The 121,896-nt window shown below is 44.9% G+C and overlaps 2 protein-coding genes across 2 annotated transcripts in view; both read left to right on the forward strand.

Annotated features, from left to right (window-relative positions):
- Positions 1-4,402, forward strand: part of cav1 (caveolin 1) — a 10,712-nt gene extending 6,310 nt beyond the window's left edge. Inside the window, exon 3 of the mRNA XM_064929349.1 lies at positions 2,171-4,402. Within this exon, the coding sequence (XP_064785421.1) occupies positions 2,171-2,512 (342 nt within the window). The 3' untranslated portion in view covers positions 2,513-4,402. The remainder of the gene's footprint in view (positions 1-2,170) is intronic.
- Positions 4,403-24,096: 19,694 nt separating this feature from the next.
- On the forward strand, positions 24,097-119,973 carry met (MET proto-oncogene, receptor tyrosine kinase). Its single transcript, XM_064929350.1, has 21 exons — positions 24,097-24,401; positions 26,858-28,100; positions 52,778-52,969; positions 57,296-57,457; positions 57,960-58,136; positions 58,870-59,030; positions 59,888-59,993; positions 63,250-63,386; positions 63,567-63,731; positions 64,525-64,627; positions 92,709-92,927; positions 95,000-95,149; positions 98,139-98,295; positions 99,275-99,415; positions 99,917-100,171; positions 102,347-102,427; positions 103,789-103,970; positions 110,334-110,443; positions 110,730-110,895; positions 116,606-116,742; positions 117,738-119,973. Exons 2-21 carry the CDS (start codon positions 26,859-26,861, stop codon positions 117,979-117,981), a joined length of 4,287 nt encoding a protein of 1,428 aa, XP_064785422.1. The 5' UTR covers positions 24,097-24,401; position 26,858; the 3' UTR covers positions 117,982-119,973.
- Positions 119,974-121,896: the final 1,923 nt, after the last annotated feature.

Consider the following 121,896-nt stretch of genomic DNA (forward strand, 5'->3'; position numbering starts at 1 on the left):
GGTAGTGTGAGAGAGAGAGTTGGAAAAAGATAGAAAGAAGGAGAGAGAGCAAGCGTGTGTGTTTTCCACTTTACAATCTGCACTAAACATATATGAGGTCATGGGTACTTGAGAGGCACGTCGCAAACCCATCGATCGCCTGAGAAGTCTGTTTACACTAAAAATAAATAAATGTCATGGTTTACTGGGGCCCATCCGGCTTCTCTTTATTACATGTAGGTACTAGAGACCTCCACATATTCTGTAGCTGGGAGGACTTTAATACAGGATCTTGGAGGCTCTTAGGTGGTGAATATAAACTGAACTGCATTAGAGAGAACTCCAGGGTAGAGACGACCTTGTAAACTGAACTGTATTAGAGTGAATTCCAGGGTAGAGACGGGCCTTGTAAACTGAACTGTATTAGAGAGAACTCCAGGGTAGAGACGGGCCTTGTAAACTGAACTGTATTAGGGAGAACTCCAGGGTAGAGACGGGCCTTGTAAACTGAACTGTATTAGGGAGAACTCCAGGGTAGAGACGGGTCTTGTAAACTGAACTGTATTAGGGAGAACTCCAGGGTAGAGACGGGCCTTGTAAACTGAACTGTATTAGGGAGAACTCCAGGGTAGAGACGGGCCTTGTAAACTGAACTGTATTAGAGAGAACTCCAGGGTAGAGACGGGCCTTGTAAACTGAACTGTATTAGGGAGAACTCCAGGGTAGAGACGGGCCTTGTAAACTGAACTGTATTAGGGAGAACTCCAGGGTAGAGACGGGCCTTGTAAACTGAACTGTATTAGGGAGAACTCCAGGGTAGAGACGGGTCTTGTAAACTGAACTGTATTAGGGAGAACTCCAGGGTAGAGAAGGGTCTTGTAAACTGAACTGTATTAGAGAGAACTCCAGGGTAGAGACAGGCCTTGTAAACTGAACTGTATTAGGGAGAACTCCAGGGTAGAGACGGGTCTTGTAAACTGAACTGTATTAGGGAGAACTCCAGGGTAGAGACAGGCCTTGTAAACTGAACTGTATTAGGGAGAACTCCAGGGTAGAGACAGGCCTTGTAAACTGAACTGTATTAGGGAGAACTCCAGGGTAGAGAAGGGTCTTGTAAACTGAACTGTATTAGAGAGAACTCCAGGGTAGAGACAGGCCTTGTAAACTGAACTGTATTAGGGAGAACTCCAGGGTAGAGACGGGTCTTGTAAACTGAACTGTATTAGGGAGAACTCCAGGGTAGAGACGGGCCTTGTAAACTGAACTGTATTAGAGAGAACTCCAGGGTAGAGACGGGCCTTGTAAACTGAACTGTATTAGGGAGAACTCCAGGGTAGAGACGGGCCTTGTAAACTGAACTGTATTAGGGAGAACTCCAGGGTAGAGACGGGCCTTGTAAACTGAACTGTATTAGGGAGAACTCCAGGGTAGAGACGGGCCTTGTAAACTGAACTGTATTAGAGAGAACTCCAGGGTAGAGACGGGCCTTGTAAACTGAACTGTATTAGAGAGAACTCCAGGGTAGAGACGGGCCTTGTAAACTGAACTGTATTAGAGAGAACTCCAGGGTAGAGACGGGCCTTGTAAACTGAACTGTATTAGAGAGAACTCCAGGGTAGAGACGGGCCTTGTAAACTGAACTGTGCAGTGTCTGAAATGTCACCGTATTTCCTATATTGAATTGGAATAGGGTGCTGGCTGGTTCTGACCAAAACCAGTGCTTGGGAATAGGTCGATGGCTGTGACCAAAAGTATTGCACTATCTTGGGAATAGGGTGCTGGATATTTGCCCTCTGATTCAGACACTTCTACAGTATGTGTCTCTGTCTTGTGTATCAGTGTCTGTCAGGAATGTGAAGAGATGGTTTAAGAGGGTAGAGAGAGTAGGAGGGCCTCATACAGCATGTGTAGCAATCACAAAATGTTTTGTGAAGGGTGGGGTAGGAGGGTGGGAGGGAGGGTAGTTTGACCTGGTTTGACTGCTCGTACAAGTCACTATGAGGAGACATACATCTCTTGTAATATTTCTAGTACTTGTGTAACTTCAGAACAGGGGCACAAATCTATTGGAGGGCAACATCTGTTTTCATTTTTTAAAATCTTGTTCATCAGTTTTTTGCTTTGAGATTGACTGTCTAATTGAATCATTGCTGGTTCCTTGATTTTAACAATTACTCTTCTCTGCTGTCAGGTGGACTTTGAGGATGTGATCGCAGAGCCTGCGGGCACGTACAGCTTCGACGGCGTGTGGAAGGCTAGCTTCACCACCTTCACAGTGACCAAGTACTGGTGCTACCGTCTCCTCACTGCCCTGGTGGGCATCCCACTGGCGCTGGTCTGGGGCATCTTCTTCGCCATCCTGTCCTTCATTCACATCTGGGCGGTGGTGCCGTGTGTCAAGAGCTATCTGATCGAGATCCACTGTGTCAGCCGCGTCTACTCCATTTGCGTCCACACATTCTGCGACCCGCTGTTCGAAGCCATGGGCAAGTGCTTCAGCAGCATCCGCATCAGCACCACCAAGGGGGTATAGAAAAGACGAGGAAGTGAGGAAGAAGAGGAAGAGGAAGGGAGGAAGGGAATAAGGAGGGGAGGTGTGGAAACCATAACTAACACAGATTGAAAGGAGGGAGAAGTCACCAGAAGAAAAAGAAAAGAGGGAACAACTTCTGCTAAAAGAAGAGGTGAGACATTTCCAGTGCTGTGGTAGGGATATTGGAGGTAAGGGGACCAAGTAATAGAGAGCATCTGGTCCCGCTTCTCTTTCTTCCTAGACAACAATGGTTTCTCTCTCCAGTGCTGGTTTAACCAACAGGGGCACAGGATTACATTGAGTGTCATTCCTTGGGCTCTTTGTTTTTCTGTTTGTTTTTCTTTCATTTTTTTATTCTGTATTTGTTAGCGTTGTTTATCACTGCAAGAGCATCACGCTAGCCCCCCCCCCCCATCCATTCCTTCCATTGTTCCAAAATGTTGTGTGACCCTCTCTGATTATAGCTTGTTTAATAGGGGGTATTGGGGTATTGATTGAATGACTGGTAAGTTAATTAATTGATCGATTGATAGGCTCATATAATGGATGTTGGTGTCCACTCTGCTGGGTTTGTGTGTTTGGGGCCTGTTTTTTGGGAGGGGGATGGTTTGGGTGGGGTGGAGGGAGAGAGGGGGGATATCCCTGTGCCTGTCCCGCTGCGCTGTTTTGAGAGACAAATCCCACCTGACACAGCACAAAATCCTATACCCAAAACCTTATCAACCCCCTCAGCCCCCCTACCCCCACTGACCCCCTCTCACACCCCTTCCCCCATGCCTGCCCAACCTCCCAGTCTGAAACACTGAACCTGCCCTTGTTTCTGCATGCACCGCCACCCCACCACAAAGCCACCGAGCCAACGAACACACTGCTGTCAGTCTATACGCCCAGACAGACACACAGCTATAGGACAACCTCACTCACAGAGCCTGCCCTGCCCTCAGCCCAGTGCCACATCATGACATCATAATCACTCTCTCCATCAACATTCAGCTCCAGTCCTACTACAAGCCAGAGAAACTAAATTCCATGACGACAACAAGGTCTTAAATAGAGTTTTCATATTGCTTCTATGTGACCAAGAATGTTTTTTAAGTTTGAATTTGAATCTCGGGAGAAAAATCACTTGATCTTTGTTTTAATACATTCACACCTTTTTTATACCATTGAGGTCTCTTCTCTTGTAAAATGGGCAGCAGGATTGCACCTTGTATGTTGATACACATTGTGGTAGCTGTAGCTAAATAACCAGGGCTTTTAATTACTACACCTTCTGTAGATGAAGAACTTTTAAGCTTTGTTTCAATGTTGTTGTTTTATGCTCGCCTTGCCCAATGTATGCACAAGTTGAGTAGCATTGTCATATATAATCTATTTAGTTTTTTCCCCAAATGAGTTTGGATGAGTTAAGTCCCTGGTTGACTAGTTTGGTCTGGTGTAGCGTTCTGCTTGTTGGCTGTGGACATACACCACCAAACAAGGACAATCAGCTAACCGGTCTCCCTCCCCTGAGACCACTGCTGTTTGACAACGAATGGGAGCATGTTTTTGTTCTATACTGACATGAATCTCACTGTGTCTGCATCCCAAATGGCATCCTATTTCATATCGTGCACTACTTTTAACCGAAGCGCAGTATGGGACCTGTTTTAAGGTAGTGCACTAAGAAATATGGTGATATTTTGGGATGTCTCCTTTGACTCTTTCAGCTTTTGTCTACCTGCTGTCTGTGAAGATGGTAAATATTAGCACGTTGCTTGATTTAATTTGTTTTTTGACTTGATGAAAAGGTCATATGTATTTTTATATTCAAATTGAATTTTTCCTTCCCTTGCTTTTACTGTACAATCTCACATCACGCTGTGCACATTAAACATTTGTATAATCAAATCTGCTAGCCTACTTGTATTGCTTCTTTGTTTGTGTTGTTTTGGTTTGTGAATCAGTCTCTCTTTGTTGTCATGTGACTTTGACCTTAGAGAGAACTTGATGTTAGCCTACATTGTGCAAATAAGCCTACAGGCAAAATAACCCAGAACACGGAGCCACTTTAGTGTATATAAAAATGCATTTTGCTCACGGAAAAACCACATGATTTCACATGTAAAATCATATTAAAACGTGATTTTGGAACACTTCACATGTTATGATATTTCACATGATTACATAACCTTTCACATGTGGATTCAAATTTTCACGTGAATATTTTTCACAATTTCACAGGTTAAGATACAGACTCAAACAGCACTTTTAACATACAGTGGCCACAACTTAAATATTTGACACACAATTACATTGTGTATATTTATTTACACAGTAATTATTATTTAGCATGTCCTCACCTGGGATTTGGACTCAAAACCTATTGATTCACGTCATTCCAATCTCTGTCTTACGTCTACCATGTCTGTGTCAATGACAGATTTCACCTGTATTCCTACACTTTGGACTTAAGTAAATCTCAGCCTTTTAAAAAAAATACACTCAAGAAAAATGATTATATTTATCATAGTGATTCAGGAATAACATGGAAACAAAATAATATGCCCCACCAACAATAGACAAATAAACAGAAAACCCTCAAATTGATGAAATAAGTCATAGAAATCAATGATGAGAGAATAGTTAGATTAACTGATAAGTAAAATGGCAGTGGAGACGGCACTCTTTTACTAAGTGCAAAGATGTATTATACTGTAGGTAATCAATGTGTAGTGAACTGCGAGCAGCATTCCCCAAGTCCACAAGTTTTGAGTTCAAATCCAAGGTGGGGTCATATTGTAAAAGCCTGTACCAAGTGATCAGGTCAAGTGGAATCATATTTTCAGAATTTTACACAGATATAGCTGAACAGGGAACCACTTACTTTGAATGCCCATATCATTTCATTCCCTTACAACAACAAAACAAGCTGTTGAGCTGAAATGTTCACATGTAAAAGAAAAGAGACATGCGAGGTCAGTTGTTCACATGTGAAACCATAGAGTACACCTGTTAACACCCACCACCTTTTCACATGTGAGGAGAATAAAGTGTTTTTTTAAAGGTTTTTCACATGTGAATGCTATTTCACATGTGACAGTTTGATTGTTGCATGTGAAACTTTGTTGAAATTTTGCAATTTTTGTTGTCACATTTATTTTACATGAGATCGTATTTTCACATGCTCAAATTTGTATTTTCATGGTACGGTATCCCATGTTGAAATTTTGCAACCCCATGTTGTAACTTTTACTTCATATGAGATCGTGTTTTCACGTGTAGTTTCATGTTATCACATGTTGCTTTTACATGTTGTCATATGTTATCACATTAACTTCACATAAGATCACATGTAACCAGAATCAGGGGAAACAGAAACAGGGAAACAAATAGTTGGTAATATGCACTGAAATATTTGAGAAAACAGGACCTATTTCAGTCTTGATTCATACTAAAAACCATGTAACTGAAGTGCGGCCGGAGGCAAGAAACTCCCTATACAACTCCATATAGTTCCCGTTAAAAAGCATCTTTATTCACTACCAGACTGCCGCAGTATCAGTAGCATAATGACCCGGGGAAAGTATTTCAAGTTTCACATGGGAACTCTAAATGTAATACATGTGAACAACTGACTTCACGTCTCTCTTTATTTTTTCACATGTGAAAACTTCAGATCAACAGTTGAAAACAGCTATTTCACCTGGGATTTTTTTTGTAAGGGAATTCAATTATATTGGGGTTTCAAGCTAAGTGTTATGCTGTTCAGCTAAAATAGTTTAAAACATCTTTAATCAATGATAGTATGATTCCATTTGACCTGATGATTTAGTACTGATTTTTCAATAATCCCTAATAATCCCCACCTGGGATTTGCACTCACAACCTATGGATCTTTCTGCTGTGCCTTAAAGTCTGCAGCATTTTTCTGTAACGGAATGACATTCATGTGGTTTTTCTGTAAAAGGGCATCTTCCCAATGGTTTAAGTCTTTTAAAACACACGCATTTGCTGTAGGCATCCTTGCTGCTCACACTTGCAGACTGTTCCAAAGAGGAGCTCTATCTAGCCTGAGGTAAAAACACTGCATGTTGAGGCTACAACAGAATTATTCATCTGCACTGTAAGATTGAGCAGTGTTTAAGACTTAGATACACACACAGGGATAACAGTCAATCATCACATGTGTGTTGACAATATCATTCAAAAAGCTGCTGTATGCCTATTTGGCCATTTACAGAACTTTGCATTGACAGATAAGTTTAACTCACAAAGAATCCTAATATTTAGTTTTCATCATAACTGTAATTAATTTTTCCCAGACATAAACCCTCCTTCAGTTTGTTTGTATTTTAAGACATAAAGTAAGTGAAAGAGAGTCGGACCAAAATGCAGCGTGTCTATTGCGATCCATGTTTAATAAAACTGAAGAAACACGAATCAAAATACAAAACAAACAATAAACGTAACAAAAAAAAACGAAACAGCCTAATACTGGTGCAAACTAACACACGACAGACCTAAGGACAAAAGGACAATCACCCACAAAACCCAACACCAAACAGGCTACCTAAATATGGTTCCCAATCAGAGACAATGACTAACACCTGCCTCTGATTGAGAACCATATCAGGCCAAACACAGAAACAGACAAACCAGACACACAACATAGAATGCCCACTCAGATCACACCCTGACCAAACAAACCATATAAACATACAAAGCAAACTATGGTCAGGGTGTGACAAGTTGGAAGTTTACATACATTTAAACTCAGTTTTTCACAATTCCTGGTATTTAATCCTAGTAAAAATTCCTTGTTTTAGGTCAGTTAGGATCACCACTTTATTTTAAGAATGTGAAACGTCAGAATAATAGTAGAGAGAATGATTCATTTCAGCTTTTATTTCTTTCATCACATTCCCAGTGGGTCAGAAGTTTACATAGACTCAATTAGTATTTGGTAGCATTGCCTTTAAATTGTTTAACTTGGGTCAAATGTTTCGGGTAGCATTCCACAAGCTTCCCACAATAATTTTGGTGAATTTTGGTACATTCCTCCTGACAGAGCTGGTATAACTGAGTCAGGTTTGTAGGCCTCCTTGTTTTTTCAGTTCTGCTTACAAATTTTCTATAGGATTGAGGTCAGGGCTTTGTGATGGTCACTCCAATACCTTGACTTTGTTGTCCTTAAGCCATTTTGCCACAACTTTGGAAGTATGCTTGGGGCCATTGTCCATTTGGAAGACCTATTTGCGACCAAGCTTTAACTTCCTGACTGATGTCTTGAGATGTTGCTTCAATATATCCACATAATTGTCTTGCCTCATGATGCCATCTATTTTGTGAAGTGCACCAGTCTCTCCTGCAGCAAAGCACCCCCACAATATGATGCTGCCACCCCCGTGCTTCACGGTTGGGATGGAGTTCTTCGGCTTGCAAGCCCTTTTCCCTCCAAACATAATGATGGTCATTACTGTTTCATCAGACCAGAGGATGATCTTTGTCCCCATGTGCAGTTGCAAACCTTAGTCTGGCTTTTTCATGGCGGTTTTGGAGCAGTGGCTTCTTCCTTGCTGAGTGGCCTTTCAGGTTATATCAATATAGGACTCGTTTTACTGTGGATGTATATATACTTTTGTACCTGTTTCCTCCAGCATCTTCACAAGGTCCTTTGCTGTTGTTCTGGGATTGATTTGCACTTTTCGCACCAAAGTAGATTCATCTCTAGGAGACAGAACGAGTCTCCTTCCTGAGTGATATGACGGCTGCGTGGTGTTTATACTTGCATACTATTGTTTGTACAGATGAACGTGGTACCTTCAGCTGTTTGAAAATTGCTCCCAAGGATGAACCAGACTTGTGGAGGTCTGAAATTCTTTTTCTGAGGTCTTGGCTGATTTCTTTTGATTTTCCCATGAGGCACTGAGTTTGAAGGTAGGCCTTGAGATACATCCACAGGTACACCTCCAATTGACTTAAACGATGTCAATTAGCCTATCATAAGCTTCTAAAGCCATGACATCATTTTCTCTAATTTTCCAAGCTGTTTAAAGGCACACTCAACTTAGTGTATGTAAACTTCTGACCCACTGGAATCGTGATACAGTGAAATAATCTGTCTGTAAACAATTGTTGGAAAAATGACTTGTGTCATGCACAAAGTAGATGTCCTATCCGACTTGCCAGAACTATAGGTTGTTAACAAGACATTTGTGGAGTGGTTGAAAAATGAGTTTCAATGACTACAACCTAAGTGTATGTAAACTTCTGACTTCAACTGGTGCTCTGGTCAGATGAAACCAAAATGGAACTTTTTGGCAACAACGCAAAACGTTATGTTTGGCGTAAAAGCAACACAGCTCATCAACCACAACACACCATCCCCACTGTCAAACATGGTGGTGGCAGCATCATGGTTTGGGCCTGCTTTTCTTCAGCAGGGACAGGGAAGATGGTTAAAATTGATGGGAAGATGGATGGAACCAAATACAGGACCATTCTGGAAGAAAACCTGATGAAGTCTGCAAAAGACCTGAGACTGGGACGGAGATTTGTCTTCCAACAAGACAATGATCCAAAACATAAAGCAAAATCTACAATGGAATGGTTCAAAAATAAACATATCCTGGTGTTAGAATGGCCAAGTCAAAGTCCAGACCTGAATCCAATCGAGAATCTGTGGAAAGAACTGAAAACTGCTGTTCACAAATGCTCTCCATCCAACCTCACTGAGCTTGAGCTGTTTTGCAAGGAGGAATGGGAAAAAATTTCAGTCTCTCGATGTGCAAAACTGATAGAGACATACCCCAAGCGACTTACAGCTGTAATCGCAGCAAAAGGTGGCGCTACAAAGTATTAACTTAAGGGAGCTGAATAATTTTGCACGCCCAATTTTTCAGTTTTTGATTTGTTAAAAAAGTTTGAAATATCCAATAAATGTTGTTCCACTTCATGATTGTGTCCCACTTGTTGTTGATTCTTCACAAAAAAATACAGTTTTATATCTTAATGTTTGAAGCCTGAAATGTGGCAAAAGGTCGCAAAGTTCAAGGGGGCCGAATACTTTCGCAAGGCACTGTATGTAGTGTATAAACTCAGCAAAAAAATAAACGTCCTCTCACTGTCAACTGCGTTTATTTTCAGCAAAATTAACATGTGTAAATCTTTGTATGAAGATAACTAGATTCAACAACTGAGACATAAACTGAACAAGTTCCACAGATATGTGTCAAAATCAAAAGTAACAGTCATTATCAGATGTGACCACCAGCTGCATTAAGTACTGCAGTGCATCTCCTCCTCATGGATGATCCAGATTTGCCAGTTCTTGCTGTGAGATGTTACCCCACTTTTCCACCAAGGTACCTGCAAGACCCCGGATATTTCTGGGGGGAATGGCCCTAGTCCTCCCCTTCCGATCCAACAGGTCCCAGACGTGCTCAATGTGATTAAGATCCGGGCTCTTCGCTGGAAATGGCAGAACACTGACATTCCCGTCTTGTAGAAAATCACGCACAGAACGAGTAGTATGGCTGGTGGCATTGTAATGCTGGAGGGTCATGTCAGGATGAGCCTGCAAGAAGGGTACCACATGAGGGAGGAGGATGTCTTCCCTGTAACACACAGTGTTGAGATTGCCTGCAATGACAACAAGCTCAGTCTGATGATGCTGTGACACAACGCCCCAGACCATGATGGACCCTCCACCTACAAATCGATCCCGCTCCAGAGTACAGGCCACGGTGTAATGCTCATTCCTTCGATGATAAATTTGAATCCGACCATCACCCCTGGTGAGACACAACCGCGACTCGTCAGTGAAGAGCACTTTTTGCCAGTCCTGTCTGGTCCAGTGACGGTGGGTTTGCCCATAGGCAACGTTGTTGCCGGTGATGTCTGGTGAAGACCTGCCTTACAACAGGCCTACAAGCCCTCAGTTCAACCTCTCTCAGCCTATTGCGGACAGTCTGAGCACTGATGGAGGGATTGTGAGTTCCTGGTGTAACTCGAGCAGTTGTTGTTGCCATCCTGTACCTGTCCCGCAGGTGTGATGTTTGGATGTATCGATCTTGTACAGGTGCTGTTACACTTGGTCTGCCACTGCGAGAACGATCAGCTGTCCGTCCTATCTCCCTGAAGCGCTGTCTTAGGCGTCTCACAGTACAGATATTGCAATTTATTGCCCTGGCCACATCTGCAGTCCTCATGACTCCTTGCAGCATGCCTAAAGCACGTTCACGCAGATGAGCAGGGACCCTGGGCATCTTTCTTTTGGTGTTTTTCTGAGTCAATAGAAAGGCCTCTTTAGTGTCCTCTTTAGTTGTCATAACTGTGACCTTAATTGCCTACCATCTGTAAGCTGTTAGTGTCTTAACGACTGTTCCACAGGTGCATGTTCATTCATTGTTTATGGTTCATTGAACAAGCATGGGAAACAGTGTTTAAACCCTTTACAATGAAGATCTGGATTTTTACAATTTATCTTTGAAAGACAGTGTCCTGAAAAAGGGACGTTTCTTTTTTTACTGAGTTGATATATATATATATATATATATGTGTGTCTGTTTTTACTTCAACCACAGGAGGTCTCAATGTTTAAAATACATCAGAGAACATAATTTAGTTTCTATAAAATAACTGTGGAGTAAGTTTTATCACAAGCACATAGATGTAACAGCCAAAATGAAGGAAACACCAACATAATGTGTCTTAAAATGGTGTTATGCCACCACAAGCTGCCAGAACAGCTTCCATGTGCCTTGGCATCGATTCTACAAGTGGACTTAAACCATGCCAGGAAAATGCACCCCACACCCTAACATATACTTTGTATCCCTCATTTACTCAAGTGTTTCCTTTATTTTGGCAGTTACCGATATGCCTACAGTCGGGAGGGCAGCCGTTTGGGCAGCATGCCCTCCAAATATACAGCTTGTCACATTGTGGCCAAAAACATATCAACCATAAAAGAGTTCTGAAACCTCTTACCCTGACAATTTGACTGTTAAAACCTCATGAGTATGCTAGCAATGGCTGCCATTATTGACTTGAATGGGAACTGCCATCTATGGATATATGTTTCTACGGTTGGTTGTGGCTGAAGGTTTGCAGATTTCAAAATACAATCGCAATACAATACGTTTGTACAGTTTGGAAAGCAAATGGCTATTGTTGGGAAGAGAAGACTAATCTGTCTATAAAACCAATAGAAACAACTTCCAGTTTTTGGCGAACAGCAGCAATGCTTTTCAAAGTAGTTCATCTTGAGATATGGCTATTGCCACGACGATGAGTGCATCGGCTGTCACTGTGAGTAGCCTATGGCTTCATCGTCATCATTAGATGAGTTTCTGTGCCGCGGGACATTTTATAAGTAGTTTACTGTAGTCTATAATCATTTCTTCCTAATATTTTGCAATTTGTGTGTCACATCATCGGCCTGGGCTATAGTTTGTTTGAATTCAAGACCAGATTGAGTCTGTCAGAGTCAGAGTAGCCACTCATTTCAGTAATTTGTGTAAAAGAGATCAGCTAATGTCTTCTGTCATGTAAATGTTATGTAAATGAGGTAAAATGGCATTAATTTGTTTTTAAAATGCTTTTTTTCTGTGTGGAAACCCCACATCACAAGTGTTATTATGGCTTTATTACAAAGGGGCTTTTACTTCAGTAAATTTACCACGCAACAAATTGCATCTTGGTGCACGGATTTGTTTACAGAAAATGATGGTGTGTGAGGGGGCTCTGAAACAACGAAGCCCCGAGGCCTATGATTCGTTAATCCATCACTGCCGGTGTCATATGCACCCAAGCTGCAAGGTTTCGACACTTACCTCTTACTTGACTTCTGTCGGTATCCTTCCCTATAATCTATCTCCCCCTTTTAATCTTTCGCAATACAGCACGAAATATGAAAGGGTAAGGGAATTCCATTCCACTTTTCTTTTAAGTTACTAGTGGAAACCAAGAGTAGAGAGGAGAATAAACATCTCAACCGCAGTGGCTTCAGTCTCAACCCTGATTGAGATGTAGTAAGAAGTCATACTTTATTACAGGCCTTCTTTCTCAATGAGGCCTTATGCCGATCCTTCTTCAACGTTGCTCATGGGTTTATTTCCCCCGGGAGGTGGCACATCACCATGGTTACCAGAAAGAGGGAAACAAATAGTTGAGCAATATGCACTGCAATGTTTGAGAAAACAGGACCTATTTCAGTCTTGATTTATACTAAAAACCATGTAACTGAAGTGCGGCCGGAGGCAAGAAACTCCCTATACAACTCCATATAGTTCCCGTTAAAAAGCATCTTTATTCACTACCAGACTGCCACAGTATCAGTAGCATAATGACCCGGGGAAAGTATTTCAAGTTGCACAATCCTCTGATGCTGTCTTCTCCTTTCACATGGTCTGTCCATCATGATTTACATAGTCAGTGGCCTGAGCCGCTAAGCATGACTTTAATGGCAAAGTATAGACAGCAGCTATATTTACAGTACAGCTGCTACTCAGGGCCATAGAATTAGAAAGACTAGAACAAACAGACATACTCATTCAAGTCAACATTCCTGGATGCCATGTTCTGTCCGTTCTAGTGACTTTAACTCTATGCTTGGGACCTCCCTGGACCTTCCAGAGGGGGTGTGGAACCATTGCAGCGCACACAGCATAGAAAACAGACTGAAACAGAGAGGGAATACCTGAAACTGTCCAATAAGAAACACACTTTTTATGCAACATGTTTTATTACATTTATTACTGGTGACCTAACAAATACATGACCCAGAAAACTACTGCTAAGAGAGGTGGAGGGGTGGAGAAAGCTTCCCTCAGTCCCAGCCACAGATAGGATACAGTAGTGAGAGAGGAAACCTTGCAGAACTCAGCAGGAGCAAATTGACCTTCTAGAGCTTCACACAACTTCACATAGCAAGCCCAAAGCAGACATAACAGGATGATGACAGAACACCAAGATATCAGTGTTACTTACAGTAGCAGGCCACTGTTGAACAATGATCAACTTCACGCCTCACTCCATAACCAACTGGTATACATAGAGAATCAAAATTGTATCTACTAGAGTTAGGATAAAGTTTAGAAACATTTGTTATGTTAAAGTAATTATTTACTTCTTTAATTTTCTTTATTCATTGTCTGCTGCTTTCATTGTCAGCTCTGTTGGAGTGACTGGTCAGGTCTTTGCACATGTAGCCTGCTAATGTAACAGTACAATGGCGCCATCTAGAGATTATATATTGGCAATGCATAGAGTACACGCATCTCGGTTACAAAGAGTAAATCTATTCAAACCAATGACACATTCCATTTCAGAAACAATAACTTCTTACATCCTCATTTCACTGAACAAGACCAGAAGTTGGTGCCTTGGAGGTGCCCTTTCATCTCCCACAGATAATTTATCCAATTATGAATTAGTCATCATACACAATGGAAAGCAGAGGTACGGTGATATAGACACTGTCTCACCTTTCTGCCTTGAGGGATTACTACACAACAGTTGTTTCCCATCAGGAGGAGTGTAACATACAGATGATGATGATCCATAGCATCATACTGTAAGAGAAATAGGTGTGGAAACACATCACAAAGAGGAAATCCCTGTTCCTCCTCCACAATCCACGTCTTCAGTTGAAGACCGACCCTTTTTACAATACTGTAAGTGGCAGTTGCTCTCTCCTCTTTCTCTCTATTGGACCGTTCACTATAATGACAGAGACAATGTCCTTGTGCCTGTTGTTAAGCCACCTGTTTCTGTTTACTTGATCTCTTTCGATCCCTCTCTCTCTCCCTTTCTCCCTCTCTCCCTGTCACGTAGAGTAGGCCAGAAGGCTAAACTGGATAACCTAACCTCTATCAAAATAAAAAAAGATGGCGGAACCGCAAAAGTTCTTCTGTGCAAAGGTGTTTATTTACAAGTGATTCCGGAACAAAAAACAACAGTACTGCCATCAACGTCTACCTTATGGGACAGCTTAAAAACAATGCTGCCCCATCCACAGCTCAATCCAAACTGCCTCTTTAGAGACTGGAGGAGAGGCTCCTTTTCCAGCATACCCGGAAGCTACAGAGATGGAGAGAGAGGAACAGAACAAACAAACAATGCGCTCATCCACAACATTGATAAGTATAATAATTATTGTATCTCTCAAATATGAACATTGACAAGTGTAAAATGCATGCACCAAGACAGAAGTTAATTTGTGTGTCGACCCACATTGTTAACTTATCTTATAATGGCGCAGGGAGGAGTGATGAATATGTGTGTGCGTTAAAGAACCAAATGCTGCCCGCGGCCAGTGACGGACTTCTACGTCACACTCCCTTTGTCCCTTTGTCCCTTTCTCCCTCTCTCCCTTTGTCCCTCTCTCCCTTTCTCCCTCTCTCCCTTTGTCCCTCTCTCCCTTTGTCCCTTTGTCCCTTTCTCCCTCTCTCCCTTTGTCCCTCTCTCCCTTTGTCCCTCTCTCCCTTTCTCCCTCTCTCCCTTTGTCCCTCTCTCCCTTTCTCCCTCTCTCCCTTTGTCCCTCTCTCCCTTTCTCCCTCTCTCCCTTTGTCCCTCTCTCCCTTTCTCCCTCTCTCCCTTTCTCCCTCTCTCCCTGTCTCCCTCTCTCCCTTTCTCCCTGTCTCTCTCTCTCCCTGTCTCCCTCTCTCCCTTTCTCCCTGTCTCTCTCTCTTCTCTTCCTCTAAAATGGGTCAGGGCGAACAGGTCATGGACCCATGCAATGTCTAGATACAGTATCATGACTTGATCCACCATCAGCTGTTGCGGTAGCGAATAGTGATGATGGTGATGACAGTGACATCACACCACAGGAAGACTGGCAGTGGGCCAACCCCTCCAGCCCCAGTGTCTACTAACTACACCCCTCACAGATGTTCCTTTTCCCTGTAGCACACCTGGTTTCTCCTCTCTTCACCAACAGTCATCCTTCACCTGGCTGTCTGTCTGTAAGCATTCCAGTTCTGACTGTTTTGTTTCTTTTTGAAAACACAATTGTACTGCCTGATGGAAAATGAGTCAGGAAAGACAAAAACTCAGAGAACTTGTGCTGATGTCCACCTGTTTATTTGTTATTGCTGTGCCTCGATTTGTCATCCATTAACCAGAATAGTCCTCCTCCTACTGTGGACAGAAAGGCGAGAAGCCAGACTGGAAGGAGAAAGACGATCCATACCTTTGTCACTTTCTTACCAAATGAATGGTACCACCTCTACATTTACATTTAAATTCTCATGGCGGGCCCTGAATTGTTACGGTGGTGCCCAGCCCCCTCTAGCCTCCCTGTAATTTGAACCATGACCTGGCTTCTCCCAGATGCGTGAGCGAGTTTGTGGAATAGTTTTAGAGATGCTTTCACTGAGGTACTCCGTCGTGCTTGGCTCCACTTGAACGTGGTTTGTTTTGTGATCGTTTCCTCTGGTAAACAAGCAGGCAGGGGGGGTTTAACAGCTCTTGAAGATATCCCATAAACATTTTAACTAGACCTGAGAGCATTTCCCTGGAGAGGAGAAAGATTTAGAGTGTAATGGTAAAGAATGTGAATTGTACAATTCAACATATTGTAGAAAAACATTTTATTTAAGGTTGTTTTGACAATGGAAATTTGGCTCTATTTCTCCCTTGCCTGAAACTAATTGTAGGGAAGGTCATTTAATTTAATTAGATTTGATTACTTGGACCCATTGAACTACCAGCGAGTTTAGGCCTATCTTACCCCAATGAAAATGAACGAAATTTGGATTCAGTTCATCTTTGCAATACTCCTCTGATCATTACTTTTATTACAGATTCTGTACCATGGTAGTGACTGATATGAACAATGACAATGTGATTTCATCAGATGACGGCAAGACAAAGCAAGATAAAGGATGACACCCAGCAAACCAACATTGGTTCTTCGAAAGGTCCCAGGACATTCGTTAGGTCGCGACAAATGTTCTCATAACACAAAGAAATGTCCAGTCGTGCTGATGATTATAGAATGCTTGTATAAAGCAATCGCCGGACACTGCAAGAACATCCCTAGAACACATTTAATCTGTTCCCAGAATGTTTCATTAGGTTGTGGGAAAAGTCTGGTGGGAACATTGTGGGGACGTCACAAAAGATATGTTCCCAAAACACAAAAACTGTTTACGGCCTGGTTTCCCAAGAACATCTTAAGGTTAGGTTCAAAGCCATAAGATGCTTTTGGGAAACCGGGCCCTACAATGTTTCTTTTAGGGTGCAAAAAAAGATTTACTTGATGTTACAAGAACATTCCTAGAACACATTTGGTCTGTTCTTTAAAGGTTCCCAGAATGTTTAATTAAGCTGTGGAAACAGTCAAGTGGGGACATAGTGAACATTGTGGGGACATGACAAAATATATTGTATGCCCCATAACAAAAAAACTGTCCAGGTGTTCGGGCGATTCTGCAATGTTTATTTTAGGGTGCAAAAACATTCACCTGATGGTACAAGAACATTCCCAGAACACATTTTGTCTGTTCTTTAAAGGTTCCCAGAATATTTATTTCGGTTGTGGGAACACTGTGGGGATATGACAAGAGAGTCTGGTATTTTGCGAGAATATTATTGTGATATACACATAGGTTGCAAAGAACATTCCCACAATGTTGCACAATGTAACACAATTTCCAAATGAGTCAGTTTTTATGATGTTCATACCATATTTGTTTTAGGTTCAACATAATATTCCATTGATGTTCACACAATATATATTTTATGTTGTCTTGGATGTCCTCAGAACATTTCAAGAACATAACAAATGTTACATTTAAGTCTTACCTAATATTACCACAACATTCTCAGCATGTAAATTTGTAGCTCCTTAAAGCATAAGAAACCAGATTGGAATACATCCCAATCATGTTGCTTTCCATATTAAATGGCAATTCATGTCATTTTAAAATCATTCATATGACACTTGAACAGGATTGAAACATCCAAACACAGCCATAGTTATTGTGACCTCGTGGTGTTTTATCCTCTCTGCTCCACCGGGGAAGATCTCTTACATCTTCTTTCAGTATATAGCCATGCCAGTATGGCCAATCACTAATTCCATGCTTCCTTTTTCGCCTTCTTAGACATAACTAATCCAGGGAAATACTGTTAGCTGGGTCATTCACCACCACTTCACCCATCCTCTTTATACAGAAGTATTCTTGGAGTTTCCCAAAATGCACCTAAAGACTCTCAGACCATGAGAAACAAGATTCTCTGGTCTGATGAAACCAAGATTGAACTCTTTGGCCTGAATGCCAAGCGTCAGGTCTCGAAGGAAACCTGGCTCCACCACTACGGTGAAGCATGGTGGTGGCAGCATTATTCTGGGGGGGATGTTATTCAGTGGAAGGGACTGGGAGACTAGTCAGGATTGAGGGAAAGATGAATGGAGTAAAGTACAGAGCGATCGTTGATGAAAACGTGCTCCAGAGCGCTCAGGACCTCAGACTGGGGCGAAGATTCACCTTCCAACAGGACAACGACCTTAAGCACACAGCCAAGTCAACACAGGAGTGGCTTCGGGGCAAGTGTCTGAAAGTCCTTGAGTGGCCCAGCTAGAGCCTGGACTTGAACCCGATCGAACATCTCTGGAGAGACCTGAAAATAGCTGTGCAGTGACGCTCCCCATCCAACCTGACAGAGCTTGAGAGGATCTGCAGAGAAGAATGGGAGAAACTACCCAAATACAGGTGTGCTAAGCTTGTAGCGTCATACCCAAGAAGACTAGAGGCTGTAATCACTGGCGAAGGTGCTTCACCAAAGTGCTGAGTAAAGGGTTTGAATACTTGTCAATGTCAATGATTTGCAATACATTGTGTGTAGATTGATGAGAGAGAAAAAACAATTTAATACATTTTAGAATAAACCTGTAATGTAACAAAATGTGGAAAAATTCAATGGGTCTGAATAGTTTCCGAATGCACTAAATATCTGTGCAAAATGAGTTTTGATTTAGAATGGATCATTATCATGCACCTGTCTCGAAGCAACAGGGGCAGGGGAAAAAATACATAACAATCTATGCACTTAAATAGTGAATGGAGGACGCTTTTCCCGTGGTTTTCATGCCAGCCAGGTAGACAATAATCCTGTTGTAAAGAGAAGCAATGTGCTTAATATTAGGAAAGTTGAGAAATAAATACAGTAAGCCTAGCCTATTACCTAGCCTGATGCGATCATCCTCTTTTTAATAGAGGTCACCACTCTGTTTTCTCACGCAATTGCATAGCCTATAGAAATATTGCGCAACATGAGCTCATGGCCTCTCATGGAGTGTTTGAATAGATTTTCGATTACATTTGCGTTGGTGTCAGAGTGATTAGAGGGAGAATAGAGTGCTGAGTACCAGGCAGTTAGCAAGTTTGGTAGGCTACTAATGACCATCAGCATCATAGCTTGGAGAAATCTAAATGCTGTGATAAAACGGTCATGTGGAATTTGACTGCCTTCATGACTCATGACCGCTGGTGTGGCGGTAATATGGTCACCGTAACAGCCCTATTCTGGAAACTTTAAAGAAATCAGAAAGGCTGTTCTGTCAAAAATTTTGCAACTTCAATGTTTTTTTGCACCCTGATAGAAACATTCTCTGAATGTTCAACTGGACAGTTGTATTGTTTTAGAAACGTATCTCTTGTCCCATTACCACAGTGTTCCCACAACCTAAAGAAACATTATGGGAACCTTTAAAGAACAGACGAAATGTGTGAATGTTTTCTGCACCCTAAAATAAACATTGTAGAATAATCCGCAGAACTGGACAGCTTTTGTGTTTTGGGAACATGTCTTTTGTGATGACCCCAAAATGTTCTCACCAGACTGATCCCACAACTTAATCAATCAATCAATCAATCAATCAATCAAATGTATTTATATAGCCCTTCTTACATCAGCTGATGTCACAAAGTGCTGTACAGAAACACAGCCTAAAACCCCAAACAGCAAGCAATGCATGTGTAGAAGCACAGTGGCTAGGAAAAACTCCCTAGAAAGGCCGGAACCTAGGAAAAAACCTAGAGAGGAACCAGGCCATGAGGGGTGGTCAGTCCTCTTCTGGCTGTGCAGGGTGGAGATTATAACAGAACATGGCCAAGATGTTCAAATGTTCATAGATGACCAGCAGGGTCCAATAATAATAATCACAGTAGTTGTAGAAGGGTGCAGCAAGTCAGCACCTCAGGAGTAAATGTCAGTTGGCTTTTCATAGCCGATCATTCAGATTATCTCTACCGCTCCTGCTGTCTCTAGAGAGTTGAAAACAGCAGGTCTGGGACAGGTAGCACGTCCGATGAACAGGTCAGGGTTCCATAGCCGCAGGCAGAACAGTTGAAGCTGGAGCAGCAGCATGGTCCTAGGGCTCAGGTCCTCCTCTGAAAGAGAGAGAGAGAGAGAGAGAGAGAGAGAGAGAGAGAGAGAGAGAGAGAAAGATAGTGATAGAGAGAGATAGAGAGAGAGAGAGAGAGAGAGAGAGAGAGATATCTTCAACCACCAACTTACCATCCTGAGACAAGACTGAGTGTAGCCCACGAAGATCGCCGCCACGGCACAACCCAAGGGGGGAGTGCCAACCCGGACAGGAAGATCACATCAGTGACTCAGCCCACTCAAGTGATGCACCCCTCCTAGATAACCTTCATTCTGCGAACCTTTAAAGAACAAACCAAATGTGTTCTGGGAACGTTCTTGCAACATCAGGAGAATATTTTATACAAACATTGTGTAATCATCAGCACGACTGGAGTTTTTGTGACATGGGAACATTTACCGCAAGCTAAGAAATGTTCTGGGAACTTTTGGGGAATGTTCTGTGGTGGTTGAATGTCAGAAGAACATTCCAAGAATAAATAAAAAAATAAATATAAAAAAATATATAAAGGTGTAATATGTTATCATCCTAACGTTAGATAAAAACCCTAACTAGAACTAAATGGGAATCTTAGCTAATGTTCTGGGAATGTTTCCAGTTTGCTGGGCAAGATCTTATTGAGTGACAGTTATTTTATTTTTTTTCACAGCTGCAGTTATCTCCCCTAACAACTCCCAGATTGGGATCTTTTGATTTCCTCTTTTTGAGTACATTCACCAGACCTTCCCTCATCTTGAGACAATGTACTCTTCCTCTGGCCTCCATTTTGTGATAGGCTAAGGTCTTGTCTCTCATGTTTTTAAACAGACAAACATTGTGGTTTTATGACTTATGATTTGCTATTGAACACGACTCTAGATCACTCCTGCCCTCCATCTTCATCCAAGTCATTGAGGATATGTGATTGAGTTATTGACTGAGAGGGGACCACTAAACTACTGTTTGCCTGTTTTAGTGAGCAACTCAAGGGACTCACACACACACTCCACGTGCACATGCACACTCTCTCTCTCTCTCTCTCACACACACACACACACACACACACACACACACACACACACACACACACACACACACACACACACACACACACACACACACACACACACACACACACACACACACACACACACACACACACACACACAGTGGTAGGATACACACACACACATATACACACACCCAGACACAGACACACGCACACACACACATATACACAAACACACCCCATCAGCCAGGCCGCGGCTGGGCCATTAATGGCTCAAGCATCAATCAGGGTTTACAGTAGCAGGATGGATCATGGGATCTCCCTGGTCAGCAGTTAACCCTGGTTTCTAGTGACCCACCAGGTGATAAATATTCTGACTGCACTTAGTTACTGCTGATGGATGATGTTGTGACCGCTAAATTAAGATTGAGGATATTAGGATTATTACTGCTCTGTTCCACTCTCTCCATCTTGACAGTGGGGATCTCTTAGCAACAGGCTAAACCTCTTACAAAAGGAAACAGTGAGGTGGAGAGCCATGGAGGACACCCTATGCACCCAAGGGGACCAAGAGGATTGAGTTAAGTCAATTAAGTGTCTCTCTCTTTCTCCTTACAATTTAAATTGTTCTCCTCTAATCAGGGACTGATTTAGACCTGGGACACCAGGTGTCTGCAATTAACTATCAGGTAGAACGGAAGACCATCAGGCTCCGGACCTCATAGGGTAAGAGTTGAGTGAGTACCCCTGCCCTAGAGCTCAGGGTCATTATACAGGAGGGGACAGAATCTCATTGTTCATACTCTCTACCAGTAGATGGCAACAACAGTTATATAACATCTATGGAACAGCCCTTAGCCGTGGTATATTGGCCATATACCACACCCCTCGTGCCTTATTGTTTAATGGAACAGCCATTGCTACATTAGTCAGGGCTACCTTAGGGAGAGATTATATTAATTGACCATAGAATGTTCATGCCATAGGCTACCCATAAAATCTGTGGAAATCTGCTTCTGGCTACACATACTGGCCTGTGAGTTCTTGCACATCGAAACAACATGTTGTCACAAATATCCTTGTTAATCAGACCTGTGGTATACACAGTAAAAAAATAAATAAAAATGTTGATTCAAAGCACACTTGTTAGGCAACTTGCTGCAATAGGATTGATTTTCTCAACAAACAAATTGATGAGGAGACACAACAAAGAATGTGTGTGACAATGTTGTTGAGAAAACTCACAATTCCATTGCAGCTGGTTGCCTTACAAATGTGTTTTGAATCAACATATTTGTACATTTTTTTTTACAGTGTAGTAGTGGTAGTGTGTGTCATTCTTGTACCGTGTGTCATACAGGTTCCACATACCAACCACACAGTAATTGCAGTGTGAAGATGTGGGGTTGACCACCCCAACCACCACCGAACTGACCTTTTCCTCCTCAGCTGCTGTTCAGGGGAAGTGCTCCAGGTTGAATGGAATCCACCATCAACACAGGAGCCACGGGCCTTCACCTCCACCCTTCAGACACACACACACACACAAACACACACACACACACACCCAGACACACACACACACACATACACATACACACACACACACACACACACACACACACACACACACACACACACACCCAGAAACACACACACACACACACACAGAAACACACACACACACACACGCACCCAGACACACACACACACACACATACACATACACACACACACACACACACACACACACACACACACACACACACACACACACACACACACACACACACACACACACACACACACACACACACACACACACACACACACACACACACACACACACACACACCCAGAAACACACACACACACACACTTCTGTCAGAGCAGACACACCCCTTGGTTACTGCATCAGACATACTGTACATAACTTGTGGTACTATAACACATAGCAAACAGACATGAGAAATGCACTATAAAACAAACAGAAGAGGAGTAGTATGATACACTACACTACGTAACTGTTGTTGAAGGAAGAAGAGTAGAGCTTTGATTCCCAGAGACATCAGCATGATGATGTAGGTACAGAACACTCTAAAATAATAAACTACAACTACTGCCATGTGGGTTGAAGACCATAGCAGGTTAACTGTGGTAAGTGTGCACATCACCCAAGCACATGGCACATGATTCACATGTTACATTCACCAGTTTACCAGTCACTCGAATTAAGTCATCTGAAGGGCATTACTGTTATTCTCTATTTCTGTTGTCACTTGTTCCACTTCAGCATCTCCTTTTGAAGTCAAAATAACCTCACAGTCACTGTGGAAAGTGAATAGGATCCTACCTACTTATTACAGCTAACACCAGTATGCCTTTTCATTTGATTTTAAACTCTACACACTGTTATCTTGATTTTCAACTCCCTTTCATTCCAAATGCCTGGTTTCAGGAAGTAGGACAAAGGGATTGTTGTGCTGCCCACTGTGATTCATAGGTGACACACTCAGTTGGTTAGTGTTCAAATTGTATCTCTTTATTTACGGCTGAGCGAGCCATTTTAACTTGACAAGCAGACTGAGTCAGTGGTCGTTCTTAGGGAGTGGAAATGTGGAATGTTAAATAGTTTTTCTAGTTTTCAACAGTTGCTTCAACAGCGATTTACACTGAGTGTACAAAACATTAAGGACACCTACTCTTCCCATGACATAGACTGGTAGTAGGTGGCAGGCACCCCGGTTTGTGTCAAGAACTGCTTGGTTTTTCACACTCAACAGTTTCCTGTGTATCAGTAAAGGTCCACCACCCAAATGACATCCAGACAACTTGACACAACTGTGGGAAGCATTGGAGTCGACATGGGCCAGCATCCCTGTGGAATGCTTTCTACACCTTGTGGAGGCCATTCCCAGACGAATTGAGGATGTTCTGAGGGCAGGGGGGTGGGGTGCAACTCAATATTAGGAAGGCGTTCTTCATTTTTTTATACACACAATATATAGGCTATTTTATTGACTTGTTATGACATAACGTAATTATTAACATACACTGCGGGGACCAAGCTAAAGACGAAACAGTCAAATGTACGGGTACCATCGATCAAACCCTATGAAATTCACCTGTGTGAACTCCCGCGCCTCACCACCTCTCGCAGCAGAGTAGTTTATAGAGGAGGAGCGCTACGAGAGCAGACAAAAAAACGGAGGGGGTTTGAATGCCAGTGTGCGTGATCTACACCTCACACTCATGAGTCACACTGGTCCGCATCTTGTAAAACGGATTGAGAAACGGTCTTCTTGTGTCTGAGTAAAGGACAAACTTTTGTATTCTTTGTGAAAATAAAGAGAAAGGGGCAGAGTATTCAAAGTCAAACGCATCTTTTGCATATCAATTTGTTATTCGGTGGTCAACAAGTCAATGCGCACAGTCTCTTGTGAGGAATCCTGAGTTGTGTAGCCTACTATGATTTGAAAGAAGAAACCCAAACATAACTGAGACAGTTGCCTAACTGACAGGTACGTTCTATTTTCGACTAATTTTAAATGTATACTTGGTTTAATAATGCTATTTAAGTTTGCTTTACTTTTAATTAGCCTACATAGGCCTATTAAAATTAGGCATCCACGAAACGCTCGTCAATATGCCTTTGCTCAGATGCGTATCAGAAAGCTAGCCAATACTGAATACTTTAATTTATTGATTAAATGATAGTATTGTCCTAATAGCCTACGTTTTGCAATGATAAGCTTACACTAACCAACATCTCCAGAATAGCCTCACAGAATGTTCCGCGGATTTCTCTCAACAGTTTCTCTCATGAATCATTTCCCTCTCTTTAAATAACGATATATCCTCTAAGATTATTGTTTATGAAATCTGTATTTACTTGTTACTTGCAATAACACCTCCCTTAAGAAATTAATTGTATCGGGACGGGACACGGGAGCAGGTGCGTGGTACATACAAAAAAAAGGCTCTTATCTAGAGCGACATACATTTTCCTACTTTTTGTACTGGTCTCCCGTGGGAATCGCCATTCTCTACCAACTGAGCCAGACGGGGACCAATAATGGTACAATAATATGGAGTCAATGAAATGTGTTTTCGTTCTTCACGCTTATTCATAAGTGTTAGTAAAAAAAAAAATAGTCATTCCTCTAGTATGTGCACATGCCACTTTGACTCCCATCCATCGTTGAAAATAGTTTTGCACGAGGGGCCCCCATTTCCTCTCCATCACTAGAATTGTATATATTTGTCTGTGATGACCCCAAGTGCCCTAAAATAGAAAATCAGAACTCTGGACTGATGGTCAATAATGTTATTACATTCTTATAAGGATGTAATGTTTTAGGGAGGTACAACTCATTGAGAAAACCCTTAGGTTCCAGGGGGTTAATCAATCACGTGTTTGTAGTAATCAAGAAAGGCTATGTAACATTATATTGATATAAACATAGTTTTCATAGCCTATAGTGGCTACATATGTATTGGCTACTGTGGAATCATCCATTTAAATATGATAGTGAGATTTATGAATTGTCTGGAAATATCAAGTACAAAACTGGCCTATAATAGAGAAACAACAACAATGTATTGTTAAACCAAAAAATATACTCCACTCAGGATATTAGGAAATTGTGCTAAGGGGGTTCTCTCCTTGCTGACCTCTCCTGCTGTTTTTGTTGTCTTCCCACCACTTGTACAAAATGTGCTGATATGGACCAAGCAGACGAATCCCTACATGCAAATATTCTGATTAACTGGGGTCTGAAATCTCTCTCTTTCTCCTCATCTATCTATCTATCTATCTATCTATCTATCTATCTATCTATCTATCTATCTATCTATCTATCTATCTATCTATCTATCTATCTATAGATCTATCTATCTATCTACCTACCTTCACCTACCTACCTACACCTACCTACCTACCTACCTACACCTACCTACCTACCTACCTACCTACCTACCTACCTACCTACCTACCTACCTACCTAGCTCTCTCTCTCTCTCTCTCTCTCTCTCTCTCTTTGTCTCTGATTAACTAGGGTCTGAAATATGTCTCTCTCTCTCTCTCTCTCTCTCTCTCTCTCTCTCTCTCTCTCTCTCTCTGACAGACCTTAAAAGCATTCCCCAGTGGATTGCCATTTTAGTGGCCTGCATTCCAACTATTTATCATTTTGTACAGCGCCCCACTCATAGTCCACCTGACTTGTTTTAATTGGGGTTCTAGCTACCACTCCTTTGGGGAAGTTTTCTAAACTTAGCTGTGTGGTTGGTTGGTTGCATCGCCCTACAGACCAGAGAGGGTTGCTGTATCCTCGGTGATTCACCCCATTGGGTCGCACTGTGGCCGGAATGGAACCAGAGATCTGGAATTTGGAACCACCGAAGTGGTACTGAGCGTTGCTCGGCCAGCACTGCAGAACACTACTGCAATAAAACGTTATTGTCCGTTGGTCAACATGAGTTTCACTGACTGGCTTGTTCACAATAATAGAGAGTCATAGTAGAAGTGCTGATGTGTTTGATATTGAAGTGGGGCTCCATAATGCTCCCAAGTCCTATCAGCATTTAGTGGCAGTGATTTCACTGACGTGGTGCTGTGGTGGAGTGAGTAGACCACGGCCTTAGTCCCTGGCACACAGTCCCATTTATGAGCCTGACAAAGAAATAGTGATCCCTCTTGTTTTTCTAATCCCTATTTTAATCAAGAGAATGCTCCTTTTTCTCCACACCTCTCTGTCTGAACACGTGAGGGAAATCTAGACGCCAACATTATTATGTTTGATGGTGTTTTCTTTGTGTTATTGTTATGAATGTCCCGAATAAGTCACCCCTCATTTTTTTACTTTCCTAACCTTAGTTGAATGAGATAATAAGTGACTCTGGATAAGCCTGTCTGCTAATTGACTAAAACACACAGTGTAATGTAACTTCTCTCTTTCTGTGGCTTATTTTGGAACAGGATGAAGAATAGCTACTTGTTGGACATCGTGATCATCCTCTGGGCTCTGTGCTCCTCGAAGGTGAGAGGTCAATGTGATGAACCGGCCGAGAACTCCAAGCTCAACCTCTCTGTGACCTACAACCTGCCCATCTTCGAGGCCGACTCCGCTATACAGAACCTGGTCACTTTCAAGGGGACGGTTTACGTTGGTGCTGTGAACAGGATCTATGCGCTGTCAGAGAACCTGACCAAGCTGTCGGAGTACTGGACCGGGCCAGTGTCAGAGGCTGGTGTCGAAAAGCAATGTGGCCCAAGTAGCCAGGATGGAGCTGCTGGCAAGCCCAACGCTGTGTTGGACAACAATAACATGGCCCTGCTGGTGGAGCGTTACTATGACGATGAGCTGTTCAGCTGCAGCTCTGCGGACGCCGGTGTCTGCCGTCGCCACCTGCTGGTGGAGAGAGGGAATGTTTACAAGGAGGTGAACTGTATGTATTCACCCAAGACAGATGATGGAGGACAGCAGGGCTGTCCCGACTGTGTTGCCAGCCCCCTGGGTTCCCGTGTGCTCAACATGGTGAGCGGAGGCGTGGTACGGTTCTTCGTAGGGAACTCGGAGATCACTGGAAGCGCTGGAACTGGAAGTCCGGCCCGCATGACCTCCAACCCCCAGGCCCAGCAGCCACAGCACCACACCATCTCAGTGCGTCAGATGAAAGAAACCCAAGATGGCTTCCGTTTCTTCTCCGACCAGTCCTACATGGACCTGGCCCCGGGCCTCCGCGGCGACCACCACCTGCGTTACGTCTACTCCTTCCAGAGCGGCAGCCACGCCTACTTCCTCACTGTGCAGCGTGAGGGCCGCAGCTCGCAGGTCTACCACACCCGCATCGTCCGCATGTGCGGCACCGACCCGGAGCTGCGGCGTTACGTGGAGATGCCCTTTGAGTGCATCCTGACGGAGAGGCGGCGGCGGCGGCACTTGGCCAGCGTCGAGGTGTTTAATGTCCTCCAGGCAGCCCATGTGGCCGAGGCGGGCAGCGAGCTGAGGCAGGAGATGGGGCTGAAGGAAAGGGAGGACGTGCTGTTTGCTGCCTTCGCCCGATCCAAGCCAGACTCCCCGGAACCCACGGCCAGCTCGGCCGTCTGTGTCATCTCACTGGCAGACGTCAACAACTTCTTCAAGGATTTCATCCAGAAGTGCCACACCAAGCAGCCATACCACTTCACCGGCTCCGAGGAGAAACGCTGCTACAACGGGGTAAGAACTGAATAATAATGCATTATGAAAGTTATGTGTTATAGAATCACTACAAATATGCTTCATCAGATTTGGTAAATATGTTTTGCACTGTAATGTAGTTGTAGTTAGAGTACTGTTCAAGGGTATTATGGTCATTAGGTTATTTTCAGGATTTAATTAGAGTTAGAGAATTTGCTTATGCAGCAACTACTGTATGTAGTTGACTTGGTCTTCACTTGGCTTCATGCCTCTCTTCTCCTCTTCTTTGTCTTCTCTTCTCTATCCATCCATCAGCATTGATGGGATCAATCGGTTAAATAATCTGATCAATAGGGACATGAATTGAACCGCCGACGGCCCTTCTAGAGGATCTGTCGATAGTCCTGTCAACATCTGTAGCAGCACTGAGCAGAGCACCCCCATGCCCTGACTTCATTATTACAAGACCTGGCTTCATTGTTAAGACAAACGCTTAATGTATCTTAAAGATTTCAAATAGTATTGGAACCAGGATCTGACTTTACCACATAGACATACAATAGAGCCAAAAACGTCACTACAACATACATAACTCAGGTCTACTCACTCCCTGAGAATGAGGATGTTAATAGTTTTTAATGATTATGTAGCTACAGTAGAGATACAGAGAGATGGGAGGGGAGGGGAGGGGGGCTTTAGTTAAGAATGCAGAGGGGGGAAATTGAATCATGGAATGCATTTCTGACTCTCAGCGATCCGTGATGAATCTGTGGTAAAATAACAGGAACTCAGCAGCTGCTGGGAGGAAGATGATACTATACCATGCTAGTGAAAGCTCTCTCTCTCTCTCTCTCTCTCTGTCTCTCTGTCTCTCTCTCTCTCTCTCTCTCTCTCCCTCTCTCTCTCTCTCTGTCTCCCTTACTCTCCATCTCTCCCTTACTCTCCATCTCGCACTCTCTCTCTCTATCTCTCTCTCTGTTACTCTCCGTCTCTCTCTCTCTCTCTCTCTCTCTCTCTCTCTCTCTCTCTCCCTACTCTCCATCTCTCTTTCCCACTCTCTTTCTCTCTCTCTCTCTCTCTCTCTCTCTCTCTCTCTCTGTTACTCTCCGTCTCTCACTCTCTCTGTTACTCTCCGTCTCTCTCTCTCTCTGTTACTCTCTGTCTCCCACTCTCTCTCTCTCCCCCTTACTCTCCATCTCTCTCTCTCTCTCTCTCTCTCTCTCTCACTCTTTCTCTCTCTCACTCTCTCAAAATAGTATTTACACACAAAAAGATGATGGCATGCTAGCTAGGCATATTTTTATCAGACATTATTTTTCACTGACTAATCAGGTGCCTTGTGGTGCAAGAGCCTCTACACTTAGTTATACTGGTGTAATATCTGAATCATACCTTTCAATAATTCCACAGTCAGAATTAAGCAGCTTTTTCAGATAATTTTTTTCAGATATTTGGTTTCTGTTTTAGACATCGCCATACATTCTTATTCATGTAGTCGATTTTAAATGTATTGTGTGAATTTTCTGCAGCCAAAAAAGCTTTTAATTAACAGTTAAATGCTATCAGGGTTTCTCTTTTTGTTGATTACTTTAACAGCCATTAAAACATATTCCTTTGTGCTCTCAAGTCAAAACAACAAGTCATTTAAATGTTTAACCACCAGACCAACAGGTGTTTTTTAGACTTAAGGAGGGGTTAACTTGGCAGCAATGAGTATAAACGTACAATAACTGACCAACGGTCTCTTGCCCTGTTTTTGTTTTAAAGCCTGAAGGAGAAGAAGGATCTTATCCTAGTAGTTTTCTAATGGATTTATGGGTCATACTCAGTGGCATATGGCAAGTAGATCCTCTCTTCTATTCCATAGTAAGAGAACCAGATAAGCCAGGCCATGAAACAGTAGAAAGGAAACACACTAAAGAGGCTGTAGTTCTGAAGAAGACCTGGAATAGGAATGTAAAGGAGGGTTGGAGAAGCGAGCCGATGCAAGAGTATGTTTGATGATTTAAGTGGTGGTTGTCAACTCCACCGAGCCTCTTCACTCCTGGCTACGTACCCATAGGGCTCTGGTCAAAAGTAGTGCACTATGAAGGGAAAACAGTGCCGTTTGGGACTCAACCCTAGTGTAGGGGGTCAGATATGATAAATGATGTAATGATAAGTGGCTCTGTCATCTTGTCCATGTGTTAGAGGCTAGAGTAAGTCTGTTCTCAGTAGCTGCTCATTGCCTCTCTCGCTGCAGGCTTATTATGGTCTGGCTGTGTGTTACTTACCAGAAACACAAACCATCTAGAATGCTAATGAAAGAATAATAACGTGTCCTCTCAGTGGACGTATACACACAAACGTCAAGGAGTTTCAAAGTGCTTCTTAAAACTACTGATGGGATTATACATCAGACTTCGGCTTGACAAGGAGTACGGTTACATGCACTCAATAATGTGATTATTGTGGATAGTCAGATTAATATAATAGTTTGATTAAAATGTTTACGTGCTTTGCAAGACACACAATTGCCCAAATAATCCTGTTTACATGGACACATCTGAAATCAGGCTACCTGATGGCAATCTGATAAATGCAGAAAATCAGCAATCACAATGAATGTTGTACCACAGCGAACATGCTATTTTTGGGAAGGGTATTTGATTCTGTGTTCGGACATATAGAGTTTGTATGTGAAAACTACTTATATGACACATACATACAGTTGTTCCCAACTCACTTCACTCGTGCTAAAGAGGGAGGCTTGCTCGGCTGGGGCTAGCACATGCGTAGATCAAATACACAGCTGGAACGCCAATGAAGGTGTTTACATGTCTTAACAATTAGAAAAATTGCTCAGAAATCCAGGTGTTTTAATCGGCGTATGCTGACTTTGATTTTTTACCTTACGCCGATTTAAGATCAGCAGAGTAAGGCGTTTAAATGACTACGGTCATACTCAGCCTACTGCCATAATCAGTTTAATATTGAATTATTAGTGTGCATATAAACGCACTAATGTTTATTTTAGATTTTTTTTACTAGACATTTTGCTGAGTAATGGTAATGGAAGCGAGTGAGAGATGGTAAGGACTTGGAATGGCACCAATAGACAAAGACAGGGAGGCATCATCACTCAAGTTTAATAACAGATGTAGGTTACATTGCAACTACGACTTTGCGCCGTGCATAAGAACAGTTATATAACATCTATATCTAACAGCCCATAGCCGTGGTATATTGGCCATATACCACACCCTCTCGGGCCTTTTTGCTTAATTAGATTACCATTGATTTGTTAAAACCCTCCCGTCGCTGATTGCTTTTAAATTGAATCTGAAGTCTGATTGATAGTATATGTGTAATATAATTCACATGGAAGAGGGTTTTGATCGACAGTCATTTTAATTAGCAGTACTGTTTAAATGAACATGTTTTAAATTGTGGCTTTAAGAAAGTAAACAAAAACTAGTGACATAGAGAGGCATTGATTTTATGTTACTTTGTAAAAAAGAAAGCGTAATAATTTCTGATTATAAAATTAAACAAGGATATATGTCTGTATATACCCAACATCCAACGCATTACATAAGTATAAATAGTATCCATTTAACAGTTGAGTGAGTGCTACTGCTGCCTTTGAGATGCCACGCACTGCTTCCCACATGTCTGAGCCTGTTCATGCCCGGCCTGAACTGCCTGAACTGCTGCTGTGGCAGAACCAACCCACGACTGCATCCAAGATGCACACTTTTCTCTATATAGTGCACTACTTTGGACAGGGACAATAGGGAACAGGGTGCCATTTGGAACATTCCCATGGAGTGGTTCAGGTCATATCTCGCCAGGTGGGAGAGAGGGAGAGGCTCAACATCAATTCACTGGATAAATGAACAATATCATAAAAATACAGGAAAGTTCCTGCCTTGCTCTGTTTCCATCCCATTTATAATCTCACAATCTGGGGTTTGATAAGGTAGGGTAGATGTGTATGTATCTGGGGGTTTGATAAGGTAGGGTAGATGTGTATGTATCTGGGGGTTTGATAAGGTAGGGTAGATGTGTATGTATCTGAGGTTTGATAAGGTAGGGTAGATGTGTATGTATCTGGGGGTTTGATAAGGTAGGGTAGATGTGTATGTATCTGGGGTTTGATAAGGTAGGGTAGATGTGTATGTATCTGGGGGTTTGATAAGGTAGGGTAGATGTGTATTGATCTGGGGTTTGATAAGGTAGGGTAGATGTGTATGTATCTGGGGTTTGATAAGGTAGGGTAGATGTGTATGTATCTGAGGTTTGATAAGGTAGGGTAGATGTGTATGTATCTGGGGGTTTGATAAGGTAGGGTAGATGTGTATTGATCCGGGGTTTGATAAGGTAGTGTAGATGTGTATGTATCTGGGGGTTTGATAAGGTAGGGTAGATGTGTATGTATCTGGGGGTTTGATAAGGTAGGGTAGATGTGTATGTATCTGGGGGTTTGATAAGGTAGGGTAGATGTGTATGTATCTGAGGTTTGATAAGGTAGGGTAGATGTGTATGTATCTGAGGTTTGATAAGGTAGGGTAGATGTGTATGTATCTGAGGTTTGATAAGGTAGGGTAGATGTGTATTGATCTGGGGTTTGATAAGGTAGGGTAGATGTGTATTGATCTGGGGTTTGATAAGGTAGGGTAGATGTGTATGTATCTGAGGTTTGATAAGGTAGGGTAGATGTGTATGTATCTGGGGTTTGATAAGGTAGGGTAGATGTGTATTGATCTGGGGTTTGATAAGGTAGGGTAGATGTGTATTGATCTGGGGTTTGATAAGGTAGGGTAGATGTGTATGTATCTGAGGTTTGATAAGGTAGGGTAGGTGTATATTTACAGTTTGTGCTTGTGTGTGCTCTGAATCTATGAGCAATACTAATCTCTGTATGAGGTTCAGCTTGAGATTTTGTGGTTGTTTTCCCAAAGCTGCATCTGTTTCACCCCCCCCCAGCCCCACCCACCCCCACTCCCGAGTGGTGCAGTGGTCTAAGGCGCTGCATCTCAGTGCTTGAGGCATCACTACAGACACCCTGGTTTGAATCCAGGCTGTATCACAACCGGCCATGATTGGGAGTCCCATAGGGCGGCACACAATTGGCCCAGAGTCGTCTGGGTTTGGTCGGTGTAGGCCGTCATTGTAAATATGAATTTGTTCCTATAGTTTCCCAAGCGGGAACTACACCCCCCCATTCAGCTCAAACGGTGGCGCAGGGAATGCAAAAATATTCTTCAAAATATTTAACCTCCACACATTAACAAGGGCCAGCATATACTAGCCCAGGCATACACTAGCCCAGGCATACACTAGCCCAGGCATACACTAGCCTAGGCATACACTAGCCTAGGCATACACTAGCCCAGGCATACACTAGCCTAGGCATACACTGGCCTAGGCATACACTAGCCCAGGCATACACTAGCCTAGCCATACACTAGCCTAGCCATACACTAGCCCAGGCATACACTAGCCCAGGCATACACTAGCCAAGCCATACACGAGCCATGGCATACACTAGCCTAGGCATACACTAGCCTAGCCATACACTAGCCTAGCCATACACTAGCCCAGGCATACACTAGCCCAGGCATACACTAGCCCAGGCATACACTAGCCTAGGCATACACTAGCCTAGGCATACACTAGCCCAGGCATACACTAGCCTAGGCATACACTGGCCTAGGCATACACTAGCCCAGGCATACACTAGCCCAGGCATACATTAGCCTGGGCATACACTAGCCCAGGCATACACTAGCCAAGCCATACACTAGCCATGGCATACACTAGCCTAGGCATACACTAGCCAAGCCATACACTAGCCATGGCATACACTACCCTAGCCCATATGGCTGTGTGGTAAGAGCAGGGTGAAAGACCAACCCGCTGCAGCTGCATGCTCTCTCAGGCCCCTCCACCCTCTCAGTTCAGTGAGTCGTTCCCAGTATGAGCCCAGCCCAGTACAGTGTGTCATGGGTTGGCCGTGCCCAGACAGGCTCCATGTGTGAGGAGAGGCTGAGCCCCAGGAGCTAGATACCACCAGAGACTGGCTGACTGGCACGCTAGCCACCTGGCATCCCGCTGCTGACTGTTTGACTGTCTTCAAAATCTGTTTCTGGAGGAGAATAGAATAGAAACAGAGTAGAAACACGTTGAGACCAGGTCATTAAGACAATATGTATGTATGAAATACAGTTAGTCAACTAGTCCATAATGAAGTGGAACAGTTCACTAACTGTGTTTCATACGTACCTATTGTCTCAAATTCATAGTAGGCTAATTTGGAAAGCTTACCTGACTGTACCTGTATGTTGTAGACATAATATTCACTTAGTAGCCTATGACTTAGTATTGACTGACTCTGCAATATACAGAGAGGAGCAGTGGGTCAATATTCAGGAAAAAAGTGATTACATAAGGTTGTCCTTTTGGTCAAGCGATGCTGACATTATCAAACTGGACTTTAATTCTAAATAGTTGAAAATAGATATGTTCAGGAAGCTGTTTACTTAAGGAATTCTCCATGGCTGGTGTGCTTTGCTCAGTTACCATCTGCAGGTATTTCCTGGAAATAATCAGGCTGTTTTCTGTGGTAAATGTCTGTTTGTTTTTGGCAGTATGTTAATCATTAGCGAGGGGTCTCCATCCTCTGTTCCCTGCAACTTGTTTGGAAAAAACAACATTGCTTAGTGTGTGTGTGTGCTGCTTGTCTGTTTGTGACGTTGGTGTTGTGTGAACACCTTATCTTCATAACCCAGATAAAGAAAGAGCAGGAACTTGTCAAAACGTCTCCCTCCGCTTGCAACCTGTCTCTCTCCCAGAGGGAAAGCACATACTGGAATTGCCCTAACACCGATCCCTGCTGCACACCACTCCTCTTCACGTCACGGCTGCGTGTGACATGTCAACTTACCTTTCTGCCATACCGCTACAAATGAGATATATTCTCATCACGTCTTCCTTTTTTCATCCACATATCTCAGCAGGGATTTTTAAAACACCTACTTTATGACTTGTGATGTATTTACCTATAGTCCCTAAGGCTCCACGCTTGTTTAGAGTCAGATGTGAAGCAGAGGATCTTTGTTCAGTTGAGCTTTTAGCTATGAGTCAAGGCCCCAGAACTGCTTCCTAATCAGTCACTCACAATTCCTCCTCCACACATTAATATCCTGCTTTCTGGTGGAATACCTGCTATGCGATGTGGACACACTTACCCACACCCCCATTTCTGCATGAGAGACCAAACTCAATCTCCTACCCCCCGGCCACAAGCCACCCTCCTGACCAGTGCCCTCACCTCGACCCCTATTCCCTCCCCCAATGCCCTCTCATTTCCTTACTCTCCCTTAAAGCATTGTCTCCCATGCAGTCTGAACTGGCTTTATGAAGGGCCAGGGTTTTTATCACCAAGGTCAGTGGAGTAGTTGAGAGGTAAACGATCTTGTTTGCTAGGCCAGCTGGTGCACCCGGTGGGCACAGGAGCCCAGGCCAGCACCACATCATTAACCTCAGCCAGACTTCTATGGACTCTACGGACGCATGGATTGCTGGACATCTCCATTGCAGTCACAGATGTCATATAGTTGTTCCTCCCTAGCCGCATGCAGCAGATACAGCTGAAGTCGGAAGTTTACACACACATTCGCCAAATACATTTAAACTCAGTTTTTCACAATTACTGACATTTAATCCTTGTAAAAAATCCCTGTTTTAGGTCAGTTAGGATCATGTGAAATGTCAGAATAATAGTAGGGAGGATGATTTATTTTAGATTTGATTTCTTTCATCACATTCCCAGTGGGTCAGAATTTTACATACACTCAATTAGTATTTGGTAGCGTTGCCTTTAAAATGGTTTAACTTGGCTCAAACGTTTCAGGTGGCCTTCCATAAGCTTCCCACAATAAGTTGGGTGAATATCCATTTGGAAGACCCATTTGCGGCCAAGCTTTAACTTCCTGACTGATGTCTTGAGATGTTGCTTCAATATATCCACATAATTTTCCTCCCTCATGATGCCATCTATTTTGTGAAGTGCACCAGTCCCCCCTGCAGCAAAGCACCCCCACAACATGATGCTGCCACCCCCGTGCTTCACGGTTGGGATGGAGTTCTTCGGCTTGCAAGCCACCCCCCATTTCCTCGAAGCACAACGATGGCCATTATGGCCAAAGAGTTCTGTTTTTGTTTCATCAGACCAGAGGACATTTCTCCAAAAAGTACGATCTTTGTCCCCATTAGTAAGTTGCAAACCGTAGATTGGCTTTTTTTATGGTGGTTTTGGAGCAGTGGATTCTTCCTTGCTGAGCAGCCTTTCAGGTTACGTCGATATAGGACTCGTTTTACTGTGGATATAGATACTTTTGTACCTGTTTCCTCCTGCATCTTCACAAGGTCCTTTGCTGTTGTTCTGGGATTGATATGCACTTTTCGCACCAAACTACGTTCATCGCTAGGAGACAGATCGCTCTCCTTCCTGAGCGGTATGACGACTGCATGGTCCCATGGTGTTTATACTTGCGTACTATTGTTTGTACAGATGGACGTGGTACTTTCAAGCGTTTGGAAATTGCTCCCAAGGATGAACCAGACTTGTGGAGGTCTACAATTCTATTTACATTTACATTTAAGTCATTTAGCAGACGCTCTTATCCAGAGCGACTTACAAATTGGTGAATTCACCTTCTGACATCAGAATTCACCTTATTTCTGAGGTCTTGGCTGATTTCTTTTGATTTTCCCATGATGTCAAGCAAAGAGGCACTGAGTTTGAAGGTAAGCCTTGAAATACATTCACAGGTACACCTCTGATTGACTTAAATTATGTCAATTAGCCTATCAGAAGCTTCTAAAGCCATGACATCATTTTATGTAATTTTCGAAGCTGTTTAAAGGCACAGTCAACTTAGTGTATGTAAACTTCTGACCCACTGGAATTGTGATTACAGTGAATTATAAGTGAAATAATCTGTCTGTAAGCAATTGTTGGAAAAAGGACTTGTGTCATGCACAAAGTAGATGTCCTAATCGACTTGCCAAAACTGTAGTTTGTTAACAAGAAATGTGTGGAGTGGTTGAAAAACAAGTTTTAATGACTCCAACCTAAATGTATGTAAACTTCCGACTTCAACTGTACATGACAGAAGTGTCCACTCGCACCCAGACCTTTGATCTTTCAACTGTGAACCGATGATGTATTGACAAAAGCAAGCCTTTAACCAAACTCTCCTTTGAAAGATTTGATATTTCAGGGTTAAGTTTAGATGAATCTTGAATACATCTGAACCTTGGTTAAGATGACTTGATGAAATGTAAAGTGGATTTAAAGTCATTCCGGGCCAAGATATGCTCTGACTCTGGCCTTTATCTGAGGCTAAACCCCATTCCATTCAGCTATAGTAATCCCCACACAATGGAGCCAAGGGATTGTCTGAATGTGTACTCAAGTAATGGAGGGGAGAGAATAGAAAGACACCCCCTCGCCTGCTAACCTTTCAATCCCCATCCCACCCATGCTTGTGTGGTTTTTATCACCCTGTCGCGCTCACATACAATGCATCACCAAACAGAGAGGAAGGCTATCTAAGTAGTCAATCCCCAGGATGCCATTCATATTGGGACAGGAGGCTTTGAAGGAGGTGGATGAGAACAGGGCAAGCTCACACCTGAGAGAGTCTGAGGCATTTTTTCTTGAAATTGAATGTTGTATTTTATGGTCAGAAACCTCCCCCTCTTTCACCAGCTACTAGACTCTGTCAACTCTGACAAGATTACTTAGTCTTTATGGTTGTCACGCCCTGACCTTAGTATTCTTTGTTTTCTTTATTATTTTGGTTAGGTCAGGGTGTGACATGGGTGATATGTGTGTTTTTGTCTCATCTAGGATATTTGGACTGTCTAGGGGTTTTGTAGATTTATGGGGTTGTTTCCATCTAGGTGTTTATGTAGGTCTATGGTTGCCTATATTGGTTCTCAATTAGAGGCAGGTGTTTATCGTTGTCTCTGATTGGGAACCAATGTTCTTTGTGTTCTTTGTGTTCTTCATTAATAAAGAAGAATATATTCTGACCACTCTGCGCTTTGATCTACGCCATACGACGATCGTGACAATGGTTTAGGGATTGTGTCAAAAATATATGAATATATTGTTTTTACAGTTCTCAGAACACACATAGGCTGTTTTATTTAGATTTTTATAGGAAGACAAAATACCTTTTATAGTGTTTGTTTGTTAACCAACTCAAGCAGTTCATTTTTGTTTTTGTCCAACAAGAACAGATTGCTTTTTTCAGTTCATGTGACAGTGAGCCTGATTGACACGGTGATGTTCAGTCATTTTTCATAAGAAGATGCATATATACACTGGCTACGCTGACTCTCAATAGGAGAAACCAACCAGATGTATTTAGGTCATGTATTATTCTGACATTAATCCCTGAAGAACTCGTGTGTGTGTGTGTGTGTGTGTGTGTGTGTGTGTGTGTGTGTGTGCGTGCGTGCGTGCGTGCGTGCGTGCGTGTGTGTGTGTGTGTGTGTGTGTGTTTTTGTGTATGTGTGTGAAAAATACTGTGAAGAGAGATGCCAACTTCCAGGAGTTTATGAGTGTGAAAAGCAGCAACAATGATGCATTTCTGCACTGCCTACCATTTCTCTGTGGACTGGGGCTATGCCCATTGTCAGTTTTCCTTTTGTTGTATGTTTTTTGTTTTTTACAGTCGTCACCATGTAGTATTTAGCTGGAGCACAAATAGTGCTTCATAAAAATACCCAAGTCCACCACCACCTGCAGGTTGTCTTAAAATACATCAGAATATAATAAGTTTGTGTTGGTTTGTTCCCAGTTTATGTTGATTTTTAAAGCTGCGTTCCAGTTAAACTAACAGTATGTGTCCGCTGTGTTTTTGTGTGGTTTGGTAACCCCATTTGTATTTCCACAAGGCCTTGACCTTTTTGTTTAAACAAAATGTGTTTTGTGTGTTTTTAAGCTTGGGTGTTTATTTGTGTGTGGAGGGGTGGTTTGCATGTCTCTTTGTGTAAGTGTGACTGTGTTTTGAGAGAAATATGAACTTGTATGTGTTAAAAAGCGTTTTCCCAAGGGATTGTTTTCCTTTTTGCGTTGCCATGTTCCAAATTGTGAGGCGCTGTTTCTCAGCTGTGCTCTCTCTGGCTCTTATTTATTACCTTTCCCAGTGTTCATCTCCTGCTCTGATCAGGGCTGGGTGCTAGCTGGTATGAGTATGAACACGCTCCCCTTCTGCCAGTACTAGCTGAGCAACCAGTGACCTAATAGTCATCCCGACCTGGGCGTGCAGAAGAAGAGCAGAGAGTGGAGGAGGTCTAGCTAGGGCCAGACCCTGTGTCAATAGAGAAAACAAAATGATATGCACATCCCAAACTTGATAAGATAAACGGTGCAAAAATAACAAAGATATTGGCGTGTACACAGACTATTGCTGCTCCCCAGTGCTCCAGTGATCCTCAGGCCGTGTTAACCCTCCACTGATAAGCTATGCTCTCAAATCCAGAGCCCAGATACAGTGTATATTTCCCTGGCCCTGTTTACAACTCTGGGATATCTGGCTACCCATAAACTGCCAGCTGTTGGAACTGCTGTTGGAACCTTGTGTCATATACAGTAAGCTAACGTCGTAAGCTAATGTCTCATTTCAGCTGGCTCCTAGCCGAGCTCGGCTAGGCAAACCGAACAAGTGTGCTCGCATACTCCCTTAAAATAACTTTGCTTGAAAAATGAGGAAAAAAATGTCAATATTACTGTTTGTCCATTATACGCTTCCTCAAAATAGTCCGAATTAATCTAAGATAACTTCAAGTAATCTGTCATTAATTTTGAAGTTTTTGCAGAGGAGATCTTATTCATGCAATTTTGTGTTTGGTGCAGTATTTTTCCAGTGAAAAAATATGCATGAGGACGAGTCGTCTCTCATTGAATGACAACAGGCACTTTGCTGAAGAATCCCTACTGTTAACCAATCGAAGATGAGAGGGCGTAGACTTCGGCTTGCCTCGAGAATTATTTTGTGTCCCCGAAGAGCCGACAACAAACAAAAATGTAAAAAAATGTAATGATAATATTTGTCCGAACTGTTCCAAACTGTTTCAGCTGGGAAACATGTCCGAACTGTTCCAAACTGTTTCAGCTGGGAAACACGTCCGAACTGTTCCAAACTGTTTCAGCTAGGAAACATGTCCGAACTGTTCCAAACTGTTTCAGCTGGGAAACATGTCCGAACTGTTCCAAACTGTTTCAGCTGGGAAACATGTCTGAACTGTTCCAAACTGTTTCAGCTGGGAAACATATCCGAACTGTTCCAAACTGTTTCAGCTGGGAAACAACCGTGTGTGGAAAATCCGTCTTCCTTTGCTCTGCAGTGGCCCTCAAATCCTCAAGAAATAAGAGCCAGAGGCACATGCAAACACAGTTACACACACACACACACAAAGAGAGAGCCCAAAACACAGTGTGTGTTGAGTAGTGGAGTGCTGGTGTTTATGGCCTGGAGGAAGGAGCAGGCTTTCAGACTTTTCACTTTACCAAGAAGTCATCACTAAGATTACTCTGCCAAGTGTTTTGCTACTCGCTGATCGGCCAGGTGGAATTGATTAGTCCAGACTACTACTAAATGAGAAACAGGAATTCAATTTAAATTCAAACAGTTTGGCAGGAATGAGATATAAAACATATCAGTTTGGGTCTTGGCTCTTTGAAAAGGAGTTATGCTCTTTTGGAATCGTGCATGTTGAAACTGTTATCTTTTCTTAATACACCTACTCTTTAGGGAGCATAGGTCCTTGACAACTCGTCTCCAGAATGCTCTGTTCTGGGCAATTCCCTGTCCTTATACCAGAGCCAATTTATGTCCTGTAGGAGACAGAGAGGTGGTTCATGATGGAAAGGATTCCCTCTATAAGTCTCTACTGTCTGTCTGTGGCAGGTAAATGACAGGTAAATGATGGTCGCTAACTGTGCTCAGCCGGCTGCCCCAACACTAAATGATCCCAGATTTGCATTGGTCTGTTTGGTCTAATTTAATTAACATGCTGGCGACTGCCTGGCATGCCACAGTAGATATGTTGGATGGACTGGCAGAACTATATGTCAGAGAGAGAAGAAGAGGGCTCCAGCTATTGAGGAATGTGTAATCTCAAAATCCCCTTGATATGCAAGACCAAAAGTAGCTGTGTCAAGCTTAAGGGAAAAATCATTAGTAACTGCATTCTTAAAGATTATCTTATATTCTCCATGATGAGCCAGAGAGAGAGAATAGGAGAGAGAGAGAGTAGGAGAGAGAGAGTAGGAGAGATAGAGTAGGAGAGAGAGAGAGAGAGAGAGAGTAGGAGAGAGAGAGTAGGAGAGAGAGTAGGAGAGAGAGAGAGAGAAGAAGAGAGATCAGGGGAGAGAGAGTAAGAGAGAGAGTAGGAGAGAGAGAGAGTAGGAGAGAGAGAGAGAGAGAGAGAGAGAGAGAGAGAGAGAGAGAGAGAGAGAGAGAGAGAGAGAGAATTAGACCCAACCAAATCATGAGAAAACAAAAAGACAATTACTTGACACATTGGAAAGAATTAACAATAAAAACAGAGCAAACTAGAATGCTATTTTGCTATAAACAGAGAATACACAGTGGCAGAATACCTGACCACAGTGACTGACCCAAAATGAAGGAAAGCTTTGACTATGTACAGACTCAGTGAGCATAGCCTTGCTATTGAGAAAGGCCGCCATAGGCAGACCTGGCTGTCAAGAGAAGACAGGCTATGTGCTCACTGCCAACAAAATGAGTTGGGAACTGAGATACACTTCCTAACCTCCTGCCAAATGTATGACCATATTAGAGACACATATTTCCCTCAGATTACACAGACCCACAAAGAATTAGAGAAAAAATAACTCCCATATCTACTGGGTGAAATACCACAGTATTTCAATCACAGCTGCAATATTTGTGACCTGTTGCCACAAGAAAAGGGCAGCCAGTGAAGAACAAACACCATTTTAAATGCAACCTATATTTATGTTTTTTTCCCCTTTTGTACTTTAAGTATTTGCACATAATATGACATTTGAAATGTCTTCATTCTTTTTAAACTTTTGTGAGTGTAATGTTTAATGTTAATTTTGATTGTTTATTTCACTTTTGTTTATGATCTACTTCACTTGCTTTGGCAATGTTAACATATGTTTCCCATGCCAATAAAGATCTTAAATTGAATTGAAATTGAGAGAGAGATAGAGAAGGGTGAGAGAGGAGAGAAAGAGTAGGGAAGGGTGAGAGGTGGAGAAGGAGAAGAGTGTGGACAGGGAGAGAAAGAGGAGAGAGAAAATGGTGAGATTGAGAGTGAAGAGATTGAGGAGAGACTGGCGGGAAAGAGGATGGAGGGAGGGGGAGGTAGTGAGGGGTAGGGAGATGTTAAGAGTGGGGCCTCTCACCAACAGGTGCTTGTAGACCCTTTACTTTTCACCCTCACTGAACCAAAACACTTGGGAAACAAAGGTGAATATTGTTCAGCCTGACTGACTGAGTTCTGTCTGTTTATGTGGGGCAGTTCTATGTCCTTGCTCAATGCCCCTCAATGCCCCCTCAATCCCCCCCCCACACACACACATCATACACACACAGTAACCCCTGACCCTGCCTGGCATCCAAAGAGCAAGCAACGCCCCAGACCAGCTGCCCTCTGAGCGCCAGGGTCTAATCCAACCTTATTGTCAGCTTCTCTAGTTCTCCTGACACACATCCATTCACACACCCATACACACATCCATATAGACACCCATACAGACACAGACACACACCAATACACACAAACACAACCACACACACCCATACACACACACACACACACACACACTCACACACACACACACACACACACACACACACACACACACACACACACACACACACACACACACACACACACACACACACACACACACACACACACACACACACACACACACACACACACACACACACATATTGTTACCACACACCCATAAACACACACACACACGCACACACACACACACACACACACACACACACACACACACACACACACACACACACACACACACACACACACACACACACACACACACACACACACACACACACATACACACACACAAGCACGCAGTCAGTACAACCACCAGTCAGGTTGCAAAATAACATGCCTCCCCTTAACCCAGGTGTCCCTGTGGGACTCCCCCCCAACAACACATGCACACACACGTACACTTAACAAACAATGCATACACACAGACACACGTACAGTATATATAAGTAATTACTCACACGCAAGCCATTAACACCCTGCAAACTATACAAGACATACATATTCACACACGCCATTACAACCTAACCACAGTGCTCCCTGATAAACAATCACACACACATCAACAACAGTGGAGCAGGCTGTCACGGGGCAGAGGTGTGTTGTTCTAGTGAAAGGGCAGCTGACTGGGTTGAGAGCTTTGCTTCCCCACTCTAGAGATCAGTAATGACAAAGCCTGTGTGTGTGTGTGTGTGTGTGTGTGTTTGCGCGCGAGTGCACGAGTGCGCTCATGTGTACATTCGTGCATACATGCATATACATGTCATGACTAATATAAATAGATGTCTGCCTGCTCTAATCAGTAACCCCCAGTGTATTTTAGTTATTGAGTGAGTGTGTGGCTGTGTGTCTACTATTAGTAGTAACAAGATCCTGGCCGATACATCGGTTCACCGATATTATCAGTCGATATTGACCTTTTTCCACTATATCAGTATAGGCCTATAATTCAACCGATAACCGATATTCAATAAATGGGATAAAAAAAAGCTCATCTCATGCTGATCTGAACAGTAGCGACCTTTATCATGATGTCATTACTTATGAGGAGCCTCTGTCCAGTGGGCTTGTGAGGAGCCTCTAGTTCAGTGGGTTTGTGAGGAGCCTCTGTCCAGTGGGTTTGTGAGGAGCCTCTGTCCAGTGGGTTTGTGAGGAGCCTCTGTCCAGTGGGTTTGTGAGGAGCCTCTAGTTCAGTGGGTTTGTGAGGAGCCTCTGTCCAGTGGGTTTGTGAGGAGCCTCTGTCTAGTGGGTTTGTGAGGAGCCTCTAGTTCAGTGGTTTTGTGAGGAGCCTCTGTCCAGTGGGTTTGTGAGGAGCCTCTATCCAGTGGGTTTGTGAGGAGCCTCTAGTTCAGTGGGTTTGTGAGGACCCTCTAGTTCAGTGGGTTTGTGAGGAGCCTCTGTCCAGTGGGTTTGTGAGGAGCCTCTAGTTCAGTGGGTTTGTGAGGAGCCTCTGTCCAGTGGGTTTGTGAGGAGCCTCTAGTTCAGTGGGTTTGTGAGGAGCCTCTGTCCAGTGGGTTTGTGAGGAGCCTCTAGTTCAGTGGGTTTGTGAGGAGCCTCTGTCCAGTGGGTTTGTGAGGAGACTCTGTCCAGTGGGTTTGTGAGGAGACTCTGTCCAGTGGGTTTGTGAGGAGCCTCTAGTTCAGTGGTTTTGTGAGGAGCCTCTGTCCAGTGGGTTTGTGAGGAGCCTCTAGTTCAGTGGGTTTGTGAGGAGCCTATGTCCAGTGGGTTTGTGAGGAGCCTCCAGTTCAGTGGTTTTGTGAGGAGCCTCTGTCCAGTGGGTTTGTGAGGAGCCTCTATCCAGTGGGTTTGTGAGGAGCCTCTAGTTCAGTGGGTTTGTGAGGAGCCTATGTCCAGTGGGTTTGTGAGGACCCTCTAGTTCAGTGGGTTTGTGAGGAGTCTCTGTCCAGTGGGTTTGTGAGGAGCCTCTGTCCAGTGGGTTTGTGAGGAGCCTCTGTCCAGTGGGTTTGTGAGGAGCCTCTAGTTCAGTGGGTTTGTGAGGAGCCTCTGTCCAGTGGGTTTGTGAGGAGCCTCTAGTTCAGTGGGTTTGTGAGGAGCCTCTGTCCAGTGGGTTTGTGAGGAGCCTCTAGTTCAGTGGGTTTGTGAGGAGCCTCTGTCCAGTGGGTTTGTGAGGAGCCTCTAGTTCAGTGGGTTTGTGAGGAGCCTCTGTCCAGTGGGTTTGTAAGGAGCCTCTAGTTCAGTGGGTTTGTGAGGAGCCTCTAGTTCAGTGGGTTTGTGAGGAGCCTCTGTCCAGTGTGTCTGCTGCAATACTGTAAGTGGGGCCTGGCCCTGAGGGTCAGAGTGAGAGTTTAATAGGACATTAGGCCTCTCTATCAGATCCTCTTACACACCCCTCTTGACTCTGGTAGGCCTCATACTCTCACTCTCACACACACTCTCTCTCACACACACACACACACACACACACACACACACACACACACACACACACACACACACACACACACACACACACACACACACACACGCACACACAGTCACCTACACTTACACACTCACATTCACACACGCACACTCACATACACTTACACACTCACATTCACACACGCACACACATTCACTTACACACTCACATTCACACACGCACACACACACTAAAAGACATTAGTCCTCTCTATCAGATCCTCTTACACACCCCTCTTGACTCTGGCAGGCCTCATACACTCACTCACTCACTCACAGACAGGCACACACACACACACACACACACACACACACACACACACACACACACACACACACACACACACACACACACACACACACACACACACACACACACACTCCCAGGGTTGGTCAGGCTCTGCAGAGCAGCTCAATACTTCACAGAGCTGGTGTAGCCTTAGTTACCCTATCGCCTGGCCGTTGTGTTGCAGACAATGGGTGGTAGTTAAGTGTGGGTGTCTCACGTATCCCCCTGCTCCTGTTTTACTGAACAAAAACACCTCCATTAAACTTGGGAGTGGATGTTGGAGAGCAGAAAGCAGTTTGAAAGTTTGTCTTGAAATGTAACCTACGACTTGGAATCATATAGAGAAAGAAAGACAGAAAGAGAAAGACAGCAGGAAACCAAAACATAGGTATTACCTCACTGAGGAAATCGTTTGCCATGACAACAAGGTGAGTATAGTCTTCAAGGCGATTGGCTTGCTCCGTGCCAAAGCAAAGCCCTAGGTATCGTGGATAATAGGTTCTAGGTCTCTTGGGTAATAGGTTCTAGGTCTCTAGGATAATAGGTTCTAGGTCTCTTGAATAATAGGTTGTAGGTCTCTAGGATAATAAGTTCTAGGTCTCTAGAATAATAGGTTCTAGGTCTCTATGATAATAGGTTCTAGGTCTCTAGGATAATATGTTCTAGGTCTCCAGAATAATAGGTTCTAGGTCTCTAGGATAATAGGTCCTAGGTCTCTAGGATAATAGGTTCTAGGTCTTTTGGATAATAGGTTGTAGGTCTCTAGGATAATAGATTCTAGGTCTCTAGAGTAATAGGTTCTAGGTCTCTAGGATAATAGGTCCTAGGTCTCTAGGATAATAGGTTCTAGGTCTCTAGGATAATAGGTTCTAGGTCTCTATGATAATAGGTTCTAGGTCTCTAGGATAATAACAAAGGGGCTTCAAACACAGCCTCGTCAGAACACCCTTCCGCTGTCCAACCTCATCAGTATTTAGTATTTATCAGTATTTATTCTAGAGCCTCAGCGTCACCTTCACAGAGTTCCATGGAATGTTCCAGAACCCTGGCTCTTTCTTCTTCCATCCCTCCTATTGGTCAGAGTAGCTTTTAGAAACACTCCATAGGACCCTGTTTGTTTGCTATCAAAATAATTGTCCCTGGACCTGTTTTTGGAGCGGTTCTGTGGTAATCTCCATGGTGCCCTGGCGTGATGACGTCTCAATCTCGGGGACTAGTAAGAGAGAGAGAGGGCCCAGACTTTGGAACGGTTCCCTTGTACTCTCATGTGGTCTCCTTGCGTAAGGCCAGTATCTAGACGTGCGGACAGCGGGAGTTATGATGGATCAATGTTGCTGCCCCGGGATTTCTGTGCAGAAGTATGCGCACACACACACACACACACACACACACACACACACACACACACACACACACACACACACACACACACACACACACACTCTCTCTATATCACACACCTGACCTTTTTTCACTCTAAGTATTCAGACCTCTCTATCCCTATTCAGACATCAGTCCTGATCTATGTGGCCTGGATCACATCAGATATTATTTATCCTCTTCTGAATGATGAGGTTCTTATAGAATGAATCAACTCCAGCCTGACAGCTCAGCACCGCTGGCTCTATGCAGTACAGCTGTGGCTTTTGGCACTACATTCATCCAGATATTTTGAGGCTTGTTGGTTGAGGCAAGTTGGTTGAGGCTTGTTGGTTTTTATCCATAGATTTCTCTTTGCAGTTATGTCTCTATCTAGTCTACACTTGCTATAGCCTTGGATCTAGTTATAGCCTATCCAACCTGGTTTGGCTTCTGATAGATACAGTGTACTACTACAGGTTATACTACTACTACTACAGTTTATACTACTACTACAGTTTATACTACTACAGTTTATACTACTACTACAGTTTAAACTACTACAGTTTATACTACTTCTAGAGTTTATACTACTATTACAGTTTATACTACTACTACAGTTTATACTACTTCTAGAGTTTATACTACTATTACAGTTTATACTACTGCTACAGTTTATACTACTATAGTTTATACTGCTACTTGTAACGGCTGTTGGAAGGAGAGGACCAAGGTGCAGCGTGGAATGTGTATATATTTATTTAATGAACACAGAAATAAAAAAATAACAACGAGAACGACCGAAACAGTTCTGGCTGGTGCAGACATACAACAGAAAACAACTACCCACAACTCAAGGGTGAAACCAGGCTGCCTAAGTATGGTTCTCAATCAGAGACAACGATTGACAGCTGCCTCTGATTGGGAACCATACCAGGCCAAACACATAGAAATACAAACATAGACCAAAACATAGAATACCCACCCACATCACACCCTGACCAAACTAAAAATAGAAACACACAAAGCAATCTACGGTCAGGGCGTGACAGTACCCCCCCCCCCCCCCCCCAAAGGTGCGGACTCCGGCTGCAAAACCTAAACCCACAGGGGAGGGTCTGGGTGGGCATCTGTCCGCGGTGGAGGCTCTGCTGCGGGACGTGGACCCCACTCCACCATAGTCTTGGCCGACTTAAGTGGCACCTTTGGAGCGGTGACCCTCTCCGACCTCGGACTGGGGACCCTTGCAGCGGGCCCCGAATAGACGGGAGACTCTGGCAATGCCGGCTTGAAGAGCGACTCCGGCAGCGCAGGAGTGACGGGCGGCTCTGGCAGCTCCTGACTGACGGGCGGCTCTGGCAGCTCCGGACACTTGGCAGCTCTGGCAGCTCTGGATATTTTACTCCGGCACGTGCGGGGCGCAGGCACAGGATGCACTGGGCTGTGCAGACACACAGGAGACACAGTGCGCAGAGCCAACGCAGGATATCCTGGCCCGAGGAGACGCAGTGGCTGTCTGGAGAGCAGGGCTGGCACCATCCGCCCTGGCTGGATCCTCACCTTAGCCCGGCAGATGTAGCGCACCGGGCTAAGAACGCGTACTGGGGACACAGAGCACTCCACCGCATAACACGGTGCCTGACCAGTACGACGCCCGCGGCGGTAAGCACAGTGAGTTGGCTCAGGTCTCCAACCTGACTCTGCCACACTCCCCATGTGCCCCCCCCCAAAAAATTGGGGCTGCCTCCCGGGCTTCCTTGCCAGCCGTGTTCCCTCGTGTCGGTCGCCGGTTCCCTTTTCCTGCTGCCTCTGCTCTCCTGGCTGCCTCCACCTGTTCCCATGGTAGGCGATCCCTTCCAGCCAGGATCTCCTCCCATGTGTAGGATCCCTTGCCGTCTAGAATGTCCTCCCATGTCCAGTCCTCCTTTCCATGCTGCTTGGTCCTTTGGTGGTGGGTAGTTCTGTAAACATAGAACAAAACATAGAATACCCACCCACATCACACCCTGACCAAACTAAAAATAGAAACATACAAAGCAATCTACGGTCAGGGCGTGACACTACTACAGTTTATACTACTTCTACAATTATACTACTACTACTACTACTACAGTTTATACTACTTCTACAGTTTATACTACTACTACTACTACTACAGTTTATACTACTACTACCGTTTATACTACTGCTACTACTACAGTTTATACTACTACTTCAGTTTATACTACTACTACTACTACTACAGTTTATACTACTACTACAGTTTATACTACTGCTACTACTACAGTTTATACTACTACTACAGTTTATACTACTGCTACTACTACAGTTTATACTACTACTACTACAGTTTATACTACTGCTACAGTTTATACTACTACAGTTTATACTACTACTACAGTTTATACAACTTTCAGTTTATTATATTACAGTTTATACTACTACAGTTGATTTGACTAACAGCCAGGACTCTCTTTTCACCTTGGAGCTGAGCTTGCCTGTAATGGTCTACTCTACTTGGTAATGGCTGCTGAAGAAAAGCTGCTTTCTTGATTTATTACTTTCCAATTGTTCTACTCAGCTTCTAAGCTCCTTTGAGATTTGCCCAAGAAATGTTAGCGACATAGTCCTCACATGCAGTACTTGATGTAGAGAGAGTGTCTCTTTTGGTGGTTCTGGTTAGTTAATTAGTTGTCCATCCCTGATGGGGCTGCAGGGTAGCCTAGTGGTTAGTTAATTAGTTGTCCATCCCTGATGGGGCTGCAGGGTAGCCTAGTGGTTAGTTAATTAGTTGTTCATCCCTGATGGGGCTGCAGGGTAGCCTAGTGGTTAGTTAATTAGTTGTCCATCCCTGATGGGGCTGCAGGGTAGCCTAGTGGTTAGTTAATTAGTTGTCCATCCCTGATGGGGCTGCAGGGTAGCCTAGTGGTTAGTTAATTAGTTGTCCATCCCTGATGGGGCTGCAGGGTAGCCTAGTGGTTAGTTAATTAGTTGTCCATCCCTGATGGGGCTGCAGGGTAGCCTAGTGGTTAGTTAATTAGTTGTCCATCCCTGATGGGGCTGCAGGGTAGCCTAGTGGTTAGTTAATTAGTTGTCCATCCCTGATGGGGCTGCAGGGTAGCCTAGTGGTTAGTTAATTAGTTGTCCATCCCTGATGGGGCTGCAGGGTAGCCTAGTGGTTAGTTAATTAGTTGTCCATCCCAGATGGGGCTGCAGGGTAGCCTAGTGGTTAGTTAATTAGTTGTCCATCCCTAATGGGGCTGCAGGGTAGCCTAGTGGTTAGTTAATTAGTTGTTCATCCCTGATGGGGCTGCAGGGTAGCCTAGTGGTTAGTTAATTAGTTGTCCATCCCTGATGGGGCTGCAGGGTAGCCTAGTGGTTAGTTAATTAGTTGTCCATCCCAGATGGGGCTGCAGGGTAGCCTAGTGGTTAGTTAATTAGTTGTCCATCCCTGATGGGGCTGCAGGGTAGCCTAGTGGTTATTTAATTAGTTGTCCATCCCTGATGGGGCTGCAGGGTAGCCTAGTGGTTAGTTAATTAGTTGTCCATCCCAGATGGGGCTGCAGGGTAGCCTAGTGGTTAGTTAATTAGTTGTCCATCCCTGATGGGGCTGCAGGGTAGCCTAGTGGTTAGTTAATTAGTTGTCCATCCTTGACGGGGCTGCAGGGTAGCCTAGTGGTTAGTTAATTAGTTGTCCATCCCAGATGGGGCTGCAGGGTAGCCTAGTGGTTAGAGCATTGGACTAATAACCGGAAGGTTGCAAGTTCAAATCCCGGAGCTGACAATCTGTCATTCTGCCCCTGAACAGGCAGTTAACCCACTGTTCCTAACCCACTATGCCGTCATTGAAAATAAGAATTTGTTCTTAACTGACTTGCCTAGTTAAATAATGTTAAAATAAATAAAGTGCACAGCTGCCATCAGTCGGTTGGGTTGGAGCAACAAACTGTAGACCAGTGATCAGATGGGTTTTAAGACGCATCACCAGGGCAAACTACCTGCTCTCCAGGACACCTACACTACCTGATGTCAGGAAGGCCATAAAGATCATCAAGGACAACAACCACCCAAGCCACTGCCTGTTCACCCTGTTATCATCCAGAAGGCGAGGTCAGTACAGGTGCATCAAAGCTGGGACCGAGAGACTGAAAAACAGCTTCTATCTCAAGGCCATCAGACTGTTAAACAGCCATCACTAACATTGAGTGGCTGCTGCCAACACACTGACTCAACTCCAGTCACTTCAATAATGGGAATTGATGGGAAATTATGTAAAATATATCACTAGCCACTTTAAACAATGCTACCTAATATAATGTTTACATACCCTACATTATTCATCTCATATGTATACGTATATACTGTACTCTATATCATCTACTGCATCTTTATGTAATACATGTATCACTATGCCACTTTGTTTACATACTCATCTCATATGTATATACTGTACTCGATACCATCTACTGTATCTTGCCTATGCTGTTCTGTAACATCACTCATTCATATATCCTTATGTACATATTCTTTATCCCCTTACACTGTGTATAAGACAGTAGTTTAGGAATTGTTAGTTAGATTACTTGTTGGTTATTACTGCATTGTCGGAACTAGAAGCACAAGCATTTCGCTACACTCGCATTAACATCTGCTAACCATGTGTATGTGACAAATAAAATTTGATTTGATTTGATTTAGAATTTGAAAGACCTTATCCCCTGGACCTACATCATTGTATGAACTTCTCTCTCTCTGGGTTTTGGGCCGGTGCTGTGTTTTTTACTGAGTGTTGTGCCCGGGCCCTTTGGAGCGTACTGTGAAACAGTAGGCGCTGTCAGGCCTGGCCGAGTTAGAGACCGAGGCTTAATCAGTAACCCTCTCCCTCTTTACTCAGTCTATACCCAGCACCTTAATCTCTGTAGCTGTTCCTGCTTGTTTAGTCACGGCCCCCCACGTGCCAGCCTCGGGTTTTGTTAATTATGGATGGCCGACTGGGGGGGCCGGGGTGTGCAATGGTAGGGGCCTTGAGAGCTTGACCAGCCGGGGCCTGGGGAACGTTGTCAACTTCAATGGCTGGTGACCTCTGATGATTCTTCAGAGGGTCAGAATAATGGTTTAATGATAATGACTTAGGTAACTTCTAGAGGTAGTTGGTGTTCAAAGTGGGATTTTTAGAGAGAGTGGTCAAGTGACAACATGCATAGAGCTGCCTGTGCCAAACAGTGTGCAGTTGAACAAACCCACAGAAAGTTTCTGGAGAGTGAAAAATAGGTCTGTGGGAAGAAGTCTGTTGTATGTCTGTTGGGTGAGATAGAGAGAGGGAGACAAAGAGAGAGAGAGAGAAAAGGAGAGAGAGAACAGTGCAAGTGTGTAATGTCGCACCAGCACGCATTCCGTTGTGTTTCCCATGAATTCCTGTCATGTGTGATGATCTCCTAAACACACGCACTGTGCCAGCCACAGTGGGCCACAACTGAGCTCTCAGTTACGAGCAGGGCCTGATGAAAGAGCAGATGAGGGGGCATAGCAAGCCCAGCTCTGCCCCTCTCTCTATCCCTCTTCCTCTCTCTTCCTCTCTCTTCTGGCAGGGGCAGGAGGGCATGTACTGTAGCTCATAGGATAATGGCTCTTTTATCAGTTGAGACACTCTGAATGTGATTGAGAAAGCTGAGACGTTAAAATCAATGTGGATGTATATGACGTCTTTCATGCAACATTAATGTGATCCATGTGGTGTATCTTCTGCTGTTTGTAACCTGTCTTCCTCTCCACCCAGAGTTCCTCAGACGACTCGTTTGGCTGTGGGAAGCACGGGGAGGGATACCGTCTGGAAGTGACCACCCCAATGACCAGACTGGACTACTTCAGCGGTCAATTCAGCAAAGTCCTGCTGACCTCCATTGCCGTGGCAACCGCCCAGGAACAGACCGTGGCCAGCCTGGGCACCACAGATGGACGCCTCATACAGGTTGGGGACACCATGGGTGATACTGTAACACTTTAAGAAAATAAGCTTTATAATGCATTTATAGGTATGAATGACCCCTTAAAACGCCCTTATGAAGGGTTGTGTATTTTATCTAGGCCCTGGAGACACTGGGGGCCTGGAGAAGGGGTAGACTATTACTGGGTGATATTAATTTATTTCAAAATAGTTTGGGATGAAGCTACATGAACAGCAAGGCATTGAGCGTTTAACCTGTTCGCCCAAGAAGAAGAAAGGAAACAACCCAACCTAACAACCGTATCCTCCACTGTGGCCCTTAGACCTGAGTGTACACTGAAGCCCTACAGAAACCTGCACAACATAATCTCCCCTGCCTGTCAGTGCGGTTGCCAGGCAGCACTGTTTCCCTTTCTCATTGTGCATGTAAATGGGGCAGGATGTTGGTACGTGACCAGTAAAACCAGCCATTTTGGGGACACAGCATGCTGTGACACAGGTGGCAACCAGTACAGAGGCAAGTTGGAGGGGGGGCTTCCTTCCTGTTTGCTCAACACATGACCCCCAACCTTGCCTCTCCATGCTTCCACAAACCCTGCTGCTGCATTCCACCGAGGTCTACCATCTGAGCAAACACAACATGGCTGGTTTTGCATATCAATGACATGTACAGCCGAAGGTGGATTTCACTTCCCCATGTCGTGTGTGTTTGTGTCTGTCTGTCAGTAGACCTGAAGACCTGCTCCTCTCTCAGCATCTGTCTCTCTGTCTCCTATAGATGGGATGAACTCAGTGTTTCAGTGTAGCCTAGTCCCAGATCAACCAACATCCAGCCCTGTTTACATGCACAATGCATTGACCGTGATAATGACCATAGAAGTTGGCAACACAGCCCAAAAAGATCTGGGATCAGGCTAGGTTCAGTCAGGTCAGATAGAAGTGGAACACCAAGGGCCTCCCAAGTGGCGCAGCAGTCTAAGGCACTACAGCCCCGGGTTCGATCCCAGGCTGCGTCACACCCGGCCGTGACCGGGAGACCCATGAGGCGGTGCACAATTGGCAAAGCGTTGTCCAGGTTAAGGGATTTGTAAGTCGCTCTGGATAAGAGCGTCTGCTAAATGACTTAAATGTAAATACAAATGTAAGGGATGGTTTGGCCGGCCAGGATTTCCTTGTCTCATCGTGCTCTAGTGACTCCTTGTGGTGGGCCGGGCCACCTGCAAGCTGACCTCGTCAGTTGGATGGTGTTTCCTCCAACACATTGGTGCGGCTGGCTTCCGGGTTAAGCTTGCAGTGTATTAAGAATTAGTGCGGCTTGGCAGGGTCATGTTTCAGAGGACGATGGCTCTCGACCTTCACCTTTCCCGAGTCCGTAGGGGACTACTAATTGGATACCACAAAATTGGGGGGTAAAAAAATACAAATAAGTAGTGGAACACCACTGATAAGAGCTTTTGGAGTGTTCTGTCTTACATGTTCCTTTAAATGAACCCTGCTGGTCTCTAGAACTCCCCCTGATGGTGTTTTATAAATACGGTCCGAAAAACGGTGTTAAAAAAAGTTTTGGAAGACGACGAGAGCGGGGGAAAAGTCGGCGACAGCTGCGCGGGAAGCAGGGTTATGAGCCGAGCGGTCGGTTAATGGTGAGCGCCGTGCTTCGATGACACGTTCTCTCTCTCTTTCTGCAGAGTGCCCGCAGCTGTTGGCATGTTTTTTTTCTCTCTTTTTTTATTGTTGGTGAAATTTCTATCCTCATTGTCTCAGGACATGGCTCTGGGAAGGAGAGAGCAGGAGAACAGCTGTCCTGAGAGAAGGGTGCAGAGGGCCCCATGGAGGGAAAGAGAGATGGAGGAAGAGAGAGAGGCAGGGAGGAAGAGAGAAAGAGGAGGCATGGAGAAGTGAAGGGAGGGAAGGAAAGATAAAGGGGAAAGATGGAGAGAAAGACAAAGGGGAAAAAATAGGGAGGAATAGAGGTTAAAAGATTGCTTCTAGCTTATTAGAATAGGCTTCTGTCAACTGCCTTAATTTCTGTTTACCCTTTGTTCCCAGAGAAAAATACTCTTAGCACCGAGGGAGAGAGAGAAAGATAGAGGGAAGGTGACAGAGAGAAATAAAGAGTGCGCTGTGGTCTGTCCCCGAGGTCTCTCATTCTGGCTCAGGAAGTCTGTGGTTCAGTATCACTGTGGGAATAACACAGTGGTTGTGTTTATAGGCTTACTTCCTCTGGCTAATACAATAAGCTGTAATTCACACCACTATCATCTCTGGAGAGAGAGAGACTAGGACTGTTGTATGGGGGATGTCCCCAGTGGAAAGCAACACATACACATTATCCCCACGGTTACAGGCTACTGAAGACAGAGTTGCCCCTTCAGGAAAATAGCGGTCCCTGAGACCGCAGACATTCATTGACTGGCTCAAGTCACTCACAAAGATATGACATTTGTTCAACTTTATTTAAACAGTGTCTAAACACTGCAGGAAGTTTACCTGCACTCAAGCAAGCAACACTTTGTACACCTGGCTAAGGGCCCGTCAATAAAGAGAAAGGGGGGATAGATGGAGAGGGGAGGTGATAAAGTAGATGATGTAACCAGAGCATTCCTTAGTCAACCAGGACATAACCACACTCCATTACAGCCCACTGTTACTGTTATGTTTCACCCCAACCCAACTGGTTCTGAGCTCCAAGCCTGTAATTGCAGCCTAATCACACATGATGAATGTTACTCCAGGTGTACACTACACTACACTGTATCTGTGTGTAGGAGTGTGTGTGTGTGTATGCGTCTATGTGTGCTTGCCTGCCAGTGTGCCTGCCAGTGTGCCTGCCTGCCTGTGTGCCTGCCTGCGTGCCGGCCTGTCTGCCAGTGTGCGTGCCTGCCTGCCTGCCTGCCTGCCTGCCTGCCTGCCTGCCTCAGTAAGATTAGTAAGACGTCTGAAACACCTCCCGACATGTCCAGGTATACAGTGATCTTGTGCTGTTCTCTCTGCCTGCAGGCGATGTCTTTTGTCCCTCCGTCTCCCTGTAGCTCCCTCCACCTCCACCTCCATGGTGGTTAGCTCTAATCTGCCAATCTGTCATCTCACCCTCAATACAGCAGCATTAGTTATTACCCTGCACACAGTAGCAGGAGTGGCCCAACGGGCCCATACAATGCCAATGGAAAAAAACTCCCAAAAGCTCTCATTTTCAGCTGTATCCAATAGAGGCATTACTTTACACGTGAAGTCAAATGTAATTCAGTGTTACTGTGTTATTAGCTCCTTCTCTGTGACGACAAGATATTCTGGTCAACACCACAATATACCCTGGTCAACATCACAAGAGACACTGGTGAACACCACAAGAGACCCTGGTTATACCACAAGTTACCCTGGTCAACACCACAAGATACCCTGGTCAACATCACAAGATACCCTGGTCAGCACCACAAGATACCCTGGTCAACACCACAAGATACCCTGGTCAAGACCACAAGTTACCCTGGTCAACATCACAAGATACCCTGGTCAGCACCACAAGATACCCTAGTCAAGACCACAAGATACCCTGGTCAGCACCACAAGATACCCTGGTCAACACCATAAGATACCCTGGTCAAGACCACAAGATACCCTGGTCAACATCACAAGATACCCTGGTCAAGACCACAAGATACTCTGGTCATACCACAAGTTACCCTGGTCAACATCACAAGATACCCTGGTCATACCACAAGTTACCTTGGTCAACATCACACGATACCCTGGTCAACACCTCAAGATACCCTGGTCATACCACAAGTTACCCTGGTCAACATCACAAGTTACCCTGGTTAACATCACAATTTACCCTGGTCAACATCACACGTTACCCTGGTCAACATCACAATTTACCCTGGTCAACATCACAATTTACCCTGGTCAAGACCACAAGATACCCTGGTCAAGACCACAAGATACCCTGGTCAAGACCACAAGATACCCTGGTCAAACCACAAGATACCCTGGTCAACACCACAAGATACCATGACGTTACCCCTTTCTGTCCCCGTTCTAATCTATTGCGACCTTCAATCTTGTATATTAGAAGAAACAGCAGCAGATTTGCTCAGCAATAAAGAGTCCTATCAAATCCCCATGCCCAGTTCACGTTGACTGAAAACACCAGCAACCACAACAACGAAACAGTGAATTCAAAATACCATGCCAAGTACAGTACCCCACAGTGCATTTCTACATCATTACATTGACCTATTATTAAGAACGTGAGGTACGTGTGGCATCTCCGGTAGACAGGGCTGTTTTTCACATTAGATGGTGTAACTTTGTGTTTTACTGACCTGGCCTGGCCTCTGTCTTCCCCAGGTGGTAGTTTCCCGTTCCAAACGCAGCACGCCCCACGTGGACTTCCGCCTGGACCCCTCACGCTCTGTTTCCCCCGAGGTGGCACTCCTGTTCCCACAGGGCCACACTGGCTCTCCACAGCGCAGCCAGGATGGCTCCCTATTGTTGGTGACAGGAAATAAGGTGAATAGAGAGCAGGCTCACACACACACACACATGCATGCACATACACTATGGAGACACACACACTAACACTAAGACACGTAGTGTATAATGACACACTCAAAGACACACACACACACTGTATTATAATCAGAACTCAGGCATTCTTCACATTACTGGTATGATGGAAACAACAGCCCCCTGGCACCGAGACACGGTGTTCAACATGGACCAGAGCCAACAGATGATTGGAAACAATGTCCTGAGAGCTTGACGTCAATGTCCTACAAATGCCCAGCCAACAGTTCAGAGTGAATGTTTTCCTGTATGCCTATTGATCAGAGAGAAAACCCCACCATGTATGACAGAGGTACATCACAGTATGTGGTTTATTTAGAAAATAATTTTATCCAAAGTGACTTACAGTTAGTTGTATGATCAATGCTGGAATCAAACTTGGAATCGAACCTGTTTAGCAGTGTGTTGTGTCTGTATTCTGATTGGTTGTCCTGTGTGCCCCCAGATCACCAAGGTGCCTCTGATTGGTCCTGGCTGTGAGCAGCAGTGGACGTGTAGTTCCTGCTTGCTGGCGCCGAGGTTTATGGGATGTGGCTGGTGTGACGGCCGTTGCACCAGGTTGGCCCAGTGTCACCCAACCTCCCTCTGGACCCAGGACTCCTGCCCTCCCATCATCACCATGGTAACTAGCCAGTTCAGGTTCAAAAAGCTTTATTGTCCATAAACACAACATTTCCTAATGGCATTACCCCACACCTCGATGTCCTACCTTCTGATCCAAACACTGGGTTGTTGTTGTTTTGGTCTTTATTGTGACAGTCCATATTGTGAGAACACTGGAATTGTTGTTGTTTTGGTCTTTATTGTGACAGTCCATATTGTGAGAACACTGGAATTGTTGTTGTTTTGGTCTTTATTGTGACAGTCCATATTGTGAGAACACTGGAATTGTTGTTGTTTTGGTCTTTATTGTGACAGTCCATATTGTGAGAACACTGGAATTGTTGTTGTTTTTGTCTTTATTGTGACAGTCCATACTGTGACAGTGTCTACATGGACAAGGACAAGCAGACAGTGACTAGTGTCATCTGAGGATATTTCTTATTGAATGTGTCACATACCCTTTTGCGAAGTACAAAGCTCCCACCAGTAACCTGGATACAAGGAAAAGACTCAGCAGGGTTTGGCTGTGAAAAAGCCAGTCTTTTACTGGAGAGTTTGTAAGAGACTCCTTCCTCTATTGTTGTTTGAAGGATAGTTTGAAGATTGTTTGTCTGGTTGCCTGTCTTTTCTAGTGTCAGTTTTTCACACTTGTTTTTTAATACCAGCACCTGGATCTAGACAGGGTTTTCTCTTTCTGTGTTGTTTGAAGGTTGTTTGAGGGTTGTCTGAGGGTTGGTGTTCTTTTTGGGTAGATCTCCCCAGCCAACGGCCCCCTGGGAGGAGACACCAAGGTGACGGTGTGTGGGAGGAACTTTGGCTTCAACAAGACAGAGAGGTTTGACCATACACTCATCAGCCTGGACCTGGCTGGAGCACCATGTAAACTTCTGAAACGAGAGAGCACCAGTTACAGGTGAGAGAGGACTCACAAGGAGGGTGTGTGTGTGTGTGTGTGTGTGTGTGTGTGTGTGTGTGTGTGTGTGTGTGTGTGTGTGTGTGTGTGTGTGTGTGTGTGTGTGTGTGTGTGTGTGTGTGTGTGTGTGTGTGTGTGTGTGTGTGTGTGTGTGTGTGTGTGTGTGTGTGTGTGTGTGTGTATGTGTGTGTGTGTGTATGTGTGTGTGTGTGTGTGTGTGTGTGTGTGTGTGTGTGTGTGTGTGTGTGTGTGTGTGTGTGTGTGTGTGTGTGTGTGTGTGTGTGTGTGTGTGTGTGTGTGTGTGTGTGTGTGTGTGTGTGTGTGTGTGTGTGCGTGCATGGATGGGAGTACTGCATGTTCATGTGTTAGGATAAGGGTTAGAGGGTTAAACAGTTGAATGAAGAATGTTAAGGAAAGGGCGCCATGGAATGAGAACTCCAAGCGTCAAGGCGTTCCGCCATTCCTGCCTCGCATTCTGCTCATGACTTCAATAAGTGTTAAATTAGTGGGAGAATGGCTGTGTACAGAATTTCACTCTTCGTAGTCCAAGAGGCCATGCCAGATAGCAGCGTTTAACTCAAAGACCCTTGTGCCCAAACATCCCCCATGTCATAGTCAACTCATTGTATAGAAGATTGAAAAACACCCCCCTGAAAGATGGCTTCATTGTGTTTCATTGCTGTGGCGTAGTAGGGATATCATCAAATTAGGTTAAATTCTTGCTTACTCCAACCAGAGTGAGCACACAAGTTTTGTTTTTTGCCTTCTTGGTCCTCTTTTGTGGGATAAATTATTTTTTGTTGAATTGTGTGTGTTTGTGTGTGTACACGTCTCTGTGTGTGTGTGTGTGTGTGTAGGTTGGTGTGTGCTCCAGTGTCTCCTGTGAACTCGTCTCAGGCTAGCAATGTGGTGAAGGTCCACAGTGGAAAGGAGATGGCCCAACAACAGGGCTTCACCTTCGTGGTAAGCACTAAATACTGTCTCCACTCACAATCACAATACGAACTCAGTGACAGTAGTCGTAACCCTGGCCTGGAGAGCTACAATGTGTGCAGGCTTTGGTTCTCTCTCTGTATCTCTCCAACTACAGTTGGTGAACAATGTCATAGACACTGTAGGTACAGTATGTAAGATGGTTGGACAGATTGATGTACAGTAGGCTTTTCCTGCAGTCAAATGACCAAATTGCCCTTTGCTGCTATTTATTATTATTTTATATATATTTTTTACTTTTACACCTCCCCCCCCAATTTCATGGTATCCAATTGGTAGTGACAGTCTTGTCTCATCGCTGCAACTCCCGTACGGACATGGAAGAGGAGAAGGTCGAGAGCCATGCATCCTCCGAAACACAACTCAACCAAGCCGCACTGCTTCTTGACATGAAGCCAGCCCACCAAAGTGATGGAGGAAACACCGTACACCTGGCGACCGTGTCAGCGTGCATGCGCCCGGCCCGCCACAGGAGTCGCTAGAGCGTGATGGGACAAGGATATCCCTGCCGGCCAAATCCTCCCCTAACCCAGACAACGCTGGGCCAATTGTGTCTGGACTCAAACCAATTGTGTCTGGACTCGAACCAAGATCTCTAGTGGCACAGCTAGCAAATGTGTAGAAGTGCCTTAGACCACTGCACCACTCGGGAGGACCCCCCTTTGCTGCTATAACAGTCTCCACTCTTCTGGGAAGACTTTCCACCAGAAGTTGGAACATTGCTGAGGGGATTTACTTTCATTCAGCCACAAGAGGATTAGTGAGTTCGGGCACTGATGTTGAGCGATTAGGCCTGGCTCGATGTCGGCGTTCCAATTCATCCCAAAGGGGTTGAAGTCAGGACTCTGTGCAGGCCAGTCACTGATCTCGACAAACCATTTCAATATGGACCTCGCTTTGTGCACGGGGGCATTGTCATGCTGAAACAGGAAAGGGCCTTCCCCAAACTGTTGCCACACAGTTGGAAGCACAGCATCGTCTAGAATGTCATTGTATGCTGTAGCGTTAAGATTTCCCTTCACTGGAACTAAAGGGGCCTAGCCCGAACCATGAATAACAGCCCCAGACCATTATTCCTCCTCCACCAAACTTAGTGTTCTCCTGGCATCCGCCAAACCCAGATTTGCCAGTCGGACTGCCCGATGGTGAAACATGATTCATCACTCCAGAGAACATGTTTGGCGGCGAGCTTTATAAAATTCCAGCTGACGCTTGGCATTGCGCATAGGGCTTGGCAGTATACGATATTTTACGATATACCGGTATTGATGCACGGCCCGGTTTGGGTTTTTACTTTGCCTTCTATAACGGTATTTCAATGTTTGGTTTGTTAAATGGGATACGCTGTGTGTAACGTCCATTTTTGTAGTTTACTTAGCTACTTGAGTCAGCTCTCCCCCGCTCTCTCTCCATGCCGCTTTCCACACACACATACGCACTCTGTCACTCAATTTGTTGTTCCTCGACCAGGAAACACCTGTGTTCAGTCTGCATGGTCAATGCAGCATATGCAACAATGTTGATGACAACGATGCTGTTTTCACTTTGCTTCTTAATATAAATCCACAAGCATTCTGTGATTACACTATTAGTTTATATTTATTACATCTGCAAACATCTATTTTGTATTTTCTTAGCAAGTTGGGCCTAAATCTTGTTCGCCGCTAATGCTAATTTCTAATGCTAATTGCTAATAGCTAATGCTAATCACTAGCTAGCTAATAAATGTACTGAGTCAGGAGTAAACATAATTAGCTATACAGCCTGATAATACCAGTGATGGTGTAGACCTAAATCAGCATGTTGTTTGTGCCACAGTAGCTTTTAAATTAATGAGGAATACACAAGAATGTTAGCTACATTAAGTAGCTAAGAGATAACATTAAATGAAGCCAAAGATTCACTGCAGATGTAATAAACATAAACTAATAGTGTAATCAACTAATAGTCACCTATCAACACTTTGGTTCCTACCCTGTCACAATAACTTCTCCCTGGCATTTTCATTTGTTGTCATGTCAAACAATACTGTATTCGAAGTGCCCACTATTATTAAATTCTAACTATAGAATTAGAATAACCATTATATTTCCATGATTCCAACAGTTCACCCAAGTGTTTTGCGCTAAATCTCAAGTCAAATCGGAATTTCAACATTTGATTAAAAATAAGGCCTAGATTGTTTTCCCATATCGTGCAGCTCTACGTGGCAGTGTGGAAATTATCTCCAATGAGTGCAGGAATGTAGAAATTATTTTGGGTTGAAGTTGAATTGAACAGTATAAAACAGCCAGTTTGGAGAAAGACCCATTGAAATCACTTGGAATGTATGTGTAGCCACTCTAGGGTCACGTACTTTTATTATTCAAAAACATAAAATACCGTTATATGATATTTTGCCCATATCGCCCAGCCCTAATTGTGCGTGGTGATCCTAGGCTTGTGTCGGCGGCTCGGCCATGGAAACCCATTTCATAAAGCTCCCAAAAAACAGTTATTGTGCTGACATTGCTTCCAGAGTCAGTTTAGAACTTGGTAGTAAGTGTTGCAACCGAGCACAGACGATTTTTACACGCTACACGATTCAGCACTCAGCTGTCCCGTTCTGTGAGCTTGTGTGGCCTACCACGTCGCAGCTGAGCTGTTGTTGCTCCTAGACGTTTCCACTTCACAATAACAGTACTTACAGTTGACCAGGCAGACGGAGCCACATTGAAAGTCACTGAACCCTTGAGTAAGGCCATTCTACTGCCAATATTTGTCTATGGAGATTGCATGGCTGTGTACTCGATGTTATACACCTGTCAGCAACGGGTGTGGCTGAAATAGCACTATTGTATATAAAGTGTAATATTGGGACACAAACTCAAAATTTAATACATTTCAAATCTATATCTGACATGGTACAGTGGTCTTCTTTTTTTAAGCCCATAACCATGTGTGTGAGGTGTGTATTTTTGTTTGAAAGTAGATTTATTTAAGACTACCAAGTATCACTGTGTGTGACCCTGATTCAGCCCACTGCAGTAAAAGGTTATTAACTGACTGATTTCCAAACAAACTGTAGTTGTGGTTGTTGTTGTGGTTGTTGTTGTGGTTGTTGTTGTTGTGGTTGTAGTTGTGGTTGTTGTTGTGGTTGTTGTGGTTGTTGTTGTAGTTGTGGTTGTTGTTGTGGTTGTGGTTGTTGGATTTGAAGTAATTCATCTCCCTTCCTCTCTCCCTCTAGAACCCAGTGATCAGAGAGATCTTCCCTGTGTTTGGCCCTAAGTTAGGAGGAACCATGCTCACCATCAGAGGCTCTTTCTTAGACAGCGGAAACACCAGACAGGTCACTGTGGGAAACGCCACCTGTGAAATCCTGAGGTGAGGTCCTAATGTTTTTGCTTCGAGTAAAAATGCTTGTGTGTGTATGTACAATATACTGTGCACTGGGTTTAATAGGTTTGTGTTTTGAGGTTGGCATTAGCGTCGAGTCTAGAGCTGATGTGGGCATTATCAATATGTGATGAATTGTGTTGATTTGTATTCTGTCTCTTTCTCCAGAGTATCAGGTACTATGCTGATGTGCAGGACCCCTCCCCAGTCGGCCCCATCCCGCCAGGCGGTGTATATGAGGGTGGACTCTGTTGTCCGGGAGGCTCCTGTACTCTTCACCTACAACGAAGACCCTCTCATCTCCTCCATCCAGCCCACAAGATCCTTTATCAGGTCTGTTCCCCTATCCAATACTACCCCAATACTAACCTTAACCCTCTCATCCCCTCCATCCAGCCCACACAATCCTTTATCAGGTCTGTTCCCCTATCCAATACTACCCCAATACTAACCTTAACCCTCTCATCCCCTCCATCCAGCCCACACAATCCTTTATCAGGTCTGTTCCCCTATCCAATACTACCCCAATACTAACCTTAACCCTCTCACCCCCTCCAACCAGCCCAAACGATCCTAAATCAGGTACTTTATATGAGTCAGTCAGCCAGTCCGTCAGCCAGTCAGCCAGTCAGTTAGTTAGTCTGTAAATGGTGATGAATTCTAACTTCCACACCATATGAGGAAGGCAGGGAAAGAGATTAGACATTATTATCCATAGGAAGAGGTTCCATACTGTATAGGATACAGGTGTCAGAGAAGGAATGATGGAGAGCAGGGGGGAGTTAATGAAAACAGACAAGTCACAGGCATAAATAACAGGAAGCAGTGTGTGGAGTATAAAGGAGAAGAGAAAGTGAGAAAGATATTCACAGAGGATAAGTGGGCGAAGAGGGACACATTAGCACTAGGCTTTATGACTGGAAGTAGCATGAGGGAGGTGATGACATGGGGCGCTAGTGGTGGATAACGTTTATGGCCAGGACAGCCGGTTTCCCCGTTAAAATCACAATGCATCTTTATGCATTGCTCTTACAGGCAGCTAGTGTCTAATAACCAACAGCCGTTTTACCCCATAGAGATCCCATTGTATCATTATTCATGGCTCCTATCTCTGTGTCCCTAATAGTGGAGGCAGCACGGTGGTGGCCCAGGGCTTCTACCTTCACTCTACCCTCCAGCCTCAGATGGTGCTCATCCCCACAGCCCAGGAAGGCAAGGTCTTCACTGTGGTGAGTGTCTTATTTAACCTTTATTGAACTAGGATTGAGGTTTAGCAAGACCTTTTTCCCGTTGAGTGTCTGTCTGTCTGTTGAGACGACCAACTGGAGATCTGCCTGCCTGCCTGTGCAAAAACAAAATACCTCCGGGCCCCGTCACACACACTATGTGGCTGGTATTGTCGTTAAGGCCCCTGAAAGAAAATAAGTTCAATGATAGGGGGAACAGAGATAGATAGATTTGTATAAATTGAGGGGAAAGGAAATGGAAAACCCACGCTTCAAATGTGATGGAGTCATCACTTCTGAGTCACACAGTAATGTTACAGTAGCTAACCTGGAGTATAATCAGGCTTCAATCTGGGGGATTCTCTTTGTCTGCATGGATTCCAAATGGCACTTTAATAGGCCCTGGTCAAAAGTAGTGCACTACGTAGGGAATAGGATTCAATAGGGACCTGGTCAAAAGTAGTGCACTACGTAGGGAATAGGGTTCAATAGGGCCCTGGTAAAAAGTAGTGCACTACGTTGGGAATAGTTTGGCATTTGAGACACAGAGGTTTATTATCTTGCTTCAATCTGGGTTGATTCTCCTTATTCTAGGAAAGCTATGGTACGTACACATGTATTTGGGTGATGCCATGGTTGCCATGGTTACTATGGCATTAAGAACGCCTGACCTGACTCTAAGTTCGTTCCACTTTTATAAGGAACCCTGATAACTATCTGGAAGCTCAGGTTTCATTGCAGTTGTTTTTCAAATGTTAGCCCCTGCTTTGAAAAAAGAGAAGAAAGATTAAGGACTGGTACACCTTAGTGTTGGGGGTTGGTGGTGTGTCGGGGGTTGGTGGTGTGTTGGGGGTGGGGTCGGAGTTGGACCACATTGTAACGTGTTATTCAATGAACCACAACAAATACTCATTTACACACAAGTGGCCTCTATCTGATGTTGGATGTCTTGTTTTTGGGAAGAAGGGAGGGGAACAGGACAGGTTTGTTTGTTATCTTGCAACGTGAGGTATACTCTGGCGGGTTTAGTCATGACCCCCGTAAGGCGTCAGTTCTGTCAGTTCGTTCATACAGTATTTTATAATGACGTTTTGTACATTTTTTGTTCGTTTTGGACTTTGGCTGTTTGGGCACACTACATTTTTTCTCGAGGCAAGTCGAAGTCAGCAGCCGAAGTCTCCGCCCCATCGTCGTTGACGAAGTGTATACTGGCTACGGCGTCTCAAAATGGACAAACAGTACTATTGCTGCTTTTTTCTCATTTTTCAAGTGAAGGTCTTTTAAGGCAGTATGGGAGCACACTCGTTCAGCCGAAATGAACCATTCTGACACCTTTAGGAGACAATTACACACACCCTGTTCTAGCACTGTATCTCACATCTTAGCCAAACAACAAAATCTCCAACTACCCTGAGCTGTATCAGCTACAACCAACCCCCACTCCTGATACACACACACACACACACACACACACAAAACAGCTCGCCTTTCAGTTTCCCTTTTACTGACCCCCTCCTGGTGTGGCCTGTGATTAGGTTAGAAAGTGCTCAAAACGGCCCCAGGGAGGGACGGAATCAGCACTGAGAGACAACAGGAGAGAAGGGATGAGAAGGGGATGAGGGATTTAAAATATTTAACCTTTATTTAACCAGGTAGGCTAGTTGAGAACAAGTTCTCATTTGCAACTGCGACCTTGTCAAGATAAAGCATAGCAATTCGACACATACAACAACACAGAGTTACACATGGAATAAACAAAACATAGTTAATAATACAGTAGAACAAAAGAAAACAAGAAGTCTATATACAGTGAGTGCAAATTAGGTAAGATAAGGGAGTTAAGGCAATAAATAGGCCATGGTGGCGAAGCAATTACAATATAGCAATTAAACACTGGAATGGTAGATGTGCAGAAGATGAATGAACAAGTAGAGATACTGGTGTGCAAAGGAGCAAGATAAATAAATAAATACAGTATGGGGATGAGGTAGGTAAATAGATGGGCTGTTTACAGATGGGCTATGTACAGGTGCAGTGATCTGTGAGCTGCTCTGACAGCTGGCACTTAAAGCTAGCTGTCTTTCTAAGGTCTTCGAAAGCCAAGTTAACAAACAGATTACCGACCATTTTGAATCCCACCGTACCTTCTCCGCTATGCAATCTGGTTTCAGAGCGGGTCATGGGTGCACCTCAGCCACGCTCAAGGTTCTAAACAACATCATAACCACCATCGATAAGAGACATTACTGTGTAGTCGTATTCATCGACCTGGCCAAGGCTTTCGACTCTGTCAATCACCACATTCTTATTGGCAGACCCGACAGCCTTGGTTTCTCAAATGACTGCCTCGCCTGGTTCAACAATTACTTCTCAGATAGAGTTCAGTGTGTCAAATCGGAGGGCCTGTTGTCCAGACCTCTGGCAGTCTCTATGGGGGTGCCACAGGGTTCAATTCTCGGGCCGACTCTCTTCTCTGTATACATCAATGATGTTGCTCTTGCTGCTGGTGATTATATGATCCACCTCTACGCAGACGACACCATTCTGTATACTTCTGGCCCCTCTTTGGACACTGTGTTAACTAACCTCCAGATGAGCTTCAATGCCATACAACTCTCCTTCCATGGCCTCCAACTGCTCTTAAATGCAAATAAAACTAAATGCATGCTCTTCAACCGATCACTGCCCGCACCTGCTCGCCCGTCCAGCATCACTACTCTGGACGGCTCTGACTTAGAATACGTGGACAACTACAAATACCTAGGTGTCTGGTTAGACTGCAAACTCTCCTTCCAGACTCACATTAAGCATCTCCAATTCAAAATTAAATCTAGAATCGGCTTCCTATTTCGCAACAAAGCATCCTTCACTCATGCTGCCAAACATAGCCTCGTAAAACTGACTATCCGACCGATCCTTGATTTCGGCGATGTAATTTTCAAAATAGGATGCAGTCTATCACAGTGCCATCCGTTTTGTCACCAAAGCCCCATATACTACCCACCACTGCAACCTGTATGCTCTCGTTGGCTGGCCCTCGCTTCATATTCGTCGCCAAACCCACTGTCTCCAGGTCATCTATAATTCTTTGCTAGGTAAAGTCCCACCTTATCTCAGCTCACTGGTCACCATAGCAGCACCCACCATAGCAGGGATATTTCACTGGTCACCCCCAAAGCCAATTCCTCCTTTGATGCATCTTCCCTTCCAGATCTCTGCTGCCAATGACTGGAACGAACTGCAAAAATCAATGAAGCCGGAGACTCATATCGCCCTCACTAACGTAATGCACCAGGTGTCAAAGCAGCTCGCAGATCACTGCACCTGTACATAGCCCATCTGTAAACAGCCCATCCAACTACCTCATCCCTATACTGTTATTTATTTATTTTGCTCCTTTGCACCCCAGTATCTCTTCTTGCACATTCATCTTCTGCACATCTATCACTCCAGTGTTTAATTGCTATATTGTAATTATTTTGCCACTATGGCCTATTTATTGCCTTATACCTCCCTTATCCCACCTCATTTGCACACACTGTATATAAACTTGTTCTACTGTATTACTGACTGTATGTTTGTTTTTTCCATGTATAACTCTGTTTTGTTGTTTGTGTCACACTGCTTTGCTTTATCTTGGCCAGGTTGCAGTTGTAAATGAGAACTTGTTCTCGACTAGCCTACCTGGTTAAATAAAGGTGAAATAAAATAAATACATGAAGCATTCTCTAGTAAGAGACAGGATGAGTTGAAGCATGAAGCATTCTCTAGTAAGAGACAGGATGAGTTGAAGCATGAAGCATTCTCTAGTAAGAGACAGGATGAGTTGAAGCATGAAGCATTCTCTAGTACGAGACAGGATGAGTTGAAGCATAAAGCATTCTCTAGTAAGAGACAGGATGAGTTGAAGCATGAAGCATTCTCTAGTAAGAGACAGGATGAGTTGAAGCATAAAGCATTCTCTAGTAAGAGACAGGATGAGTTGAAGCAAGAAGCATTCTCTAGTAAGAGACAGGATGAGTTGAAGCATGAAGCATTCTCTAGTACGAGACAGGATGAGTTGAAGCATGAAGCATTCTCTAGTAAGAGACAGGATGAGTTGAAGCATAAAGCATTCTCTAGTAAGAGACAGGATGAGTTGAAGCATGAAGCATTCTCTAGTAAGAGACAGGATGAGTTGAAGCATGAAGCATTCTCTAGTAAGAGACAGGATGAGTTGAAGCATGAAGCATTCTCTAGTAAGAGACAGGATGAGTTGAAGCATGAAGCATTCTCTAGTACGAGACAGGATGAGTTGAAGCATGAAGCATTCTCTAGTAAGAGACAGGATGAGTTGAAGCATGAAGCATTCTCTAGTAAGAGACAGGATGAGTTGAAGCAAGAAGCATTCTCTAGTAAGAGACAGGATGAGTTGAAGCAAGAAGCATTCTCTAGTAAGAGACAGGATGAGTTGAAGCATGAAGCATTCTCTGGTACGAGACAGGATGAGTTGAAGCATGAAGCATTCTCTAGTAAGAGACAGGATGAGTTGAAGCATGAAGCATTCTCTAGTAAGAGACAGGATGAGTTGAAGCATTCTCTAGGAAGAGACAGGATGAGTTGAAGAATTCTCTAGGAAGAGACAGGATGAGTTGAAACATTCTCTAGTAAGAGACAGGATGAGTTGGAGCATTCTCTAGTAAGAGACAGGATGAGTTGAAACATGAAGCATTCTCTAGTAAGAGACAGGATGAGTTGAAACATGAAGCATTCTCTAGTAAGAGACAGGATGAGTTGAAGCATGAAGCATTCTCTAGTAAGAGACAGGATGGGTTGAAGCATGAAGCATTCTCTAGTACGAGACAGGATGAGTTGAAGCATGAAGCATTCTCTAGTAAGAGACAGGATGAGTTGAAGCATGAAGCATTCTCTAGTAAGAGACAGGATGAGTTGAAGCATAAAGCATTCTCTAGTAAGAGACAGGATGAGTTGAAGCATGAAGCATTCTCTAGTAAGAGACAGGATGAGTTGAAGCATGAATCATTCTCTAGTAAGAGACAGGATGAGTTGAAGCATAAAGCATTCTCTAGTAAGAGACAGGATGAGTTGAAGCAAGAAGCATTCTCTAGTAAGAAACAGGATGAGTTGAAGCATGAAGCATTCTCTAGTACGAGACAGGATGAGTTGAAGCATGAAGCATTCTCTAGTAAGAGACAGGATGAGTTGAAGCATAAAGCATTCTCTAGTAAGAGACAGGATGAGTTGAAGCATGAATCATTCTCTAGTAAGAGACAGGATGAGTTGAAGCATAAAGCATTCTCTAGTAAGAGACAGGATGAGTTGAAGCAAGAAGCATTCTCTAGTAAGAGACAGGATGAGTTGAAGCATGAAGCATTCTCTAGTACGAGACAGGATGAGTTGAAGCAAGAAGCATTCTCTAGTAAGAGACAGGATGAGTTGAAGCATGAAGCATTCTCTAGTACGAGACAGGATGAGTTGAAGCATGAAGCATTCTCTAGTAAGAGACAGGATGAGTTGAAGCATGAAGCATTCTCTAGTACGAGACAGGATGAGTTGAAGCATGAAGCATTCTCTAGTAAGAGACAGGATGAGTTGAAGCATGAATCATTCTCTAGTAAGAGACAGGATGAGTTGAAGCATGAATCATTCTCTAGTAAGAGACAGGATGAGTTGAAGCATAAAGCATTCTCTAGTAAGAGACAGGATGAGTTGAAGCAAGAAGCATTCTCTAGTAAGAGACAGGATGAGTTGAAGCATGAAGCATTCTCTAGTACGAGACAGGATGAGTTGAAGCAAGAAGCATTCTCTAGTAAGAGACAGGATGAGTTGAAGCATGAAGCATTCTCTAGTACGAGACAGGATGAGTTGAAGCATGAAGCATTCTCTAGTAAGAGACAGGATGAGTTGAAGCATGAAGCATTCTCTAGTAAGAGACAGGATGAGTTGAAACATTCTCTAGTAAGAGACAGGATGAGTTGGAGCATTTTCTGGGAAGAGACAGAATGAGTTGGAGCATGAAGCATTCTCTAGTAAGAGACAGGATGAGTTGAAGCATGAAGCATTCTCTAGTAAGAGACAGGATGAGTTGAAGCATGAAGCATTCTCTAGTAAGAGACAGGATGAGTTGAAGCATGAAGCATTCTCTAGTACGAGACAGGATGAGTTGAAGCATGAAGCATTCTCTAGTAAGAGACAGGATGAGTTGAAGCATGAAGCATTCTCTAGTACGAGACAGGATGAGTTGAAGCATGAAGCATTCTCTAGTAAGAGACAGGATGAGTTGAAGCATGAAGCATTCTCTAGTACGAGACAGGATGAGTTGAAGCATGAAGCATTCTCTAGTAAGAGACAGGATGAGTTGAAGCATGAAGCATTCTCTAGTAAGAGACAGGATGAGTTGAAGCATGAAGCATTCTCTAGTAAGAGACAGGATGAGTTGAAGAATTCTCTAGGAAGAGACAGGATGAGTTGAAACATTCTCTAGTAAGAGACAGGATGAGTTGGAGCATTCTCTGGGAAGAGACAGGATGAGTTGGAGCATTCTCTGGGAAGAGACAGGATGAGTTGAAGAATTCTCTAGTAAGAGACAGGATGAGTTGAAGCATAAAGCATTCTCTAGTAAGAGACAGGATGAGTTGAAGCATAAAGCATTCTCTAGTAAGAGACAGGATGAGTTGAAGCATAAAGCATTCTCTAGTAAGAGACAGGATGAGTTGAAGCATGAAGCATTCTCTAGTAAGAGACAGGATGAGTTGAAGCATGAAGCATTCTCTAGTAAGAGACAGGATGAGTTGAAGCATGAAGCATTCTCTAGTAAGAGACAGGATGAGTTGAAGCATGAAGCATTCTCTAGTAAGAGACAGGATGAGTTGAAGCATAAAGCATTCTCTAGTAAGAGACAGGATGAGTTGAAGCATGAAGCATTCTCTAGTAAGAGACAGGATGAGTTGAAGAATTCTCTAGGAAGAGACAGGATGAGTTGAAACATTCTCTAGGAAGAGACAGGATGAGTTGGAGCATTCTCTGGGAAGAGACAGGATGAGTTGGAGCATTCTCTAGGAAGAGACAGGATGAGTTGGAGCATTCTCTGGGAAGAGACAGGATGAGTTGGAGCATTCTCTGGGAAGAGACAGGATGAGTTGGAGCATTCTCTGGGAAGAGACAGGATGAGTTGGAGCATTCTCTAGGAAGAGACAGGATGAGTTGGAGCATTCTCTGGGAAGAGACAGGATGAGTTGGAGTATTCTCTAGGAAGAGACAGGATGAGTTGGAGCATTCTCTGGGAAGAGACAGGATGAGTTGGAGCATTCTCTGGGAAGAGACAGGATGAGTTGGAGCATTCTCTGGGAAGAGACAGGATGAGTTGGAGCATTCTCTGGGAAGAGACAGGATGAGTTGGAGCATTCTCTGGGAAGAGACAGGATGAGTTGAAACATTCTCTGGGAAGAGACAGGATGAGTTGAAACATTCTCTGGGAAGAGACAGGATGAGTTGAAACATTCTCTGGGAAGAGACAGGATGAGTTGAAACATTCTCTGGGAAGAGACAGGATGAGTTGAAACATTCTCTGGGAAGAGACAGGATGCGTTGAAACATTCTCTAGGAAGAGACAGGATGAGTTGGAGCATTCTCTGGGAAGAGACAGGATGAGTTGGAGCATTCTCTAGGAAGAGACAGGATGAGTTGGAGCATTCTCTGGGAAGAGACAGGATGAGTTGGAGCATTCTCTGGGAAGAGACAGGATGAGTTGGAGCATTCTCTGGGAAGAGACAGGATGAGTTGGAGCATTCTCTGGGAAGAGACAGGATGAGTTGGAGCATTCTCTGGGAAGAGACAGGATGAGTTGAAACATTCTCTGGGAAGAGACAGGATGAGTTGAAACATTCTCTGGGAAGAGACAGGATGAGTTGGAACATTCTCTGGGAAGAGACAGGATGAGTTGGAGCATTCTCTGGGAAGAGACAGGATGAGTTGGAGCATTCTCTGGGAAGAGACAGGATGAGTTGGAGCATTCTCTGGGAAGAGACAGGATGAGTTGGAGCATTCTCTGGGAAGAGACAGGATGAGTTGGAGCATTCTCTGGGAAGAGACAGGATGAGTTGAAACATTCTCTGGGAAGAGACAGGATGAGTTGAAACATTCTCTGGGAAGAGACAGTATCGGGAACATTATTGTTTTGACCCACAGCATGAGTGGTGGTGGTGGGGGGGGGGGCTGGATATAATAACAATAATAATAAAATATTTTCAGCGTTGTTATTCTCTTGAAATGTTTTGTGTGTGTAATGTTTACTGTTAATGTCTGTTTTTTGTTGTTGTTTTTTTCACTTGCTTTGGCCCCTTTGAACTGAATTGAATTGAAAGAGAGAGGGAGAGAGGGAGAGAAAGAGAGAGGGAGAGAAAGAGAGAGGGAGAGAAAGAGAGAGGGAGAGAAAGAGAGGGAGAGAGGGAGAGAAAGAGAGAGGGAGAGAAAGAGAGAGAGGGAGAGAAAGAGAGAGGGAGAGAGAAAGAGAGAGGGAGAGAAAGAGAGAGGGAGGGAGAGAGAAAGAGAGAGGGAGAGAGGGAGAAAAAGAGAGAGGGAGAGAAAGCGAGGGAGAGAGGGAGAGAAAGGGAGAGGGGGAGAAAGAGAGAAAGAGAGAGGGAGAGAGAGAGAGAGAAGAGAGAGAGAGAGAAAGAAAGAAAGAGAGAGGGAGAGAAAGAGAAAGAGAGAGGGAGAGAAATAGAGAGGGAGAGAAAGAGAGAGGGAAAGAAACAGAGAGGGAGAGAGAGAGAGAGGGAGAGAGAGAGAAAGAGAGAGGGAGAGAAACAGAGAGGGAGAGAGAGAGAGAGAGAAAGAGAGAGGGAGAGAATGAGAGAGGGAGAGAATGAGAGAGGGAGAGAGAGAGAGAATGAGCAAGAGAACGATCCCTTTATTTCCAAAGAGGACACTCCTGGATATATGAATGGCAGAGCAGTAATCTGAGCAGAGTCTGTCATCATCCTCCACCATATCAACTGTGTTTGTTCAGTAGTAAAGAAAGGGAAAGAAAACTGGTCTGTGTTCAGTTTCATCTCCTGATGGTGGGAAGCCTGACTGACTGCACAGACCACTGGCTGACATTTAACATCAGTAAAGTCATGTGGTTGGAATAGTAATCAATCCGCATATAAAATATGTACACACTGTACTCTGAGTGTACAAAACATTAAGAACACCTTCCTAATGCAATTTGTCGTTGGGCTTGGATTCTACATGGTGTCTAAAGTGTTCCACAGAGATGTTGGCCCATGTTGACTTTTATGCTTCCTACAGTTGTGTCAAGTTGGCTGGATGTCCTTTGGTTGGTGGACCATTCTTGATACACACTGGAAACTGTGAAAGTGTGAAAAACCCAGCAGTGTTTTTTCCAAGGCACTTCAATCCTTTGTCTTGTCCATTCACCCTCTGAATGGCACACATACACAATCCATGTCTCAATTGTCTCAAGGCTTAAAAATCCTTCACTCTCAATCATCTAAACCAATTGAAGTGGATTACATCAATAAGGGATCATAGCTTACGTCTGGATTCACCTGGTCAGTCTATGTCATGGAAAGCAGTTGTTCTTAATGTTTTTCTCACTCACTGTATGCATGGAGGATGTCAAGCACACACACATATGCACACAGTAGCTTGCACGGATGTACACACACTCACACACACACACACACACACACACACACACACACACACACACACACACACACACACACACACACACACACACACACACACACACACACACACACACACACTCTTTTTTTTTAGCCTCTTCCCATTGACTTCATACCAACCGGTTCTAGAAGAGAAGAAACACAACCCTTCCATAGAACCACAGTGAGACTTGAGGGAAAGAGGTCAGAGGAGAAGAAAAAACACTTCCAGCATTGACTTGATATGCGATTCTCAGATCTGAAGTAAAGCCGAGGCTCAAGCAATCTCAGCTTTCACACAAACATGAAAGGAAGGTTTTATTTAATTTTATGATCCACAGGGAAAAGCTGGCATGGTAAAAAGCCAAAGGGGACCATGAAAAAAGAGGGATAGAGCCATAGATCAGAGTTAGTGTGAATTTTCACATTAGTACAGCCGGGGGCCAACCACACACAGAACAGGGGGGAAAGGGAGACAAGTGAGATGCCAGGGGGTTGTGTGTGGAGTGGTTGATAGGGCAGTGGTAGTTACGGTCTGTCAGAGATTTTGTTTTACTAGAGGATTCACTAGACTAGCCAAACACCTGTTGTAAGGATTCATAGATGAAGTTGGTCCATGTCAAGACATCAGAGACCAAGGTCTGGTTTGGTTTGATCTGGTCTGATCTGGTCTGATCTGATCTGGTCTGGTCTGGTTTGATCTGGTCTGGTCTGGTTTGATCTGGTCTGGTTTGATCTGGTCTGATCTGGTCTGATCTGATCTGGTTTGATCTGGTCTGGTCTGGTTTGATCTGGTCTGATCTGATCTGGTTTGATCTGGTCTGATCTGGTCTGGTTTGATCTGGTCTGATCTGTTCTGGTCTGGTCTGCCTTTCCCATCTCTTACCCTTTCAGCAGCATGTCCAATGCCCAGCCTGAGGGAAGGCCTGAGGGTTCAAGTGCGAGGCCTCTTTCCCTTCCCCTTCCTGGCCCCATGGCTACAGTCATCTGTGTTAGCTATCTGACTGTCTAAGCCAGGTTGCTATGGGGGTCACAAACTGTCAACATACTTTAGCATAGCATACAGTTTCCTTCTTATTACCAGTCCTTAGCCTGTACAGTTGGTATCTTAGAAGGCAGCTTTGTTTGACTCTCTCTGGGACTGTGGATAGAGGCTCCACCATCTCTATGGTCGCCATCTTGAGAGTACTGGGTTGCCGGTTCACACATAATCACAGCCAAATACTCGCCCCGGCTCTTTCACTACAATATCTACCCCCTATTATTTACAGCTGCTCTGCTTCCAACCCACGGTCATTCAGACAGTCTACCCACACTGCTCAAACGAGAAGAGACATTTATGAAACAATTCATCTTTGCCATATAGTGAGTTGTGACCGACTGAGGTTTCCCATAATTCACAGGATATGTGTCTAACCTCTCCAGGGTACCATTTTACCCTCTAGTAGCCTGTTCAGTTGCTCCCTCTAGTAGACTGTTTAATTGTTCCCTCTAGTAGCCTGTTTAGTTGCTCCCTCTAGTAGACCTGTTTAGTTGCTCCCTCTAGTAGACTATTTAGTTAATCCCTCTAGTAGCCTGTTTAGTTGCTCCCTCTAGTAGCCTGTTTAGTTGCTCCTTCTAGTAGACCTGTTTAGTTGCTCCCTCTAGTAGACCTGTTTAGTTGCTCCCTCTAGTAGACCTGTTTAGTTACTCCCTCTAGTCGCCTGTTTAGTTGCTCCCTGTAGGCCTGTTTAGTTACTCCCTGTAGGTCTGTTTAGTTGCTCCCTGTAGGCCTGTTTAGTTGCTTCCTGTAGTAGGCCTGTTTAGTTGTTCCCTGTAGGCCTGTTTAGTTGCTCCCTGTAGTAGGCCTGTTTAGTTGCTCCCTGTAGTAGGCCTGTTTAGTTGTTCCCTGTAGTCCTGTTTAGTTGCTCCCAATAGTAGGCATGTTTAGTTGCTCCCTGTAGGCCTGTTTTGTTGCTCCCTCTAGTAGCCTGTTTAGTTGCTCCCTTTAGGACTGTTTAGTTGCTCCCTGTAGGCCTGTTTAGTTGCTCCCTGTTGTAGGCCTGTTTAGATGCTCCCTCTAGCAGGCCTGTTTAGTTGTTCCCTTTAGGACTGTTTAGTTGCTCCCTGTAGGCCTGTTTCGTTGCTCCCTTTAGTAGGCCTGTTTAGTTGCTCCCTCTAGCAGGCCTGTTTAGTTGTTCCCTGTAGGCCTGTTTTGTTGCTCCCTCTAGTAGCCTGTTTAGTTGCTCCCTTTAGGACTGTTTAGTTGCTCCCTGTAGGCTTGTTTAGTTGCTCCCTGCAGTAGGCCTGTTTAGTTGCTCCCTGTAGGCCTGTTTAGTTGTTCCCTGTAGGCATGTTTCGTTGCTCCCTCTAGTAGACCTGTTTAGTTGCTCCCTGTAGGCCTGTTTAGTTGCTCCATGTAGTAGACCTGTTTAGTTGCTCCCTGTAGGCCTTAGTTGTTCCCTGTAAGCCTGTTTAGTTGCTCTCTATAGGCCTGTTTAGTTGCTCCCTGTAGGCCTGTTTAGTTGCTCCATGTAGTAGACCTGTTTAGTTGCTCCCTGTGGAGAAGCACACACACTCACCAGATTGGGGCCTGCGGGGCCTGCGGGGCCTGCGAGGTTAGTGTGTGTGTCTGTGCGTCTGTGTGCGTGCGTGTGGGTAAACGAGGCCTGCAGGGCCAGTGTGTGTATGTGTGTGTGTTTGTTTTTACACTCCATCTGGGATATTGCTCAATAGCGACCCGGGTTTGGAAATCCGTCCAGGGGAGCTGAACTGCTAACAGGAAGGTTCTGCAACACTTAAAACCAGCCCTGCTTCTCCATCCATGGCAACTGTGGTTAGAGGAAACAATGCTCATGGGAATTTGACTTCAATAATTTAGTTAGAGCCAACGTATTGACGAGTCAGCGAAACGTTTATTAAAACACTTCCAGGTTCCGGAAACGTTGGCCTCTAGTGGGGAGCACAGCCAAAGACAGGCTGGGTTAGTGTAAATGAACATTGTGACAACTGAGTTCATGGCTACGGTTTAGTTGTACTACTGAGGAGTACAGCCAAATACAAGCTGGGTTACTGTAAATGCACATTGTGACAACTGCTGATGTAAAATAGGATTTATTAATACATTTGATTGATTGATTGATTGATTGATTGATTGATTCAGTGATAGATATTCGTTTTCGCAGAAAGGATAGGTAATGTGGTGGAGAACGACTACTAGAAACGTGTATTTGGGGTCATTTCTGGGGCCATGTGGTACTTTGGGCTTGATGTCGGTCTGTAGGATATCTTTACTCAATGTCATTTTGTTCGTCTTTTTCGAAACAATACAGCAAAAACAATAAAGATTAACAACAGAAACAATTAAATAAAAGCAAACAGAAGATGCCATCCAGTCGGTATAGCTACTCTTTCTGGGGTCCAGCAAAATTAAGGCAGTTATATAATTTTAAAAACATTACAATACATTCACAACAGATTTCACACCAGATTAAGTGTGTGCCCTCAGGCCCCCACTCCACTACAACATACAGTTGAAGTCAGAAATGTACATACACCTTAGCCAAATACATTTAAACTCAGTATTTCACAATTCCTGACATTTAATCCTAGTAAAAATCCCCTGTCTAAAGTCAGTTAGGATCACCACTTTATTTTATGAATGTGAAATGTCAAAATAATAGTAGTAGTTATTTAAGCTTTTATTTCTTTCATCACATTCCCAGTGGGTCAGAAGTTTACATACATTCAATTAGTATTTGGTAGCATTGCCTTTAAATTGTTTAACTTGGGTCAAATGTTTCAGATAGCCATCCACAAGCTTCCCACAATATGTTGAGTGAATTTTGGCCCATTCCTCCTGACAGTGTTATGAACTTGAGTGAAGACCCAAACGCGGTTTTAACAGAAAACAGAGTTCTTTAATAAAAAACAGGAATGGCATAAATCCTCTTCCAACGTAGTCAATGGAACAAAAGCACGTAGTATAATGCAGGTTGCACCTGCCATGCAGACTCCGACAGGACAGGACAAGGTGGAAGCAAACGAGACGACAGCTTGCTTCTGGCATCAAAAAACACAAACAAGAATCAGACCCTGAAAGTAGCAGGAACAGAGAGAGAAATAGAGACCCAATCAGAGGGGAAGAGAGAACAGGTGGGGAAAGAGAGAATGAGCTAGTTAGGGGAAATGAAGAACAGCTGAGGGATGAGAGACAGAGAAGGTAACCTAAAAAGACCAGCAGAGAGAGAGAATGAAGAGAAAGGACAGGAACAGACATAACAAGACATGACAGTACCCCCCCCTCACCGAGCGCCTCCTGGCGCACTCGAGGAGGAAACCTGGCGGCAACGGAGGAAATCATCGATCAGCGAATGGTCCAGCACGTCCCGAGAGGGAACCCAACTCCTCTCCTCAGGACCGTACCCCTCCCAATCCACTAGGTACTGATGACCACGGCCCCGAGGGCGCATGTCCAAAATCTTACGAACCCTGTAGATGGGTGCGCCCTCGACAAGGATGGGGGGGGGACGAGCGGGGCGCGAAGAACGGGCTTAACACAGGAGACATGGAAGACCGGGTGAACGCGACGAAGATAGCGCGGGAGAAGAAGTCGCACTGCGACAGGATTAATGACCTGGGAAATACGGAACGGACCAATGACCCGCGGGGCCAACTTGCGAGAAGTTGTCTTAAGGGGAAGGTTCTGAGTGGAGAGCCATACTCTCTGACCGCAACAATATCTAGGACTCTTGGTCCTACGCTTATTAGCGGCCCTCACAGTCTGCGCCCTATTACGGCAAAGTGCCGACCTGACCCCTTCCAGGTGCGCTCGCAACGCTGGACAAAAGCCTGAGCGGAGGGGACGCAGGACTCGGCGAGCTGAGATGAGAACAGCGGAGGCTGGTACCCGAGGCTACACTGAAAAGGGGATAGACCGGTAGCAGACGAGGGAAGCGAGTTGTGGGCGTACTCTGCCCAGGGGAGCTGTTCTGACCAAGACGCAGGGTTACGAAAAGAAAGACTGCGTAAAATGCGACCAACAGTCTGATTGGCCCGTTCGGCTTGACCGTTAGACTGGGGATGAAAGCCGGACGAGAGACTGACGGAAGCCCCAATCAAACGGCAAAACTCCCTCCAAAATTGAGACGTGAACTGCGGGCCTCTGTCGGAAACGACGTCAGACGGAAGGCCATGAATTCGGAAAACATTCTCGATAATGATCTGAGCCGTCTCCTTAGCAGAAGGGAGCTTATCGAGAGGAATGAAATGAGCCGCCTTAGAGAATCTATCGACAACCGTAAGAATAACTGTCTTCCCCGCTGATGAAGGCAGTCCGGTGATAAAATCTAAAGCGATGTGAGACCACGGTCGAGAGGGAATGGGAAGCGGTCTGAGACGGCCGGCAGGGGGAGAGTTCCCAGATTTAGTCTGCGCGCAGACCGAACAAGCGGCGACAAATCGACGCGTCACGTTCCCGAGTGGGCCACCAGAAACGCTGGCGAATGGAAGCGAGCGTACCCGAAGGCCGGGGTGGCCGGCTAACTTGGCAGAGTGGGCCCACTGAAGAACGGCCGGACGAGTAGGAACGGGAACGAACAGAAGGTTCCTAGGGCAAGCTCGCGGCGACGGAGTGTGAGCGAGTGCTTGCTTTACCTGCCTCTCAATTCCCCAGACAGTCAACCCGACAACACGCCCCTCAGGGAGAATCCCATCGGGGTCGGTGGAGACCTCAGAAGAACTGAAGAGACGAGATAAAGCATCAGGTTTGGTGTTTCTTGAGCCCGGACGATAAGAAATAACAAACTCGAAACGAGCGAAAAACAGAGCCCAACGAGCCTGACGCGCATTAAGTCGTTTGGCTGAACGGATGTACTCAAGGTTCCTATGGTCAGTCCAAACGACAAAAGGAACGGTCGCCCTCCAACCACTGTCGCCATTCGCCTAGGGCTAAGCGGATGGCGAGCAGTTCGCGATTACCAACATCATAGTTACGTTCTGACGGCGATAAGCGATGAGAGAAAAACGCGCAAGGATGGACCTTGCCGTCAGAGAGAGCGCTGAGAAAGAATGGCTCCCACGCCCACCTCTGACGCGTCAACCTCAACAACAAACTGTCTAGAGATGTCAGGTGTAACAAGAATAGGTGCGGATGTAAAACGATTCTTAAGAAGATCAAAAGCTCCCTGGGCGGAAACGGACCACTTAAAGCACGTCTTAACAGAAGTAAGGGCTGTGAGAGGAGCTGCCACCTGACCGAAATTACGGATGAAACGACGGTAGAAATTAGCGAAGCCCAGAAAGCGCTGCAGCTCGACGCGTGACTTAGGAACGGGCCAATCAATGACAGCCTGGACCTTAGCGGGATCCATCTTAATGCCCTCAGCGGAAATAACGGAACCGAGAAAAGGGACAGAGGCGGCATGAAAAGTGCACTTCTCAGCCTTCACATAAAGACAGTTCTCCAAAAGGCGCTGGAGGACGCGTCGCACGTGCTGAACATGAATCGAGAGAGACGGTGAAAAAATCAGGATATCATCCATGTAAACGAAAACAAAAATGTTCAGCATGTCTCTCAGGACGTCGTTAACTAGTGCCTGAAAGACAGCTGGAGCGTTAACGAGGCCGAAAGGAAGAACCCGGTATTCAAAGTGCCCTAACGGAGTGTTAAACGCCGTCTTCCACTCGTCCCCCTCCCTGATGCGCACGAGATGGTAGGCGTTACGAAGGTCCAATTTGGTGAAAAACCTGGCTCCCTGCAGGATCTCGAAGGCTGAAGACATAAGAGGAAGCGGATAACGATTCCTAACTGTTATGTCATTCAGCCCTCGATAATCCACGCAAGGGCGCAGGGACCCGTCCTTCTTCTGAACAAAAAAGAACCCCGCGCCGGCGGGGGAGGAGGAGGAGACTATGGTACCGGCGTCGAGCGAAACCGACAAATAATCCTCGAGAGCCTTACGTTCGGGAGCCGACAGAGAGTATAATCTACCCCGGGGGGGAGTAGTTCCCGGAAGGAGATCAATACTACAGTCATACGACCGGTGTGGAGGGAGAGAAGTGGCCTTGGAACGACTGAACACCGTGCGCAGATCGTGATACTCCTCCGGCACCCCTGTCAAATCGCCAGGCTCCTCCTGTGAAGAAGAGACAGAGGAAACAGGAGGGATAGCAGACATTAAACAGGTTACATGACAAGAAACATTCCAGGATAGGATAGTATTACTAGACCAATTAATAGAAGGGTTATGGCGCACTAGCCAGGGATGACCCAAAACAACAGGTGTAAAAGGTGAACGAAAAATTAAAAAAGAAATGGTTTCGCTATGATTACCAGAGACAGTGAGGGTTAAAGGCAGCGTCTCACGCTGAATCTTGGGGAGAGAACTACCATCTAAAGCGAACAAGGCCCTGGGCTCCCCTAACTGTCTGAGAGGAATGTCATGTTCCCGAGCCCAGGTCTCGTCCATAAAACAGCCCTCCGCCCCAGAGTCTATCAAGGCACTGCAGGAAGCAGATGAACCGGGCCAGCGGAGATGGACCGGAAAGGTAGTGCGTGATCCAGAAGGAGAGGCCTGAGTAGTTGCGCTCACCAGTAGCCCTCCTCTTACTGATGAGCTCTGGCCCTTTACTGGACATGAGGTGACAAAATGACCAGCGGAGCCGCAGTAGAGACAGAGGCGATTGGTGATTCTCCGTTCCCTCTCCTTGGCCGAGATGCGAATACCCCCAGCTGCATAGGCTCAGCATCCGAGCCGGCGGGGAGGGTGGCAGTGATGCGGCAGGTGGCAGTGATGTGGAGAGGGGGAGCAACGGAGAACGTGAGCTCCCTTCCACGAGCTCGGCGACGAAGATCAAACCGTCGCTCTATGCGAATAGCGAGAGCTATTAAGGAGTCCAGACTGGAAGGAACCTCCCGGGAGAGGATCTCATCCTTAACCTCGACGTGGAGACCCTCCAGAAAACGAGCGAGCAAAGCCGGCTCGTTCCAGTCACTAGAGGCAGCGAGAGTGCGAAACTCAATAGAATAATCCGTTATGGATCTATTCCCCTGACATAGGGAAGACAGGGCCCTGGAAGCCTCCTCGCCAAAAACAGAACGGTCAAAAACCCGTATCATCTCCTCCTTAAAGTCCTGATACTGGTTAATACACTCAGCCCTCGCCTCCCAGACTGCCGTGCCCCACTCACGCGCCCGTCCGGTAAGGAGAGAAATGACGTAGGCGATGCGGGCTGCGCTCCTGGAGTAAGTGTTGGGCTGGAGAGAGAACACCACATCACACTGAGTGAGGAATGAGCGGCACTCAGTGGGCTCCCCAGAGTAACACGGCGGGTTGTTGATCCTGGGCTCCGGAGACTCGGAAACCCTGGAAGTGGGCGGTGGATCGAGGTGGAGTTGGTGAACCCGTCTTGTGAGGTCGGAGACTTGGACGGCCAGGGTCTCAACGGCATGTTGAGCAGCAGACAATTCCTCCTCGTGTCTGCCTAGCATCGCTCCCTGGATCTCGACGGCGGAGTGAAAAGGGTCCGGGCCGCTGGGTCCATTCTTGGTCTGATTCTTCTGTTATGAACTTGAGTGAAGACCCAAACGCGGTTTTAACAGAAAACAGAGTTCTTTAATAAAAAACAGGAATGGCATAAATCCTCTTCCAACGTAGTCAATGGAACAAAAGCACGTAGTATAATGCAGGTTGCATCTGCCATGCAGACTCCGACAGGACAGGACAAGGTGGAAGCAAACGAGACGACAGCTTGCTTCTGGCATCAAAAAACACAAACAAGAATCAGACCCTGAAAGTAGCAGGAACAGAGAGAGAAATAGAGACCCAATCAGAGGGGGAAGAGAGAACAGGTGGGGAAAGAGAGAATGAGCTAGTTAGGGGAAATGAAGAACAGCTGAGGGATGAGAGACAGAGAAGGTAACCTAAAAAGACCAGCAGAGAGAGAGAATGAAGAGAAAGGACAGGAACAGACATAACAAGACATGACAGACAGAGCTGGTGTAACTGAGTCAGGTTTGAAGGCCTCCTTGCTCGCACATGCTTTTTCAGTTCTGCCCACAAATGTGTATGTATGTGTAAGGAATACCTAGGATAGGATAAAGTAATCCTTCTCACCCCCCCCTTAAATGATTTAGATGCACTATTGTAAAGTGGCTGTTCCACTGGATGTCAGAAGGTGAATTCACCAATTTGTAAGTCGCTCTGGATAAGAGCGTCTGCTAAATGACTTAAATGTAATGTAAATGTAAATGTTCTATAGGATTGTGGTCAGGGCTTTGTGATGGCCACTCCAATACATTGACTTTGTTGTCCTTAAGCCATTTTGCCACAACTTTAGAAGTATGCTTGGGGTCATTGTCCATTTGGAAGACACATTTTCGACCAAGCTTTAACTTCCTGACTGATGTCTTGAGATGTTGCTTCAATATATCCACGTAATTTTCCTACCTCATGATACCATCTATTTTGTGAAGTGCACCAGTCCCTCCTGCAGCAAAGGACCGCCACAACATGATGCTGCTACCTCCGTGCTTCACGGTTGGGAAGGTGTTCTTCGGCTTGCAAGCCTCCCCCTTTTTCCTCCAAACATAACGATGGTCATTATGGCCAAACAGTTCTGTTTTTGTTTCATCAGACCAGAGGACATTTCTCCAGAAAGTACAATATTTGTCCCCATGTGCAGTTGCAAACCTTAGTCGGGCTTTTTTATGGCGGTTTTGGAGCAGTCGCTTCTTCCTTACTGAGTGGCCTTTCAGGTTATGTCAATAAAGGACTCGTTTTACTGTGAATATAGATACTTTTGTACCTGTTTCCTCCAGCATCTTCACAAGGTCCTTTGCTGTTGTTCTGGAATTGATATTCACTTTTCGCACCAAAGCACGTTCATCTCTAGGAGGTGTTTATACTTGCATACTATTGTTTGTACAGATGAACGTGGTACCTTCAGGCATTTGGAAATGGCACCCAAGGATGAACCAGACTTGTGGAGGTCTACAATTTTATTTATGAGGTATTGGCTTATTTCCTTCGATTTTCCCATGATGTCAAGCAGAGGCACTGAGTTTGAAGGTAGGCCTTGAAATACATCCACAGGTACACCTCCAATTGACTCAAATTATGTCAATTAGCCTATCAGAAGCTTCTAAAGCCATGACATATTTTCTGTAATTTTCCAAGCAATAAGCAATTGTTTGTGCCATGCACAAAGTAGATGTCCTTACCTTTTTGCCAAAACTATAGTTTGTTTAAAAGAAATTTGTGGAGGGGTTGAAAAACAAGTTTTAATGACTCCAACATAAGTGTATGCAAACTTCCGACTCAACTGTATATACAACACAGAATCCATGTGTATGTATGTGTATAGTGCGTATGCTATCGTGTGCGAATCCCTGCTGTTCCATAAGGTGTATTTGTATCTGATTTTTTTAAATCAAATTTTACTGCTTGCATGAGTTACCTGATGTGGAGTAGAGTTCCATGTAGTCATAGCTCTATGTGGTACCGTCCGCATCCCATAGTCTGTTCTGGACTTGGGGACTGTGAAGAGGCCTCTGGTGGCATGTCTTGTGAGGGTATGCATGGGTGTCCAAGCTGTGTGCCAGTAGTTCAAACAGACAGCTCGGTGCATTCAACATGTCAATACCTCGCACAAATATAAGTAGTGATGAAGTCAATCTCTCCTCCACTTAGAGCCAGGAGAAATTGACATGCATACTATTAGTGTTAGTTCTCTGTGTACAGCCAAGGGCCAGCCGTGTTGCCCTGCTCTGAGACAATTGCATTTTTTTGAAGTCCTTCTTCATGGCACCTGACAACACGGCCTGTAGGACCAATCTTATTGATAGTGCTGTTAAGAAGGCAGAGCAGTGCTTTATTATGGACAGACTTCTACCCATCTTAGCTAATATTGTATCAATATGTTTTGACCATGATAGTTTACAATCCAGGGTTACTCCAAGTAGTTTAGTCACCTCTACTTGCTCAATTTCCACATTATTAATTACAAGATGTAATTGAGGTTTAGGGTTTAGTGAATGATTTGTCCAAAATAAAATGCTTTTGGTTTTATAAATATTTAGGAATAATTTATTCCTTGCTACCCATTCTGAAACTAACTGCAGCTCTTTGTTAACTTTTGCAGTGATTTCAGTTGCTGTAATAGCTGACGTGTATAGTGTTGAGTCATCCGCGTACATAGACACACTGGCTTTACTTATGTCATTAGTAAAGATTGAAAAAAGTAAGGGGCCTAGACAGCTGCCCTGGGGAATTTCTGATTCTACCTGGATTCTGTTGTAGAGGCTTCCATTGAAGAACACCTTCTATTTTCTGTTAGACAGGTAACTCTTTATCCACAATATGGCAGGGGGTGTAAAGCCATAACACATACATTTTTCCAGCAGCGGACTATGATCGATAATGTCAAAAGCCGCACTGAAGTCTAACAAAACAGCCCCCCCAATCTTTTTATTTATCAATTTCTTTCAGCCAATCATCAGTCATTTGTGTAAGTGCTGTGCTTGTTGATTGTCCTTCCCTATAAGCGTGCTGAAAGTCTGTTGTCAATTTGTTTACTTTAAAATAGCATTGTATCTGGTCAAACACCATTTTTTCCAAAAGTTTACTACGGTTTGGTAACAGGCTGATTGGTTGGCTATTTGAGCCAGTAAAGAGGACTCTCCTATTTATTACTATTAGGTAGCGGAATTACTTTTGCTTCCCTTCAGGCCTGAGGTCACACACTTTCTAGTAGGCTTAAATTGAAGATATGGAAAATAAAAGTGGCAATATCGTAATTTATTATCCTCAGTAATTTTCCATCCAAGTTGTCAGACCCCAGTGGCTTCTCATTGTTGATAGACAACACCAACAAAAATTCACATCTTCCACACTCACTTTACAGAATTCAAAATTACAATGCTTGTCTTTCAATAATTTGGTCAGATATACTTGGATGTGTAGTGTCAGCATTTGTTGCTGGCATGTCATGCCTAAATTTGCTAATCATCCAAAGATAAAAACATTAAAGTAGTTGGCAATATCATACGTAATTTATCTTTGTTTCATATTGTATTGTTAACAAGATATTATTAGTTAATCAGGTCTTACCCGTTTGTGAATGATATCCATTCATCCCAGTTACTGTCGAAGACAGGTTTTTGGAATATTAAGACATATGTCAAGCTTTCCATAGTAAAGATTTATTCCATTATTCTAGGACATGTTTGCTTTAGTGAGCCATCTAGGTAAATATACAATATCAATGGCCCATAACCACACTGCAAACATTTACACTTGGCTGTCTACTTTGGGCAGAGTTGAACTGGTTTTGTCCACCCCACAGCTGTGTGGACTGGAGGCTACGGTGAATCAGCTGCCGGTGCACTTTCAGGAGTCCTTTATTAAAAACACACACAGTTCCACAAGGAACACCAGATTGCTGTAAATAGGCAGATTGCTGTATATAGGAAGCATGGGGGCCCGCGACTCCAGAATCTAGTACCCATCCTCATCCCCTCCGGGCTACTAACCACATTCAGCACCACTTCCTCTATCTCCAGCTAGACGCGAGCAGCCAGAAATTACAAGCGTAGCAGAAATCTGAGCCAGTGACTCTCCACACGAGTTGTGTTAGAGGAAAGAAAAGCCATGGGCAGCCACATGTGACAGGCAGGAGAAACGTGTCAAACTAGAAAAAAGGAGGTTACAAGACCGGGAAAGTGATTCACTGTGTTTGTGTGCTGTGCCATCCATTATAGGAAGCCCTTTCCTGCAGTCAATTGACCTGGTGGCCTTATGGGCTGAATGTTATTATTCAGAGGGGTTGGGTTAAATGCAGAAGACACATTTCAGTTGAATCCATTCAGTTGTACAACTGACTAGGTATCCCCCTTTCCCTATACAACTGACTAGGTATCCTCTTTCCCTATACAACTGACTAGGTATCCTCTTTCCCTATACAACTGACTAGGTATCCCCTTTCTCTATACAACTGACTCTATACAACTCTATAGTTCCGGCGCCGACAGAGATGGCCGCCTCGCTTCGCGTTCCTAGGAAACTATGCAGTTTTTTGTTTTTTTACATGTTATTTCTTACATTAGTACCCCAGGTCATCTTAGGTTTCATTACATACAGTCGAGAAGAACTACTGTATATAAGATCAGCGTCAACTCACCATCAGTACGACCAAGAATATGTTTTTCGCGACGCGGATCCTGTGTTCTGCCTTACAAACAGGACAACGGAATGGATCGCATGCAGCGACCCCAAAAAACGACTCCGAAAAAGAGGGAAACGTGGCGGTCTTCTGGTCAGACTACGGAGACGGGCACATCGTGCCCCACTTCCTAGCATTCTTCTTGCCAATGTCCAGTCTCTTGACAACAAGGTTGATGAAATCCGAGCAAGGGTAGCATTCCAGAGGGACGTCAGAGACTGTAACGTTCTGTGCTTCACGGAAACATGGCTCACTGGAGAGACGCTATCCGAAGCGGTGCAGCCAACGGGTTTCTCCACGCATTGCGCCGACAGAAACAAACACCTTTCTGGTAAGAAGAGGGGTGAGGGTGTATGCCTTATGGCTAACGAGGCATGGTGCGATGAAAGAAACATACAGGAACTCAAATCCTTCTGTTCACCTGATTTAGAATTCCTCACAATCAAATGTAGACCGCATTATCTACCAAGAGAATTCTCTTCGATTATAATCACAGCCGTATATATCCCCCCCAAGCAGACACATCGATGGCTCTGAACAAACTTTATTTAACTCTTTGCAAACTGGAAACCATTTATCCGGAGGCTGCATTCATTGTTGTTGGGGATTTTAACAAGGCTAATCTGAAAACAAGACTCCCTAAATTTTATCAGCATATCGATTGCGCAACCAGGGGCGGAAAAACCTTGGATCACTGTTACTCTAACTTCCGCAACGCATATAAGGCCCTGCCCCGCCCCCCTTTCGGAAAAGCTGACCACGACTCCATTTTGCTGATACCTGCCTACAGACAAAAGCTAAAAAAAGAAGCTCCCACGCTGAGGTCTGTCCAACGCTGGTCCGACCAAGCTGACTCCACACTCCAAGGCTTCCATCACGTGGACTGGGACATGTTTCGTATTGCGTCAGATAACAACATTGACGAATACGCTGATTCGGTGTGCGAGTTCATACACAACTGACTAGGTATCCCCTTTCTCTATACAACTGACTAGGTATCCCCTTTCCCTATACAACTGACTAGGTATCCCCCTTTCCCTTTACAACTGACTAGGTATCCCCTTTCCCTATACAACTGACTAGGTATCCCCCTTTCCCTTTACAACTGACTAGGTATCCCCCTTTCCCTATACAACTGACTAGGTGTCCCCCTTTCCCTATACAACTGACTAGGTATCCCCCTTTCTCTATACAACTGACTAGGTATCCCCCTTTCCCTATACAACTGACTAGGTATCCCCCTTTCCCTATACAACTGACTAGGTATCCCCTTTCCCTTTACAACTGACTAGGTATCCCCCTTTCTCTATACAACTGACTAGGTATCCCCCTTTCTCTATACAACTGACTAGGTATCCCCCTTTCACTTTACAACTGACTAGGTATCCCCCTTTCCCTATACAACTGACTAGGTATCCCCTTTCCCTTTACAACTGACTAGGTATCCCCCTTTCTCTATACAACTGACTAGGTATCCCCCTTTCCCTATACAACTGACTAGGTATCCCCCTTTCCCTTTACAACTGACTAGGTATCCCCCTTTCCCTATATAACTGACTAGGTATCCCCCTTTCCCTATATAACTGACTAGGTATCCCCCTTTCGCTATACAACTGACTAGGTATCCCCCTTTCCCTTTACAACTGACTAGGTATCCCCTTTCCCTATATAACTGACTAGGTATCCCCCTTTCCCTTTACAACTGACTAGGTATCCCCCTTTCACTATATAACTGACTAGGTATCCCCCTTTCCCTATATAACTGACTAGGTATCCCCTTTCCCTATATAACTGACTAGGTATCCCCCTTTCCCTTTACAGCTGACTAGGTATCCCCTTTCCCTTTACAACTGACTAGGTGTCCCCCTTTCCCTATATAACTGACTAGGTATCCCCTTTCCCTATATAACTGACTAGGTACCCCCTTTCCCTATACAACTGACTAGGTATCCCCCTTTCCCTTTACAACTGACTAGGTCTCCCCCTTTCCCTATATAACTGACTAGGTATCCCCCTTTCCCTATACAACTGACTAGGTATCCCCCTTTCCCTTTACAACTGACTAGGTATCCCCTTTCCCTTTACAACTGACTAGGTATCCCCCTTTCCCTATACAACTGACTAGGTATCCCCTTTTCCCTATATAACTGACTAGGTATCCCCTTTCCCTTTACAACTGACTAGGTATCCCCCTTTCCCTATACAACTGACTAGGTCTCCCCCTTTCCCTTTACAACTGACTAGGTATCCCCTTTCCCTTTACAACTGACTAGGTATCCCCCTTTCCCTATACAACTGACTAGGTCTCCCCCTTTCCCTATATAACTGACTAGGTATCCCCCTTTCCCTATACAACTGACTAGGTCTCCCCTTTCCCTATATAACTGACTAGGTATCCCCCTTTCCCTATACAACTGACTAGGTATCCCCCTTTCCCTTTACAACTGACTAGGTATCCCCCTTTCCCTTTACAACTGACTAGGTATCCCCCTTTCCCTATACAACTGACTAGGTATCCCCCTTTCCCTATACAACTGACTAGGTATCCCCTTTCCCTTTACAACTGACTAGGTATCCCCTTTTCCCTATATAACTGACTAGGTATCCCCCTTTCCCTATACAACTGACTAGGTATCCCCTTTCCCTATACAACTGACTAGGTATCCCCCTTTCCCTTTACAACTGACTAGGTATCCCCCTTTCCCTTTACAACTGACTAGGTATCCCCTTTCCCTTTACAACTGACTAGGTATCCCCCTTTCCCTTTACAACTGACTAGGTATCCCCTTTCCCTATACAACTGACTAGGTATCCCCTTTCCCTATACAACTGACTAGGTATCCCCTTTCCCTATACAACTGACTAGGTATCCCCTTTCCCTATACAACTGACTAGGTATCCCCCATTCCCTATACAACTGACTAGGTATCCCCTTTCCCTATACAACTGACTAGGTATTCCCTTTTCCCTTCCCCTTTATTCATATATTCATATTTTTCATAATTTCATAATTAATAAACTTTTTTTTTAAACACAGAAAACTGTTGTTTCTATGTCAAATGGGGTCGTTACATTTCAGTCTTCTGTGATAAAGTGTTATATTGGTATGCAAACTCAAAATTGAATACTATTCAACTCTGTATCTGACATGTCTTCTTTTTGTAAGCCTATAACCATGTGTGTGAGGTGTATACTTTTGTTTCAACGTAGACTTGTTGTAGGCTACCAAGAAGCACTCTTTGTGATGCTGATTTATCCCAGTGCAGTCAAATTAACACACAGATGGAGAAATTACAGGGGAAAGGTACAGGAATGTTGGACCTGATCCGGCCTTCACACACTGGTTGAACTCTCATGAGTAGACTGGCCAAGATTCACCCTCACTGTTAGAAATGGAGTGAACATGTCTCTACACTACACTGAGTATTCATAGCTGGGTTGGATGTGCTTGGTTGAATTGCAGTGCATTTGGAAAGTATTCAGACCCCTTGACCTTTTTCACATTTTGTTACATAATAACCTTATTCTAAAATCTATTAAATTAGTTTCTTCCCTCATCAATCTACACACAATACTCCATAATGACAAAGCAAAAACAGATTTATTGAAATTGTAGCAAATGTATTAAAAATAAAAACAGAAATACCTTATTTACCTAAGTATTCAGACCCTTTGCAATGAGACTTAAAATTGAGCTCAGGTGCTTCCTGTTTCCATTGATCATCCTTGAGATGTTTCTACAACTTGATTGGAGTCCACCTGTGGTAATTAACTTGATTGGACATGATTTGGAAACGCACACACCTGTAAATATAAGGTCCCACAGTTGACAGTGCGTGTCAGAGCAAAAACCAAGCCATGAGGTCAAAAGAATTTTCCGTAGAGCTCCGAGACAGGATTGTGTCGAGGCACAGATCTAGGGAAGTGTACCAAAATGGGAAAAACTCCCCAAATACAGGTGTGCCAAGCTTGTAGCGTCATACCCAAGAAGACTCAAAGCTGTTATCGCTGCCAAAGGTGCTTCAACAAAGTACTGAGTAAAGGGTCTGAATACTTATGTAAATGTAAATGTGATATTTCCGATTTTTTGTTTTTAATACATTTGCAAAAAATTCAAAAAACTTGCTTTTGCTTTGCTATTAGTATTGTATTGTATGTGAATTGATGAGGAGGGAAAAACAATTTAATCCATTTTAAATTAAGGTTGTAACGTAACAAAATGTGGAAAAGGTCAACGGGTCTGAATACTTTCTGAATGCACTGTATATACAGTGTTTGACTGTCTGCCATAACGTCTGTGCCTTATTATGACCTCCTTGAACTCTGATGTGCAGTATTGAAAGGAATGTTCCACCTTGTGCTTTTAGATGGCCTGATGAACTATCCATATTTATAAATAATGATATTGTAGAGATGTGGAAGCAGAACAACATACCTGCAGCATGAGTGTAGAAATAGGAACTGGACCAGATTCATGGTCTTTGAGCATTTCAAATGGAAACAACTATCTGACAGAATGACATGTCAACACAGCTTTCATCGCCATGTAAACAGAGAAACAGAGAAACTTTCAAACACACTTGGTGTCAATGCGTCTGTTTGGAATCGGAGGCCAGAGGGTGGAATAATTTGTAGTAGTGCACCATCACAACCTTTATGTAGAGGAATATAAGGTGGCTTTCTCTTATGTATAAGAAGATATTACATACAGACATCCATTGTCTCTGAGCAGGTGCGGATATAATTATTTTTTAAATAAAAGGTGAAAAGAGACTTTCTGTTATGTGGCTCTGAATTGGGCGATTAATAGGTCTTAGTGATGGGAGGCATTTTGGTTATAATCCAGGGTGGTATAAACACACTGCTGTTGTGCCCCGGAGCAAGGCACTTAAACCCCACAGCAGCTGTAGATGTGGAGCTGTAATGGATAGTTTGTACAACTAGAAAGTGTGTAATATGCCCTGGGATGAAAGCATCTGCCATGTGAAGGATTAGTATGTGTACTTGTTATGTGACAGCAGGGTAAGCGCTATAGGCTTTTTTAAGAGTGTTTCTCTTAACTTGTGGTGTGTGTGTGTGTGTGTGTGTGTGTGTGTGTGTGTGTGTGTGTGTGTGTGTGTGTGTGTGTGTGTGTGTGTGTGTGTGTGTGTGTGTGTGTGTGTGTGTGTGTACATGTGCATGTTACTTATGCTGTGTGAGTGTTCTCCCTCCAGAACTGCATCAAGGGTGAGGACAGGCTGGCCATCCTGTGTACCACCCCGTCCCTGAAGGACCTGGGTCTGCAGACTCCTGTGGTCACCAAGGTGGCGTTCGTCCTGGATGGTTTCTCCACGCCCCAGTTTGACCTGCTGTATGTAGAGGACCCTCGCTTCGAGGACTTTCAGAGACCCACCGTCACATCAAAGGGCAACAAGAGCATTCTGGAGATTAAGGTGAGACATGTCAGATCATTGAAATAAATGTAACTTTTCTGTTCTCTAACTGGGTCTCAACTGACCTCCTGAATTGGCTGAATATAACTGGAATTTACTGATAATATTAAGGTGAACGATTATTATGCCCCTCTCCCCACCACCACCTCTTCATTGTAGTGATGTCTAGGGTTGGGGTCAGTTCAGTTACCAATGCATCCATTCAGAAACTGAACTGAATTTTGATTCATGCATGGGAAAAATCCTCATTTTAAACAAATGGCACTTAGAGATTCTATTCTGGAACAGAGTGTCTGTTGATCTCCTGAATTTGCTAAATTCAAATGGGATTGAACCCTGATTGGAGTTAACGACACCTTGCTCTCCGGCTCACCTCTAGGCCGTGAGCTGACTCATCCTCGCCGTCTGAGGTTTGAAGGAAACAATACTGAAACAAAACAGGAAAAGGAGTCCGTTTCCCATCGCCCATCCCCCACAATTCCCTCCCTCACTCCTCTGGCCCCTCTCCTCTTCTCCAAGTATTCTCTCCAACTCACCACATTGTTCCAAGTTCCCGAGGTCAAAGCCCTTGACATATTAATGGCGGGTTTTGAACATGCAACCCCATTTCTCTGGGTAGAAAAAAGTTTTTTCAAACAATGAAAAAAAAAGGAGGCCCTAAGGTTAGTGGCAGCTGTGGGGAGTGGGTCACACAGGATCCTTGGCCGGCTTGTTTTCCCAGGCAGGGCCTTGGCCCAATAGTCTAATCCTCCTCCCTCCTCCCCTCTCTCAGTTGCCTCCCACCCCCCACCAATCACCTTCCCCATCCCAGACAAGCCCCTATGAGCCCCCATTACCCAGGGGACACACATCGCCCTGGGTTACACTGTTACAGGCTACATTTGGGGCCATCTGATATCTTTGCCCCAAAAAGGCCGCTGGTCAGGCTCCTGATAACGTTATGAGTCTTGGCTGGTGTAGCACTGCAGATCGCTTCATGAGAGGTTAACAAGCATCTCAACCCAGATTAGCACCACACAGACTGTTTGTTTGGATAGGAGTGGCAGAATTTTTAATAGTTATTCTCTATGGGACATGGTACTTTCAATGTTCCATACCCAAGCATTAAATATGTTACAACCTCAGGGTACAGACATCAGATGACAGATTAGTATTGTATGTATTATTCAGTATGCTTTGTATGTGTTCAAATACTGTAGACGTTAGAGTTTGTTCTTGTCTTAGTGGCCCTGGTATGTGTGTATGCGTGCGTGTGTATGTGTGTATGTGTGTTCACATGCACTGCATTAGTTGACGTGTACTGTAGTGTGGTTGAGGAACAGGTGTGGCCCTGTGTCAAATCTGAAAATCCCAGGATGTCACGCGAGGAATGATCCTTCTCTTTATGGCCTTCTGCTATGCTCATACAGCACAGCCAGGCAGAGTGAGCAGCACCCGAGCTGTGTGTGTGTGTGGGGGGGAGTAGCCAAGGCAGTCTGTGTGAAAGTGAGATTAATTCTCTATAAATCCTCTCTTCCTGTCAAGAAGAGCCCTCAGGGACAAAGGGTTAGTTAGTGTGTATGTAGATGCACAGTCTTTTTTTGTCTCTGCTTTTGTCTCTGTCCAGGGCGGTGGGCTCACGAGAACAGTAATGACACCACAACCAATGCCTCAGTCACTTCCACTCCCAGCATGCATGTCTTTGAGTGGATACTGAAGGACTCACTGAGGATGATGTAGTACTACATGTGTATATGATCCCTCTCCCTATCTCCCTCTCTCCATATCTCTACATCTCTCCATCTCTCCCTATCTCTCTATCTCTCTCTCTCTCCCTCTCTCCCTCTCTCCATCTCTCCCTCTCTCCCTCTCTCCCTCTCTCCCTCTCTCCCTATCTCTCCCTCTCTCCCTCTCTCCCTATCTCTCCCTCTCTCCCTCTCTCCATATCTCTCCATCTCTCCCTCTCTCCATCTCTCCCTCTCTCCCTCTCTCCCTATCTCTCCCTCTCTCCCTCTCTCCCTATCTCTCCCTCTCTCCATCTCTCCATCTCTCCCTCTCTCCCTCTCTCCCTCTCTCCCTCTCTCCCTCTCCAGGTGCCAGGCCGTGTGGATGTGGAGGCGATGAAGGGGGAGGTGCTGAAGGTGTCTAACAGAACCTGTGAGAGCGTGACTGTGGTGGGAAACACTCTGGAGTGTACCGTCCCCATGGAGCTATGGGACGCAACCAATGAATTGGAGGTGGAGGTGAGGACACAGACAGAGAGAGAGAGAAACACACATACACAGACACAGACACTGACACAAAAATACACACTCCCTTCCAACCAAACTTTCAATCAACACTTCCAAACTCGCTCCATGAACTTCCCACTGAGTCCCCTCATCACCCCTAGTTAGACATGGATGAGACCACCCTACCTTCCCTTGGCTTTCTGAGCTCTCCACTTCACTTTAGACAGCCCCTTATCTACAGATACCACTACAGACAGCTATAGACCCCCCAGTCTAGCAGGCCCACTCCACAGCTCAATAAAGGCTTTGTTGGGCTGCCACTGCATCCATACAGAGGGCTCTGTGTGTGGTGTGTGTGTGTGTGTGTGTGTGTGTGTGTGTGTGTGTGTGTGTGTGTGTGTGTGTGTGTGTGTGTGTGTGTGTGTGTGTGTGTGTGTGTGTGTGTGTGTGTGTGTGTGTGTGTGTGTGTGTGTGTGTGTGTATCCTAAGTGTGCCTATTGACAGATTGACTGATGTCAGAACACCAGTGTGCAGTTCCTGCTTTGATAGATCATACAGTAGTTTACATCGTTCTGTTGTCTGACATTTTATTACCACAGTCACTAGCCAGGAAAATGTACAGATAACACTGTATTCCACCTGGCATTCCATCATCACCCCTGAACGATACCGGTGTGTTCAACTCAGACTTCCAATATCTCACACACAGGAGTCTCACCCAAACTGCTTAGAAATGTCATAACAATACATTGTTAACCATAAACCTTTGACTTTCCACATTGTCTTTAATGGACGTGATTCAACCCCAGAACGTTAAAGCAACATGGAGCAGAAGACAGAGCTGTTTCATAATGATATAATTCAGGCCTGTAAACACAGAGGAACATGGAGCAGAAGACAGAGCTGTTTCATAATGATATAATTCAGGCCTGTAAACACAGAGGAACATGGAGCAGAAGACAGGCCTGTAAACACAGAGGAACATGGAGCAGAAGACAGAGCTGTTTCATACTGATGTAATTCAGGCCTGTAAACACAGAGGAACATGGAGCAGAAGACAGAGCTGTTTCATAATGATATAATTCAGGCCTGTAAACACAGAGGAACATGGAGCAGAAGACAGAGCTGTTTCATAATGATATAATTCAGGCCGGTAAAGGCAGAGGAACATGGAGCAGAAGACAGAGCTGTTTCATAATGATATAATTCAGGCCTGTAAACACAGAGGAACATGGAGCAGAAGACAGAGCTGTTTCATAATGATATAATTCAGGCCTGTAAACACAGAGGAACATGGAGCAGAAGACAGAGCTGTTTCATAATGATATAATTCAGGCCTGTAAACACAGAGGAACATGGAGCAGAAGACAGAGCTGTTTCATAATGATATAATTCAGGCCTGTAAACACAGAGGAACATGGAGCAGAAGACAGAGCTGTTTCATAATGATATAATTCAGGCCGGTAAACACAGAGGAACATGGAGCAGAAGACAGAGCTGTTTCATACTGATGTAATTCAGGCCTGTAAACACAGAGGAACATGGAGCAGAAGACAGAGCTGTTTCATAATGATATAATTCAGGCCTGTAAACACAGAGGAACATGGAGCAGAAGACAGAGCTGTTTCATACTGATATAATTCAGGCCTGTAAACACAGAGGAACATGGAGCAGAAGACAGAGCTGTTTCATAATGATATAATTCAGGCCTGTAAACACAGAGGAACATGGAGCAGAAGACAGAGCTGTTTCATACTGATATAATTCAGGCCTGTAAACACAGAGGAACATGGAGCAGAAGACAGAGCTGTTTCATAATGATATAATTCACCGGTAAAGGCAGAGGAACATGGAGCTTCGGGCACAATCAGCTGCAGAGTTGAGGGTATTAGAACTCACCATTAGTGTGATCTCTAGAGAGGGGTCAGGCAATATCCCTAGACCCCCTAGCCTCTGTCCCTGGTTGTCCACACTGACACACCAGTAGGCCACACCCAGGCAGCCCCAGACAGAGCCAGACAGCCCCAGACAGAGCCAAACAGACCCAGACAGCCCCAGACAGAGTCAAACAGCCCCAGACAGACCCAGACAGAGCCAGACAGACCCAGACAGCCCCAGACAGAGTCAGACAGCCCCAAACAGACCCAGACAGAGCCAGACAGCCCCAGACAGAGCCAGACAGCCCCAGACAGACCCAGACAGAGCCAGACAGCCCCAGACAGCCCCAGACAGAGTCAGACAGCCCCAGACAGAACCAAACAGCCCCAGACAGAGCCAGACAGCCCCAGACAGAGCCAGACAGAGCCAAACAGCCCCAGACAGAGCCAGACAGAGCCAGACAGAACCAAACAGCCCCAGACAGAGCCAGACAGCCCCAGACAGAGCCAGACAGCCCCAGACAGAGCCAGGCAGCCCCAGACAGAGCCAGACAGAGCCAAACAGCCCCAGACAGAGCCAAACAGCCCCAGACAGAGCCAAACAGCCCCAGACAGAGCCAGACAGCCCCAGACAGCCCCAGACAGACCCAGGCAGCCCCAGACAGAGCCAGACAGAGCCAGACAAGCCCCCCTGACACACACACCGTCTCCAGCTCATTTCTCCCAAATCTAATAATGGTAAAAGCAATATATATGATCCAAACTGCACTCCATCTGTGGCTCACGATGCTCCACATGTGAGAGAGAGAGAGAGAGAGAGAGAGAGAGAGAGAGAGAGAGAGAGAGAGAGAGAGAGAGAGAGAGAGAGAGAGAGAGAGAGAGAGAGAGAGAGAGAGAGAGAGAGAGAGAGAGAGAGAGAGAGAGAGAGAGAGAGAGAGTGTGTGTGTGTGTGTGTTCATCAGTTTTTCGCCTAGAATGGAATTGGAGTTTTCCAACACACACACCGTAAAAAATGTATTATATAGAACGTAGTTGTACATCTCACTCACTGTTCTCCTCTCCTCTGTCTGACTGTCTGTCTGTATGTGTGTCTGTCTGTCTGTGTATGTGTATTATGTGTGTAGTGGCGTCAGGCGTCGTCCTCGGTGAGTCTGGGCAGGGTGATGTTGGCCCATGAGCAGGACTACAGAGGGCTGCTAGCTGGCTGTGTGTGTGTCAGTCTGCTGCTGCTGATGTTGCTCACTCTGTTCCTCTGGAAAAGGAGGAACAAACACATTGACGGTAAGTCAGTTTGTGTTATTTTGTGATATATTTTCAACTGTGTGTGCGTGCGTGTGCATGTGTGTGTGCATGTTTGCCTGCCTCTTACTGGCTGTGGGATTGTGAGGTGTTGAGCTGATGGGAGCACTGGTGGAGCGCTCTATCCTTCTCCTTCAATGACTGTGTTCTCTCTCCCTCTGCTACTGCCTCCTCCTCTCTCTTTCTCTGTCCCCTCCCTCTACCTGTACCCCTCTCTGCTACCCCACTCTCTTCCCTACATCCTCTCCTTCTCTCTACCTCCTACCACCTCTCCTCCTCTCTCTCCTCTCCCTCCTCCCCTCTCTCCTTCTCTCTCTCTCCTTCCTTCCCTCCCTCCTCTCTCTCCCTCCTCCTCTCTCTCTCCCTCCTCTCTCTCTCTCATCCTCTCTCCCTCCTCCTCTCTCTCTCTCTCCCTCCTCCTCCCCTCTCTCTCTCTCTCTCTCTCTCACATCGTCTCTCTCTCTCATCTCTCTCTCTCTCTCGCATCCTCTCTCTCTCCCTCCTCCACTCTCTCTCCCTCCTGCTCTCTCTCTCTCATCCTCTCTCCTCTCTCTCTGCCTCCTCCTCTCCCTCCTCTCTCTCTCCCTCCTCCTCTCTATCTCCCTCCTCCTCTCTCTCTCCCTCCTCCTCTCTCTCTCTCTCTCTCTCTCATCCTCTCTCCTCTCTCTCTCCCTCCTCCTCTCCCACCTCTCTCTCTCCCTCCTCCCCTCTCTCTCCATCCTCCTCTCTCTCTCTCATCCTCTCTCTCTCCCTCTCTCATCCTCTCTCTCTCCCTCCTCCTCTCCCTCTCTCCCTCCCTCCTCCTCTCCCTCCTCCTCTCTCTCCTCCTCTCCCTCCTCTTCTCTCTCTCCTCCTCTCTCTCTCCTCCTCTCTCCTCTTCTCTCTCTCTCTCTCTCTCTCTCTCTCTCTCCCCCCCCTCTCCCTCCTCCTCTCTCTCCTTCTCTCTATCTCTGGTTTCCAGATCTGGCTGAGGGTAAGGTTTGGTATGACGGCAGGGCTCACATTCAGCACTTGGATATGTTGGCTAATGCCCGGAGCGTCAGCCCCACTAACGAAATGGTGTCCCACGAGTCTTTGGACTATAGAACCACCCTGCTGGAGGGTACGTTTCCTGACACTACACCACTGGGGCGGTTACTCTGACCCTAAAAACTAACACTAACCATCTACTAACAACACCTGCCTTTCTTAACCTTAACCTCTAACCTCTAAAGAGATGGCCATCTAACTCTGTGTGTTTTTTATTCTTTGCTTCATACCTGATGACTATTCAGATCTGGGAAACCAATGACATTAATGTATCGATGGAGGTGAAAACCAGAAGGCACTCCAACGTCCAAGAACTAGAGTTTCCCATCCCTGCCTGCTCCTCTTTCAAAATAACCCTCACATTTTCACTCATGCAAACTAATTTTCCCTCCCCTGCTTCCCTTCTCCCCCCAATGACATAAAGAAGGTTCTCAGGTTCCCTCTCTTCCTTTCTGTAACCATGACTCTCTCTTTCTCCGACCTTTCTCTCTGGCATCACTCTGTGATCATGTGACCTATGTTGACCTCTAACCCTGACCCCTGTAGTAATTGACCTTTGGCTATATTGTTTCAGACCAGGGCGTGGAGAGGCCAGAGTCATGCAGGGGGGCTCCCCCTATCTACGGGAGCCATGGGGAGCTGCTGTCCCCCAGATTGGGGCTCGGAGGCATGGGTCTGGGGGCAGAGGGGGAGCTGGTGTCCCCTCTCCTGTCGGCCCCGGTCCACATCGACCCATCCCAGCTGCACCCTGACCTCCTGAAGGAGGTTCAACATGTGGTCATCGCCAGAGAACATCTGCTGTTACATTTTAACCAGGTCATCGGCAGAGGTCAGTGGGATGATCATACATGTGTATATACTGTACACACTTCTGATACATGAACACATACACAGGTACAGTGCACGCAAAGACGCCCACATCCATGAACACACGTGCACACACACACACAAACACACACACACACACACACACACACACACACACACACACACACACACACACACACACACACATTACATTAACACAGACTCAGACACACTTATAAAGTCATTAGGGAACATGTAGGTCTCTCAAACATATCAGAATCCTTCTCCATAGGGGATACACCTAAATACACTTTAGAATCACCTTGTAAGAGCTTAATGACCAACATTATCAAACCACCAGGTTGGACATCCAGACATAAATAATCACCAGACATTATATGTGGTCACCAAGTGGGGTGTTCACTACTTCACTATATCACTATATTAGTTTAAAGGAGAAAGGCCTTTCTCTGTTATTAACATCCCCACAATGTTCGGGGACAATGCTCCCAAAAACTGCCTCCTCCCCCTTAGCTCAACCCTCGGGGAGGCCTAGGGATTCCGAAAGCAGAATTAGGGGGTGGGGTGATTTGTACCCGGGTAGCATTGCAAGATCCATTGTTGATCCGTGTGGTGTAAGCTGAGCCGTCTTTGCATCTGCAGGGATTGTGATGGAAAAACGCCTCAGAGAGTTCTCTACGCTCCTCTAGCTTTAATACCCCAACACCCCTGCAAAGCTGCACTGAACCCTCTCCACCACATATAATTCAGTAAGGGCCACTGTAACTCAGAGCTCAGATAAGGGGAGATATAGCCTCCCACTGCTATGGCTACAACTGTAGGGTGCTGTATGAATGGCCCTTCAGTAAAGGGTTATAGAAGTCACCTAGACCTCAACCAGTGGTGGGAAAAGTACACAATTGTCATACTTATCATACACAATTGCAAGTAAAATACTACTTGAGTAAACGTCGAAAGTATTTGTTTTTAAATATACTTGAGCATCAAAAGTAAAAGAATAAATCATGTCCAGACGGCACAATTCTTTTGCTTTTCTAATTTACAGATGGCCAGGGGCACACTCCAACTCAAACATCATTTACAGATGGCTAGCGGCACACTCCAACTCAAACATCATTTACAGATGGCTAGCGGCACACTCCAACTCAAACATCATTTACAGATGGCTAGGGGCACACTCCAACTCAAACACAATTTACAGATGTCCAGGGGCACACTCCAACTCAAACATAATTTACAGATGGCCAGGGGCACACTCCAACTCAAACATAATTTACAGATGGCCAGGGGCACACTCCAACTCAAACATCATTTACAGATGGCCAGGGGCACACTCCAACTCAAACATCATTTACAGATGGCTAGGGGCACACTCCAACTCAAACATCATTTACAGATGGCCAGGGGCACACTCCAACTCAAACATCATTTACAGATGGCCAGGGGCACACTCCAACTCAAACATCATTTACAGATGGCCAGGGGCACACTCCAACTCAAACATCATTTACAGATGGCCAGGGGCACACTCCAACTCAAACATCATTTACAGATGGCCAGGGGCACACTCCAACTCAAACATAATTTACAGATGGCCAGGGGCACACTCCAACTCAAACATCATTTACAGATGGCCAGGGGCACACTCCAACTCAAACATCATTTACAAATTAATCATTTGTGTTTAGTGAGTCCACCAGATCAGAAGCAGTAGGGATGACCAGAGATGTTCTGTTGATAAGTGTGTGAATTGGACAATTTTCCTCTGCTGCTCAGCATTCAAAATGTAACTTTTGGGTGTCAGCAAAAATGTATGGAGTAAAAAGTACATTATTTTCTTTAAAGAATGTAATGGAATAAAAGTCAAAGTCAAAAATACAAATAGTAAAGTACAGATACCCCAAAAAACGACTTAAGTTGTACTTTAAATTCATTTTCATTTACACCACCCACTTCAACAAAGAGAAATCTTGCTTTTCTGAGTGACTGACTGCTCCACTGACGTGCCACCAAATGACTTAATGGTCTAGAGAATCGGGTGCTTAATCCTCGTGAGCATAGTTCATAAACAAATAGTTTTGGTATCAGGGATTCCTCAGTGTAAAGTGTGCATTGTCTAACATCAAGCACTCAGGTTGTTGCTTATTTGACATCATATTTATTCTTCTTCATACAGGACACTTTGGCTGTGTGTTCCACGGTACCTTGTTGGAGGCTGACGGACAGAAGCAGCACTGTGCCATCAAGTCTCTCAACCGTGAGTACTGCATGACCACAAAGGCACAGTTCACCCCGTCAGTGTTCATTCAAATCTCATTGCTCTGATATGTCACCACACAACGCAACGCTGCAACAACGTTAGAGGGCTTAACTCATCTTATGAATGTGCTACGGCAGTGTGTCCCGTGGAAGGATGATTGAGATGGATTGGTTCCTGGTGGTGAGGATGACATTAGTGTCCCCCTCTCTCTAATTGTGTAACCTGTCACTTTATCCTGAGAGATGAATGTCCTAGATAATTCTTCCACAAGGCTTCTGGAAGCTCTGCCGTTGGGCTAGTGGTAACCCATAGCGATAGAGGGTTACCACTGCCTTGTTCTCTAAGCCTTGGCCTTCTCATTGTGTTTACAGTGACCTAAAGTTCCCCAGGGAGCTTTAAAGAAAATAAAGAAGTTCCCCAGGGAGCTTGAAAGAAAATAAAGAAGTTCCCCAGGGAGCTTTAAAGAAAATAAAGAAGTTCCCCAGGGAGCTTGAAAGAAAATAAAGAAGTTCCCCAGGGAGCTTTAAAGAAAATAAAGAAGTTCCCCAGGGAGCTTTAAAGAAAATAAAGAAGTTCCCCAGGGAGCTTTAAAGAAAATAAAGAAGTTCCCCAGGGAGCTTGAAAGAAAATAAAGAAGTTCCCCAGGGAGCTTTAAAGAAAATAAAGAAGTTCCCCAGGGAGCTTGAAAGAAAATAAAGAAGTTCCCCAGGGAGCTTTGTCACTGTCATGGAAAAGGCACATGGTTTGGAGGATATTGTAGATGATGTCAACATGTTGTTTCTGCAGTAGGCAGATAGTTCTAAACATCCAGCTTCACAGCCTCGTTTTCTTAGATATTCTGTGATCTTTCTTTTACTCAACTCTAAATGGCGAGTCGTCTTTGCTTGTGTGTGTCGTCATCTGGTAGTTACAGTGAAAGGGCAGTTTTATCAGACGTTTTATCTTAGCTAAATGAGATTCTGTTTCAAACGAGATTAGAAGAGAAGGGGAGAAAGAGAAAGAGCAGTGACACCAGGAGCACTGATTCGATTGGATAATGGGAGTGTTGTGTAGCAGTAACCTATAGGTTTGGGGTAGGGTCACAGTCCCTATGCTCAGACAGCCTGGAGACTGGCTCCTCATGGGCTTCAAACAGTGGTATATAACTAAGGTTTAGATGGCACAACGGTAAAGAGATACAGGTTTATGGCTTGATGGCCTGTTTTTGTTAGCGTTTTTGTTGGTGGTCCATCTAACAGCACATGATTAAGCTTTAATGTCAGGTTGCTGTAAAACATAATGTGTTCTCTTCTCAACAACTTGGTTAAATAAAGGTAATAAATAAATAAACAATCCTGTAATATCTTGCTGTGTTTCAGGGATTACTGACCTGGAGGAGGTGTCTCAGTTCCTGAAGGAGGGGATCATCATGAAGGACTTCAGCCACCCCAACGTGTTGTCTCTCCTGGGGATCTGTCTGCCCCCTGAGGGCTCTCCTCTGGTGGTGCTGCCATACATGAAGCACGGAGACCTCAGGAACTTTATCAGGGATGAGACACACGTAAGATTTTTTTATTTTTTATTTCACCTTTATTTAACCAGGTAGGCAAGTTGAGAACAAGTTCTCATTTACAATTGCGACCTGCCAAGATAAAGCAAAGCAGTTCGACACATAAAACAACACAGAGTTACACATGGAGTAAAACAAACATACAGTCAATAATACAGTATCAACAAGTCTATATGTGATGTGAGCAAATGAGGTGAGATAAGGGAGGTAAAGGCAAAAAAAGGCCATGGTGGCAAAGTAAATACAATATAGCAAGTTAAACACTGGAATGGTAGATTTGCAGTGGAAGAATGTGCAAAGTAGAAATAAAAATAATGGGGTGCAAAGGAGCAAGATAAATAAATAAATACAGTAGGGGAAGCGGTAGTTGTTTGGGCTAAATTGTTGATTCTGTATATTGTAAGTCGCTCTGGATAAGAGCGTCTGCTAAATGACTTAAATGTAAATGTAAATGTAAATTATAGATGGGCTATGTACAGGTGCAGTAATCTGTGAGCTGCTCTGACAGCTGGTGCTTAAAGCTAGTGAGGGAGAAGTGTTTCCAGTTTCAGAGATTTTTGTAGTTCGTTCCAGTCATTGGCAGCAGAGAACTGTAAGGAGAGGCGGCCAAAAGAAGAATTGGTTTTGGGGGTGACCAGAGAGATATACCTGCTGGAGCGCGTGCAACAGGTGGGAGATGCTATGGTGACCAGCGAGCTGAGATAAGGGGGACTTTACCTAGCAGGGTCTTGTAGATGACCTGGAACCAGTGGGCTTGGCGACGAGTATGAAGCGAGGGCCAGCCAAAGAGAACATACAGGTTGCAGTGGTGGGTAGTATAAGGAACTTTGGTGACAAAACGGATGGCACTGTGATAGACTGCATCCAATTTGCTGAGTAGGGTATTGGAGGCTATTTTGTAAATGACATCTCTGAAGTCGGATGGTCAGTTTTACGAGTATGATTGGCAGCATGAGTGAAGGACGCTTTGTTGCGAAATAGGAAGCCAATTCTAGATTTAACTTTGGATTGGAGGTGTTTGGATGTTTGATGTGAGCCTGGAAGGAGAGTTTACAGTATAACCAGACACCTAGTTATTTGTAGTTGTCCACATATTCTAAGTCAGAACCGTCCAGAGTAGTGATGCTGGACGGGCGGGCAGGTGCGGGCAGCGATCGGTTGAAGAGCATGAATTTAGTTTTACTTGCATTTAAGAGCAGCTGGAGACCACGGAAGGAGATGTATGGCATTGAAGCTCCTCTGGAGGGTTGTTAAGACAGTGTCCAAAGAAGGGCCAGAAATATACAGAATGGTGTCGTCTGCGTAGAGATGGATCAGAGACTCACCAGCAGCAAGAGCGAAATCATTGATGTATACAGAGAAGAGAGTCAGCCCAAGAATTGAACCCTATGACACCCCCGTAGAGACTGCCAGAGGTCCGGACAACAGGCCCTCCGATTTGACACACTGAACTCTATCAGATAAGTAGTTGGTGAACCAGGCGAGGCAATCATTTGAGAAACCAAGGCTATCGAGTCTGCCGATGAGGATGTGGTGATTGACTGGGTCGAAAGCCTTGGCCAGGTCAATGAATGCGGCTGCACAGTATTGTTTCTTATCGATGGCGGTTAAGATATCGTTTAGGACCTTGAGCGTGGCTGAGGTGCACCCATGACCAGCTCTGAAACCAGATTGCATAGCGGAGAAGGTGCGGTGGGATTTGAAATGGTCGGTAATCTGTTAGTTGACTTGGATTTCGAAGACCTTAGAAAGGCACGGTAGGATAGATATAAGACTGTAGCAGTTTGGGTCTATAAAGAGGAGGATGACCGCAGCTGCTTTGAAGAGGGGGATGCCCGCAGCTGCTTTCCAATCTTTGGTAATCTCAGACGACACGAAAGAGAGGTTGAACAGGCTAGTAATAGGGGTTGCAACAATTTTGGCAGATAATTTTAGAAAGATAGGGTTCAGATTGTCTAGCCTGGCTGATTTGTAGAGGTACAGATTTTGCAGCTCTTTCAGAACATCAGCTGACTGGATTTGGGAGAAGGAGAAATGGGGAAGGCTTGGGCGAGTTTCTGTGGGGGGTGCAGTGCTGTTGACCGGGGTAGGGGTAGCCAGGTGGAAAGCATGGCCAGCCGTAGAAAAATGCTTCTTGAAATTTTCAATTATAAATCAAATCAAATGTTATTTGTCACATACACATGGTTAGCAGATGTTAATGCGAGTGTAGCGAAATGCTTGTGCTTCTAGTTCCGAAAATGCAGTAATAACCAACGAGTAATCTAGATAACAATTCCAAAACTACTACCTTATACACACAAGTGTAAAGGGATAAAGAATATGTACATATAGATATATGAATGAGTGATGGTACAGAGCAGCATAAGCAAGATGCAGTAGATGGTATCGAGTACAGTATATACATATGAGATGAGTATGTAAACAAAATGCCATAGTTTAAAGTGGCTAGTGATACAAGTATTACATAAAGATGCAGTAGATAATATAGAGTACAGTATATACTTATACATATGAGATAAATAATGTAGGGTATGTCAGCAATGCTACATTATATTAAGTAGCATTGTTTAAAGTGGCTAGTGATATATTTTACTCGGTCCCAGCTTGGATGCACCTGTACTGACCTCGCCTTCTGGATGATAGCGGGGTGAACAGGCAGTGGCTCGGGTGGTTGTTGTCCTTGATGATCTTTATGGCCTTCCTGTGACATCGGGTGGTGTAGGTGTCCTGGAGGACAGGTAGTTTGCCCCCGGTGATGCGTTGTGCAGACCTCACTACCCTCTGGAGAGCCTTACGGTTGTGGGCGGAGCAGTTGCCGTACCAGGCGGTGATGCAGCCCGACAGGATGCTCTCGATTGTGCATCTGTAGAAGTTTGTGAGTGCTTTTGGTGACAAGCCGAATTTCTTCAGCCTCCTGAGGTTGAAGAGGCGCTGCTGCCCCTTCTTCACGATGCTGTCTGTGTGGGTGGACCAATTCAGTTTGGCTGTGATGTGTACGCCGAGGAACTTAAAACTTGCTACCCTCTCCACTACTGTTCCATCGATGTGGATAGGGGGGTGTTCCCTCTGCTGTTTCCTGAAGTCCACAATCATCTCCTTAGTTTTGTTGACGTTGAGTGTGAGGTTATTGTCCTGACACCACACTCCGAGGGCCGTCACCTCCTCCCTGTAGGCCGTCTCGTCGTTGTTTGTAATCAAGCCTACCACCGTTGTGTCGTCCGCAAACTTGATGATTGAGTTGGAGGCGTGCGTGGCCACACAGTCGTGGGTGAACAGGGAGTACAGGAGAGGGCTCAGAACGCACCCTTGTGCGGCCCCAGTGTTGAGGATCAGCGGGGTGGAGATGTTGTTACCTACCCTCACCACCTGGGGGGCGGCCCGTCAGGAAGTCCAGTACCCAGTTGCACAGGGCGGGGATAGGGATCGATTGAATATGTCCGTAAACACACCAGCCAGCTGGTCTGCGCATGCTCTGAGGGCGCGGCTGGGGATGCCGTCTGGGCCTGCAGCCTTGCGAGGGTTAAAACGTTTAAATGTTTTACTCACCTCGGCTGCAGTGAAGGAGAGACCGCATGTTTTGGTTGCGGGCTGTGTCAGTGGCACTGTATTGTCCTCAAAGCAGGCAAAAAAGTTATTTAGTCTGCCTGGGAGCAAGGCATCCTGGTCCGTGGCTGGGCTGGTTTTCTTTTTGTAATCCGTGATTGATTGTAGACCCTGCCACATACCTCTTGTATCTGAGCCGTTGAATTGCGATTCTACTTTGTCTCTATACTGACGCTTAGCTTGTTTGATTGCCTTGCGGATGGAATAGCTACACTGTTTGTATTCGGTCATGTTTCCGGTCACCTTGCCCTGATTAAAAGCAGTGGTTCGCACTTTCAGTTTCACGCGAAAGCTGAATTTTTTAATCGTTGCTATGGGAACGACATCTTCAACGCACGTTCTAATGAACTCGCTCACCGAATCAGCGTATTCGTCAATGTTGTTGTCTGATGCAATATGAAACATATCCCAGTCCACGTGATGGAAGCAGTCTTGGAGCGTGGAATCAGATTGGTCGGACCAGCGTTGAACAGACCTCAGCGTGGGAGCTTCTTGTTTAAACTTCTGTCTGTAGGCAGGGAGCAACAAAATGGAGTCGTGGTCAGCTTTTCCAAAAGGAGTGCGGGGGAGGGCCTTATATGCGTTGCGGAAGTTAGAATAGCAATGATCCAAGGTTTTACCAGCCCTGGTTGCGCAATCGATATGCTGATACAATTTAGGGAGTCTTGTTTTCAGATTAGCCTTGTTAAAATCCCCAGCTACAATGAATGCAGCCTCAGGATATATGGATTCCAGTTTGCAAAGAGTCAAATAAAGTTTGTTCAGAGCCATCGATGTGTCTGCTTGTGGGGGAATATATACGGCTGTGATTATAATCGAAGAGAATTCCCTTAGTAAATCATGCAGTCGACATTTGATTGTGAGGAATTCTAAATCAGGTGAACAGAAGAACTTGAGTTCCTGTATGTTGTTGTGACCACACCACGTCTCGTTAACCATAAAGCATACGCCCCCGCCCCTCTTCTTACCAGAAAGATGTTTGTTTCTGTCGGTGCGATGCGTGGAGAACCCAGCTGGCTGCACCGACTCTGATAGCGTCTCTCGAGTGAGCCATGTTTCCGTGAAGCAAAGAACGTTACAGTCCCTGATGTCCCTCTAGAATGCTACCCTTGCTCGGATTTCGTCAACCTTGTTGTCAAGAGACTGGACATTGGCGAGTAGTATGCTAGGGAGTGGCGTGCGATGTGCCCGTCTCCGGAGCCTGACCAGAAGACCGCTTCGTTTGCCTCTTTTACGGCATCGTTGTTTTGGGTCGCAGGCTGGGATCCATTCCGTTGTCCTGGGTGGAAGGCAGAACACAGGATCCACTCCGGGAAAGTCATATTCTTGGTCGTACTGATGGTGAGTTGACGCTGCTCTTATATTTAGTAGTTCTTCTCGACTGTATGTAATGAAACCTAAGATGACCTGGGGTACCAATGTAAGAAATAACACGGAAAAAAACAGAAAACTGCATAGTTTCCTAGGAACGCGAAGCGAGGCGGCCATCTCTGTCGACGCCGGAAGTCTCATATAGTGGATTTATCGGTGGTGACAGAGTTTTCTATCCTCAGTGCAGTGGGCAGCTGGGAGGAGGTGTTCTTATTCTCCATGGACTTTGCAGTGTCCCAGAACTTTTTGGAGTTTGTGTTGCAGGAAGCAAATTTCTGCTTGAAAAAGCTTGCCTTGGCCTTTCTAACTGCCTGTGTATATTGGTTTCTAACTTCCCTGAAAAGTTGTTTTTGTGTTGGTTAAGGGCAGTCAGGTCTGGAGAGAACCAAGGGCTATATCTGTTCCTGGTTCTACATTTCTTGAATGGGGCATGCTTATTTAAGATGGTGAGGAAGGCATTTAAAAAAAAATAACCAGGCATCCTCTACTGACAGGATGGGGTCAATATCCTTCCAGGATACCTGGGCCAGGTCGATTAGAAAGGCCTGCTCGCTGAAGTGTTTCAGGGAGCATTTGACAGTGATGAGTGGAGGTTGCTTGACCACTGACCCATTACGGATGCGGGCAATGAGGCAGTGATCGCTGAGATCTTGGTTGAAAACAGCAGGGGTTTATTTAGAGGGCAAGTTGGTTAGGATGATATCTATGAGGGTGCCTGTGTTAACGGCTTTTGGGTGGTACCTGGTAGGATCATTGATAATTTGTGCGAGATTGAGAGCATCAAGCTTATATTGTAGGATGGCTGGGGTGTTAAGCATGTTCCAGTTTAGGTCAGCAGCACGAGCTCTGAAGATAGATGGGGGGCACACATACATACACAAACTCTAGTCATACAATCACCTTTATAAGTCATAGTGTTTTGGCTGGAATAATGACTGATTTAGGCCATTGCAGCTGAAACATTGTATATTTAAGTACAGGAATAAAGCATGGAAGCAGCATATACTGTAGAGATGTGGGGTCTTCATTTGATCACCCTGTTGTTGCAGGAAATATCATGCACAGCAGACATGCAAACTTGTATTGTATTCAAGGTTTAAATGGCTTGTAAAAGTTTAATTTCCACTTAAAATGTTCAGACTTAATTTGCCCTACCAAAAATGTATCAACCCCTACAAAACTTACATTTAGTTATAATCCACACAATACTTTACACTTACTGTTGCTGTAGCATTATTTTCCTGCTGTGAGAAACTGGTCAAATTAAAGTCCTACATCTGTATCGCATGCAGGCCATTCAGTCTTTTTTGGCCTAGCACCAGTGGATACATTTGGGATGTGCATATCACCTAAACACACCCTTCCTTGTTTTCCCAGAACCCAACAGTGAAGGACCTGATGGGCTTTGGTGTGCAGGTGGCCAGGGGCATGGAGTATCTGGCCAGCAAGAAGTTTGTCCACAGAGACCTAGCTGCCAGGAACTGCATGTAAGATCTGGAACCAACTGTCAAATGCAATCTCAGACAGTCAGTGTGTGGAAGTGTAGTCACCATTGTAGGAGAGCTAACGAATTGAGAGCTAACGCATTGTCATGCCATATAATCATGCATACTTTGAGATGTTTTATTTTAATGGGTGCCATTTTGCTCCAACCATTACAGGTTAATAACACTCTAGTAAGAATGTGTGAATCCAACATGGCTGCCAGTTTCCCCTAGCTCTGTAAATCTCCAGTAAGGCTGTGGTTGAAGCCGTCTCTCTCTCCTCTGCTAGGCTGGATGAGAGCTACACAGTGAAGGTGGCAGACTTTGGCCTGGCCAGGGATGTGTATGAAAAGGAGTACTACAGCATCCACAGCAAGAGTGGAGTCAAACTACCGGTCAAGTGGATGGCCCTAGAGAGCCTGCAGACACACAAGTTCACCCCCAAGTCAGATGTGGTGAGAGCCTACACACACACACACACACACACACATGCAGACATGCATGTACACACACCATTATCCACTTATTAATTAAATTACAGTTAAGTGATAATGCCAGAGAAGCCCGTGTTTGGAGGATATATTGTCTTGGACCGGCAAACCGTGCCAACATAAACACCGGCTTAGAGGGCATTATTGTCACGATCGTTGTAGTGAGGAGACCAAAGCGCAGCGTGGTGTGAATACTGTACATTATTTTAATGTAGATGAAAGAACACGACGAACACTAAACAAACAAAATAATAAGACAAACGTGACTGCTATCAATACTGTGTGCAAACATGCAACATCACATAGACAGTAACCCACAAACCACAATCAGAGACAACAACAAACACCTGCCACTGATTGAGAACCATATCAGGCAAAAACACATAGAAACAGACTAACTAGACATGCAACATAGAATGCCCACTCATATCACACCCTGACCAAACAAAACATAGAAACAAACAACTCAAATAATGGTCAGAGTGTGACAGTACCCCCCCTAAGGTGCGGACTCCGGCCGCAAAACCTAAACCTATAGGGGAGGGTCTGGGTGGGCATCTGGCCGCGGTGGCGGCTCTGGCGTGGGCGTGGACCCCACATAGTCATTTCCCTCTTCAAGGGCCTCTTTAGAGTGGCGACCCTCGCCTCCGACCTGGACTGAGGGGCAGCTCCGAACTGAGGGGCAGCTCCGGACTGAGGGGCAGCTTTGGATAGAGGGGCAGCTCCAAACTGAGGGGCAGCTCCGGACTGGCTGACGGCTCTGGCGGCTCCTGGCAGACTGATGGCTCCTGGCTGACTGGCGGCTCTGGCAGGTCCTGGCTGACTGACTGCTCTGGCAGGTCCTGGCTGACTGACGGCTCTGGCAGCTCCTGGCTGACTGACGGCTCTGGCAGCTCCTGGCTGGCTGACGGCTCTGGCAGCTCCTGGCTGGTTGACGGCTCTGGCAGCTCCTGGGTGGCTGACGACTGGCGGCTCCTGGCAGACTGACGGCTCCTGGCTGACTGGCGGCTCTGACAGGTCCTGGCTGACTGACTGCTCTGGCAGGTCCTGGCTGACTGACGGCTCTGGCAGCTCCTGGCTGACTGACGGCTCTGGCAGCTCCTGGCTGGCTGACGGCTCTGGCAGCTCCTGGCTGGTTGACGGCTCTGGCGGCTCCTGGGTGGCTGACGACTGGCGGCTCCTGGCTGACTGCCGGCTCTGGCGGCTCCTGGCAGACTGACGGCTCCTGGCTGACTGGCGGCTCTGGCAGGTCCTGGCTGACTGACTGCTCTGGCAGGTCCTGGCTGACTGACGGCTCTGGCAGCTCCTGGCTGACTGACGGCTCTGGCAGCTCCTGGCTGACTGACGGCTCAGGACAGACTGGTGGCTCTGACGGCTCAGGACAGACTGGCGGCTCTAGCAGCTCAGGACAGACAGGAGACTCTAGCAGCACAGGACAGACGGGAGACTCTAGCAGCTCAGGACAGACGGGAGACTCTTGCAGCTCAGGACAGGAGGAAGGCTCTGGCAGCGCTGGACAGGCGGGAGCACCTGTAGGCAGAAGACGGAGAGACAGCCTGGTGCGGGGGGCTGCCATCAGAGGGCTGTTGCGTGGAGGTGGCACTGGATAGACCGGACCGTGCATGCACACTGGAGTTCTTGAGCACCGAGTCTGCCCAACCTTACCTGGTTGAATGCTCCCGGTAGCCAGGCCAGAGCGGCGACGTGGAATAACCCGCACTGGACTGTGATGGTGAACCAGGGACACCATGTGTAAGGCTGGTGCCATGTAAGCCGGCCCGAGGAGACGTTACTGAAGACCACATGCGTAAAGCCGGCTTCATGGCACCTGGCTCGATGCCCACTCTTGCCCAGCCGATATGAGGAGCTGGAATGTACCGCACCGGGCTATGCACACGCACTGGGGAGACTGTGTGCTCCACCGCATAACACGGTGCCTGCCCGGTCCCTCTCTCTCCGGTAAGCACAGGAAGTTGGCGCAGGTCTCCTACCTGGCTTCACCACACTCCCCGTGTGCCCCCCAATACATTTTTGGGGCTGCCTCTCGAGCTTCTAGCCACGCAGCCGTACTGCCTCCTCATACCGGCGCCTCTCTGCTTTCGCTGCCTCCAGCTCTGCTTTGGGGCAGCGATATTCCCCTAGCTGTGCCCAGGGTCCTTCGCCTTCCAAAATCTCCTCCCAAGTCCATGAGTCCTGCATTCTTTGCCGCTGCTGCTACTGGCCTTTATCACGCTGCTTGGTCCATTGTTGGTGGGTTATTCTGTCACGATGGTTGTAGTGAGAAGACCAAAGCGCAGCGTGGTGTGAATACATTCTTTTAATGTAGATGAAAGAACACGACGAACACTAAACAAACGAACAAAATAATAAGACGAACGTGACTGCTATCAATACTGTGTGCAAACATGCAACATCACATAGACAATAACCCACAAACCACAATACAAAACAGGCTATCTAAATATGGTTCCCAATCAGACAAACACCGGCCACTGATTGAGAACCATATCAGGCCAAAACACATGGAAACAGACTAACTAGACATGCAACATAGAATGCCCACTCATATCACACCCTGACCAAACAAAACATAGAAACAAACAACTCAAATAATGGTCAGAGTGTGACAACTATCACTTTTATACAACACGTTACCAACATATTCAAATAATGATTGACATATTTTCATATTTTATTCATTTTCATGAATTTATACATGCCTTTTCATCCTTCCATGTGATATAGTCCTGACACAAATCAAGGGTGGCTACCCAAGCCAGTTGGTCGTTCGTTCTATCGGTTAGGTTGCCAGAGACGCAAACCGGTTGTGAAGTCCTTTGGTTCTATACCAATGGACGCGACCCAGTCGTTCGTTCTAAATGTTCCCCCTTGCTTGCTAGCTAGCCAACTACGGATAACACAGTCACTTCAAACAATGAAGAAAAAATAACAGAAAAGTAGCTGCATTTGCATTTGTTTAAGATGTTTTCTAGTGATATTTATTTATACATCCACAACAATGAGCTGATGATGCACGATTTTGCCTGACATAGAAAATGTGCTCTCTCATCAGGACATTGTTCAGAGGAGCTAGCCAACCACATGGCTAACACAATCACTTCAAACTGAAACTGGAAAGACAGCAAACTAGCACCATTTAGTTTCGTTTGACCTGTTTTTCTAGTCTAACCAAACGCTAGTCTAAAAGAAAGGAGAAATTATATTGCAATGCCTTTTTCCAGTGTAGATCAAGTTTATAAATTGCCTGGTTGGGCTGATGAGACAGTGGAACAGTGAATAGGCATTTCAACGTCATAGCCTTAGCCGGTGGTTACTTGTGGAATTGACACCGGCTGGAATGCGGTTTTAACCAATCAGCATCCAAGATTAGACCATTCTCTTATCTATTCAAACTCACACACACTATTACTCTACTACCTATACACACACACAACAACAACACACACACACATACACATACACACACAGAAACGCACACAGTATCGATGAGAACCTATGATAATCAGCATCAACCTTAATCTGGCCTGCCACCCTCTCAGCCCCACTCCTTCTTAACAAACCACCACGCTTACTGTTTAATCTCTGGTTAATGTACAGTTTCTGTTTATAAGGTTAGCTTGTTTCTGCTACAGTTTCCCCACTCCTTAACAAACCACCACGCTTACTGTTTAATCTCTGGTTAATGTACAGTTTCTGTTTATAAGGTTAGCTTGTTTCTGCTACAGTTTATATTTATAGGGTTAACCTGTCTATGCTACAGTTTCTGTTTATAGGGTTAGCCTGTCTGTGCTACAGTTTCTGTTTATAAGGTTAGCTTGTTTCTGCTACAGTTTCTATTTATAGGGTTAACCTGTCTATGCTACAGTTTCTGTTTATAGGGTTAGCCTGTCTATGCTACAGTTTCTGTTTATAGGGTTAGCTTGTTTCTGCTACAGTTTCTAGGACTCATAGGGCACATATGACTCATAGGACTCATAGGGATCATAGGACTCATAGGACTCATAGGACTCATAGGGCTCATAGGACTCATAGGGATCATAGGGATCATAGGGCTCATAGGGCTCATAGGGCTCATAGGACTCATAGGGATCATAGGACTCATAGGACTCATAGGACTCATAGGGCTCATAGGACTCATAGGGATCATAGGACTCATAGGACTCATAGGGATCATAGGACTCATAGGTATGATAGAGCTCATAGGTATCATAGGGCTCATAGGACTCATAGGGCTCATAGGACTCATAGGACTCATAGGGCTCATAGGACTCATATGACTCATAGGTATCATAGGGCTCATAGGACTCATATGACTCATATGACTCATAGGTATCATAGGACTCATAGGACTCATAGGACTCATATGACTCATAGGGCTCATAGGACTCATAGGGCTCATAGGACTCATATGACTCATAGGGCTCATAGGGCTCATGGGACTCATGGGACTCATAGGACTCATATCACTCATATGGCTCATAGGGCTCATAGGACTCATAGGGCTCATAGGACTCATATGACTCATAGGGCTCATAGGGCTCATGGGACTCATGGGACTCATGGGACTCATAGGACTCATATGACTCATAGGTATCATAGGACTCATAGGACTCATAGGACTCATATGACTCATAGGGCTCATAGGACTCATAGGGCTCATAGGACTCATAAGACTCATAGGGCTCATAGGGCTCATGGGACTCATGGGACTCATAGGACTCATATGACTCATAGGGCTCATAGGACTCATAGGACTCATAGGGCTCATAGGACTCATTGGACTCATAGGTCTCATAGGACTCATATGACTCATAGGGCTCATAGGTATCATAGGGCTCATAGGACTCATAGGACTCATAGGTATCATAGGACTCATATGACTCATAGGGCTCATAGGACTCATAGGACTCATAGGGCTCATAGGACTCATAGGACTCATAGGACTCATATGACTCATAGGACTCATAGGAGTCATAGGACTCATAGGGCTCATAGGATTCATAGTTATCATAGGGCTCATAGGACTCATATGACTCATAGGACTCATAGGACTCATAGGACTCATAGGGCTCATAGGACTCATAGGACTCATAGGACTCATAGGTATCATAGGACTCATATGACTCATAGGGCTCATAGGGCTCATAGGACTCATAGGTATCATAGGACTCATATGACTCATAGGGCTCATAGGGCTCATAGGGCTCATAGGACTCATAGGTATCATAGGACTCATATGACTCATAGGGCTCATAGGGCTCATAGGGCTCATAGGACTCATAGGTATCATAGGGCTCATAGGACTCATAGGACTCATATGACTCATAGGACTCATATGACTCATAGGGCTCATAGGACTCATAGGACTCATAGGGCTCATAGGACTCATAGGACTCATAGGACTCATATGACTCATAGGACTCATAGGACTCATAGGGCTCATAGGACTCATAGGGCTCATAGGACTCATATGACTCATAGGACTCATATGACTCATAGGGCTCATAGGGCTCATAGGACTCATAGGACTCATAGAGCTCTGGTCAAATGTAGGTCATATTATAGGAAATAGGGTGCCATTTCAGACACAGCCTGTAAAGTACTGTGATGTGATCTGATGTGTTATTGGTCCATTTGGTGTTCCGTGTTTCAGTGGTCGTTTGGCGTGTTGCTATGGGAACTGATGACCCGGGGAGCCCCGCCCTACTCGGACGTCAACTCTTTCGACATCACAGTGTTCCTACTGCAGGGGAGACGCCTGCTGCAGCCAGAGTTCTGCCCCGACGCACTGTGAGTAGTGCAAACACATGACACACACACAGACACACAGACAGACAGGACACACACAATCTTGCACATACACAAACACACATACATGTACACTCTTCAAGCTTATACCCCACCACTCCCAGATATAAAACTATTTTATTTTATTAATAAAAGTGCACACACACACACACACACACACACACACACACACACACACACACACACACACACACACACACACTCACACACACTCCACTGTCCTTCACCTTGACCAATGTACATAGAGGCATGGCTCAGTGCTTCTCATTGGCAGAGACATTGACATGAACAGAGGCCCATTGTTAACTTAGGCACTGCATGGAGAGAAAGAAAGATATGCAGACAGGGAGAGAGACAGGGAGAGAGACAGGGAGAGAGAGAGGGAGAGACAGACAGACAGACAGACAGACAGACAGACAGACAGACAGACAGACAGACAGGGATGGAGGGAGGGAGGGAGGGAGGGAGGGAGTGGACAGGGGAGAGACCAACAGAGAGGGAATAGAGAGAGACAGAGAGAGACACCGACAGGGAGAGGTGGGCAGATATGCAGACAGAGGAAGGGGGAGAGACAGACATAGAGGAAAAGGAAAAAAAATAAATATATATATATATAGATATATATAAAGCATGTACAGCTACTGAAGTTGAATGTTTAGAAAGGGCACTATAGAGTGAAATCCTCCCTGTCTTACCTAGTCTTTGGACAACATTAGGTTTTTAATGGAGGACGTAGATCATAATACAGATTCAACAAAGCGGAGCATGAAACAGAACAATCCATAACAATTCATGAGTCTATTCATGAACATTGACTGACAGAGTATTTCCAGAATTAATGGGGCCCTGTAACATAACTGTCAAACCCAATATGGCTAGTGGCTACTAGACAACTAAGTAAGCCAAATATATATACCTAAAAACTATATTTCATGTGCATTTAATCTTAACCCCCTCCTCTAAATCCCACCCCTCAGGTATAACGTGATGGTTGAGTGCTGGCACCCTAGACCGGAGAGAAGGCCTACCTTCTCAGAGCTGGTGTCCCGTATCAAGTCCATCTTCTCCAGCTTCAGTGGAGAGCACTACATACTTCTCAACACCACCTATGTCAACCTCGACAAGATGACCCCCTATCCCTCACTCATTTCCTACTCCTCATCCTCGTCCTCTTCCTCCACCCGTCAGGGCCACCCCCTGGAGCGAGACTGTTGCACCTGATGGGGGATGGGGCTGGAGAGAGAGAGAGAAGAAAAGACAAGAGTGACGGAAGAAAGGAGAGGAAATGAGATGAAAGGAGGAGAGGAAAAATAATGAGCTTGACAGAGAGAAAGAAAGAGGGAGTAAATAGTGGGCTTGAGGTGGTGAAGACTTTGGGTCACTGGAGAACGAGTGTATGTGACTAACAGACAGACACTGGACAAACTCGTTGACTGAGAAAAGACAGTTTGAGGCTACTGACCTGTGCTGTGCGTTCAGTACGTATGTAATGTGTATAGATACTGACCGATGAGTGTACGCTTGAGGCCTTTATGAACTGTGAGGATGACCTTGGTCTGCCTCTGCTCGACAACCTAGAACATGCTCTAGAATATCTAATGACCTTTGACCCTGGTATGACCCTGGAGCCTGAGTTCAGGAGGTCAGGCCTCTTGTCTCTATTGCAGACAATTTGGAGACATGGGAAAACCTTTTCAAAGAACAAAGCCTAAAGAAGCACATTGTGTGTATGAAGTACAAGTGAAGCGCCGATGATTTGAACGATTCCCTTCCCCAACGAGGGGACCGGTGGATTTTGGAGACATTTCTGCTTGTTACTGGGTGGCATGTGCTTAGAGATATGGCAAAGTGCCAGGCTCCAGCTGCTCTTTTTCTCTATGTCAATGAAAGGTGGTGTATTGTAAAGAAACATGTTACACCTTCCTACTGTCACTGAATGCCCCTCTCCTCCCACTTCTCCTCGCATTCCTCCCTCCAAGCTCCCTGCGCACCGGGACTGAAGGAAGACAAATGATGCCTGCTTTGCCATTACAATGTGTGCTCCAGCCTCCAGGTGATGTTCTCAATAACTGAGGTGGTGAAGAGTAGCTGGCAAGAGGACCAATCTGCCACCCGGCCCGTGCGGTGTGTAGCAGCTACACTGGATACTTCTTATAGTGTAATAATCTTTGATGATTCCCTTTTGATGTGCTTCGTTTTAAATGTCTCGCTGCTTTGTTGCCGTGAGTGACTCACCTATTAGTAATCTGCAGATGTTTCCCAGTTGAAAAGTGTTTATTTTTTTGTATTTTGGTAGGTAACACCGACTTGAAACGGCCTGTCATAATGTCTACATAGCATGTGTCATAACGCTTTGTGGAAGCTCAGCCTGAAAACGGACATCATCTTTTTGACTTCAGACAGTCAAATGGGGTAAATTGGAGACACGTTTGAACATTTGATGCGTTTGGGCATCATAATAGTGTTATGTCAGTTGAGAAAAGTACTTTTACTGTAAATCATGATAGTATTCATACAATAGCTATGTCAGCATTTTGAAAGACCACTTCAATGTTAAAATGTTACCATTTTGCCTTTCCTTTGTGAAGCGTTTGGCTTTTTACTATGACTGCTGTGATGTAATTAATGATAAGGCCAGCAATGGACAGATATGAATGTTTGTTAAAATAAATGTTTAAAATGCTGTACTATATTTTTTAGAATGCCTTTATGATGAAAATGAGCCTCAATCAATATTGATCCAATGGAATGCAATAACTGAGCAGTGGTGCCACAACAATGAACAAGTCCACTAAACTAAACTTTAGAAGAATCACTGCCTTTTGTACAAAATTATATTAAAAGGATAGCGCCTTTGTGGAGGTGTCTTCTATATGTAGGATTTAACTGGTAAACGTGTGTGTATATACTTCATGACAGGTGACCGTTGTAGGTACAGCACAGTACAAACAAACTAAAGATACTGTACAGTCATTGAACAACTGGAGCTAGCAGGTTCACTTCCTTCACTATAGACTTCTATGTTTTCTATTGGTAACTAAATGGCTTGTAAATCCATGAATTGGTCCATGTTTCTCACTGTCTGTGCAGTGTGAGTGTCTGTATGAGCACTGTTACGGGTTCGTCTTTGAAAATAATGATGGTACATATGTTGTTACGTCGTTATGCCGTCTGACAGTCTCAGTGTAATAAAGCTATATTATCAGTGTGAAATATCTTATCATTGTCTGTATGTACATCCTTTAGTTTACCAGGAAAAGTACATCTCTATTTACAAGGGTGACCTGACGGTGAAATAGTAACAGAATGGTGTCATTATAATGACTCCTTTACATCATCTACCTATAGGGTACATTTCGTAATATCTGTCAACTAAGGAGTCAAGGGGTTTCAGTTTCATTTATTTAACTTTTGCAACGACAAAAAATAACATTATTTAAGCAGGGAGTCATGCTGAGACCAGGGTCTCGTTCGCAGATGAGCCCTGCATGAACACATCAAAACCAGGGCATCTCTTGAGGTTGAGAACCGAGATAGAGAAAAACCTGGAGGTTCTTGCTAAGAGCTGGAGAAAAATCATGTTTTATACGTGCCCAGAATACTGAACATTTTGTTGGGGTGAATGACCCTGTCAGTGGACTGGGCATTGGACTGGGCATTGGACTGGGCATTGAGGTTGATTGAAAGTCCTGTTTGGATAACATACAGGAAGTACAACAGCCTTATAGGCTGTACATTTTGTGTCTACCCTATTTTTGTGACGTGGTGAGGTGACCCAGGAGCAGAGAAGAGAACCAGACGAGGAACCAGTGGTTTAGAATAAACTGAAATACTTTCCTGGGAAAAAGTTCAACAGTAGGTACAAAGTAAAACTTGGGAAACCAACAAACACTATGACTCGATAACTCAGTGAGGAGACAGACGCACACAGCAAACAAATCTAGCTTCTGCAAAGGGTCAAGAAAATCATAATTAGTAACTGAAAACACCTGTGTCATTATCATCTCTAGGGCGGTCTCTGCCGCCCTCTGGTGACAGGTGGAAACATGACAATTTTAGCTTTGTCTTCACTCCTTCAGCCTTCTCTGCTGTCATTGTTGTAATCTCTGACCTCTCACCTTTCTTTACCCTCTCCTCTTTGTATTGTGGCCCAGTGATCGAAGCGTTCATTGCAAGGCTTCCTCTCAGTTACTTGGAGACCTAGGGTCGTGTTCATTAGACCCTGAGCAATATATCTTTACTCTCTATCTGTCTATACAGTAGTGACCCACTTGTCTTAGATAAAATGTCATCATATGAAGATAGATAGAGGAGGGAGCCTCTCAGTGCTAAAGCTCTTCAGCTATGTACTTATCAGTTACTCTGGAATGACTGGAGCCTGCACAATGTTTCCCTCACCCTCTCACGTATTAATTCTCATTCTCTCTCTCTCTCTCTCTCTCTCTCTCTCTCTCTCTCTCTCTCTCTCTCTCTCTCTCTCTCTGTCTCTGTGTTTCTTCCTCCTTCTCATTTCCCCTCTATTTGACACACACGCCAAAAGAAAGAACAGGTGGGCAAAGCTCAGGTATGTGAATGTGTGTCATGGAATTAGTCAGCCCGTTTGGAATGCAAGCTGACTTGACTGCTGCTAGACACACTACACCTTTCTTCCCCTCTTCTGCCCCATGCCAACTGATAATGAACCTATTCCACCCTCTCAGCACACATTCTGACCTGAGTCAACACACACACACTCATTAATCCACTAACGAGCTTTGGAAATATGCATTGGCAAGAGAGTGAGTTGGGACAACTCCTCATTCCTATTCTTTATCAAACAAACTCTCATAGTTTGAATATGCTGTTTTTCTTTTAGAGGAATATACATTATTCTGATCATTGAATCTGTTAAGTCAGGAGAGAACTGTGTCCTCAAGCTGTGTTTTTTGAGGGGTGTGTATGCCCCCTATTGGTACTCTGCAGCTCTTGCAGCTAAGTACAATCTAATGTTTTCGTCTGATTTGCCAACTTCGTATACATTACAGTAAACAACACATAAGACCATTTCACACAGAGAGAAAGGCCTCCTCTAGTCTATATAACAATTACAATTCTGCCCAAATATTTCACAATTCCTAGGTTCTACATTTGGATGAG

Source organism: Oncorhynchus masou, chromosome 22 (assembly GCF_036934945.1).
Source record: "Oncorhynchus masou masou isolate Uvic2021 chromosome 22, UVic_Omas_1.1, whole genome shotgun sequence".
NCBI classification, from domain to species: domain Eukaryota; kingdom Metazoa; phylum Chordata; class Actinopteri; order Salmoniformes; family Salmonidae; genus Oncorhynchus; species Oncorhynchus masou.

Bases quoted from the DNA above. Each gene is read 5' to 3' on its own strand.
- met (XM_064929350.1), top strand. From the start codon at position 26,859: ATGAAGAATAGCTACTTGTTGGACATCGTGATCATCCTCTGGGCTCTG. The intron at 64,628-92,708 runs GTGAGTGTCTTA...TTCTCCCTCCAG, and splicing joins AAGGCAAGGTCTTCACTGTG to AACTGCATCAAGGGTGAGGA. The intron at 110,444-110,729 runs GTAAGATCTGGA...CTCCTCTGCTAG, and splicing joins CTAGCTGCCAGGAACTGCAT to GCTGGATGAGAGCTACACAG.